Source organism: Lissotriton helveticus (genome assembly GCF_964261635.1).
Source record: "Lissotriton helveticus chromosome 1_1 unlocalized genomic scaffold, aLisHel1.1 SUPER_1_unloc_85, whole genome shotgun sequence".
In the NCBI taxonomy this organism is placed as follows: Eukaryota; Metazoa; Chordata; class Amphibia; order Caudata; family Salamandridae; genus Lissotriton; species Lissotriton helveticus.
Window position 1 is genome coordinate 131,652 of NW_027611731.1, and position 105,506 is coordinate 237,157.

General features: G+C 49.1%; 1 protein-coding gene across 2 annotated transcripts; it reads right to left on the reverse strand.

Moving 5' to 3' along the window:
- Positions 1-9,487: 9,487 nt before the first annotated feature.
- Positions 9,488-81,531, reverse strand: LOC144806552 (uncharacterized). 2 transcript variants are annotated; one of them, XM_078672892.1, is made up of 5 exons: positions 81,240-81,531; positions 22,773-22,903; positions 17,619-17,738; positions 15,005-15,195; positions 9,488-13,973 (listed from the first exon to the last, which is right to left on the reverse strand). In XM_078672892.1, exon 5 carries the CDS (start codon positions 13,253-13,255, stop codon positions 11,570-11,572), a length of 1,686 nt encoding a protein of 561 aa, XP_078529018.1. In that variant the 5' UTR covers positions 13,256-13,973; positions 15,005-15,195; positions 17,619-17,738; positions 22,773-22,903; positions 81,240-81,531; the 3' UTR covers positions 9,488-11,569. The 2 variants fall into 2 exon arrangements, with proteins under 2 accessions (XP_078529018.1, XP_078529019.1); XM_078672893.1 differs by lacking the exon at positions 81,240-81,531 and adding an exon at positions 51,177-51,244.
- Between the last annotated feature and the right edge of the window lie 23,975 nt (positions 81,532-105,506).

A 105,506-nucleotide genomic window follows, 5' to 3' on the forward strand; every position in this document is an offset into this window, starting at 1 on the left:
GAATAAGTGTCCCATTCATTCCTATGGGCCAAGAGGCCCATAGGAATGAATGGGGATACATTCTCAAATTGCGATTTTCTATGAGAAAATCGCAATTTGAGAATCGCAATTCCAAGGGTGCCAGGGTGTCCAAAGGACACCTGTTGCACCCGTTGGAATGTGCCTGTAAGTACATATGGTGCACATACATGCCCTAAGGGCATGTCTGTGCGCCACATGGCACTTTGAATTTTTTTAATAAATGCCTTTTTGAAGGAAATCACAAAATACCATCTACTTGAAGTAGGTGGTATTTTGCGATTCCTTATGCAAAAATCGCAATTTTTAAAGCACCCCTGCATAGCATTTAAGGAATCGCAAAAATGCGATTCCTTAAATGTTATAAGCAAAATTTGTTTATAAAATGTTATAAGCAATTTTTGCGATTCCTTATTTTGCTAAGTGGCACCTACATATCAAAACCGAATTTCGGCGTTTGCGAATCTCAAACGGCTACCTACATATGCCCCCTAGTGAGAGGACAAAACATTTGCCTTGAAAACGTTTTCTACTATCTCCAACCCAGTCTATTCTCCTGACCATTTTAAACTCTCGGAACATTAAATATTTTTTATTTTATTATATAACAAATTTTTATTTTATTATATAACAAAAAACATTAAAAAGCGTAGGCAGTTTCCAAACACACGCTCTTTTGTTAGGAAAGCGCGGGGAAGACTCTGGCCTTTTGTTTAAGTATTACTGTTAATCGGAGCCCGTGAAGGGGCTCTGATTAACAGCAATACTTAAACAAAAGGCCAGAGTCTACCCCGCCCTCCCTCGTAGCCTCAAGCGCCACAAGCCCTCCCCCCACCTCCTTACCTGCACGCCTCACGACCGCTCCGCCGCATTCGCGCCGCTCTCTTTCAAAGCGGCCGGCGGCTTGACTTCCTGACTGTGTGCGCGCTCCACGCTAGGTGGTGCGTGGTGAGGTCAGGAGCGGTGCGAGCGCGCGCGCACACGCCTTAGAGGGAACGGTGGTTATGGCATAAACCGCTGACAATAAACCTTTGCCATCAAGTACCACACATGCAGGAATGCTCAGTGGGTTGTGCGCTGCTAGATTTAACATGGACGTCTGTGGAAGTGTGTCCCTCCAGAAAGCAGAGTAGATCATACGGGGGTCAAGAAAGGTTTATTTAAGTATCACAGCTACAGAGACCCTATCCTTCATCAAGCTAAGACTGAATGACAAATGTCTCTATCCCAGCCCACGGCCCAGCACCCATCCTCACATTCCAGAGTATCATGACACAGGACGACACACCTTCTCCCCCTCACACATTCTAAACTTAAAGAGAATAACAGGAAACTTAACTATGAATGCAAAGGATACAAAGAACATAATAGAGAATGCAGTTACGATCTTTGAAAAACTCAACAAAGCGATTTTATAGGCAAAGAGAAAAGTGGAGTGCATGGCAAATGGGAAAAGAGCTCACTTTAAGAAACACAATCGTGCAAACGTCGGGGAATACATTTCAAGTGAAGTGGCCCAGAGCCCCTTTCTCCTGCACAGGCTCTTCCACCTCAGAGCCTGTATCAGGCCCACCAGTTGCGGTGCTAGTATCAAAACTAGCACTAGCCTGGCACTTCACCACTCAACTTAAATTCCAAATTCTATGGTCACTGGTCTTTATTGCATTTTTGAAAACATTGATACCCTTAAACGGAAGACTGAATTTGTATCTGGGAGACTTCATCTTGACCCAGTCTCCCATGTCGACCACTGTTCTCTTCACAGCCCTCCTTTTATCATACAAGATCTGTATTTTTTTATCACCTCTTTCTCTCTTTCCAGTCCTCAATACTGCCCACTGTTAGACCTGGTAGCATTGGCATGAGACTCCCTTCCACTAGTACTGCCATGTCGACTTGGTAAGTGCACCCACTGACCAGTCCCTAAACCTTCCCTTTTTGACATGGTAGCCACCCCTAAGGTAGGCCCTAGGGCACGGTGCATTGCATGTGAGCACTGTGCCACTGCTATTCAGTGCCACAGTGCAAGTGCTCCCTATGTTAATTTGATGTCATGGATTAATAACTCTATGATTGGCTTATTTGGTTTACATGTCAGTCCCTAGTACACTGCACTGCGTGTGCCCAGGGCCTGTAAGTCAAATGCTGCTGGTGGGCTTGCAGCACTGATTGTGCCACCCACAGAAACAGCTTGTAAAGTGTGTCTCAGGCCTGCCATTGCAGAGCCTGTATGCAGTCTAGTACTGCCATGTGTACTTGGTAAGTGCACCCACTCACAGAATTATGTTAATTATTTCTCACAGGGGTTCATTGGGCACATACACACAATAGTAAGCACGGTTATTTTGTCTCACTATCACTTGTGTCACCACTTTTTTTGTGGTTCTCGAAAAGGAGAACCAACACAGTTTTTTCCTGTGTTTTCTTTACTTCTTACACACTCAGAGAGAGAGTTACCGATGATGAGAAGTGGGTAAGCTGGCGATTGTTAGTCAGCAACCCCGTTGGCGGTTCTACCATGAGGTACTCTCTCCCTTCTCTCACATTTTTTCACTGCTGGAAGGTGGGGAGTCTGGATGGTAGCAGTTGTTGTTTTTAGTGAGACACTGTGACAAACAAGAGTAGTTGAACTGTACACACTCGAGGGAATTGAGAAGAGTATTGAAAACCCCGGATTTTTTATTTACGTTAGGACTAAGTGTCTTTTAGGTGAGGCCTTATGTTGTTTATAAAGTGCACCCACTGACCAGTCTCTAAACCGTCCCTTTTCTACATGTTAGCCACCCCTAAGGTAGGCCCTAGGGCAGGGTGCATTGTATGTGAAAGGTAGGACATGCACTGATGAGTGTAGCATGTGCTGGTAGTGAATTACAGCCAATTTTGTTTTTCACTACTGCAAGGCTACCAGTCCCCATAGGCCGGAATGGGCAGTTTGGTTATAACACCTTATAATCTTAACTATCCCAGGGAAAATGGAAGAAAAATGAATTTAATATGCCTGAACTCAGAATGATAAAATACATCTTTTAGTGAAGTTGGTTTTAAACATTCTGTGTTTGAAACTACCACTTTTAGAAATAGGTATTTTCTTGCCTAACCATCCAAGCCTGCTTCTGCAAGGATGTGTATTCCATGTCTGGTCTGTGAGTGACAGGGGCTGAGGGGGCTCCAGGAGACAGGGTGAGTCAGCACTGGGCTGAATAGACCTATCTGCATGTAGAGTGGTGAGAGGAGTAGCACCTGGGCCTGAATAGGGCTTTGCCTGCCTTCCACAATGCTGGCTCCACCTCCTGTGGTGTGTCTGTTGACCCTGGCCCACCCTGACAAAGGAAGAAGTTGTGCACTGGCAGGATGCACCCAGAACTGGTTTAGACTAGGTACAGACACTCTCTAACTTCAGAGACAAATGATTTGTGTGTATAAAAAGGGGGACCCAGACCCCAGAACTTTAGATCACTTCTGGGAATCAAGGAGAAGAACAAGAGAATCAGCAGGAGTTTTTGACTACCCCTATACCAGTGTGTTGTTTGCTGGGGATGACCTGCAGTGGTTTCTTTATTGTCAAGGAAAGGAGAAAAGACTTTTATTGAAACTTTCATCATCTTGCAGAAAATCTGCAAGGGCTTGAATTTGAGCATGCCTCCTGTCTGAAGTCTCAGGGATACAAAGACTTCACCCCATATGCTTGCCTGCATCTGGAACTTGCTTTTCTGGCTGCTACAGAAGGAAATGGCAAAACTGACATCGGTGAGCAAAGCCATAATCTGCATCGAAGCCGTGATCTCTGCTCTGACTTACAACTTACCCGACGCCGGCCGCCGTGCCATATCGACACCAACAAGCGACATCGTAACCTGCCACAAGCCCTGAGCGCTGCTCCGACTTTGTGACGTAGGCCCGATGCCAGCTGCTATCCCGCATCGCCTCCAAAGCCGACATCAATGTGGAGCCAATCCTCGAAGTGGGTGGTCAGGAATCCATCGACATCGTGACATTGTAGGGAACTGTCGTTTCGGCGCTATCGTAAGGACCCAACGCCTCCCCTGCCTTGTGCAAGCATCGAGGACCTCACACGTCGCCTCCCCTGAAGCAAGGAACCGACGCAGCACAGTGCCAACTACGCTGTGAGCTGTCTTTGTTTTCACTTTTCCAAGGTACTGTTCTTTGTGGGTCTGTTTTGACTGCGCGTTCGAAGCCGCGCACCTCACGGTCGGCGCCGTACTTTGGGATTTCTTTGACCTCGACGTCGTGATAACTCCAGTTGGGGTTATCTGTTGCTAAAAACTGCGTTTAAGTGAATAACCTATTTTTGAGCTACTTCTACCATCTTATTTCTGCTTACAGTAATGTGGATTTTTGTTGTTTGAGTCTTGTGTTAAGTCTATATTAAGAATACTTATTTTTATAAAACCTGTGTAGTGTACATCTGTAGTGTTTTCCCTGTATTACTGTAAGTGTTCATAAATGCTTCACACACTGCCTCTGAGATAAACCTTCCTGCTCGTGCCAAGCTACCACAGGGTTGAGCAGGGGTTATTTTAGGAGTGTCACCCCCTTACTCTGTCTAGAATCAAGGGTCCCAATTTGGACAAAGGTGCAAGCCATTGCCGACTAGAGGCCCCCAGTTCTAAAACCCACCTTTTCATCCACTAAGGTTCTTTTGATCATTACCCACAACAGAGTGACTCCATGTTGGGGACCCTTCCTTTAAATAAACAAAAGGGAGTTTCCCCAGTGGATGAACAAGAAGTGAACCTATACTCGCTAACCTACTTCCTCATGGCCAACTCCCAACTTTCACCACAGACAACAGCTTGTTGCAGAGTCTCTTTAACAACCTTGACAAACCTTTCCACCACACCATTGCTTTGTGGATGGTACAGGGGCGCCTTCTTATGCTTGATCCCCCTGGAACTCCGAAACTCTTCCATGACTAAGGTTGTGAACTGAACACCATTCTCTGACAAGAGTGTTAACTGGAAACCCTCACGTTCAAATAACTCTTCTAGAAACTCAATCACTTCACCAGACTCAACGGAATAAACCACCTTTGATATCAGGCCAATGGGAAAACATATCAATACACACGATCAAATAGAGATCCTGAGTCTTCAACTTCACAGGTCCCAAAATATCTATAGAAGTGTCCACCACGGACCAGTAGCCTGTTCCCTAATAACCATGTGTTGCATCCTGCACTTCAATATCGTGTCACAACACGCACATTCAGCACATTCATGCACCAACCTCTCTACATGTACATCCATAGCAGGCCACCAAGATGCTTACCTGATCCTTTCCTTTGTCATGGCAATGCCCAGGTGCGAGGTGAGAGCACTCTTTACTAGCTTATCCCTTAGTGCAAGGGGTGCAACCAACTTACTACCACACACGAGGAGACCATCTTCCCCCGCCAGATCATCCCTAACTTGCCAAATACCTTCGAGGACCTCCTCACAGTCCTTCTTCTCACACTAACCACCTTTGACCATGGTGAGGACTTTCTGCAAGTCTAAATAGATCATGTGATGTTCCCTCCACTCACTCTCAGAAATCAACCCTTCACTAATCACACACAAATTAATTCCTTCCTCCAATTATTCACCTCCAAACCTCTCAACATCATCTGTCAGTTCATACTCCACACCACGAGTCTTGACAGACAGTCTGCCAGAACTGTAGAACCACAACCCACTTCCGTAACCCATGGGAGACAGAGTCAATGCCTTTCTTGGAGAAGTCCTCCCTAAGAGGTTTGTGGTCAGTACGAACTCTGAACCTTTTCCCCCACAAATCCTTTCTCAGCTTGTGCACTGCCCAGGAAAAACCCAGAGCTTCTTTTTCCACAACAGAACAGTTGCATTCAGCACACCTCAAGGGCCTAGAGAGGAAAATAATCATTTTAACCTCCCCATCAACCTTTTGCAAAAGAACTGCTCCTAACCCCTTTGAGCTGGCATCAGTGATGAGATAAGATTCCTTTGTGGGGTCAAACCTTCCTAGACAAGGTGCTTCATTCAGATGTTTCTTAATGCACTCAAACTCTTCCTCACAGCCCTTGGACCAAACAAATGTGCCTCCCTTCTTGAGGAGAGACCTCAAACAAGAGGTTTTCCCTGCAAAGTTCGGAACAAACTTGTAATAAATTCAGCCATGCTTAGAAACTTTACAAACTCTTCTTTGTTCAAAGGGTTGTGCAAATTAAAATGGTGCTTACCAATGAGTGTTTAGGTTTGATGCCTGCAGCGGACACAAAACGCCCATGGTACTCTAATTCTTTGACATCAAATTTGCACTGGTCAATAATAAGGGTGAGGTCAGCATCACATAACTTCTTCAATACTGACCTCAGCCTCCCATTATGTTCCTCAAGATCCACACCAAAGATGAGCACATCATCTGGGTACACCTTGAAACCCTGAAGGCTTCCAAGAATGCCCTCCATCGCCCTCTAAAAAACGGAGGCTGCAGAAATCAGTCGAAAGGCATTCTTAGAAACCTAAAGGTACCAAAGGGTGTTACCCAGGAGGTAAGGTCCTGGGAAGAGGTGTGAATGCTCTGAATGTTCTGAAGAGGAGTGAAGGCCGGCCTGGTGATAGGCGGAGGTCAAGTTCAAGGAAGAAAAATGCCTTGCCCACTCAAGAGAACACAGCATTTTAGTTATGTGGGTGAAAGCATAATGATCAACAATAACTGCTTTGTTGAGCTCCCACAAGCTGACACAGAGCCTAGCCTCCCCATTGGCTTTGCGGGCCATAACAACAGGAGAGACCCACTCCGTTGCTTCAACTTCTTGAATGATAAACTTGGCTAAGAGATTGCCTAATTCAACTTTCATGCTCTCCCTTACTTACAGAGGTGCATTTCTGACCTTAGCTGTTTTTGGAACAGAGTTAGATTTGACCTTTATCCAATGTACATAGTTTTTGAAACAAACACAGTCCACCAGCAAAGACCTCAAGGAATTCCTTGATCCAGTCTCGATTAGCATTACTAACAACCCTAACTGGTGGTAATTATTTTAGGCAGACAGATCTCATTGGGATAAAGGCAGCTATGTAGATCACGTTGATGGAAGCAACTTATGAGCGAGTCCCGCTTCATCGAGACATAGATTTTACCAGGGATGACTCTCCCTTTGAAATCAATTGTGACCCACAAATAACCCAGCAACGCAATAGTCACCATACCGTAACCTTTTGGTCTAATGTCTGGCTTCAACAGGGTGAGTTTGCCCAGCAGATTACACTCATAAAATGTTTTGGGGACTTGCGGTATCTTGGCCCCAAAGTCGAAGAGCATGCTCACTGGAGCATCATTGATCAAAACTAGCTCCTGAGGGCCATCTCTAGCATTCCCTGTGACAGGGAGAACATTGATTCCTTCCAAATCTTCTTCATAAAGATAAACTTCCCTGACTTTTTTATGCCCGTGGGCCGATCTGCAGCTTTTTGATACGTGACGTTTTCTCTCTTTTTGCACATAGCCTTCCAACCTGGGCAGTCTTTAACCCGTTGACTGTGGCGCGAATTTCACCGCTGTGCGGGCATATTAATGAGTGGGTGCAGTTCGGACAGCCCCTAGTCGTCCTCCGCACATGCCCACTGTGACGTTAGGGGGCCGTCCGACGCACGCAACGGGTTAAAGTTGGCCATATGGCCAGAGTTGCCACACCTGAAGCACTTCCTCTGAAAATTCTTTGTGTTAAAGGGCTTTGAAGTGGTGCTCAATTTGGGTTTAACAAATCTATCCACCACTACCTTGACATTAATGTTCTCCTTTTTATCACCTGTACTGTCCTTGCGTATAATATCAACACACACTTTTGAATGCCCTTGACTTTTGGTTATGGTCAGCACTTCTTGAAGCGATGGTGTGTCTTTTTGCCACAGGGCATGTCTCGTTTTGTCGAGGGCTCATCCTAACATGAACTAATCTCTTAAGCGATCCTCTAAAGCGGCACCAAAATTGCACGTGGAAGCCAATTTGCGCAAGGTAGTTATGTACTGTTCGACCGACTCATCCTGCCTTTGCATCCTTCTCCCGAAGTTATATCTTACAAGGACAGTACTCACTTTGGGGAGGTGGTGCAAGTCCAACTTTTTGAAGCAGATCTCGTATTCATTAAGAATGGCAGAGTCACTATCAGAGAGTTCAGGAAGGTGTTCAAAGAATTCTTGTCCCTCAGAGCCCAAACAATGCATTAACAATGAGGCTTTCCTCTCTGCGCTTAAGGAAATGCCACAGACACAAGCATAATGTGCGAAACCCTTCTTTCACTTCAGCCACGAGAGACAAGGAACTCCTGGAAATGTCAACAAGAAGGGAGGGGAAGTGACCTTATGTATGAGGTACGTACTATGTTTTGACCTAGTTACTACTTAAGGGTGAACTTCAGTGATCTGCTTACAGTGCGCAATATCCACAAGCCTTATAAGCTGTGTGCATCAGCGAAACTGCGTGCAACTTCAGCAATTAAAAGTTAGGCAATGCGCACAATCCCAGAAACTGTATTTGCTGTGCGCATCAGCGTAACCATCACCTCGATTACTGATGGCACATATTTATACAGGGAGGAGTGACTTTAGTCTGGTGCTCAATTACATGTGTAGATGTGAGTTTGGTGGTGCCTGATAACTGAAAGGCACACATTTGTTTACATACAATTTCATATATGTCTGATTTATTATTCCTATTACAGCATCTTCTACCTTGAGAAGGCCCATCATAGACCAGTGTGTAGACACAACACATGCCGATAAATGAGCGACCTGAAGTGTAATACTGAGAAAAAGTAACCTGGAGGATTGCTGCAAATTAAAGTAAATGAAAAAAAATTAATAAAGAACTACATAAAAACAGCTGTGTGACCTGGAAGCCAATTGTTTCTCAATATAGTCCTAGTTTGTGATTACCTTACAGTGCTCACATTATCATCCGCGCTAGAAGAGATGGGAGCCTGGGTTGTCTGGTCACAGAAGCTCATTTACATACAAAGGGGGTGACAGCCTGTTCATAACGCACAGCACAACTTGTTTACGTTAAAGTTCTAATACACTGAACAGGTTAAAGTCTTGTGTCTCTTTTTTTCTTTTTCTTTATTATATCCTGCACCTTGCTCTGTTCTTCTCTTTCTCTCATTTCAATTCATCATAAATTACTCAAATTCACTATTGCTTTATCAGCACGGCACAAGTCGGAGGGTAGCCACAGTTTGAAGGGGTCCCCCCACTATTATCTAGAAACGGGACTCAGTTCCACCTTGCTCCTTAGCCTGCAACTGGTAATTGTTACTTTGTGCCCCAGCACTGCAGACACAGGCCTCTGAGTGTTTGTTTGTGTGAGTGGCGCAAGAGAGGAACAGAGAACTTGACAAAATTAGTCCTTCTATTGCTTAATACATTGTAAATGTGAAACACTTTGGGGTTTAGGGGCTGGATAAAGAATAACATCAGGAAACAAGCGCAAATTAAAAGCACATTTTATTTATTCACTGAAAACTGTTTAAAAATGTAATTTGCAAGTTCCACATATCTGTTTAAAAATATTTACACTTTCAGTCATTTCCGAGTTCAGTTACAAACTAATAGTGGGCAAAACACATGATATATAAAAACTGAAACCAAAAACGTATTTTTACATTATTTTATGTTTTTTGTTTATTGTTTTTAAAACAGGCCGTCAACCTTTCACGTGAAAATTATTATAAGGGCCTGATATCACTTCTTGTGATATCACTACATGTGACGTCACTGTGATTTGCATATGATAATGGGCTCCTTCGCTATTTTCCTTACTTGTGCCCTGTTTATTGGCATGACATGGGTCTATAGGTATTAAAAATAAACATTAAACTCACAGGTGATCAGCCCATTTCCATGGTGATGTCACACATTGGCATGTATTCAGCTGCTTCTTCTATTTTTAGATGAGTACAAATAACGTACGTTCCCCCTCCTTCCAATTTGTTCTTTTTCTCCCCCTTTCTTTGTCTCTCTCGCTCTCTTTATCTCTCCCCCTCTCTATCATCCAAACACTCCTGTTAGCTTTAGCTTCATGAGTCTCACTGCCACTTCTGGCATTCATACGACAAATCCTTCAGAACATTTGAGGACAAAGGACAATCAAGTGTGGAAGACGAGTTGCGGGGAGTGCAACGGATTGTCCTGGCACATATATGCTTTTGATGTGGGATTTCGCAATTTCACCACATTCTTCAAACAGAGTCTACTGCTTACAATGGCTAAATTCTGGTAAAATTTAGATTTTGGCAAGTCACAAAATGAATAGGGAGAGCCCAGTCGGAGAGGAGCCACGGGTCGCACTTAGTTATAAGGCCAGAGGCACGAGCTGAACCATCAACCGATAACAGTGTGTAAAAGATGCAGCAAACGTTACTTAAAAACAAGGTATATGCTCTTATATCTAAAAATAGGTTATTTCTTGAACACCTGTGCTTCACTTTAGTTCATTAGATATACTGCAGTGGCATTTGTTAATAGTAATACATGCATTTTACCAATGAAGTTTCCATCTCCAGAGCCCTGACAACATGTCCACTCTGGGTGTGTTGGGTTTCTAGGTTTTATCACTAATCCGGCAAGTTAGCTGAAAATACCGCTGTTAGTCCCAGTATTGTTCAGTGTTGCTTTTACAGGTAGTGTGGTCAGGTGCAATTATATATTTTTCTTTGTATCTCTTCTTCACCAAATAAAAATCAACAATGTTTCTTTTCTTTTAATCGCCATTGTGCTTGTCTCCCACTGTGTATCCTGGTACATCATGTCACTTTGTTATGTGTACGGAAGTGAACAATCACTGGAAACAAACACTTTTATAATTCTGCAAATACTGTTATCTGTTTTTCTTCTTTACTGCTATCCATGTCTTTTATCATCTGGTATTTCAATGTCCTACATAATTTGAATTTTATCTTTTTCTGTAATTCATTCCTCTCACAATAACTGCACTCTTTAGCTCTTGTCTATGTACTCAGATGGGTCAATATAATTTTTGATGTTCTTAAGTTCTTTCTGGAATCTCTGCATCTCTAGGATTATTTCCATGTGAGTTAAATGAAGGAGTGTATTCACTGAGGGCTGTGTGGGATCGAAAATTGACAAAAGCCCTTCTCACTTTCAGTGCCCTTCTATGTTTCCCCCTGTGTGTTCGCTGATGACTTTGCAGCTCTAATCGTCGACTAAAGCTCTTCCCACATTTATTGCACTTGAGTGGCTTCCCCCCTGTGTGTGTTTGTTGATGTTTTCATAGGGCTGATAACTGACTAAAGCTCTTCAAACATTCACAGCAATCATAGTTTTTCCCCTATGTGTGTTCGCTGATGTCTTTGTAGGTCTGATAATTGACTAATGCTCTTCCCATATTCATTCCACTTGAATGGTTTTTCTACTGTGTGTGTTCGCTGGTGATACCTTAATGCTGAAGACCTGCAAAAACTACTGTCACATTCACTACAATGATAGGTTTTTTCCCCTGTGTGTGTTCGATGCTGACTTTTTAGGTCTGATAAGTGACTAAAGCTCTGTACACATTAATTGCACTTGAATGGTTTTTCCCCTGTGTGTGTTCGCTTATGTCTTTGAAGGTGTGATAACCGACTAAAGCACTTTGCACATTTACTGCACTTGAATGGTTTTTCCCCTGTGTGTGTTTGTTGATGTCTTTGAAGGTGTGATAACCGACTAAAGCACTTTGCACATTCACTGCACTTGAATGGTTTTTCCCCCGTGTGTGATCGATTATGACGTTGAAGGTGTGATAACCAACTAAAGCACTTTGCACATTCACTGCACTTGAATGGTTTTTCCCCTGTGTGTGTTCCCTGATGATACCTTAATGCTGAAGAGTCGCGAAAACTACTGTCACATTCACTACAATGATAAGGTTTTTCTCCCGTGTGTGTTCGCTGATGATGTTTTCGGTCTGATATCTGACTAAAGCTCTTCCCACATTCATTGCACTTGAATGGTTTTCCCCCTGTGTGTGTTCGCTGATGATACCTTAATGCTGAAGAGCTGCAAAAACTACTGTCACATTCACTACAATGATAAGGTTTTTCCCCTGTGTGTGTTCGCTGATGACTTTGAAGGTGTGATAACCGACTAAAGCACTTTGCACATTCACTGCACTTGAATGGTTTTTCCCCTGTGTGTGTTCCCTGATGATACCTTAATGCTGAAGAGTCAGGAAAACTACTGTCACATTCACTACAATGATAAGGTTTTTCTCCCGTGTGTGTTCGCTGATGACGTTTTCGGTCTGATATCTGACTAAAGCTCTTCCCACATTCATTGCACTTGAATGGTTTTTCCCCTGTGTGTGTTCGCTGATGAATCCTTAATGCTGAAGAGCTGCAAAAACTAATGTCACATTCACTACAATGATAAGGTTTTTCTCCTGTGTGTGTTCGCTGATGACGTTTTCGGTCTGATATCTGACTAAAGTTCTTCCCACATTCATTGCACTTGAATGGTTTTTCCCCTGTGTGTGTTCGCTGATGATACCTTAATGCTGAAGAGCTGCAAAAACTACTGTCACATTCACTACAATGATAAGGTTTTTCCCCCGTGTGTGTTCGCTGATGTCTTTGAAGGTGTGATAACCAACTGAAGCTCTTTGCACACTCACTGCACTTGAATGGTTTTTCTACTGTGTGTGTTCGCTGATGAATCCTTAATGCTGAAGAGCTGCAAAAACTATTGTCACATTCACTGCACTTGAATGGTTTTTCTCCTGTGTGAGTTTGCTGATGATTTTGGAGGCTTGATAATCGACTAAAGCACTTTGCACATTCACTGCACTTGAATGGTTTTTCCCCTGTGTGTATTCGCTGATGATTTTGGAGGCTTGATAATTGACTAAAGCACTTTGCACATTCACTGCACTTGAATGGTTTTTCCCCTGTGTGTATTCGCTGATGTTTTTGGAGGTTTGATAAGTGACTAAAGCACCTTGCACATTCACTGCAATGATATGGCTTTTCCCCTGTGTGTGTACGCTGATGTATCTGTAGGGTTGATAAATGACCAAAGCTCTTAACACATTCACTGCACTTGAATGGTTTTTGTCCTGTGTACGTGTGCTGATGAAGCTTGCGTAGTGATGACAAACTAAAGCTCTTGCTGTCTGTGTATGATTCTTTTTTCTTGGTTAGTGTCTGTGGGTCGGGTATATATTTGTCTACATCCCATGACTGCATTTCCTGATGGGCCGACATGGCTGATAAAGCACTTGTGTTTTTCTCACACACTTTATATGTGTGCAGTATTTTGCACGTTTGATTTCTGTTTTAACAATAAAATGCAATAGCCACCAAATATTTGCCACACTCCTAATACGTAAAATGTGTCTTTGTAGGCGATTGTGCCTTTAGATTGGATTATGGCTATGCACGCTTATAGGTAAAGATGTATCTTCCTTCTGGACGGTGCAAATTGGAATAGTCTGTTGTATTGTAGATAGAAGAACTCCTCTTTCCTTTACCCGTCAGTTGTCTGGCTCCGCTCTGTTGTGCTCTTCTCTGGTTACTGTGGTTTGGCCAGAAAGAGTTTACAATTCTCCTAGAGCACGGAATGATGGCTCGTCTTTATTTTATAAAACAGAGCACTGTGGTAATCACATCATACCGATCCGATGATCAAAGCTGGTGTTGGACACTTGTTTATACAGGAGGCGGTTTGTTATTGTTGTTGCCTTCATTTTCCTAAGGTCATTTCTTTGTCTCGTGGCGTGGAGGTGCACAGCTCAGACTCTTATAATCACTGAACTGCCCTTTATGCTTCATCCGGGATCTGTCAGTTTGTGTGCAGGTTCCCCTGTCGCCGACTGCGCTGATGACTTCCTGAATACCGTAGCTCATTTATTCTGCTGTTATTGAAGATTTACCGCATTCGCTTCATTAATGAAGGTCATTTCATACATTCAAGGCTTGTTTTCTGTTGGATGTAAAGATATTTAAAATTACTAAATTGAAGCATAATTGAATGAGAATTCACAATGTTTAACTGGTTGTAAAAGACATTTCGGGGGGACGGTTACTAAATCTCCAAGCAATGCACACAGCCCCCCTGTGCGAGGCTGCGTTGCGTTGCGCGACGGGGAGGGAGCAGGAGAGCACCATATTTTCAAAGATATGGCTCTCACCTTCCCTTTCCCTTGCACCGGCACGGATTACAGCGGCCCTGAGTCATGCACACACCTTAGCACCAGAGCGCTAGGGTGTGTGTTTGAGTCCAGCTTAGGTTTTGTACAGGAAAGAGACAATTCCTATACATAATACTATGCCTACACATGAGGAAAAGCTTTTCCCACTTTGTATGCGTGTTGCACAGTGCAGCACGCATGCAAAGTCAGAAAAGGAAGGAGAAATTAAAGCATTTATCTTTCCTTGCGCCTAGTTTAAAAGGGTGCAGTTTTCTCACGCTAAGCCCAATCTACTGTATTTGGTAAATTTGGTTTAGCATGTGAAACCTTGGGTGGTTGCATGGGAACGCCCAAGCACCCCCCTTGGCAGGCCCCCATGGTGCAAAGTAGCGCGAAGCAGTGATATGCACTGCTTCACATTACTTTAACGTTATTTCCAGCGCTAAACAAGTTTAGCGATGGAAAGTAAATTAGGAAAAAAAGATTTTGCACTGTTTTGTATCACTTTTGTGGCGCAAACATGATGCAAAATCTTAGTAAATCTCCCCTTCTTCTTTACCGCCTTTGAAACTTAGCAGGGAATATTTCATCATACACAGATATTTAACTAAAAGTTCTGTTGATCAGGTGATATCTTATTAATGTCTGAAAAGGAGGTGATTTACCAGTGTTCACAGAGTAAGGGCGCTCACGGGGCACCCAAGTACATTTACACATTTAACTCTTTACGAAGAATAGAACAAAAGTAACTCTATTCACACACGTCTTCTCATTTCTTTCCTATTCACTTAAGATCATCTTAAACACCAACTCCTGTCTTTACCTTGCTGTTCATAAGTCGCCTTTGACACTTTCAACAGCTCCCTAGGTTCCAGCATTTCTGGTTTCTTCTAACCTGGAAGACTGGAACTTTATTGTGAGTTGAGTGGGGTTTCCTATCGCCATAAGATCTGTCCATCTCCCTGAAACTAGTGAAGCTTACAGCACCCAGCCGGTTCTGGTCCTGAAAGACAACTTTAAAAAGCAAGTCTTTAGTTCTTCCTAAGGTAGATAAAGTTCTGTAAGATGCAGCTCCTTCCGGGGCTTTTGTGTAAAACAGAGCGAGGGGTTCACTGTAGGGCCCGTCCTTTACATTATAAGCGCAGATAAGGCAAACAAACGTTGATTCATATAATTTAATATTCAACAATATTAGTCATTTAGTACTTATAGAGAATCCATCACAACCAATAATGTACCTGACATATCCCCGCAGCAGATGTGTGCATATTACTCTTTTCCCCCCTTTTCCAACATTACATGGCATCTGGCATGACATTGTCCGTTTGGGGCCCTGGATGACATTTGTGACCGGATAGGCATTTGGCAGAGCGGGAGGAGGTGTCAGTAAACCACAGGTGATGAGGTATTTCTACCTTTCCATATTTTTCATATTCAAGTTGACCTAATTTCCTGTCCTTCGGCGCACTAACTCTGTGGGGTTCATCAGAAGTCAGATAACTGCCTCATACTCACAAGGCCATGGATCCCACTTCTTCTACAACACTTATTGCAGACATAGTGCCTAGTTGGGAGTTTGTCCAACAGATTTTTGCCTCAAAACTAGGGGTGGGTGAAGAATTCCACTCTGCCGGCGGAGCTCGCAAAGTTTTTCCCACTCCGCACTCTGTGCAGACTTGTTCCTAAAAGCTCCATGCAGAACGGAGTTCTTTTCTCAAGCGGTTTGCCAACGGTAAGATGGCGAGCGCTTGTGAGAAAATATAACGCACTAGACCTCCTCCTGGCGAGATTTCTCAATGCGGGAGGTCACGGCAGGTCGCGACCACTCGAGTGTTAAAATCTGCCATTCTCGTTGATGAAGCTGCTATTCAATTAGAATGTCAATTAGAGCGGCAGAAAGCAGCATCACCCTCTGGCACGATGCGTAGTGCTGTTCATGCTGATTTTACAGTGGGGGTTGAACTCCTGGCACTAAAAATCAGTGAGCACAGTGCAACTTAACAAACTCTGCCACTTGTGGAAGTCTGCAGAGTGCGGCGGAGTTTCCCTGGCACTTTGTGGAGTTCCGCAGAGTAAAAATTTGCAAACTACACCAAGGCATTTTCAAAACGTGACAGATATCCTGCCTGCCTTATTATAATTGCCACAGGATGTAATGCATTTTTAATGGGGCGGGCAGGATACCTGTCACATTTCTGATGGAATAAACCATCCGCTGAAATATAAATAAGGCTTTTGGTGTACATTGTGTCCAGTGTGGCTAGCTGGGCTTGAAACATCTTGTTGTTTGTCGGTTCCTCACTGCTTTGAGGTCACCGCCAGGCAGAACTACTGTCAGCTGCACCCTCTACAGATCTTCCTTCCGGGCAGGACATCCGTCAGTGGCGCCTTTTGCGGCTCTTCCTTTCAGGCAGGACTTCTGTCAGCTGTGCCTTGTGCAGATCTTCCTTCCTAGAGAGGACTTTTGTCAGCTGCCCCATGTGCTGATCTTCCTCCCAGGCAGGGTCTTCTCTCAGCTGCTCCTTGTGTGGATCTGCTTTCCAGACAAGGGCTTCTTTCCTCAATGATCAGTTCAAAGGTCGGGAGAGGTAGAACTGGTCTAGGTCATCTTCTTTATTGCAGTTCTACTGGTCAAGCCACAGACCTCGTGCTCTGAGATGAAGGAGAGTCTGGATTTTCTGAGCTCCGTAGAACATTAAGACAGTTCTTCCGCCTCCAGCACACACTACAAGACTCCAAGAGTCAACGCTACAAGTGCTGCTCCAAGCTTTGATTCAAACACTGCATCTGAACATCCCCTGGCAAATGCCAACTAAAGAATAAACATCCTGCTTGCACCAGCAGAGCGCAGAAAGCTTTTCAAGCACCTCGAGGTACATGGACTTTCTCTATCTGCCGTAACTGAAGATGTTAGTCCTTGGTAACATCAATCCCCTTCGGACAAGGTCCTCCATTTTGCTATTAGAATGTAACTCATCCTGCGCAGACACAACCCCTCAAGTCTGTACTGCATGAAGCTCGGTGGTTCTCACCCAAAAGAAGGCCCTCCACAAATTGCTGACATTTGTTTACACCCCCTGGACAGCTTTGGTAACACACAGACCAACTACACCCCCTCAGGGATCACCCATCCATCTGCCAGAATCAAGACTCAGATATTTCAACCTTCTATATTACTGTCTTTGGAACGGCCCGTCTCTGACATTCGTGGAAGCTCCACACTCAGTGAGCTCAGAGTTGCCTTGCAAAAAGCACCTCATGAGAGTGGAAGAAAAGAACATTAAGTGACACGCACTGCAGAGAAGTGTAAATCTACTATTATCGTTCCATGTACCATTGTACTACTGCTGATGTTTCGACATTGATGTTTTGCCGTCTATCACAGTAGCTTCTTCGTTTAAAATCTTACTCAAAGGTTTTGCATCATACCTACTTACCTATGTACTGTTTCTGACCATACGACATCTCTGGGAGACATGCTGGGCTGTCTGTTGCTACATTAATAGGAAGTAGCTTGCTACTGCAGCGAGAGTGTAGTGTCCTTGCAGTCAGATGCACTTGATTGGGATAAAAGGCACCATGTTTGTTAGAAAAGCTGCAACTATTTGAATAATAACATACCAAAAGCAGCGCATATAATGCAATACCGCAGACGAGGTACTAGAAAAACGTGACGCTTACAATGCAATAACACAGGCAAGGAAGTAGGATAATGTGACGCAAACATTGCAATAACACAGGCCAAGCATTAGGAGACTCCGGCGCAAACAATGCAATAACACAGGCCAGGCACGAGGAGAATCTGATGCAAACAATGCAATAACACAAACCAGGCGTTGGGAGAATCTGACGCAAACAATGCTAATAACACAGGCAAGGCACGAGGAGAATCTGACGCAAAAAAATGCAATAACACAAGGCAAGGCACTAGGAGAATCGGACACAAACAATGCAATAACACAGGCAAGGTAATAGGTGAATCCGAGGCAAACACTGCAATAACACAGGCGCCAGGCACGAGGAGAATCTGATGTAAACAATGCAATAACACAGGCCAGGCATGAGGAGAATCTGAAGCAAACAATGCAATAACACAAGCCGAGCACAAGGAGAATCTGATGCAAACAATGCATTAACACAGGCCAGGCACTAGGAGAAACTGATGCAAACAATGCGTTAACACAGGCCAGGCACGAGGAGAATCTGATGTAATCAATGCAATAACACAGGCCAGGCGTTGGGAGAATCTGACCTAAACAATGCAATAACACAGGCCAGACACTAGGAAAATCTAATGTAAACAATGCAATAACACAGGCCAGGCCCTAGGTGAAGCTGACACAAACACTGCAATAACACAGGCCAGGCATGAGGAGAATCTGATGTAAACAATGCAATAACACAGGCCAGGCATGTGGAGAATCTGAAGCAAACAATTCAATAACACAGGCCGGTGACGAGGAGAATCTGATGTAAACAATGCAATAACACAGGCCAGGCGTTGGGAGAATCTGACACAAACAATGCAATAATACAGGCCAGACATTGGGAGAATCTGATGTAAACAGTGCAATAACACAGGCCAGGCACGAGGATATTCTGATGCAAACAATGCAATAACACAGGCCAGGCACGAGGAGAATCTGATGCAAACAATGCAAAACACAGCTCAGGCACTATGTGAATCTGATGCAAACAATGCAATAACAGAGGCCAGGCACGAGGAGAATCTGATGTAAACAATGCAATAACACAGGCCAGGCACGAGGAGAATCTGATGTAAACAAAGCAATATCACAGGCCAGACGTTGGGAGAATCTGACGCAAACAATGCAATAACACGGGCCAGATACTAGGAGAATCTGATGTGAAAAATGCAATAACACAGGCCAGGCATGAGGAGAATCTGATGTAAACAATGCAATAACACAGGCCAGACGTTTGGAGAATCTGACGCAAACAATGCAATAACACGGGCCAGATACTAGGAGAATCTGATGTGAACAATGCAATAACACAGGCTAGGCACTAGGAGAATCTAACGCGAACAATGCAATAACACAGGCCAGGCATTGGGAGAATCTGATATAAACAATGCAATAACACAGGCAAGGCGTTGGGAGAATCTGACGCAAACAATGCTAATAATACAGGCACGGCACTAGGAGAATCTGACACAAACAATGCAATAACACAGGCAAGGCACTAGGTGAATCAGACGCACACACTGCAATAACACAGGCCAGGCACGAGGAGAATCTGATGTAAACAATGCAATAACACAGGCCAGGCATGAGGAAAATCTGAGGCAAACAATGCTAATAACACAGGCAAGGCACGAGGAGAATCTGATGTAAACAATGCAATAACACGGGCCAGACACTAGGAGAATCTGATGTAAACAGTGCAATAACACAGGCCAAGCACGAGGACAATCTGACGCGAACAATGGCATAACACAGGCCAGGCATGACGAGAATCTGATGCAAACAATGCCATAACACAGGCCAGGCACGAGGAGAATCTGATGTAAACAATGCAATAACACAGGCCAGGCACTAGGAGATTCAGATGCAAACAATGCAATAACACAGGCCAGGCAAAAGGAGAATCTGATGCTAACAATGCAATAACACAGGTCAGGCACTAGGTGAATCTGAAGCAAACAATGCAATAACACAGGCCAGGCACGAGGAGAATCTGATGTAAACAATGCAATAACACAGGCCAAGCGTTGGGAGAATATGACGAAAACAATTCTAATAACAGAGGCTAGGCACTAGGAGATCTGACACAAAGAATGCAATAACACAGGCAAGGCACTAGGAGAATATGACACAAACAATGCAATAACACAGGCAAGACACTAGGTGAATCTGACACAAACAATGCAATAACACAGGCAAGGCACTAGATGCATCTGATGCAAACAATGCAATAACACAGGCCAGGCACTAGGTGAATCCGACGCAAACACTGCAATAACAAAGGCGAGGCACGAGGAGAATCTGGTGTAAACAATGTAATAACACAGGCCAGGTATGAGGAGAATCTGAAGCAAACAATGCTAATAACACAGGTAAGGCACGAGGAGAATCTGACGCAAACAATGCAATAACACGGGCTAGACACTAGGAGAATCTGATGTAAACAGTGCAATAACACAGGCCAGGCACTGGGAGATTCAGATGCAAACAATGCAATAACACAGGCCAGGCACGAGGAGAATCTGATGCAAACAATGCAATAACACAGGCCAGGCACGAGGAGAATCTGATGTAAACAATGCAATAACACAGGCCAGGCACTAGGAGAATCTGATGCAAACAATGCAATAACACAGGGCAGGCACTAGGAGAATCTGATGCAAACAATGCATTAACACAGGCCAGGCACTAGGAGAATCTGATGCAAACAATGCAATAACACAGGGCAGGCACTAGGAGAATCTGACGCAAACAATGCAATAACACAGGGCAGGAACTAGGAGAATCTGATGCAAACAATGCATTAACACAGGCCAGGCACGAGGAGAATCTGATGTAAACAATGCAATAACACAGGCCAGACACTAGGAAAATCTGATGTAAACAATGCAATAACACAGGCCAGGCCCTAGGTGAAGCCGACGCAAACACTGCAATAACACAGGCCAGGCATGAGGAGAATCTGATGTAAACAATGCAATAACACAGGCCAGGCATGAGGAGAATCTGAAGCAAATACTTGGGGTGTGGTAACACACTCCTTGTTTGACGTTTTTATTGTTAGTAGTGTGATTTTCACATTTTTCGGTGGTGCATAGGTAGGCTACCCAGCTGAGCTTTCAGGGTTAGTTGCGACAATGCTATGACATGTGCTTCCTGTATCACAGGGACCACTCCTTCCTTGCACTCCTTTCTTCTTTCACTCAATTATTACTCCACATTTTCAAATGATGTTTGCAAATTTTATTTTCATTTCCAAACGTTTCTTTATAGCGAGTCTTTCATTCTTTATACTTCATTTTTCATTTTCTATGCATTTCATTCCACATTGTATTTTGTCCCAATGCATTTCAAGCATAAAGCCCTTCCTCAGGGGATTTCCTTTATCTGAAAACATCATACGTCATATTGAGTACTCGGTAAATCATGATAACATGTTGTACTTATGTAATAAACAACCTCTACTCGTATTTTGTCCATGCGAATTGTTTTGGACTGGTGAAGCACTGAGAATAAATCAAACTTCCACTGTGATAAATGAATTACTGCATAGAAAATAGATTGAGATTGTCCTGCTATGCGTAAGGTTTACTGTTAAGTAAATCATTTTGACTCTTGTTAACAAGCATTGGCATAGCCAATAGGTCTCGCCTTTGGGACCTTTAAGTGATGTTTAGTTATACAGTACAATATCCTTGGTGCAACAACATCAACTGTTGCATGGCTAAACACTTATAAGGTCCCAAAGGCGAGACCTATTAGCTATGCCAATGCTTGTTAGCTTTGCTGTTAATGGCAAAGCAAACGTGCAGCTGCAGTGTTACAAATGCATTCAAACAACAGCGTGTGGAGATAAAGCAAACACTGTCGACACTGTTCATCACTGTTGATTTTACAAATTGTAACTCAGGATAGTTATCGTTGTGTGCCCATATGTATTCTTTGTAGGCGCTTGTTGGTTGGAATAAATACCAGTTATTATAATTATACTAGTATGTTTTGCTGCGCTTTTACCAAAGCAGTACCGTCAATGGGCATTAAAATACATCTACCATAATAAACACCCTATCAATTACACCAATCTCTAAAATAGATGTTTAAGTTCTATACCACTTGCATTACCGCTAGATAAACAATGCAGTTACCCACAAACCCCACTTTTTGTCTTGAGACAAGCATTTCTGGTTATATAAACACATTCCCCTCAATGTAGTTTGTGACGTTCAACACACAACGCCCAGAGATCCTCTTGTCAAACACGCAGAGCTTGGTGCACGCCGTGTGTTAACCACGCAGTAAACCCATATTTTAAACAAGCCACGCTCAGTGCACCCGTGTGTTAACCATGCACCGTTCAGTGTGTTAAACTCTTGCTTTCAGTGCACCTCATGAGTTCAAGACACAGCGCCCAGAGCTCCCCGTGTCAAAAACGCAGCGCTTGGTGCACGCCTTGTGTTAAATACGCTGCGTTTAGTGCACCCCCTGTGTCTAACAGGCAGCGCTCAGTGCACTCCATTTGTCAGTCACGCTGCACTAGCTGCACCCAGTGTTTGTGCTCAGTGCACCTTGTGGTTAAACACGCAGAGCTCAGACCACCAGTGCATCAAGGCGCTGCCCTCAGTGCTCCCTGTGGGTTAACACGCAGTTCAGTAAAACCAGTATGCAACATTCATGTTTTTAGGCACCGCGAGATTAAGTGATTGGACATGGAAACAAACATCAGTCCGGGTTTTGCCTCTGACAAACAAGGCAAACTGAGAAGGGGTAATGGATATTGCTAGGAGTTACCAATGCTGTGTACATCATTATGGGGCGAGCAGTAGACACATATAAAACTTCTCCCTGTGTAAAATGCTGCTCTCAGGCTACCTTTTTCTCCCTTACCTTTCAGGCAGTAATGCGGTGGACGAAGAAGGACATCAGGTAAGGGCGCTAAATGCAACACCAACTTATATCTGCTTTTCTTTTTGAAGATGTATTCCTTGGAAATTATTAATCCTGAATGCCTTCTCCACCTGTGATGAACAAAAGACAAGAATCCTTTTTCCTTATTTTGTACGGAGAGAATCTCAATAAGATCTATAATTGTACAACTACTCCATTTGTAACCAACTTATCAGGTGTAGCGTGGAGTCAGAAACAGATTAACAAATTTACACCCATACAATTACAAATCATGGTCCGCAAAGGTCTAATAAGGGCAGAGAAGCAGAAGGATAGATTGTATGTCTTATTTTATTTATCAAACATTCTATGATCTTTTTGAATGATATTAATAAAAACATCATCATATTTATTAAAACAACACAATACATCATAAAACAATTCATATTATGTAAAGAAAATATTTGTCAATACATCATAAAACAAAGCACATTGTAAGAAGAAAAATAATTATTTTTCTTCTTTCAATATGAATTGTTTTATGATGTATTGACAAATATTTTTTATATGTTTTTGTTAATATAAATATACACTGAGTTTACACTAGCAGCTGTATTAAAAAGATGAAAGGAACTCCATGTAGCTACAGCGAGGAGGAACACCTAGCCACGTGCAGATTCTGCTAACGCACATTACACAGACACAAATGAGTGTGTTCTATGCTGCAGAGCTTACAATGGCACGTGCAATATATGCATACAGGTGAGTAGAGCTCAATGTCTGCCGAGCTTATAGTAAGGGTGTCCAGTTTACATTAAAACACATCATGTAGGTACCAATATCCTTCAATTTACCAGAAGTTCTACGTGAGAGAGGGAGGCCTCAAGGACTCCAAAATATAAACAAGAAAAAAAGCACTCGCACGGCAGCAGGGGGGAGGGATTCACTCGCAGGAGGGATAATTGCGACCAGATGGGCCACGTGCTCCCGCGAGTGAATCTCCTGACGTGCACGCGTTGCCATTGAAGGCAATGGAACGCGTGCAGGTGCTTGGCTGAAAAGCCTTAGTGCTCGGAAAAGGTCTTTATGCTTTGCAACGCATGTGCGTTGTGAAGACCGAGACCTAAAAACGAGTGGAAGATTAAATGCCAGCTCTTTGTGTGCAGCCAACCGTGAAGGGATAATTAGCGCCGAAGAGAAACTATACTTTAAAAGCAAAGTGTGCAGTCAAGTGTGAAGAGACAATCATCTTACAAGCGTGAAGGCGAAAGAAGCTTTATTTAAAGATATGCAAAGCCTACGACATGTGTGGCTCAGCATGAATGAATTGTAAATGGAAGCTGAGTAAGCGTTGAATTGAAAATAAACTTTGTCTTCAGTGCGAGTTTGGCAGCGCCTGTGTTTCGAAGCTGTTAATTGAAAAGTAAACATGCAGCCAAGTCAAGTGAAGGAATCGAATTAGGCAACTCTTGTATTTCAGCTTGTGCAGTGGAGCCTGAAGGGAAGAGAGCTGTTAATTGAAAGTAAACACCGTGTGTGTCTTAACTCTTGCAGTGGAGATTGAAGGGAAGAGAGCTGTTAATTGAAAGTAAACACCGTGTGTGTCTTAACTTGTGCAGTGGAGCCTGAAGGGAAGAGAGCTGTTAATTGAAAGTAAACACCGTGTGTGTCTTAACTCGTGCAGTGGAGCCTGAAGGGAAGAGAGCTGTTAATTGAAAGTAAACACCGTGTGTGTCTTAACTCGTGCAGCGGAGCCTGAAGGGAAGACAGCTGTTAATTGAAAGTAAACACTGTGTGTGTCTTAACTTGTGCAGCGGAGCCTGAAGGGAAGAGAGTTGTTAATTGAAAGTAAACACCGTGTGTGTCTTAACTCGTGCAGCGGAGCCTGAATGGAAGAGAGCTGTTAATTGAAAGTAAACACCGTGTGTGTCTTAACTCGTGCAGCGGAGCCTGAAGGGAAGAGAGCTGTTAATTGAAAGTAAACACCGTGTGTGTCTTAACTCGTGCAGTGGAGCCTGAATGGAAGAGAGCTGTTAATTGAAAGTAAACACCGTGTGTGTCTTAACTCGTGCAGCGGAGCCTGAAGGGAAGAGAGCTGTTAATTGAAAGTAAACACCGTGTGTGTCTTAACTCGTGCAGCGGAGCCTGAAGGGAAGAGAGCTGTTAATTGAAAGTAAACACTATGTGTGTCTAACTCGTGCAGCCGAGCGTGAAGAGATTTAAGCTCTTAATTGAGTGTAAACACACAATCACAATAAATTTTGTACGAAGGAATATTTACCGATCTGCACATGAGAGCCCTGCGCAGTGAATGCTAGGCTGGGAGAGTATTGGCAGCAATGACATCTCGTTTGTGAATAGCGTCAGTGAGATCTTGGAGCCAGGTTTTGTGATTATTGGTACAGTTTAGAGGGACAGTACACCAGGAGCCAACATGAAACTGTGATTATTGGTTTAATAGTTTAAAAGAACAATACACCACATAACTGAAACCAACAATATATAACAACTACTTGAAGGAACTGTTATTCAATAAGGCAATGGTGACTACTTTAATTATTTTAACTTCTTATGTTTACTTGAACAACCTTGTATATATTTATGTATATATACCGACAGCGATATATATACATATATATTAATACAGTTCAAGCAATTATTATAAAATAATTACAGCCCTTAACTCTTAAATTTTGGTGTGCCTGCCAGCATGGATTCATCATTTGTGACAGCTCCACCAACATTTTTACAAAACCCTGGGGAACCCATTATGCCCTGGGAGGTTTGGATTGAGTCTTTTGAGACCTATCTAGAGGCAATAGGTGACGAAGATTTTGTATCATCCCGCAAAGTAGCACTGTTAAAGCACAATTTAGGGGTTGAGGATAGAAAGGTGTTAAAAACATTACCTGTCCGAGTTAGAGCAGATTCCACCAACCAAGCAGATGAAGAATCTAATGAAAGTGAGGGAACAGGAACTAGCAATTTTGATGAATATGTAGAGATAGTAAAAGCTCTAGAAGAGAATTTTGGTAAAATAATCAACATTGTAGTTGAAAGACACACGTTTTTCTCTAGAGCAGAACAATCTGGAGAACCAGTTGAGCAGTATATATCGGTACTTAGAAGACTTGCATCAATATATCAATATGCAAATTTAAAGATCTAACAGAAGATATAATAAGAGATCAATTTATTAATAGAAAGAATAATACCAAAATACAGGAAAAACTCTTAGACTTAACAGATCCCTCTTTAAAAAAAATCCATAGAGGTAGCAAAAAGCCTGGAGAACACTTCTAAGTATGTTAAGGAACTCAATTCAAATCAAGTTAAAGATAAGGGGGATCAGACCAAAGTGTGTGCTATTTAAAAGAAAAAAGATAGCAAGCAGGCAAGTGACAAATTTGTTAAAAGTGTGCCTCAGGTTAATAAGAACTCCCAACCTAGATATAATCACGCTTGTTATAGATGTGGTAGCACCAGGCATACAGCAAATTCTGATAAGTGTATAGCACTCAAAGAGAAGTGTTACAAGTGTAAACGAATTGGGCATTTTGCTTGCATGTGCAAAACCAGTATATCCAACAAATGGAGGCGTACTGTACATACGGGTTATCAAAAAGGTCCACCTCAGACTGAGTTACTGTGTGTCCAGTTGTTCTTGGAATGCACAGTATGTGTTAAAATACCCCTCACACACCAAAAGGGCCCTTGGTGTCATGCTTCATCATCGGGGTCTTCCCGCCCCGCTGCGGGACGGGGCGTGCTACAACAAGCGACTACGCTGGAGCACCTTACTTTTGTGGGTGCTATGTGAGTGTATTGGAGTGAGTGTCAGTAGGGTCAGGGGTGATATAAAGAGTGATGTTAAAATAATACCTGGCCTCGTGGTAGAAATTATTTTTTAATAGTCACAGGCTGGTATAGTTAAAAAGAGTGGATCGGAGAGATAAAGCTAGTAACTGGGCTTACTCTCCTGTGCGGAGCAACATGTTTCGGGGCGCTATGTCCCTTCGTCAGGACCGGGTTCAGATCCCCTGTCACTCACTAATGTTTTACCACAAGATAGTGTATGTACAATGGTGTGAGATAAATCTATCAATGTGTGGCGATATACAATTTATATCAACAGTTTCCTAGCTGTATCAGAATTCCTGATGTAATAAGCCTGAAAAACAAGAGCACGTGATTACTAATGTGCATATCCCATTGTGCTTGGTTATTATCACCTGTAAGAGATAAAAGGGAAACACACATATAGACATATGGTACTCTGAGTCCCTAAAAAAGGAAAACGCTCCTCACATATGGAACAGGGTGAGTCCTGTACATACTACAGTGAGACACACAAACATTTACACACATACAATAGGTTGGTTACTTTTGATCCCAGATGCAATGGTATAGAAAAATACATACTGAGAAATGATGGAGTCAATGCCCCATGAGCCAGAACTGGACAAGGGGTAGTTAGAGGGTCCAACTGCAGAAGGTGAAAAAAAAGGAAAACAATGCTAGTCCCCCTGTTTAAATTTGTTAATCTAATGTACCAACAGTACCACCCCAAAGGTGTGTTCCTCCCGGCTATGCCGTACTTACTCAACCCAATGCAGGCTTTGCATCCTCCCTCATCCGTGGCTTCCGTGATATGGAATGCCGTGGTCGGGCAGACCTTATATAGTAGGCTAATTGGTTAATTAGGTAGGTTTAATAGGTACGCGGTGTGTTCTAGTGGTAGTCTTTTAGTTGTATGTAAAAACTGGAACGGCCATCTTGGAGAGGGGAAAGTACCCCGTGTGTGACCGGACCTGACTGCGTACATCGTTAATGCAGTCCCGGACCCGCTGGTAGGTGCGGTATTGTGAGCCAGCTATCATTCTAAAGGGAAGTACTGAGAGGTCTGAAACACCGAAAGTGAACACAGGAGGCCGAAGTCAGCCGTGAGTGTGCGCATGCGCGGTACTGCGTGTAGCATCGCATCTCCGTGCATGCGCCGTGCATACAATCCCTTGATCTCTTTATCCAAACACGCTAGATATGCGTGTGTCCCATCAGGGCTGTTAGTTGGATCTGTATTACAGTAAATTACAGGGTACAGATAGAAAAAGTCACAGATATGAGATGTAATACGAGGCTGTTTGGTGGTAAACCATAAAAGATATGTTATTTATGTTAGTGGGTCAAATGAACAGGATGTACTTGGTTATTTAGATGCCCAAGTGGGACCAAGGTATTTCATAATTGAGCCCTGTTTCATGAGTGCCCAGTCAGTGCACCCAACGCTGTTCCTTTTCCAACAAGTTTTTATCGCTCTTGAATGACTCAATTACTGCCCATTTGAAGTCATGAATGCTGTGCCCCATTGTCAAGTAGTGTGTGGCTATTCTGTTGGTGGTCTTTTTGCACCGCACGTTGCTGCGATGTTCACCCATGCGTATCTTCACTGGCCTTGTGGTCATCCACACATACTCTTTCTTGCACGGGCATGTTATTAAATAGACCACATTACGGCTGTTGCAGTTGGTAAAGGAACGTTGTTCCCACATTGATTGGTTTGAGAAGGTGATAGAGCGGCTTTTTTGCGTATACTGACATGACGCACAGGAACCACAAGGGTGGTGTCCATTCACCTCTGCTAGTTTTGGTGGGTCATTATTGATGATGTTTCTCGGTCTCGTGTGGACCAGTATGTCCTTAGGATTCTTTCCTCTTCTATGTGAAAACATAGGTTTCAGAAAATGAAGTTTCCCACAATTGAGCACCTTCCAATGTTTATTCACAATTTTTGTGATTTTGTCAGAGTTAGTATTATACGGAGTAACACAGATGGGGCGCAGATCAGGTTCTTTTGCCACGGTTGGTTCCAACAAAGCCTCTCTGTTATTGTTTCTGGCTCTTTTCAAGCCTTTCCTCACAATAGGTAGGGGGTAGTTTCTGTGCACTAGTTTGCGTTCTAGATCAGCTGCTTGTGTTTTGAAATCCACAACGTTGGTGCAGTTCTGCCGTAGTCGGAGGAACTGTCCATATAGGTTGTCGCTTAGGTGCCGCGGATGGAAACTGCTGTACAATAACAGGCTGTTCTTCGCGGTTGGCTTGAAATGGGTGTTAGTCTGTAATTTACCCTCACTGGGGTAGATATTCAGATCAAGAAATACAACGTTCTCCTTAGAAGTTGTATGTGTACATTTTAAGAACCTGTCTTGTTGGTTCAACCAGGCCATGAAATGGGTAACTGAGTCTTGGTCCCCCCTCCAGATGACCAGCTCATCGTCGATGTACCGTTTCCATGTCACCACGTGGTCCCGGTAGGGGTTTTGTTCATTGAGGATTTTTGTTGTCTCTAAGTGGTACACGTACAGGCCTGCCAGACATGGGGCGCAGGTGCTCCCCATGCTCGTGCCATGTTTTTGTAGATAGTACGTGTCTTCGTACATAAAGAAATTCTTTTTTAAAGCCAAAGAGATACATTCAAGGACCACCTGCCTTGATAGATTTATCGCACACCATTGTACATACACTATCTTGTGGTAAAACATTAGTGAGTGACAGGGGGATCTGACCCCGGTCCTGACGAAGGGACATAGCGCCCCGAAACATGTTGACCCGCTCAGGAGAGTAAGCCCAGTAACTAGCTTTATCTCTCCGATCCTCTCTTTTTAACTATACCAGAAAAAAATTCTACCACAAGGCCAGGTATTTTTTTAACATCACTCTTTATATCACCCCTGACCCTACTGACACTCACTCCAATACACTCACATAGCACCCACAAAAGTAAGGTGCTCCAGCGTAGTCGCTTGTCGTAGCACGCCCCGTCCCGCAGCGGGGCGGGCAGACCCCGATGATGAAGCATGACACCAAGGGCCCTTTTGGTGTGTGAGGGGTATTTTAACACATACTGTGTATTCCAAGAACATCTGGACACACAGTAACTCAGTCTGAGGTGGACCTTTTTGATAACCCCTACTTACAGGAGAGGAGGATGCGCCCACCTAGGTGCCGTTGAGCACCACCTCTTCACTCCCCCTTTTTGATACTATTTACGGTGTACTGTACATGCCATACAAGAGGACAGTGAAGAGGAGTTCTCTGATGAAAGAGAAATGGTAGAAGTGTGTGTGATCTATGATGATGAAATTAATTAAATTCGTGAAGGATACAACCCTCCTAAGTGTATGCTGGGCATCAATGGTACTAAAATCCTAGCGTGGGCAGATTCGTGCTCTCCATACACGATCATAGACAAGGATGCATGGATAAAAACTGGTAAATGCAAGCTGAATTCCCCAGACATTGAACCTGTGGGTTGTTGTGGGGTCAAGTTACCCTTGATAGGTTTTTTTTAATTGCAAACTATCTCACAAGAATATGGAATCAACTAGCAAAGTCTATGTAGTAGAAAATGGAAGAACCTTGCTAGGGTGGCGCGAACAAAAAATGTTAGGGATGAAATTGGATCCGAATCATCCTGATCAAGTGCTAGTAACAGAGAATTCAGAGAAAGACAAGTGAAGTTTAAAATATCCTAGGTTATTTAGAAGTGAACTAGGGTGCTTAACCAAATTTGAGCATCGCATTGCCCTTAAACCAAATTACATTCCATGTGTGCACAAGGCAAGGAATGTCCTGTTTGCACTGAGAGAAAAATTAAAGAAGGAACTACAGAGGTTGTGCGAGGCACAATTGATTGAACCAATCGAATCATCAGAGTGGTTTAGTCCCATAGTTTTAGCATGCAAATTGGATGGAAATTTGCGCATGTGCATCGACTTAAGAGACCTCAATCGTAACATCTTAGTCGATCGCTATCCTCTGCCACATATTAATGAGATGGTGTCCTCAGTTACCAATGCAGCGTATTTTTCTTTAATAGACCACTCAAGTGCATATCACCAAGTGCGTCTACACCCTGCATCGAAGCACCTCACATCGTTCATAACACCAGAGGGGGCGTTTAGATTTGTGCAGATGCCATTCGGACTGGCGTCTGCCTCTGCTGTATTCCAGAGAGTAATGTGCAAAATATTGGAGAAATCACACAAAGTCCTAGTATTTCAAGATGATGTGTTGGTGTGAGGTGAGAACAAGGAGGAACATGACATGATTTTAGATCAAACACTTTACAAATTGCAGAATGCAGGATTAACAGTAGTAAGGTACAAGTGCAAGTTTGGAGTCGAAGAAATTGAATATTTAGGGCACACGTTATCAAAAACGAGAGTTCAACCAAAGAAAAAATTATTGAATGCCATCGCTAATGCACCGTCTCCCCAAGACAAGGAACAAATACGCTCGTTTCTTGGGTTGGCGGAATTTTATTCGAATTTTTTTCAGCATTTTGCTGATAAAGTACATGTCCTAAGAGTGTAAATGAAAAAAGGGAATACATTTTCATCGGCGGACAAGTGTCAGAAAGCATTCGAAACGATAAAGGAACAGATTTTGAAGGCTGTGGCTTTAAGACCCTTTAATCCATTAGATCCTGGCATTGTAGTAGTGGATGCAAGCGCCTATGGTTTGGAGGCAATACTTATGCAGAAACACCTGGGTCAAGAGCGGGTAGTGGCATTTGCATCACGTACATTGAAGGGTGCAGAGTCAACATATTCAGTCATCGAAAAGGAAGCCCTTGCGTCTTGGTAGGGCGTTGATCACTTCAAGAATTACGTTTGGAGAACGCATTTCAAGGTCAGATCGGACCATAGACCGCTCATTGATATTTTTACAACTAAGGGCGCAGGGAAGGCCACATCCAGGATAGCCAAGTGGTTGTATAGACTACAAGGATATGTTTTTACTTTGAATTATATGTCAGGTATACGTAAACATTAATGCTGATTGTCTGTCAAGGCTACTGTTACAGTGTGTAGGTGATGATGATGATACTGGTGATGAGTATGTGCTGGCCAGTGTCTCTGAGTCATGCAATGGAGTCGTCACGGAAAGTAAGTGGAAGGCTGCAGTGGAGGAGGATGCCATTCTAGTGGAACTCATGCAACATCTTAGTGTGCCTACTAATTCCAGTGTGGATTTGAGAAACAAAATGGGCGAATATTGGATGGTTTGGTCAGAGTTATATGTTGAAGACAAAATTATCCGCAGAGATGGTAGATTGGTAGTACCAAGCGGTTTACGTGCCAGATTACTTGAGTTGTTGCATGAAGGGCATAATGGAATGTCGTGGATGAAGAGAAGAGCAAGTATCACATTTTGGTGGCCGGGTTTGGACACAGATGTAGAGGGATGCGTACTGGATTGCCTGGAGTGCTTGTGTAGCGACAAGTCCCATCGGGTTGAGGAGTCTCCTATTGTTCCTACCAAATTTCCTGATAAACCGTGGGAAAGAGTAGCGATGGATATTTGTGGGCCATTTAGTTCAAAAGGTATAATGAATACATTTGCACTTGTGATGATAGATAATCACTCTAAATGGCCTGAGGTGGCTTTTTCTGAGGAGATTAAGGCGTTTAATATTATTGAATTTTGCGATCAAATTTTCCGCTGAGAAGGGTGTCCAAACACACTTGTCACTGATAATGGATCACAATTCACGGCGCAAGTGTTTGAAAGGTATTTATCCAAGATGGGTATCGTACACCACACCACAGCAGTCTACAATCCTAGGGAAAATCGTTTAGTCGAGAGGTTTAACCGAGTGTTGAAGGATTGTGTTCAGTTGTGTGTGAGCAGTGGGGGTGATTGCAGGGAAGCCGTGAACGAGATGTAATGGAGCTATAGGTCTAGACCCCATTTGGTCACCAAGGAAACTCCTTTCATGCTTTTAAAGGGAAGGCAGGCAGGTAGCGGAGTGTCTCCAGCGTGGATGATTAAAGGAAGTACATATTGCCTAGACAAGAAGGGTTTGATGGACAGGGTTCGTGAACATCAAGACAAATACACTAAGAGACATAATGACAAATTAAAAAGGGAAAGAAGAGAGTTCGCTGTTGGTGGGTAAGAACTAAGGTATTCACCACCCATGGGTCTCTAATGTCAAAGTGGTCAAAACCTAAAAGCATTGTCAGGATGAAGGGAAGTAATGTATGGTTGTCGGATGGAAAGAAATGGAATGTTCGTAGTGTCACATTGTGCAATTCTGCGGAGAGACCTATTTTGATAGGAAAACCAGGAGGCACAACATCAAGTGGGAAAAATGAAAAAGTGCCTGCAATAAACAGTGCCATGCATTAAGAAACGTCCAAAGTGGCAAGATGATTACGAATGTTAGTAGCTTATTCAGTGCACATTTATTCATAGATAGGTGTACAATATGTTACATTGTTTACTATCCATTTTTCATGTATTCATTAGTTAAATGTTATCTTTGAAAAACAAGTGTAATTTTCTATATAAATTGTTTATTAAATTTAAGAAGGGGAGATGTGTTGTATCCCAGCATCCATATTGTGGATGTTACCTAGTGATGGTTACCATGTCATCTTAGAATGTTCTGAGGAGCTGCTCAGAGGATGAAGGCAGTTGATGCAGATGCAGACATGCCTAGGGGCTGCTCCATGTAACTTAAATAAATACTTATTCATCCAAATTTACAAGTCTACTTTGTAAACCCCTTACGCACAACAGCAACCTAACGCAAGACATCAGGAAATGCAATGAATGGATCACTACGTGCACCGACACCCTGGACCCCCTCAAGCATAGCAGCAACCTAACAGAAGACATCAGGAACTGCAATGCATGGATCACCAACTGCACTAACACCCTGGACCCTCCAAGCACAGCAGCAACCTAACGGAAGACATCAAGAACTGCAATGAATGGATCACCACCTGCATCGACACCCTGGACACCCTCAAGCACAGCAGCAACCTAGCGGAAGACACAAGAACTGCAATGAATGATCACCACCTGCACCGACAACCTGGACCCCCTCAAGAACAGCAGCAACCTAAGGGAAGACGTTAATAACTGCAATGAATGGATCACCACCGGCAATGACACCCTGGACCCCCTCAGACACAGCAGCAACCTAACAGAAGACATCAGGAAATGCAATGAATGGATTGGATCACTACCTGCACCGACACCCTGGACCCCCTCAAGCATAGCAGCAACCTAACAGAAGACATCAGGAACTGCAATGAATGGATCACTACGTGCACCGACACCCTGGACCCTCCAAGCACAACAGCAACCTAACGGAAGACATCAAGAAATGCAATGAATGGATCACTACGTGCACCAACACCCTGGACCCTTCAAGCACAGCAGCAACCTAACGTAAGACATCAAGAACTGCAATGAATGGAACACCACGCGCACCAACACCCTGGACCCCCTCAAGCACAGCAGCAACCTACAGGAAGACATCAAGAACTTCTATGAATGGATCACCACCTGCACCGACACCCTGCACCCCCTCAAGCAGGGATTCCGCTCCTAGACAGAACTGTGCAAAAGAGGCGTAGAACCTTAGTGAATTAGGGTGTGCCAAAACTCACCTTTGGGCCCAACATCCCCTTAGCAAACTAGCATCAGTGTCTCATTGGCTCTTCTCCTATAGCAAAAATACCAATGATTAGACCACCCAGAACAGGCGACTTAGGGTACCTTAGGAGTTGTGGAAAACAAGAACACTCTTTTGTCACACTCTCGTACCAGTCCAAAACATGGAGTAAAGGAGACACGTGCAAGTTTGAAATATTTATTTCTAACGCTGTGATCTCAGGTGCAGCATCTTAGCAAGTACAAGTAAACATACTATTAGCAACAAGGTTGTCAGCATAGTTATTACTCCATAAAATACAAAGGGAGAAAGCGTATTATAATGCAATGTGGAAACAGGCCTGAAATATACCTATATTTTGTCCTCCCTTGCTAGTAGATTATTTTATATCTATAAAAGGTCTCATAGGCTTACATGGACGGCCCCATACCTCAGGTATCAGCAGAAGTGGATCCCATTGAGTTCTGCACAAGCTCCCAGCTTGCGAATGTTCTCCAAGTGTGTGTGATCATGCCTGCACAGTGCATTATTAAACGCGCCAGTAGCAGGGCTGGCCGCAGCTGCATGTGTGTTATGTCTAGAACGTGTGCTGATCATTCTGAACAACAGACACGGTGTTCAAGACGACCTTGACTGTCGCGGCACTAACTGTATAGACTAAACTCATGAGACTGTGTGGATGTGCATAAAACCAAGTTATTCTTGTGTGTAGTGAAAATACTCATACTTCTCTAAACAATATCGCCATTGCGTGCCATGTGCAAAGCAAAGCGGAAAAGGAAAAATGGCTTTTAAACTTCTAATAAGCCATGCTAACTTAACATCGTGAATAATGCAAAGCTCACCCCCACGACACCAACAACCTAACGGAAGACTTCAAGAACTGCAATGAATGGATCACCACCTGCACCGAAACCCTGAACCCCCTCAAGCACAGCAGCAACCTAATGGAAGACATCAAGAACTGCAATGAATGGATCACCACCTGCACCTGCACCGACACCCTGGACCCTCCAAGCATATCAGCAGCAACCTAACTTAAGACATCAAGAACTACAATGAATGGATCTCCACCGGCACCGACACCCTGGAACCTCTCTAGCACAGCAACAACCTAGCGGAAGACATCAAGAATTTAAATGAATAGATCACCACCTGCACTGACATCCTGGACTCCCTCAAGCACAGCAGCAACCTAATCGAAGACATCAAGAACTACAATGAATGGATCACCACCAGCACCAACACCATGGACCCCCTCAAGCACAGCAGCAACCTAACAGAAGTCATCAAGAATGCAATGAATGGATCACGACCTGCACCAACACACTGGCGCCCCTCAAGCATACCAACAGCAACCTAACGGAAGACATCAAGTTCTACAATGAATGGATAACCACCTGCACCAGTACCCTGGACCCCCTCACGCAGAGTAGCAACCTAACGCAAGACTTCAAGAACTGCTATGAATGGATCACCACCCACAGCAACACCCTGGCCCCCTCAAGCATACCAGGATCAACGTAACGGAAGACGCCAAGAACTGCAATGAATGGATCACCACCTGCACCGACACCCTGGATCCCCTCAAGAATAGCAGCAACCTACAGGAAGACATCAAGAACTTCTATGAATGGATCACCACCTGCACCGACACCCTGCACCCCCTCAAGCACAGCAACAACCTAACGGAAGACATCAAGATCTACAATGAATGAATCACCACCAACACCCTGGACCCCCTCACGCAGAGCAGAAACCTAATAGGAGACATCAAATAATACATTGAACGGATCACCACCTGCACCGACACCCTGGACCCCCTCACGCACAGCAGCAACCTAACGGAAGACTTCAAAAACTTCAATGAATGGATCATCACCTGCACCGACACCCTGGGCCCCTTCATGCACAGCAGCAACCTAACGGAAGACATCAAGAACTTCAATGAATGGATCACCACCTGTACCTACTCCCTGGACCCCTCAAGCACAGCAGCAACCTAACAGAAGACATCAAGAACTTCAATGAATGGATCACCACCTGCACCGACACCCTGGATCCCCTCACGCACATCAGTAACCTAACGGAAGACATCAAGAACTACAATGAATGGATCACCACCTGCACCGACATCCTGGACCCCTTCAAGCACAGCAGCAACCTAACGGAAGACATCAAGAGCTTCAATGAATGGATCACCACCTGCAACAACACCCTGGACCCCCTCACGCACAGCAGCAACCTGACGGAAGACATCAAGAACTGCTATGAATGGATCACCACCCGCAGCAACACCCTGGCCCCCTCAAGCATACCAGCAGCAACCTAATGGAAGACATCAAGAATTGCAATGAATAGATCACCACCTGCACCGACACCCTGGACCCCCTCAAGCACAGCAGCAACTTAACGCAAGACTTCAAGAACTTCAATGAATGGATCCCCACCTGCACTGACACTCTGGACCCCTTCATGCACAGCAGCAACCTAACGGAAGACATCAAGAACTTCAATGAATGGATCACCACCTGTACCTACTCCCTGGACCCCTCAAGCACAGCAGCAACCTAATCGAAGACATCAAGAACTACAATGAATGGATCACCACCAGCACCAACACCATGGACCCCCTCAAGCACAGCAGCAACCTAACAGAAGTCATCAAGAATGCAATGAATGGATCACGACCTGCACCAACACACTGGCGCCCCTCAAGCATACCAGCAGCAACCTAACGGAAGACATCAAGTTCTACAATGAATGGATAACCACCTGCACCAGTACCCTGGACCCCCTCACGCAGAGTAGCAACCTAACGCAAGACTTCAAGAACTGCTATGAATGGATCACCACCCACAGCAACACCCTGGCCCCCTCAAGCATACCAGGATCAACGTAACGGAAGACGCCAAGAACTGCAATGAATGGATCACCACCTGCACCGACACCCTGGATCCCCTCAAGCATAGCAGCAACCTACAGGAAGACATCAAGAACTTCTATGAATGGATCACCACCTGCACCGACACCCTGCACCCCCTCAAGCACAGCAACAACCTAACAGAAGACATCAAGATCTACAATGAATGAATCACCACCTCCACCAACACCCTGGACCCCCTCACGCAGAGCAGAAACCTAATAGGAGACATCAAATAATACATTGAACGGATCACCACCTGCACCGACACCCTGGACCCCCTCACGCACAGCAGCAACCTAACGGAAGACATCAAGAACTGCTATGAATGGATCACCACCTGCACTGACACCCTGGACCCCTTCATGCACAGCAGCAACCTAACGCAAGACTTCAAAAACTTCAATGAATGGATCATCACCTGCACCGACACCCTGGGCCCCTTCATGCACAGCAGCAACCTAACGGAAGACATCAAGAACTTCAATGAATGGATCACCACCTGTACCTACTCCCTGGACCCCTCAAGCACAGCAGCAACCTAACAGAAGACATCAAGAACTTCAATGAATGGATCACCACCTGCACCGACACCCTGGACCCCCTCACGCACATCAGTAACCTAACGGAAGACATCAAGAACTACAATGAATGGATCACCACCTGCACCGACATCCTGGACCCCTTCAAGCACAGCAGCAACCTAACGGAAGACATCAAGAGCTTCAATGAATGGATCACCACCTGCACCAAAACCCTGGACCCCCTCACGCACAGCAGCAACCTAACGGAAGACATCAAGAACTGCTATGAATGGATCACCACCCGCAGCAACACCCTGGCCCCCTCAAGCATACCAGCAGCAACCTAATGGAAGACATCAAGAATTGCAATGAATAGATCACCACCTGCACCGACACCCTGGACCCCCTCAAGCACAGCAGCAACCTAACGCAAGACTTCAAGAACTTCAATGAATGGATCACCACCTGCACTGACACTCTGGACCCCTTCATGCACAGCAGCAACCTAACGGAAGACATCAAGAACTTCAATGAATGGATCACCACCTGTACCTACTCCCTGGACCCCTCAAGCACAGCAGCAACTTAATCGAAGACATCAAGAACTACAATGAATGGATCACCACCAGCACCAACACCATGGACCCCCTCAAGCACAGCAGCAACCTAACAGAAGTCATCAAGAATGCAATGAATGGATCACGACCTGCACCAACACACTGGCGCCCCTCAAGCATACCAGCAGCAACCTAACGGAAGACATCAAGTTCTACAATGAATGGATAACCACCTGCACCAGTACCCTGGACCCCCTCACGCAGAGTAGCAACCTAACGCAAGACTTCAAGAACTGCTATGAATGGATCACCACCCACAGCAACACCCTGGCCCCCTCAAGCATACCAGGATCAACGTAACGGAAGACGCCAAGAACTGCAATGAATGGATCACCACCTGCACCGACACCCTGGATCCCCTCAAGCATAGCAGCAACCTACAGAAAGACATCAAGAACTTCTATGAATGGATCACCACCTGCACCGACACCCTGCACCCCCTCAAGCACAGCAACAACCTAACGGAAGACATCAAGATCTACAATGAATGAATCACCACCTCCACCAACACCCTGGACCCCCTCACGCAGAGCAGAAACCTAATAGGAGACATCAAATAATACATTGAACGTATCACCACCTGCACCGACACCCTGGACCCCTTCATGCACAGCAGCAACCTAACGCAAGACTTCAAAAACTTCAATGAATGGATCACCACCTGCACCAACACCCTGGACCCCCTCACGCACAGCAGCAACCTAACGGAAGACATCAAGAACTGCTATGAATGGATCACCACCCGCAGCAACACCCTGGCCCCCTCAAGCATACCAGCAGCAACCTAATGGAAGACATCAAGAATTGCAATGAATAGATCACCACCTGCACCGACACCCTGGACCCCTCAAGCACAGCAGCAACCCAACAGAAGACATCAAGAACTTCAATGAATGGATCACCACCTGCACCGACACCCTGGACCCCCTCACGCACATCAGTAACCAAACGGAAGACATCAAGAACTACAATGAATGGATCACCACCTGCACCGACATCCTGGACCCCTTCAAGCACAGCAGCAACCTAACGGAAGACATCAAGAGCTTCAATGAATGGATCACCACCTGCACCAATACCCTGGACCCCCTCACGCACAGCAGCAACCTAACGGAAGACATCAAGAACTGCTATGAATGGATCACCACCCGCAGCAACACCCTGGCCCCCTCAAGCATACCAGCAGCAACCTAATGGAAGACATCAAGAATTGCAATGAATAGATCACCACCTGCACCGACACCCTGGACCCCCTCAAGCACAGCAGCAACCTAACGCAAGACTTCAAGAACTTCAATGAATGGATCACCACCTGCACTGACACTCTGGACCCCTTCATGCACAGCAGCAACCTAACGGAAGACATCAAGAACTTCAATGAATGGATCACCACCTGTACCTACTCCCTGGACCCCTCAAGCACAGCAGCAACCTAACAGAAGACATCAAGAACTTCAATGAATGGATCACCACCTGCACCGACACCCTGGATTCCCTCAAGCACAGCAGCAACCTACAGGAAGACATCAAGAACTTCTATGAATGGATCACCGCCTGCACCAACACCCTACACCCCCTCAAGCACAGCAACAACCTAACGGAAGACATCAAGATCTACAATGAATGAATCACCACCTCCACCAACACCCTGGACCCCCTCACGCAGAGCAGCAACCTAATAGAAGACATCAAATAATACATTGAACGGATCACCACCCGCAGCAACACCCTGGCACCCTCAAGCATACCAGCAGCAACCCAATGGAAGACATCAAGAACTGCAATGAATGGATCACCACCTGCACCGACACCCTGGACCCCCTCAAGCACAGCAGTAACCTAACGCAAGACTTCAAGAACTTCAATGAATGGATCACCTCCTGCACTGACAATCTGGACCCCTTCATGCACAGCAGCAACCTAACGGAAGACATCAAGAACTTCAATGAATGGATCACCACCTGTACCTACTCCATGGACCCCTCAAGCACAGCAGCAACCTAACGGAAGACATCAAGAGCTTCAATGAATGGATCACCACCTGCACCAACACCCTGGACCCCTCAAGCACAGCAGCAACCTAATGGAAGACATCAAGAACTGCAATGAATGGATCACCACCTGCACCGACAACCTGGACCCCCCAAGCAAATCAACAGCAACCTAACGGAAGACATCAAGAACTGCAATAAATGGATCATCCCCTGCACCGACACCCTAGCCCCCTCAAGCACAGCAACAACCTAACGGAAGACATCAAGATCTACAATGAATGAATCACCACCTCCACCAACTCCCTGGACCCCCTCACGCAGAGCAGCAACCTAATAGAAGACATCAAATAATACATTGAACGGATCACCACCTGCACCGACATCCTGGACCCCCCAAGCAAATCAACAGCAACCTAACGGAAGACATCAAGAACTGCAATAAATGGATCACCACTTGCACCAACACCGTGGACCCCCTCACGCACATCAGTAACCTAACGGAAGACATCAAGAACTACAATGAATGGATCACCTCCTGCACCGACACCCTGGACCCCTTCAAGCACAACAGCAACCTAACGTAAGACATCAAGAACTTCAACGAATGGATCACCACCTGCACCAACACCCTGGACCCCTCAAGCACAGCAGCAAACTAACGGAAGACATCAAGAACTGCAATTAATGGATCACCACCTGCATTGACACCCTGGACACCCTCAAGCACAGCAGCAACCTAACGGAAGACACAAGAACTGCAATGAATGATCACCACCTGCACCGACAACCTGGACCCCCTCAAGAACAGCAACAACCTAACGGAAGACATCAAGATCTACAATGAATGAATCACCACCTCCACCAACTCCCTGGACCCCCTCACGCAGAGCAGCAACCTAATAGAAGACATCAAATAATACATTGAACGGATCACCACCTGCACCGACATCCTGGACCCCCCAAGCAAATCAACAGCAACCTAACGGAAGACATCAAGAACTGCAATAAATGGATCACCACTTGCACCAACACCGTGGACCCCCTCACGCACATCAGTAACCTAACGGAAGACATCAAGAACTACAATGAATGGATCACCTTCTGCACCGACACCCTGGACCCCTTCAAGCACAGCAGCAACCTAACGTAAGACACAAGAACTGCAATGAATGATCACCACCTGCACCGACAACCTGGACCCCCTCAAGAACAGCAGCAGCCTAAGGGAAGACGTTAATAACTGCAATGATGGATCACCACCTGCAACGACCCCCTGGACCCCCTCACGCACAGCAGCAACCAAACAGAAGACATCAAGAAATGCAATGAATGGATCACTACCTGCACCGACACCCTGGACCCCCTCAAGCATAGCTGCAACCTAACGGAAGACATGAAGAACTTCAATGAATGGATGACCACCTGCACCGACACCCTAGCCCCCTCAAGCACAGCAGCAAACTAAAGGAAGACATCAAGAACTGCAATGAATGGATCACCACCTGCACAGACACCCTGGACCCCCCAAGTAAATCAACAGCGACCTAACGGAAGACATCAAGAACTGCAATAAATGGATCACCACTTGCACCGACACCCTGGACTCCCTCACGCACATCAGTAACCTAACGGAAGATATCAAGAACTACAATGAATGGATCAACACCTGCACCGACACCCTAGACCCCCACATGCACTGCACCAACTTAACAGAAGACATGAAGAACTGCAATGAATGGATCACCACCTGCACCAACCCCCTGGACCCCCTCACACACAGCAGCAACCTAACGGAAGACATGAAGAACTGCAATGGATGGATCACCACCTGCATCGACACCCTGGACACTCTCAAGCACAGCAGCAATCTAACGGAAGACATCAAGAACTTCAATGAATGGATCTCCACCTGCCCCAACACCCTGGACCCCCTAACGCACAGCAGCAACCTAACGGAAGACATCAAGAAATGCAATGAATGGATCTCCACCTGCACCGACACCTTGGACCCCCTAACGCACAGCAGCAACCTAACGGAAGACATCAGGAAATGCAATGAATGGATCGCCACCTGCCCAAACACCCTTGACCCCCTCACACACAGCAGCAACCTAACGGAAGACATGAAGAACTGCAATGAATGGATCACCACCTACATCGACACCCTGGACCCCCTCAAGCACAGCAGCAACCTAACGGAAGACATCAAGAACTGCAATGAATGGATCACCACCTGCACCAACCCCCTGGATCCTCTCACACACAGCAGCAACCTAATGGAAGACATGAAGAACTGCAATGAATGGATCACCACTTGCATCGACACCCTGGACACCCTCAAGCACAGCAGCAACCTAACGGAAGACATCAAGAACTTCAATGAATGGATCTCCACCTGCACCAACACCCTGGACCCCCTAACGCACAGCAGCAACCTAACGGAAGACATCAAGAACTGCAGTGAATGGATCACCACCTGCACCGATACCCTGGACCCCCCAAGCAAATCAACAGCAACCTAACGGAAGACATCAAGAACTGCAATAAATGGATCTCCACTTGCACCGACAACCTGGACCCCCTCACGCACATCAGTAACCTAACAGAAGACATCAAGAACTACAATGAATGGATCACCACCTGCACCAACACCTTGGGCCACATCAAGGATACCAGCAACGTAACGGAAGACACCAAGAACTACAATGAACGGATCAACACCGCACCGACACCCTGGATCCCCTCACGCTCAGCAACAACCTAACGGAAGACATCAAGAACTGCAATGAATGGATCACCACCTGCACCAACACCCTGGACCCCCTCACGCACAGCCCCAACCTAACGGAAGACATTAAGAACTGCAATGAATGGATCACGACCTGCACCGACACCCTAGTCCCCTAAAGCACAGCAGCAACCTAAAAGAAGACATCAAGAACTGCAATGAATGGATCACGACCTGCACCGACACCCTGAACCCCTCAAGCATATCAGCAGCTACCTAACGGAAGTCATCAAGTACTACAATGAATGGATAACCACCAGCACCAACACCCTGGACCCCCTCAAGGATACCAGCAACCTAACGGAAGACATCAAGAACTTCAATGAATGGATTACCACCTGCAGCAACACCCTGGCCCCCTCAAGCACAGCAGCAACCTAACGGAAGACACCAAGCACTGCAATGAATGGATCACCATCTGCACCGACACCCTGGACCCCCCAAGCACAGCAGCAACCTAACGTAAGACATCAAGAACTTCAATGAATGGATCACCACCTGCACCGACACCCTGGACACCCTCACGCTCAGCAGCAACCTAAAGGAAGACATCAAGAACTGCAATGAATGGATCACCACCTGCACCAACACGCTGGACCCCCTCACGCACAGCAGCAACCTAACGGAAGACATCAAAAACATCAAGGAATGGATCACCACCTGCACAGACACCCTGCAAATGGGGTTGACAATTCTACAGGGGGTAGCATGAAACAGAGCGGGCAGGTCAAACTTCAGAGGACATGTGTAAAGCATTCACGCTGTACCCACAGACGACGCGCCAGGCACACCACAAAAGAGACACAACACTGCTTCTGGTTGGAAAAAGAATGCTTTTTGTATTAAATCCAACCTGCAAGGGCAAAACACTATAATAGCAGTAATCACAAAAGGGTGCCAACTGGAGCCAGGGCAATGAATGCAAAAGGGATTATTTACATGGGAAAGGGGCAAGGAATAAAAGGTTAAGTCCGTGAGTTCATGGCTGAAATAAAATAAAAGGTTATCATGTGCATGAAACTTTATCAGAATACGTGAGGGAAAGAAATACTAATGCTGAAACCCAAGGTCAATATCGCAGGGCCAACTCAGGCCTTAATCTTTAGCCTCACGTAGAAGTAAGCTGGAGGCATAAACTAAAGCATTAGGCTTGAAACACACATTAGGAATGACGGCCTAGCCACCCAACAGGGCCTTAACAACTGGCATAGGTAAAACACTTCATGAGGCTGGAGTAAACATTTTAGTAATCTGAAGTAAACCCTTCAGTAATCACTTTGCGCAGAAATAAACAGTTCCTTACGCCAGGGTAAACATCTCCTTACTCAAGAAGAAACATGTGGTGCGGCAGCGAGGGCCAATGGATGCGCGGCAAGGGCAGGGGCGCGGCCAATGAAGCGGCCGGGCACCCCGTCACGTGGGCAGGTCGGGGCTGGCTTTCTGGGCCTGGCGCGGCCCACTTCTTCACTTCAGCGGCTCTCCCTTGGCTCTGGGGGCCGCTGCAATGAGGCTCCTCACAGCGGGGACCTCCCAAGGCGAGCGCTGGGCCACGGCAGAGTCCACGGGGCCCAGACAGCGCCGCACACCAAGGGGGCAGCACCAGCAATCACCAGGCCGCGGCGGTGATCTCAGGCGCGGCCCCTCTTCAGACAGTCATGGGGCTGCGGCGGTGAGTGTTGCTCCGGTGCCAGTGCGGGGTCAGGGCCAGCGTGGCCCACTCTTTACTTCGGCGGCCCTCTCCTGGCACCGGGGGCCGCCGCGACGGCGATGGCAACAGCAAGGGGCTCCTCAATATAGCGCTGGGCCGTGGCTGTGATTTTCGGCCCCAGATGAAATCAGCAGGCAGCGCCACAGGCTTCACGTCGCCCTGGCCGCGACGGCGTTGCCGGCAGAGATGAGGGGTAGGCACCCTCCGATTAATTATCCCAAACAGGCAATAAGCGCGCCAAAACGCGGGGTAGGCTCCCGCGGTGCTATTCACTCAGTAAGAGGCGCGAACACGTGGCAATATGCGAGGTAGGCTCCCGCTTTATTCTGGCACACAGAGGGGGCAGGAATATAGCACTTCCCCCAGCGCTTCAAAGTTATAGTGCTTAACAGGCAGTTCCTCACAGTACGGTTGTATGACGTTACAACGCATACTTTTACAACGCCTACCTTTACAACGCAATTTTTACACCGCAACATCCACTACAACGCACACCATTACAACGCATGCCATTACAACGAATACTTTAAAACCAACCTTTACAACGCATTCCATTACAACGCATACTACATTTACAACGCATACCATTACAACGCATTACATTACATTGCATGTAAGGTAAGTATTGGATAGTGTAGGGGTAAAAATTACTATTCTAACTCCAGGGGGTGCAACAGTAGGGTACGTTTTGGATAGTGTAGGGGTAAAAAATACTATTCTAACTCCAGGGGGTGCAACAGTAGGGTAAGTGTTGGATGGTAATTTTATGCGTTGTAATGGTATGCGTTGTAATAACTGAGTTGTAATGACATGCGTTGTAGTGGTGTGCGATGTAGTGTCATGCGTTGTAATGACTGCGTTGTAAAAACATGCGTTATAATGGATTTTACGTTGTAAAAGTTGCGTTGTAATGGTAGTGCGTTGTAAAAGTTGCGTTGTAAAGGTTGTTTCCCTCACAGTACAGCGCTTCCAAGGGGCACAGCTTCGCGAGGATAGCGCTTGACAGGCAATCAGTTCCTTCAGGCCAGGCAGCACTTCTACAGCACAGCGCAGGGGAGGCGGACAGTCCCAGCATCAAGCCCAGGGGTCCCAGGGTAACTCTTCTCACCTCCTGGGGGGTCCAGTTCAAGACACTCCTTCCCTTCTGGGCGCTTCTTCGTGCAGAGCTTGCGTGGTGCAAGGTCACAACAGCTTCAGGGACCTAGGGGGGCCCTCCTTCTTCAGGGGCCCTGGGGACAGAGCAGTAGGCACTACTGGGCCAGGTCAGCAGGTAGTGGGGGCATCATCAAAACAGGGTGGTAGGCTTTCACCATCCCCACTGCAGCGTGGCCCTCTTCCTACACAGAGCAGCCTGAACTCCTGAAGTGGGGCTCACAAGCCCTGGGGACAGTAGGGGGGTCCTAGATGGGTGCAGGGTCCAGCACACAGGCCCAAGTGGCGGTATCCCCTTGCAGTAGGTCCTGTCCCATTCCTGTCCCAGCTCTGTGTCATTGCATGGCGGCACAGCCCCCTTACTTATACCCTCCTCCCAGACAGTGCCAGAACCTTCTAGAATGTAGTGGCAAACTGGTCTAAGCTGGCTCAGGTGGAGGGGTAGAGCACCCTGGGTGCCAGGCTTTCCCTCCAAAAGCTAGGGGTGGCTGGGTACGTAACAACTAGACTGCTAACCTCCTGCAGTCGGGTGGCACAACGCACAGCCGTGGCATCCATTTTAAATGCAGTACGCAAATGCAGCATTTCACCAGAGTGCATGTTTACAATGGGGAAAAATAAGTGTACACACCATTGCAGTGCATTTACCGTTACACAGGGCATCTCATACCTCACATGTCCTATTCAATAACCTTCACCATGGGGGAGACATTCTACAATAAGGGGGTAAAAGCTAAATATTTTAGGGGAAGAGGGCCAAGTCCAACACCCTGTAACCCCTCAAACAAAGCAGCAACCTAACGGAAGACATCAAGAACTTCAGTGAATGGATCACCACCTGCACCAACACCCTGGACCCCTCAAGCACAGCAGCAACCTAACGGAAGACATCAAGAACTTCTATGAATGGATCACCACCTGCACCAACACCCTACACCCCCTCAAGCACAGCAGCAACCTAACGGAAGACATCAAGAACTTCAATGAATGGATCACCACCTGCACCAACACCCTGGACCCCTCAAGCACAGCAGCAACCTAACGGAAGACATCAAGAACTGCAATGAATGGATCACCACCTGCATCGACACCCTGGACACCCTCAAGCACAGCAGCAACCTAACGGAAGACATCAAGAACTTCTATGAATGGATCACCACCTGCACCAACACCCTACACCCCCTCAAGCACAGCAGCAACCTAACGGAAGACATCAAGAACTTCAATGAATGGATCACCACCTGCACCAACACCCTGGACCCCTCAAGCACAGCAGCAACCTAACGGAAGACATCAAGAACTGCAATGAATGGATCACCACCTGCATCGACACCCTGGACACCCTCAAGCACAGCAGCAACCTAACGGAAGACATCAAGAACTTCAATGAATGGACCTCCACCTGCACCGACACCCTAGCCCCCTCAAGCACAGCAGCAACCTAACGGAAGACATCAAGAACTTCAATGAATGGACCTCCGCCTGCACCGACACCCTAGCCCCCTCAAGCACAGCAGCAACCTAAAGGAAGACAACAAGAACTGCAATAAATGGATCACCACCTGCAATGACAACCTGGACCCCCTCAAGCATAGCAGCAACTTAACGGAAGACATCAAGAACTTCAATGAATGGACCTCCACCTGCACCGACACCCTAGCCCCCTCAAGCACAGCAGCAACCTAACGGAAGACATCAAGAACTACAATGAATGAATCAACACCTGCACCAACACCCTGGACCCCTCAAGCACAGCAGCAACCTAAGGGAAGACATTAATAACTGCAATTAATGGATCACCACCGGCACCGACACCCTGGACCCCCTCAAGCACAGCAGCAACCTAACGGAAGACGTCAAGAACTTCAATGAATGGATCACCACCTGCACCAACACCCTGGACCCCTTCATGCAAAGCAGCAACCTAACGGAAGACATCAAGAACTACAATGAATGGATCACCACCTGCACCAACACCCTGGACCCCCTCAAGCACAGCAGCAACCTAACGGAAGACGTCAAGAACTTCAATGAATGGATCACCACCTGCACCGACACCCTGGACCTCCTCAAAAACAGAAGCAGCAACCTAATGGAAGACATCAAGAACTTCAATGAATGTATCACCACCTGCACCGACACCCTGGACCCCTCAAGCACAGCAGCAAACTAACAGAAGACATCAAGAACTTCAATGAATGTATCACCACCTGCACCGACACCCTGGACCCCCTCAAGCACAGCAAAACTATTCAATATCACGAATACAAGTCAATTGGCACACATAGGCATCCAGGTCAATGTATGGCAGAAGAGGCAGGTAAGCAGGGCTGCACTGGCCTGACAGGTCAATGTATGGCAGAAGAGGCAGATAAGCAGCGCTGCACTGGCCTGACAGCTCAATGTATGGCAGAAGAGGCAGGTAAGCAAGTCAGGTCGGCGCAGCCCTGCTTACCTGCCTCTTCTGCCATACATTGAGCTGTTAGGTCAGCGCAGCCCTGCTTCCCTGCCTCTTCTGCCATACATTGACATGTCAGGTCAGCTCTACAGGCACTGCCAGACGGCAGTACAGGCCAGTGCAGCCCTGCTTACCTGCCTCTTCTGCCATACATTGACCTGTCAGGTCAGTGCAGCCCTGCTTACCTGCCTCCTCTGCCATACATTGACCTGTCAGGTCAGTGCAGCCCTGCTTACCTGCCTCTTGTGCCATACATTAACCTGTCAGGTCAGTGCAGCCCTGCTTACCTGCTTCTTCTGCCATACATTGAGCTGTCAGGTCAGCTGCCAGACGGCAGTACAGGCCAGTGCAGCACTGCTTACCTGCCTCTTATGCCATACATTGACCTGTCAGGTCAGTGCAGCCCTGCTTACCTGCCTATTCTGCCATACATTGAGCTGTCAGGTCAGCCCTGATTACCTGCCTCTTCTGCCATGCATTGAGCTGTGAGGCCTGTGTGCAGCCCTGCTTACCTGCCTCTTCTGCCATACATTGACCTGTCAGGCCAGTGCAGCCCTGCTTACCTGCCTCTTCTGCCATACATTGAGCTGTCAGGTCAGCCCTGCTTACCTGCCTCTTCTTCCTTACATTGACCTGTCAGGCGAGTGCAGCCCTGCTTACCTGCCACTTCTGCCATACATTGACCTGTCAGGTCAGTGCAGCCCTGCTTACCTGCCTCTTCTGCGATACATTGACCTGTCAGGTCAGGTCAGCCCTGCTTACCTGCCTCTTCTGCCATACATTGAACTGTCAGGCCAGTGCAGCCCTGCTTACCTGCCTCTTCTGCCATACATTGAGCTGTCAGGTCAGCCCTGCTTACCTGCCTCTTCTGTCATACATTGACCTGTCAGGCCAGTGGAGCCCTGCTTACCTGCCTCTTCTGCCATACATTGACCTGTCAGGTCGGTGCAGCCCTGCTTACCTACCTCTTCTGCCATACATTGAGCTCTCAGGTCAGCCCTGCTTACCTGCCTCTTCTGCCATGCATTGACCTGTCAGGTCAGCCCTGCTTACCTGCCTCTTTTGCCATGCATTAACCTGTCAGGTCAGCCCTGCTTACCTGCCTCTTCTGCCATGCATTGACCTGTCAGGTCAGCCCTGCTTACCTGCCTCTTCTGCCATACATTGACCTGTCAGCTCAGCCCTGCTTACCTGCCTCTTTTGCCATACATTGACCTGTCAGGTCAGCCCTGCTTACCTGCCTCTTCTGCCATACATTGAGCTGTCAGGTCAGCCCTGCTTACCTGCCTCTTCTGCCATGCATTGACCTGTCAGGTTAGCCCTGCTTACTTGCCTCTTCTGCCATGCATTGACCTGTCAGGTCAGCCCTGCTTACCTGCCTCTTCTTCCAGGCATTGACCTGTCAGGTCAGCCCTGCTTACCTGCCTCTTCTGCCATACATTGAGCTGTCATGTCAGCCCTGCTTACCTGCCTCTTCTGCCATACATTGACCTGACAGGTCAGCCCTGCTTACCTGCCTCTTCTGCCATACATTGAGCTGTCAGGTCAGCCCTGCTTACCTGCCTCTTCTGCCATACATTGAGCTGTCAGGCTAGTGCATCCCTGCTTACCTGCCTCTTCTGCCATACATTGACCTGTCAGGTCGGTGCAGCCCTGCTTACCTACCTCTTCTGCCATACATTGACCTGTCAGGTCGGCCCTGCTTACCTGCCTCTTCTGTCATACCTTGACCTGTCAGGTCAGCCCTGCTTACCGGCCTCTTCTGCTATACATTGACCTGTCAGGTCAGCCCGGCTTGCCTGCCTCTTCTGCCATGCATTGACCTGTCAGGTCAGCCCTGCTTACCTGCCTCTTCTGCCATGCATTGACCTGTCAGGTTAGCCCTGCTTACCTGCCTCTTCTGCCATACATTGACCTGTCAGGTCAGCCCTGCTTACCTGCCTCTTCTGCCATACATTGACCTGTCAGGTCAGCCCTGCTTACCTGCCTCTTCTGCCATACATTGAGGTGTCAGGTCAGCCCTGCTTACCTGCCTCTTCTGCCATACATTGAGCTGTCAAGTCAGCCCTGCTTACCTGCCTCTTCTGCCATGCATTGACCTGTCAGGTCAGCCCTGCTTACCTGCCTCTTCTGCCATGCATTGACCTGTCAGGTCAGCCCTGCTTACCTGCCTCTTCTGCCATGCATTGACCTGTCAGGTCAGCCCTGCTTACCTGCCTCTTCTGCCATACATTGAGCTGTCATGTCAGCCCTGCTTACCTGCCTCTTCTGCCATACATTGACCTGACAGGCCAGCCCTGCTTACCAGCCTCTTCTGCCATACATTGAGCTGTCAGGTCAGCCCTGCTTACCTGCCTCTTCTGCCATGCATTGACCTGTCAGGTCAGCCCTGCTTACCTGCCTCTTCTGCCATGCATTGACCTGTCAGGTCAGCCCTGCTTACCTGCCTCTTCTTCCATGCATTGACCTGTCAGGTCAGCCCTGCTTACCTGCCTCTTCTGCCATACATTGAGCTGTCATGTCAGCCCTGATTACCTGCCTCTTCTGCCATACATTGACCTGACAGGTCAGCCCTGCTTACCTGCCTCTTCTGCCATACATTGAGCTGTCAGGTCAGCCCTGCTTACCTGCCTCTTCTGCCATACATTGAGCTGTCAGGTCAGCCCTGCTTACCTGCCTTTTCTGCCATACATTAAGCTGTCAGGCCAGTGCAGCCCTGCTTACCTGCCTCTCCTGCCATACATTGACCTGTCAGGTCAGCCCTGCTTACCTGCCTCTTCTGCCAGTCGTCAAAGGTGGCTTCAGGCGTTGTACAAAGCTCTCTCAACATTCAAGTGTTCCTTGTTCCCAGAGCAGTGGGGCGTGGCCCAGTGTGTGGTGAGCTCAGAGCAGGCGTCACACTGCGCTCGAGGCTGCCCTACTTCCTCCTTCCTCGCAGCATCACATGGCTTCACCTCCCTTTCTTCAGCTAGAAAAGCTTTCACAGCTCCCTCCTCCCCCAGACCTCCAGCTGCAGAGCACGTGCAGCCCCCAGAGGGGGCCATTGTACCCCCTCCTCCCCAGACCTCTGGCTGCAGAGCACGTTCAGCCCCAGAAGGGGTCATTGTACCCCTTCCTCCCCCAGACCTCCAGCTGCAGAGCATGTGCAGCCCCCAGAGGGGGCCATTGTACCCCCCTCCTCCCCCAGACCTCCAGCTGCAGAGCACGTGCAGCCCCCAGAGGGGGCCATTGTACCCCCTCCTCCCCAGACCTCCAGCTGCAGAGCACGTGCAGCCCCACGAGGGGGGGCCGGCTCCAGCTGCTGAGCACGTGCAGCCACACGAGGGGGGCCGGCTCCAGCTGCAGAGCACGTACAGCCCCACAAGGGGGGCCGGCTCCAGCTGCAGAGCACGTGCAGCCCCAGAGGGGGGCCGGCTCCAGCTGCAGAGCACGTGCAGCCCCAGAGGGGGGGGGGCGGCTCCAGCTACAGAGCACGTGCAGCCCCACAAGGGGGGCCAGCTCCAGCTGCAGTGCGCGTGCAACCCCAGAGGGGGGGTGACTCCAGCTGCAGAGCACGTGCAGCCCCACAAGGGGGGCTGGCTCCAGCTGCAGAGCACGTGCAACCCCACGAGGGGGGCCGGCTCCAGCTGCAGAGCACGTGCAGCCCCACGAGGGGGGCCGGCTCCAGCTGCAGAGCACGTGCAACCCCATGAGGGGGGCCGGCTCCAGCTGCAGAGCATGTGCAGCCCCAGAGGGGGCTGGCTCCAGCTGCAGAGCACTTGCAGCCCCAGAAGGGGGCCGGCTCCAGCTGCAGAGCACGTGCAGCCCCACGAGGGGGGCGGCTCCAGCTGCAGAGCACGTGCAGCCCCACGAGGGGGGGTCTGCTCCAGCTGCAGAGCACGTGCAGCCCCACAAGGGGGGGCGGCTCCAGCTGCTGAGCACGTGCAGCCACACGAGGGGGGCCGGCTCCAGCTGCAGAGCACGTGCAGCCCCACGAGGGGGGCGGCTCCAGCTGCAGAGCACGTACAGCCCCACGCGGGGGCTATTGGACCCATGCGAAGAACAAGGTGTAATGAACCAGCCCTTAACCTAATGTGATGAAGAATCTTTCTTATGGAACATTCCAAGCAGGTTATCCTCTGACACAATGTATAACTTTATGTATAGAAAAATATAGCATAGGCTGTAGAAACTAGGGATTATGGAATATAATATACAACTGAGCACAGAAATGTATAATAACACACTGTAATATGACAATATAGGTTTCTCCAGAAGCAGCATGGAGAGACTTATCTGGAGAGAAGCCTCGAGTGGAGGGTCTGGTTTTTGGGCAATCCCCTCTACAACATTTGTAGCGCCTAACAAACTCAAATAAAATAAAGTGACGTATGAGAATGTGTCCCAGCAACATGAGATGGGAGGTAAAGGTGCATAACCAGGACAATGCACAAGGTGGTTGCAGGCAATGCCCTCTGGTGGGAAGTAAAGGTGCATAACCAGGACATTGGCAAAAACAACAGGTGATGGACAGAATGCAGAACAATGTCATACATTCCCCCCCAGTACAGAGATCTGGGCCTAAATCCATCGTTTTTTTGCTCACCATGCCTTTCCAGTTTGAACCCAGCCATATGCAAATCAGTCTTGACCCTGTGCCCCATGGAAACAGTCCAGCCCGAACTGCCAAGCCAGGTCCTCCCTGGACTGGAACCAAGCATCCAAGGACCGGTTTTGGGCTTTCAGCCCTCATCAGCCAGGATAGCTTGATTCCAGTGGCATGGAGAGCACGGGACTCACGTCTGAGCATACCCGTCCCACTCGGGGTGACAAAAGTAAAAACAACAGGTGATGGACAGAATGCAGAACAATGTCATACATTCCCCCCAGTACAGAGATCTGGGCCTAAATCCATAGTTTTTTTGCTCACCATGCCTTTCCAGTTTGAACCCAGCCATATGCAAATCAGTCTTGACCCTGTGCCCCATGGGAACAGTCCAGCCCGAACGGCCAAGCCAGGTCCTCCCTGGACTGGAACCAAGCATCCAAGGACCGGTTTCTGACCTGGGGTGGTGTGGAGTGCAAAAAAATGTTGTTTTTGCCTTAACCAGGACATTGCACAAGGTGGCTGCAGGCAATGCCCTCTGTTGGGAAGGCCTTCAAGTGGCCACCCTGCACGGGCACCTAAAGTCTGGTATTTACCGGCACATGAGGAACCCACTCGCGTGTGCAAAGCTGTAAGTGGAAATAGACCAATAACAAACATATCTTTCAGCCACACAACTCCTTTGAAACTATGCACACCTCTGCACCGTCCGCCACGTACGCATCATGCGCGACTCCTGCAGACTTCAGGGCACTTCTTAAGTGGTGAAACAAGGCTCTTTCTATGGCCAGAACAACCAGGAGATTCCTCCAACAGCAGTCACGGTCCATTGATGGGGCATAAAAGACACCTAACTGAAGACATCAAGAACTGCAATGAATGGATCACCACCTGCACCGACACCCTAGACCCCTCAAGCATCCCCGCAGCAACCTAACAGAAGACATCAAGAACTTCAATGAATGGATCACCACCTGCACCACCACCCTGAACCCCTTCAAGCATCCCAGCAGCAACCTAACGGAAGACATCAAGAACTTCAATGAATGGATCACCACCTGCACCGACACCCTGGACCCCTTCAAGCACAGGTACAACCTAACGGAAGACATCAAGAACTTCAATGAATGGATCACCACCTGCACCGACACCCTGGACCCCTTCAAGCACAGGTGCAACCTAACGGAAGACATCAAGAACTTCAAAAACAAAAAAAGCAAACGCAGTCACAGTCCAAATGATGGGGCATAAAACACACCAGGCGCGCTCTGGACACGAGGCATTCGTCAGCTTGATATACACGTTACAGGAATTTCTAATCGATAAGTTGTTCTCTCGACTCAACGGCAAGGCAGGTGATCAATTCTCAACTTTCTCTGCGCAGACACCGTGGGATGAGCTGGAGGTGAGGCAAACGGTGGTCAGCCCGGCGGAAACACCTGTGTGACGGGCTGGGAACCCGGCCTGACACCGAGCTGGCACTGCACAACCAGATCGGGGGAGATAAAAGATGGCAAAATGGGGCTCGAGGCGGAAAGGTGGGGGTGGCATGCGATGGGAAAGTGGCACGACGGACTGAAATTAAGCAAGTTTGACAGCCCCATTGTCGGGCCGTCCCATTGTCAGGTTGAATTCAAAGCTATGCATCCGCTGCCGGGTAAACAACAGGCTACATTTTCAAAGCACGGAGCCACACTGGCAGAGTTCCCGCTTGCCCTCTCTCTTTTCCCACCCTAAAATGCTGGGCTGCACACATCAGGACGCCGTGCTAGCCCACGCGAGGCCACTCAGTCAACCTAGAAGGGGGCCCAGGCAGTGGTAGCACTGAGAGGCTCTATTTAGGGAGGATAAGATGAAAGCACTGTTGGCAGTGGCGGGGAACAACCATAATAACGCAAATTTACGACGCAGCACCATCACAGCGCAACCATTACAACGTAGGTGCCATTACAACGAATGCCATTACAACGCATGCCATTACAACACAGGTGCTATTACAACGCATGCCATTACAACGTAAGTATAGGTAAGTATTTAATTTTATTAATATTAATTTAATTTTAATTTCTTTTAATTTTATAAAATAAATGTAATTAATTAAAATATGTTTAATTTTAATGTAACTTTTTTGATTTATAAATTAATTTATTTAAAATAATTATAACAATTTAAATACATTTAATATTTTTAGAAATTATAATGTAATTTATTTAATTATTTTTTCATTTTTAATTACATTTATTTTAGAACAGTACATTTTACCCTTACACTATCCAACACTTACCCTACTATTACACCGCCCTGGAGTTAGAATAGTAATTTTTAGCCCTACACTATCCAACACTTACCCTACTATTACACCCCCCTGGAGTTAGAATAGTAATTTTTACCCCTACACTACCCAACACTTACCCTACTATTACACCCCCCTGGAGTTAGAATAGTAATTTTTACCCCTACACTATCCAACACTACCCTACTATTACACCCCCCTGGAGTGAGAATAGTAATTTTTACCCCTACACTATCCAACACTTACCCTACTATTATACACCCAAGGAGTTAGAATAGTAATTTTTACCTCTACACTATCCAACACTTACCCTACTATTACACCCCCCTGGAGTTAGAATAGTATTTTTTACCCCTACACTATCCAACACTTACCCTACTATTACACCCCCTGGAGTTAGAATAGTAATGTTTACCCCTACACTATCCAACACTTACCCTACTATTACACTCCCCTGCAGTTAGAATAGTAATTTTCACCCCTACACTATCCAACACTTACCCTACTATTACATCCCTCTGGAGTTAGAATAGTAATTTTTACCCCTACACTATCCAACACTTACCCTACTATTACACCACCCTGGAGTTAGAATAGTAATTTTTTACCCCTACACTATCCAACACTTACCCTACTATTACACCCCCCTGCAGTTAGAATAGTAAATTTAACCCCTACACTATCCAACACTTACCCTACTATTACACCCCCCTGGAGTGAGAATAGTAATTTTCACCCCTACACTATCCAACATTTACCCTACTATTACACACCCAAGGAGTTAGAATAGTAATTTTTACCTCTACACTATCCAACACTTACCCTACTATTACACCCCCCTGGAGTTAGAATAGTATTTTTTACCCCTACACTATCCAACACTTACCCTACTATTACACCCCCCTGGAGTTTGAATAGTAATTTTTACCCCTACACTATCCAACACTTACCCTACTATTACACTCCCCTGCAGTTAGAATATTAATTTTTACCCCTACACTATCCAACATTTACCCTACTATTACATCCCTCTGGAGTTAGAATAGTAATTTTTACCCCTACACTATCCAACACTTACCCTACTATTACACCCCCCTGGAGTTAGAATAGTAATTTTTACCCCTACACTATCCAACACTTACCCTACTATTACACCCCCTGGAGTTAGAATAGTAAATTTAACCCCTACATATCCAACACTTATCCTACTATTACACCCCCCTGGAGTGAGAATAGTAATTTTCACCCCTACACTATCCAACATTTACCCTACTATTACACACCCAAGGAGTTAGAATAGTAATTTCTACCCCTACACTATCCAACACTTACCCTACTATTACACCCCCCTTGAGTTAGAATAGTATTTTTTACCCCTACACTATCCAACACTTACCCTACTATTACACTCCCCTGCAGTTAGAATATTAATTTTTACCCCTACACTATCCAACATTTACCCTACTATTACATCCCTCTGGAGTTAGAATAGTAATTTTTACCCCTACACTATCCAACACTTACCCTACTATTACACCCCCCTGGAGTTAGAATAGTAATTTTTACCCCTACACTATCCAACACTTACCCTACTATTACACCCCCTGGAGTTAGAATAGTAAATTTAACCCCTACATATCCAACACTTATCCTACTATTACACCCCCCTGGAGTGAGAATAGTAATTTTCACCCCTACACTATCCAACATTTACCCTACTATTACACACCCAAGGAGTTAGAATAGTAATTTCTACCCCTACACTATCCAACACTTACCCTACTATTACACCCCCCTTGAGTTAGAATAGTATTTTTTACCCCTACACTATCCAACACTTACCCTACTATTACACCCCCCTGGAGTTTGAATAGTAATTTTTACTCCTACACTATCCAACACTTACCCTACTATTACTTCCCTCTGGAGTTAGAATAGTAATTTTTACCCCTAAACTATCCAACACTTACCCTACTATTACACCCCCCTGGAGATAGAATAGTAATTTTTACCCCTACACTATCCAACACTTACCCTACTATTACACCCCCCTGGAGTTAGAATAGTAAATTTAACCCCTACACAATCCAACATTTACCCTACTATTACACACCCAAGGAGTTACAATTATAAATTTAAATATATTAAAAAAAAATAGAAATTAATTAAAATTATTTAATAAACAATTTTTGTAATTTAATTCAAATTAAATTAATATTAAAACAATTAAATACTTACCTATACTTACGTTGTAATGGCATGCGTTTTAATGGCACCTACGTTGTAATTGCATGCGTTGTAATGGCATACGTTGTAATGGCACCTACGGTGTAATAGTTGCGTTGTGATGGCATGTGTTGTGAATGCATGCGTTGTAACGTCATACATCCGTAGTGGCAGCTTCCACACTGGCGCGTGGGTGGCTTTAGACGGGATTAGGAAAGGATGGAGAGGGGAGGCTGTTCCTAGAGAAGGCTGAGTTCATAGTGGGCACGGAACAAAGAAAACCAGTGGTGCGGGGGCGAGGGAGCCTGTTGTCTGTGCCGTGCTGAAGCGCGTAACAGACACCGGTGGGACTTGGGTGGAGCAAAGGCGGGACATGCGCCCGCATTTGCCCAATTGCGTGCCTTATTTTTTTTAAAACAACACGCTAAAGCCAATGGCAACCAGTGAAAGCAAAACCACATGCAGAAGCGTGTGGTCAGCTTTCAGAACCCTGTATAAGAGGTCTCTCGCTGCGCCAGAAATGTTGCCCACTGCAATGCTACGCGCGAGACCTAAATAGGCCTAAACACTATCAGTGAAGTCCTCCCTCCCATCCTGAACGATTCCATCAATGCAGCCCTCTTCCCAGGAGCCTTGAAACAGGCAGCTGGTACAGCCCTGCTGAATAAACCCTCCATGGACCTAACCAAACTCTACAACTACTGACCGAGCTTCCTCCTACCATACACGGCCAAAGTCCTACTGACCACCATCAACAGGTGTTAGACCTGGCACCATTGGTGTGGGTCTCCCTTTCATTTTTGCTGTTGCCTCATGTATTTTTGCTGGTGTTAGATGCTTTGGGCACTGTGCCACTGCTATCCAGTGCCACAGTGCAAATGCTCTCTATTGTAAATTGATGTATTAATCAGTGGTTCCATGTTTGGCTATTTGGTTTACTTGTCAGACTCTAGTCTAGTGCACTGAGTGTGCCCAGGGCATGTAAATCCAAATACAGCTGGTGGGCCTGCAGCACTGGTTGTGCCACCCACAGAAGCAGCCTTGTAAGATGTGTCTAATGTCTGCCATTGCAGAGCCTGTGTGCAGTCTGGTACTGTCATGCTGACTGGGCAAGTGCACCCACTAGCCAGTCCCTAAACCTTCCCTTTTCTTCATATCAGTCACCCCTATGGTAGGCCCATGGGCAGAGTGCATTATAGGTATAAAGTGTGACAAGCCCTGATGTGTGTGGCATGTCCTAATAGTGAATTAAAGTGATTTTCATTTTTCACTATTGCAAAGCTACCTGTTCTCCATAGGCCAGAATGGGCTGTTAGAGTTATTACATTTTATAATCCTAACTATCTCAGAGAACATGGTAGAAATTCGAGTTTAGTATGCCTGAACACAGAATAAGAAAATACATCTTTTAGTGAAGTTGGTTTTAATATTCTGTGTTTGCAAATACCACTTTTAGAAAGTAGGTATTTGCTTGTCTAACCATTCAGTTCAGTTCACACGCTTTTATTCGGGTGTAATATACAACCATATAAGCAGTGCATATAATCTTCAAAAAAGCAATACAACATAATAAAATACAAAACAGACAGCATATACCAACAGTTAAGAGACAATGTAAATACATAAATCAACAAACAAGATCATATATTCATAATTTTGTTAACAACAATGGGGGAAAGTGCATTGTGCAATTCAGAATTTCAGTTTTCCATTGTTTAGACAGTACTATACATACTAAATATAAAAAAATAAAGTGCATTGTGCCCTTTACATGAGTGGTGCCATAACATTGTCCACATTAACGATCAGTGATTTAGGAGCAGTTAGCTATACCCTCTCAGTTGTCAGACTACAATAGATTTCCTGATAGCAATAGAATGTAATAAATAAGATGCTACATGAAAACATAATCCTGGGTTGTCCAAAGAGATCAACAAATTCATTGCTGTTGTTGTCGATCTTACATTATACTTTAAAAAGATAGGTTTTAAGTAAAATGTCCTTATAAAAAGATAAAATTGGCAAAATAATAAAAAATGGCAGCAGCTTTGTCGTGATATATTGTCACAAGGGCAGACGGCCGATGAACGTTTGTTCATGACTGGGAATGCCACAAGATGATGGGCAATACCCAGCCGAAGACGGGTCAAAACAAAGCGATGAGATGATTTAGAAACAATAGTTAAGTAATCCTGAAAACCATCATTAAGACCCAATTGCTGATAGAACATAAAAGTTGACTGGTCACCAATAGCTCTAAAACGAGTCTTTATTTTATATTTAAGCAAAGAGGTTTTTATCTCCGATTTGGCAATTAAAGGTGCATAATCTAGTCCAGTCTGGGCATCATAATTAAAAAGGAGGCCATACCAATGGTGGATGTAATTTAGCCAAGGGATTTTAAGGCAATTATCTGATCTCATACAGTCTTTAATTATAGATTGGGTCAAAGCAGTCTCGTTCTTAGCCCAAATAGATCTCCATATGAGAAGCGGTCGAAGGGCAACGAGATCTGTAATGTAATTAATACCCACTTCGCGGTGTATGATTTCTGTCGAAGCTGATTGTGGAACACATAAAAGACGTTTAAGAAAAGTATTTTCATCCTGCTGTAATAGTTCAAATTGGCTATGGCCCCATACCCTGCACCATAAAGGGCAGAGGTAACACATCTTGCATTATAGATAGTTACCATGTCCGCAATGCGGCGGTTACCCAGTTTTGTCGCAAATCTAAAAATCCCGTTGGTGTTCCTAGTCATCTTAGAGCGTATATTTTCCTGTTCGCACACCCATCTCCCCATGCCTGCAAAAGTAATGCCTAAGTAACAGAAAGACTTAGGACTTAAAAGGAGCTATTGGCTTTGGGCTTCATGCCACAAGCCATAACAAATGTCTTTGTCTTAATAATTAAAAGTTTCCTGTTTTCGATAAATTAAACAAACTCATTAATCAGACGCTGCAATCCAATGGGTGTACGCGACATTAATACAGCATCGTCTGCATATAGTAGAATGGGTATAGCACTTCCCTTGACCATTGGGGCGTCACAGGTATCAATCTCAAGGCTGCATCCACATGATTAATAAATAAATAAAATAATAAAGGCACAAGGACCCAACCCTGGCGGATTCCCCTTCTGACCCTAAAGGATGGTGTACATTCTCCCTTATACCCATAACGTACTTTGCTAGAGAGCGTCGCATATAGTCTTGCTAAAAAGTGAATAGTTTCCTTGGGAGCTCCAAGTTCTAGCAGTATTGGCCACAGTATAGAGTGGTCGACCAGGTAGAAAGCACTGCTGAGGTCAGCAAAGCAAAGATACAGATTTCCTCCTTTAGCCAGGGTATATTTTCCTAACAATAAATCAAGATTGACACATTGTTCAAGGGTTCCTAGACCCTTTCTAAACCCATACTGGACCGGGACAAGATCTTATTGTCATTCACCCGGGTTTCCAATCTCTTTAATAACACCCTACTCATAACCTTGACTGAAGAATCCAGCAAGGATATTGGGCGATAGTTACAAGCTTCAGTTTTTAGACCTTTCTTAAAGATTGGAATTAAAAGGGATTCGCTCCAGGAATTTGGGAAATCATTCTCAGCAGTAACGTTAAAAACTCTGGCCATTATCGGGGACCACAGATCCATTTCACATTTATACAGGTCTACCGGGACCGCGTTTGGGCCCGGTGCTTTGTTTCCCTTACTGCTAGCTAAAGCGTCACGGACCTCCTCAATACTTATTGACATAGGCAATGCCTGCCACACAGTATCCAATAAAAATAAAGTACATAAAACTTCCCTGTCTGGTGGGTTAAAAATAGTAGAAAAATGTTCAACCCAGGCATTACTGTTAACATGGGAAATAAATTCCGGGATATGATCCTCCTTCAAAAAGGGGGAATTAATTGTCTCCCAGAACAATTTACTGTTCTTCAATTCAGATGCAGAGCATAACTTTTCCCATCCGTCAGTTTGAAGCTCAGTTTTTCTAGCTTTTAAAGCCAATTTATAGTCTAAATGAAGTCTCTTAATATCGGCTGAATCTCTGGGGTTCATATCCAGGGCTTTTTTCAGGCTACGTAAAGCATTAGAACAAGTTTGATTAAACCAGCCGACATTTCGATAATTATCCCCTTTAAAAGGTTTGGTTAACAGACCCTCTACTATACTATTTATCTTTAAATAGTTAGACATTAACAACTTTGGGCTAATGTCTTCTCTAAGGCAATAGTTAATTTCAGCCGCTCCCAAAATAATAACTTCTCTTTGGAACTTCACTGGTTCAATGCCAGCCCACCTTATACGCATTCCATTAGGTCTAATTGGAACAATGTCAGTGGGTTATCTCTCCTCTACTATAAAATAATCAAATAGGGACAAGGATATACTATTATGGTCACTGACAGCCTGTTCCGTTATCCAGGGGGTTGAAAGCAATTTCTCATTATTACAAGAAATCAATATATGGTCAATATTAGTAGCCGCATTTCTGCCTGTAAAAGTGGGGCGATTAATGTTTTCCCTATCTGTGAGACATGGGAGGAGGTCCAAATCAAATTTGGATATTAACATATTCCCCCCAGGAAAAATTAACAATTGCCATACGATGGGTGGTAGTGACATTGCTTGCATTGTTCACCAGGTAATTGTCACCTAGTATTATCTGTCCGGGTCCACAAAGTTAGGTGTCACCATGGTGACACTGGCACAGGTGTCCCTGTAGGCCTGAGCCACTTTGTTATTGATTAAAGGTGTTTGTCTGTACTTGCCCAAGTTATTGAGACTCACAGTAGAGTACAAAGCCATGTCTACATCACAGACAAGAACAGCTTGAATTGGTATTCTGACTAGGCCAGAATCCATCTCCGTACCCAGGGTTAACCCCACTATAGCCTTGGTTTGAGAACCACCACTGTTAACTGTACTAAGGGGGGGCAGGTGCCTTAAGGGCAACAGTGGTTGGAGCTGTCTCCTTCTTGGTGCAATCACTAGTCCAGTGAGGATTAACCTTACAAGTTTTGCACCAGGGTTTCTTTGGGCCTTCCTTTTTCTTAGATTGTTGGAAACCCCCACCATTAGAAGCTTTTTTGGGACCTTGAGAAGACTTCTGGTATTTTGCTTTCTCCCCACCCTTTTGGTCTTGCTTCTTCTGATCACCACCTTGGTTCTGGACCTTCTGCCTCACCCTGGTTCGGACCCATTTGTCTGCCTTCTTTCCCAATTCTTGGGGAGAGGTCAGATCAGAGTCAATCAGGTGTTGGTGCAATAACTAGTTCTGACAATTATTAAGAATGTGTTCTCTCATAATAAAATTATACAATCCTGTATAGTCTTTGACCTTACTGCCCAGTAACCAGCCTTCCTGAGCCTGTGGCACAATCTACAAAGTCAGTCCAGTCCTGAGTCTGTGTCTTCTGGGTGTCTCTGAACAGCAACCTGTACTGCTCATTGGTTAAGCCAAACCCATCTATTAGAGCACTCTTCAGGACATTGTAAAAACAATTTTTATTGGCATTCAAGTTTGATAACACAGCAATACAGTCTGCAAAATAATGCAGAGATAGGTGGCATTCCAGGATGATATTACGTCTTTCACATGAAGCCTTTTATATGTAACAATCCCAGAAACAGTTCCCGCCCCGTGCCCCCCCTCCCTGTCAGTGTGCCTTGTCCTCCCTCAGTGAACTGTTAACCAACAGAAAGTCACCTCTCTGATAAGCATTCAAGGAAAAAGGTGAGTAGTGCGTTCCAATGGGGGAACCGATCTCTCAGAACCCCTGTCATATGTGTGGTAATTGTGTGCTTCGTTGGAAGTGGGGTACCCCTTAAAATATCATTTCTACGGCGGTGCTGCTTCTTCATCTTCACTCAGTTCACCTTCAGGCAGCTGGAGTGCTATCACCAAGGCCTCCCACGCCCTAGCCACCTCTAAAGCCTTGTCATTGTCTGGGCGCCTGGCCTGTTGCAGCTGCAACGCGCTCTCCGCCTTCGCCCAACGTACCAGAGCGGCCCTCCAACGCAAGTAGCTGGGACCCTGGCTAGATTTCCAGTGCATGGCGATCTCTCTTTTGGCTAGAATCAGGCCCAAATCATAAAACTTACTGGTAATGCGATTACGGGGGGTGTGAGGGAACCATAACAATAAGCAAGCGCCCATATCCGCGTCTATCTGCCGGTCTGTGACAGCATTCAGGCAGGCCATCACCGCTTCCCAGTAACCTGTCAGGACCACAGGACCAAAACACGTGTGCGAAATCCGCTCCCGCCGTCCCACATCGAGGGCAGAGCGACGATGCGCCCTCAAAATAGTGCGAAATCTTAACTGGTGTTAGGTACGCACGGTGTAGAGTAAAAAACTGGATCAATTGGAACCTGGCGTTCCTAGTGTCCTTCCACGCCCGTCGCACCAGCTGCGGCCACGTCGACTCGGGAATCGGTCGCCCAATATCACATTCCCATTTGGCTCTCAGCTGTAGGGTTTCAGTCGACATCCTCCGGTAGAGGCAGGTGACGGCCTTGTAAGTACCAGCCGCCATGACCACATATTGGCAGCACTCGGATGCCGGAGGCTCGGCAAGCCCTCCCTTCCAGTGTCTCCGAATACTGGCCACCAGCGCAGCGTGCAGCAGGTAGTCACCCCGTGGGAGGTCGTAAGCGTCACGTAGCTCTTGGAATGTGAGCAGCGATCCATCTTTGTAAAGATCACCGAGCACCTGCAAACCGAGCTCCTCCCAGGTTGCCAGCGCAGACCAGTCACCTCCATGCGGGAAGGCCGTGCACATCCCCAGCGGGATCTCAGGGGCATAAAGGCGAGCGGTACCGGAGCGCCTATGGCAACAAAGCCAACAGCTACGAAGTGTACGTTCCTCCAGAGTGAGCTGGGTAAGGTCCAGCTTCTGGCCCAAGATTATAAAGGAGATGACATGTCTGGGAAACAGTCTGCCCTGTACCTCCTCTGGGCCCCGGTATTCTAAGGCCACTGCCTGGGTAATCCACTGCAGCTGCGCCGCCAGGTAATACCACTCAAGATCCTCAGACCGCAAGTCCCCCATCCGCCCTGGGACGCATCAACGTGGCCAGCGCAACGCGCCGTCTACCCGATCCCCAGATGAACCCGGAGACTAGGGAGCGGAGTCTGCTAAAAACCGACCCGGGATCCATATTGGTAGAGTGCGAAACAGATATAATAAACGGGGAAGTGCTACCATTTTCAGCAACGCCACTCGCCCCGCGACCAATAGAGGTAGTGTCCGCCAGAATCCCATGCAGCCTCGCAGATTCCGGATCGCTCTGTCTATGTTACCCTCTAGGAGGGCCAGCGAAGAATGATAGATGTGTGTACCTAGGTACGGGAGGCAATGATACTCCCATCGCAGCTCGCCCTCCGGGCGGGAGTCATCCGTCCCTGGTGCCAGCGGGAAGGGACAAGACTTCCCCCAGTTGACTCGTAGTCCTGAGAGGCGGCCGAAATCTGAGAGCAAGCGTTTGGCCCCACGCAGGGAATCGTCGGTGTCGGCTAAGAACAGAAAACAGTCGTCCGCATATAGTGAGATGTAATGGGTATCACCTCTCAGTGGAAGACCTTCATAAGCTCGGCCCATACGGGCGTGAGCTGCCAAAGGCTCTATAGCGAGCGCGAATAGTAGAGGGGACAAGGAGCATCCCTGTCGCGTCCCCCGACCAACCCTGTACGCGGCAGATATGGTAGCGCCTGTCTTGACTCGAGCAGTGGCCGCGGCATAAAGCAAGGCAGTCCACTTCATAAACCGCTCACCCAATCCAAAGGCACCCAGTACCCGGAGCAGGAATGGCCACTCAAAGCTGTCAAAGGCCTTCTCGATGTCGATCGAAAGGACAGCGGCATCAGGGAGGCCGTCAACATTGCCCCCCATGACCCGAAGCAGCCTACGCACACAGGTGGCGGTGGTGCGCTGGGGAATAAAACCCGCCTGGTCGGAATGCACCAGAGTGCGCATGTGAGCCAGAAGCCGCGTCGCGAGGACCTTGCTCAGAATCTTGTAGTCCGTCATGAGCATGGACAGTGGGCGGTAGGCCGAGCGAGAGCTGGCATCGCCGCCACGCTTCAGTAAGGGTATCACCAAAGCCTCGCGAGTGGTCGCGGGTAACGCCCCGGTGTCCCAGGCCTCCCGGTAAACTGCCTGCAACCGCGGGATCAGCGCATCCGCGTAGGCTGCATAAAACTCAATCGGTAGACCATCCGCACCAGGGGTCTTGCGGCGAGCCATGTGCTTAATAGCTACACGTATCTCTCCCTCGGTGATATCCCCGCCCAAGCTGTCCACGTGGTCCGGGTCGAGCCGGGGAAGCCGTGCCGCTAATAGGAATTCATCTAGCTCCACCGGCGCACTTGACATCTCGTTCCTATAAAGGTGTGCATAATATGCCAAGAATTGGCTGTTGATCTCTGACTGAGTGTAAACCATTTGCCCCTCTGAGGTAGCCAAAGCCACAATCGGAGTGCCCCGGGTCCCAGGATTAGCCAGCCAGGCCAGCAGGGAACCCACCTTGTCACGTTCAGCATGAGCTCGAATAAGAAACTCCTTATAGTCAAAGCAGCGGAGCTTCTCCATCGTTGACGCAACTTCCTCCCGTGCGGCCGAAACCGCTCCGTGAGCTTCAGGAGTCGTGTGACTATGTTGTTCCTCCTCACGCAAGCGATCCTCACTGAGCGCGACGTCCTGCAGGAGGGTCTTACGGACTCCCGCGGCAGCCAAAATACATACTCCTCGAACCACCGCCTTAAAGGCGTCCCACTCCAGCGCCCTACTCGATGCCGTGCCCTCATTAGTAGTGAAATAGCCTTCCACCCCAGTGCGTACATCAGCCTTAAACGCCGCATCCTCCAGCGCTAATGGGTTCAACCGCCACGTCGGGATAGCTTGGCGTTGCCGCGTCCATTGGACCACTACCAAGCAAGGGTTATGATCGGATATCGTTTTCGCCAGGTATTCGCTGTGGTGAACCAAACACTGAGCGTCCGGTGAGCAGAGAATGCTGTCAAGGCGAACATGCAGAGCATGCGGGGGGGAGTAGAAGGAAAAATCCCTCTCAGTAGGGTGTTGAGTACGCCATGCATTGACCAGGCCCCAGCTACTTTGCCACTCTCTCCTACTCTTCGCTAGCCTGTGAGCTGCCGCCTGTGCCAGTGGTGGGTGAGATCTGTCTAATTCCACATCCAACACAGAGTTAAAATCCCCCTAGTAGTACCGTATTAGCCAGGACTGTCGCCAGTTTCCCGGATAGTCGCGTGAAAAAGGCAGGCTGCTCCACATTTGAGGCATAGACGCTGCAGAGCATCACGTCCCTCCCATCCAGGCGGCCATGTACAGCCACAAACCTCCCCTCAGGATCCACCACTGTCACCAAGGGTTGGAAGGGAACCCCCGCCCTCACCCAGATCAGCACTCCCCTTGCAAAGGCCGAGTACACAGTATAGAACAGCTGTCCCCGCCACCTGCGCTGCAGAGCCCTCCCCTCCGGGTTTCCTGCAGGAAGGCCACCTGGATCCCCCTACGAACAAGATAGGCATGCACCTTGTGACGTTTCAGCATGGAATTCAGTCCCCGCACATTCCAAGTTACACACTTCAACTCAGGTAAGGTCCCCATTCACAATAGCAAGTATAGTTCTGAGTAAAGAAAAAACTCCAGGCACACTGACAACATCCCAAAAACCTGAACCCCCCGACCACCCAACAAACCAGTGTCCCACCCATCCCCAGAATAGGCCCCAAACTGTAGAAACCCATCCAAAAGCAAGAATCCCAAGAAGAACAACCTCTGGTAACTACCAGAGTCTCACAATAGGTGTGAGAAGGGGGGGGCTCGTCGCCACTTCCAACAGACCGTGAGCTACATATGCCGCCCGACCGGCCCACCCCAGCATGCCCTAGGTGTCCCACATCCCTACCTCGTCAATGGCAGGAGCCACGAAGCGTACAAGGCAGCCGCCCAGCAGTTCCCTGCCCTCCCGGGATACATGTCTCCTCCCCAAACACAGATCAGGAACACATCATCATATATAATACCACTTCGGGGGGGGCATTAGGATCATTAGTCTAGCAAGTCATCTGCAGTCCCTGCCCTCCCGGGATACATGTCTCCTCCCCAAACACAGATCAGGAGCACATCATCATATACAATACCACTTTGGGGGGGGCATTAGGGTCATTCGTCCAGCAAGTCATCTGCTGTCCCAGGCGTGAAATGGGGTGGCTCGGGACCGCCACCGCCCGAACCCTCCGAAGCCCCATCCTCAGAGCCTCTATGGGAGCCCGATTCCATCGCCGATGTCGACTCCACTGTCCTGGAAATGGTTGAGACCGCCCGGAGGGCCTCTTTGCGTTCCAGCTCAGTTTGTGACACGGAGGGGGTCCGAGCATTTGGTGGTCGTCTCCTGGGTCTCCTGTTCCGCTTAGGTCTCGGTGCAGCGCTCCACGGCTCCCCAGAAGTCAGATGAGCATCGGCACCGGCCCTGTATAATTCCAGCCAGTCCCACACCTCGTCGGGAGAATTGTAGAAGGATGATTTGCCCTCCAGCATGATCCGCAGGCGGGCCGGGAACAAGAGAGAGTAACGAATACCCTCCTCACGAAGAGCCTTCTTGACTGCTAGGAAGGTGGAGCGCAGCCTCTGAACCTCAAGAGAATAGTCCAGGTAGATGGAAACATGGGCATTGTCCACTTGATAGGGCCCCAGTGCTCGCGCCTTTTGGAGGATAATATCCCGGTCCCTGTAGTGCAACAGGCGCGCCACCACCGGCCGAGGAGGTCGACCAGCAGCCGGAGGCCGGGCCGGCACCCGGTGGGCGCGCTCCAGGGTGTAAAACGGTGTCAAACCCTCCGGGACCACCACATTATGCAGCCAGGTCTCCAGATAGCCCAACATGTCTGCTCCTTCAATTTTTTCAGGGAGGCCACCCACGCGTATATTATTGCGGCGGTTGCGTCACTCCTCATCCTCCGCCCTCTGCTCCAGCAGGTGTACCCGTTGTTGCAGCTCACCTAGTCAATCAATCAATCAATCACGGCATTTATGAAGCGCACTACTCACCCAAAGGGTCTCAAGGCGCTAGGGAGGGGGGGTCCGCTACTGCTCGAACAGCCAGGTCTTGAGTTGCTTCCTGAAGGCGAGGTGGTCCTGGGTCCGGCGGAGGTGGGTCGGGAGGGAGTTCCATGTCTTGGCGGCGAGGTAGGAGAAGGACCGTCCTCCTGTGGTGGCTCTTCGGATGCGGGGGACGGCGGCGAGGGCGTGGCCGGTCGATCGAAGCTGGCGTTTGGGAGCGTAGAAGTTGAGGCGGCTGTTGAGGTATCCCGGGCCTTGGTTGTGTAGGGCTTTGTGTGCGTGGGTGAGGAGTCGGAAGGTGATTCTCTTGTTGACCGGGAGCCAGTGCAGGTCTCTCAGGTGTCTGGAGATGTGGCTGCGCCGGGGGATGTCCAGGATGAGACGTGCTGAGGCGTTCTGGATCCGCTGGAGTCTCTTCTGGAGTTTGGCGGTGGTTCCGGCGTAGAGGGAGTTGCCGTAGTCCAGACGGCTGGTGACGAGGGCCTGGGTGACCGTCTTCCTGGTCTCGGTGGGGATCCACCGGAAGATCTTACGTAGCATGCGCAGGATGTTGAAGCACGACGAGGAGACGGCGTTGACTTGTCTGGTCATGGAGAGGGAGGAGTCCAGGATGAAGCCCAGGTTGCGTGCGTGGTCTGTAGGTTGGGGTGCGTTGCCCAGGGCGGGGGGCCACCAGGAGTCGTCCCAGGCGGAGGGTGAGGATCCCAGGATGAGGACTTCCGTCTTGTCCGAGTTCAGTTTCAGGCGGCTGTTCTTCATCCATTCGGCTACCTCTATCATCCCTTCGTGTAGGTTGTCTCTGGCGGTGGCGGGGTCGTTGGTGAGGGAGAGGATCAGCTGGGTGTCGTCGGCGTAGGAGATGATGTTGAGGTTGTGCTGGCGTGCGATGTCAGCGAGGGGGCCCATGTAGACATTGAAGAGGGTTGGACTGAGCGAGGAGCCTTGAGGGACGCCGCAGATGACTTCGGTGGCTTCCGATCTGAACGGAGGGAGGCGGACTCTCTGTGTTCTCCCGGCGAGGAAGGAGATGATCCACTCCAGTGCCTTCTCTTGGACTCCGACGTTGCTGAGGCGCTGTACTAGGGTACGGTGGCAGATAGTGTCGAAGGCCGCGGAGAGGTCTAGGAGGATGAGGGCCGCTGTTTCTCCGTTGTCGAGCAGGGCACGGATGTCATCGGTGGCTGCGATCAGGGCGGTCTCGGTGCTATGGTTTGCCCGGAAGCCAGACTGCGAGGGGTCGAGGGATCCGTTCGTCTCGAGGAAGGCGGCCAGCTGCTTGTTGACGGTCTTCTCGATGACTTTTGCAGGAAACGGGAGCAGCGAGATGGGGCGGTAGTTCTTGAGGTCGGTGGGGTCGGCTGAAGGCTTCTTGAGTAGGGCGCTGAGTTCGGCGTGCTTCCCGCTCTCCGGGAAGGTAGCGGTGTCGAAGGAGGTGTTGATGATGTCCCGCAGGTGGGGTGCGATGACAGCATCGGCCTTGTTGAAGACGTGGTGAGGGCAGGGGTCGGTCGGAGATCCGGAGTGGATGGAGTTCATCGTGCGGATGGTGTCTTCGGTGTTGATCGGGGTCCAGGCGCGGAGGGTGGTGGTGGGGGGCGGGGGTTCGGTTGTGGCGTGCGTCGGTTGAGTGCTGAAGCTGTTGTGTATGTCCGCGATCTTGTTGTGGAAGTAGGAGGCGAGGGAGTTGCAGAGGTCTTGCGAAGGGGTGATGTCGTTGTTTCCGGCGTTGGGGTTGGAGAGCTCTTTGACGATGTTGAAGAGTTCCTTGCTGTTGTGTGCGTTGTTGTCCAGTCGTTCCTTGAATGCGGTTTTCTTGGTGGCGCGGATGAGTTGATGGTGCTTTCGGGTGGCGAGCTTGAGGGCAGCCATGTTGTCCGGAGTTGGGTCTCTGCGCCAGGTTCTCTCGAGGGCTCGGCAGTTCTTCTTGGAGTTCTTGAGTTCGTCGGTGAACCATGGGGCTTTCTTGCTGCCGGGTCTGCTAGGCGGGGTCCTCAGGGGAGCGAGGTCATCTGCGCAGTCGCTGATCCACTTGGTGAGGTTGGTGGCCGCCTGGCTTGGGTCCGGTGTGCTGGTGGGAGGGTTCATGTTGAGGGAGGTCGCGAGTTGGTCGGCTGTGATCTTGTTCCAGCTTCTGCGTGCAACCTGTTGCTGGTGGTGGTGGATCGTGGTCCTTCTGAAGCTGAAGTGGACGCAGCTGTGATCCGTCCAGTGGAGTCCGGTGGCGTGGCTGAAGGCGATGTCCTTGCTGGATGAGAAGACGGGGTCTAGTGTGTGTCCGGCGTAGTGGGTGGGGGTGGTGACCAGCTGCTTGAGTCCCAGGTTAACGAGGTTGTCCAGCAGGGTGGTGGTGTTGCGGTCGTTGTTGTTCTCCAGGTGGAAGTTGAGGTCCCCGAGGAGGATGTAGTCAGCAGAGCAGAGGGCGTGCGGGCTGATGAAGTCGGCGATGTCTTCGCTGAATTGTGTGCGTGGTCCCGGGGGTCTGTAGATGAGGGTGCCTCTGAGGGTGGTCTTGGGGTTGATGTGGACCTGGAAGTGAAGCTGCTCGGCGGGTGCGAGGGTGTCGTCGGTGTTGGTCGAGATGCGGATGGTGTTCCTGTGGATGATGGCGACGCCTCCTCCTGTGTTGTTGACGCGGTCCCTTCGGATGATCTTGTAGCCGTCTGGGATGGCGATGGCGATGTCGGGCGCTGAAGAGGCGTTCATCCAGGTTTCCGTGAGGAAGGCGACGTCCGGTGCAGTGGTGTCGAGTAGGTTCCAGAGCTCGACGGCGTGTCTGTGGACGGAGCGGGTGTTGAGCAGGATGCACTTCAGGTGGGTGCTGCTGGCGTTCGGCTTGGTCTTGGTCGGTGCTGGTGTAGCGGAGGTCTGGATGCAGGTGAACTTGCAGGAGTTGCAGCAGAAGAGTCCGTGGGTGCGTCTCGGGGTGGCTCGGTAGCACCCCGGGGTTCTTCCGGCGTTGAGTGCGTAGAGTTCGGTGGCGTCGTAGGTCCGTCGGGTCGGCTTCCGTCGGCGGGGGCCAGGGGTCCAGGCGCGGATGGGCGCAGACGGGCTTACCTTTGGCGCACCTTCGGCGCTCAATCGGTGCTCCCGCTGCGCACGTCCGCTGCGCGGTCGCTCTGGGGGCGTCATAAGAAGGGGGACGGGAGGGCGGGTCAGCTGGGCTGGGCTAGCATCTGGGCCAATGGGCCAGTGGTGGGCGGGGCCGCAGGGGGCCAGCGGCGGAAAAGTGGCGAGCGGCCGGCCCAGCAGTGGCTGGGCCGCTCAGAGGGCTGGGGGGGCGACGGTGTCGGCTGGGGGGGCGACGGTGTCGGCGTCGGCGTCAAGGAGGCAAGGAGGCTGGCAAGGAGGCTGGCGATCAGCAGGCGTGGGGAGCAAGGGGGTGACTCGGCCTTGAGAAAGGCACAGCCGTCACTCCCGCGGTCACCAGGCTCTCCCCTTAAGAGGGGGATGGGAGGGCGGGTCAGCTGGGCTGGGCTAGCGTCTGGGCCAATGGGCCGGTGGTGGGCGGGGCCGCAGGGGGCCAGTGGCGGGAAAAGTGGCGAGCGGCCGGCCCAGCAGTGGCTGGGCCGCTCGGGGGGCTGGGGGGGCGACGGTGTTGGCGTCGGCGTCAAGGAGGCAAGGAGGCTGGCAAGGAGGCTGGCGATCAGCAGGCGTGGGGAGCAAGGGGGTGACCCGGCCTTGAGAAAGGCACAGCGGTCACCTAGTGAAGCCTCCGATGTCTTGACCGTGGGTTCCAATGTGTCCAGCCGAACTTCAGCCTGCTTGACCCGGTCTGCCAGTTTGCTGTGGTCTGCCCGCAGGAGCCCCAAATTCATGGATACCTGAGCAATGTCGTGGTGCAATGCCTCTCTGGTGTCATTGATGGCTTGCAAGATCTGATCTAGTTGGCTCTGCGGTAGGCCTGCCGTCGATCCACCGGTCAGAGCAGGGCCCTGATCGCTCGCCGATTCCTCCGCCGGGTCTGGGGGAGGCTTCAGGCGCTTCCCCATGGTGGCAGCCGGCCTCAGCCCTCGGTCAGCAGGTGCCGGGTGCTCCTTCAAACAGATCCACCAGGAGTCTGCGCTGCGCCGGCGGGTCAGAACGCAATCCCGCAATCCCAGGGGTCACTCCCCTAGTCGCGCACGTGGCAGCGCCGCTGTGGGTACCCAGGTCTACCACCACACTGCCCGGGCCTAGTTCATGTAAAATGCAAGATGGCATTGGTGCAGTTCTCAATTTGTAACGAAGGATACCATATAACACGAGTAGGGGCTAGTCCAACTACTAACGTACTATAAGACATGATATACGGGAATCTATACAAATATAATAAAGAGAGAGCTCAAACCTTTGAGGCGGGTAATCTCAGGAACCACAGCACCAATCACTACACCCAATACAGCATTGGAAAGGACAGTTGCAGCAGATGGACATAGGCTATACAGCTGGCCACCATATACATTTTTTTTTCTTTTTTATAAAGCGCATGGTTACGCCATCTCGGCGTGTCCCCGTGCTAAGTGAGAGGGAGGTGGCATTTACCGCAACAGTGGACCAAAGAAAGAACGTTAGAGGAAAAGTAGTCCATTGTGGGCGTGGGCGTTCTGCTGGAAAGCCGTGGGCGTGTGCATGGGTGTGTGCATAGAGCGATGGGCGCGGCATGCTGGGACTACGAGGGGGTGTTGCATTTACCATTGTTGTAGGAGTTGGCCGTTGACACAATGTGGGGTGGATAATTTCCGTCAGATGGAGCCGAGCTGTCCCAATACAAGTGAGCATCGTCCCAATACAAGTGGGCATTGCATTTACCATTGTTGTGGGCGTTGCATGTTGATACAACATTGTGCTAACAACTAAAGCATATGGAGATTACACACAAATCGATTTTTATCCCTCAAGGCTTCACCTCCTCTGCAGCCCCCTCCCCCCCGCTTGACAGGCCTAACCGCCTCTGCTCCTACTGGACAGGCCTCACCTTCTTTGTGCCTCCCCCTGGACAAGCTTCACGTCCTCTAACCACTTTCCCCCAACAGGACAGGACTCACCTCCTCTGCAAGGGGCAGGTCTTACCTCCTCTGCCTCTCCCCCCTCTCCACAGGTCTCACCTTCTTTGTACCACCCACACAGGTCTCTCCTCGGCTGCACCCCCATGGACAAAACAGGCCTTACCTCCTCCTCAGCACTGCTGGACAGGCCTCACCTCATCTGCAGCCCCCTGGACAGGTCTTACCTTCTCTACACCCCCTGGACAGGTTCTGCCTCTCCTGCATCCCCTGAACAGGCCTCACCTCCTCTGAAGCCCCCTGGAGAGGCCTTGCCTCCTCTGCAGCCCCCTGGACAGGCCTCACCTCCTCTGCATTCCCTGGACAGGCCTCACCTCCTCTGCATTCCCTGGACAGGCCTCACCTCCTCTGCAACCCCCAGAGAAGCCTCTCCTCGGCACCCCCTGGACATGCCTCACCTGCTTTGCATTCCCTGGTAAGGCCCCATCTCCTCTGCACCCCCAGGACAGGTTCTACCTCCTCTGCACCCTGTGCACAGGACAAGCCTCTAATTCCAAGCCCCCAGCAGAACAGGATGAGCCCTGTGGACAGGCCTCACCTATCTGCACCCCCATGGAGAGGCCTCCAGTCCTCGACACCCCCTTGACAGGCCTCACCTCCTCTGCCCCCACAGGACAGGATAGGCCTCACTTTCCATGCATTCCCCTGGACAAGCCTCGCCTACATCTCCCTTGGCAGGTCTCACCATCTCTGCACCCCTGGACAGGCCTTTGCACCTCTGCAACACCCTGGACAGCCGTCACATCTGCTGCACCTCCTAACCCCTTGCCGGACATGCCATATCTCCTCTGCCCCTCTCCCCTCTGGACAGGCCTCTCCTCCTCTGCACCCCTGAACATGCCTCTCCTCCTCGGCACCCCTGGACAGGCCTCTCCTCCTCTGCCCCCCTGGACAGGTCTGACCTTCTCTGACCCCTGGACAGGCCTCTCCTCCTCTGCACCCCTGGACAGGTCTTGCCTACTCTGCATCCCCCTGGACATGCCTCACCTCCTCTGCACCCCTGGACAGGCCTCTCCTCCTCTGCACCCATGGACAGGCCTCACCTCCTCTGCACCTCTGGACATGCCTCTCTTCCTATTCATCCCTGGACAGGCCTCTCCTCCTCTGCACCTTTGGACATGCCTCTCTTCCTATTCATCCCTTGACAGGCCTCACCTCCTATGCACCCCTGGACAGGCCTCACCTCCCCTGCACCTTTGGACATGCCTCTCTTCCTATTCATCCCTGGACAGGCCTCACCTCCTATGCACCCCTGGACAGGCCTCTCCTCCTCTGCACCCCTGGCCAGGCCTCACCTCCTCTGCACCCCTGGACAGGCCTCTCCACCTCTGGACCCCAGGACAGGCCTCTCCTCCTCTGACCCTGGACTGGACTCTTCTCCTCTGCACCCCTGGACAAGCCTCACCTCCTTTGTACCCCTGGACAGGCCTCTCCTCCTCTGCGCCCCTGAACACGCCTCTGCTCCTGTGCACCCCTGGACAGGCCTCTCCTCCTCTGCACCCCTGGACAGGCCTCTTCTCATCTGGACAGGCCTCACCTCCTATGCCCCTCCCTTGGACAGGCCTCACCTCCTCTGCATCCCTGGACAGTCCTCTCCTCCTCTGCACCCCTGGACAAGCCTCACCTCCTCTGCACCTCGGGACAGGTCTCTCCTCCTCTGGACAGGCCTCACCTCCTTTGCCACTCCCCTGGACAGGCCTCTCCTCCTCTGGACAGGCCTCACCTCCTCTGTCCCTCCCCTGGACAGGCCTCACCTCCTCTGGACAGGCCTCACCTCCTATGCACCTCTGGACAGGCTTCTCCTCCTCTGGACAGGCCTCTCCTCCTCTGCATCTCTGGACAGGCCTCTCCTCCTCTGGACAGGCCTCTCCTCCTCTGCATCTCTGGACAGGCCTCTCATCCTCTGCTCCCCTGGACAGGCCTCACCTCCTCTGCACCCCTGGACTGGCCTCTCCTCCTCTGCACCCCTGGACAGGCCTCTCCTCCTCTGCCCCTCCTCTGGACATGCCTCTCTTCCTCTGCCCCTCCTCTGGACAGGCCTCACCTCCTCTGCAGCCCTGGACAGGCCCCACCTCCTCTGAGAAGGCCTCTCCTCCTCTGGACAGGCCTCTCCTCCTCTGGACAAGCCTCTCCTCCTCTGCACTCCTGGACAGGCCTCACCTCCTCTGCACCCCCGGACAGGCCTCTCATCCTCTGCTCCCCTGGACAGGTCTCTCCTCCTCTGCACCCCTGGACAGGCCTCTCCTTCTCTGCCCCTCCTCTGGACAGGCCTCTCCTCCTCTGCACCCATGGACAGGCCTCTCCTCATCCGCCCCATGGACAGGCCTCACCTCCTCTGCCCCATGGACAGGCCTCACCTCCTCTGCACCCCTGGACAGGCCTCTCCTCCTCTGTCCCTGGACAGGCCTCACCCCTTCTGCACCCCTGGACAGGCCTCACTTCCTCTGCACCCCTGGACAGGCTTCACCTCCTCTACACCTCTGGACATGCCTCTCTTCCTATTCATCCCTGAACAGGCCTCTCCTTCTCTGGACCCCTGGTCAGGCCTCACCTCCTATGCACCCCTGGACAGGCCTCTCCTCCTCTGCACCCCAGGACAGGCCCTACCTCATCTGCACCCCTGGACAGGCCTCTCCTCCTCTGCCCCCCTGGACAGGCCTGACCTCCTCTGACCCCAGGAAGGCCTCTCCTCCTCTGCACCCCTGGACAGGCCTCGCCTCCTTTGCATCCCCCTGGACAGGCCTCACCTCTTCTGCACCCCAGGACAGGCATCCCCTCCTCTGCACCCCTGGACAGGCCTCTCCTCCTCTGACCCCTGGACAGGCCTCACCTCCTCTGCACTCCTGGACAGGCCTCTCCTCCTCTGACCCTGGACAGGCCTCTCCTCCTCTGCACCCCTGGCAGGCCTCTCCTCCTCTGCCCCCCTGGACAGGCCTGACCTCCTCTGACCCCTGGACAGGCCTCTCCTCCTCTGCACCCCTGGACAGGCCTCGCCTCCTTTGGCATCCCCCTGGAGAGGCCTCACCTCTTCTGCACCCAGGACAGGCCTCCCCTCCTCTGCACCCCTGGACAGGCCTCTCCTCCTCTGCACCCCTGGACAGTTCTCACCTCCTGTGCACCCCTGGACATGCCTCTCTTCCTATTCACCCCGGGACAGGCCTCACCTCCTCTACAACCCTGGACAGGCCTCTCCTCCTCTGACCCTGGACAGGCCTCTCCTCCTCTGCACCCCTGAACAGGCCTCACCACCTCTGCACCCCTGGACAGGCCTCTCCTCCTCTGCACCCCTGAACATGCCTCTCCTCCTCTGCACCCCTGTACAGGCCTCTCCTCCTCTGCCCCCCTGGACAGGTCTGACCTTCTCTGACCCCTGGACAGGCCTCTCCTCCTCTGCACCCCTGGACAGGTCTTGCCTACTCTGCATCCCCCTGGACAGGCCTCACCTCCTCTGCACCCCTGGACAGGCCTCTCCTCCTCTGCACCCCTGGACAGGCCTCACCTCCTTTGCACCTCTGGACATGCCTCTCTTCCTATTCATCCCTGGACAGGCCTCTCCTCCTCTGCACCTTTGGACATGCCTCTCTTCCTATTCATCCCTGGACAGGCCTCACCTCCTATGCACCCCTGGACAGGCCTCACCTCCCCTGCACCTTTGGACATGCCTCTCTTCCTATTCATCCCTGGACAGGCCTCACCTCCTATGCACCCCTGGACAGGCCTCTCCTCCTCTGCACCCCTGGACAGGCCTCACCTCCTCTGCACCCCTGGACAGGCCTCTCCTCCTCTGCACCCCTGGACAGGCCTCACCTCCTCTGCACCCCTGGACAGGCCTCTCCTCCTCTGCACCCCTGGACAGGCCTCACCTCCTCTGCACCCCTGGACAGGCCTCTCCACCTCTGGACCCCAGGACAGGCCTCTCCTCCTCTGACCCTGGACTGGACTCTTCTCCTCTGCACCCCTGGACAAGCCTCACCTCCTCTGCGCCCCTGAACACGCCTCTGGTCCTGTGCACCCCTGGACAGGCCTCTCCTCCTCTGCACCCCTGGACAGGCCTCTTCTCATCTGGACAGGCCTCACCGCCTATGCCCCTCCCCTGGACAGGCCTCTCTTCCTCTGGACAGGCCTCTCCTCCCTTGGACAGGCCTCACCTCCTCTGCACCCCTGGACAGGCCTCTCTTCCTCTGGACAGGCCTCTCCTCCCTTGGACAGGCCTCACCTCCTCTGCACCTCGGGACAGGTCTCTCCTCCTCTGGACAGGCCTCACCTCCTCTGCAGCCCCTGGACAGGCCTCACCTCCTCTGCACCCATGGACATGCCTCTCTTCGTATTCACCCCTGGACAGGCCTCACCTCCTCTGCACTCCTGGAAAGGCTTCACCTCCTTTGCACCCCTGGGCAGGCCTCTCTTCCTCTGGACAGGCCTCTCCTCCCTTGGACAGGCCTCTCCTCCTCTGCACCCCTGGACAGGACTCTCCTCCTCTGCACCCCTCAACAGGCCTCTCCTCCTCTGCACCTCGGGACAGGTCTCTCCTCCTCTGGACAGGCCTCACCTCCTCTGCAGGCCCTGGACATGCCTCACCTCCTCTGCACCCATGGACAGGCCTCATCTCCTCTGCACCCCTGGACAGGCCTCTCCTCCTCTGACCCTGGACTGGCCTCTCCTCCTCTGCACTCCTGGACAGGCCTCTCTTCCTATTCACCCCTGGACAGGACTCTCCTCCTCTGCACCCCTCAACAGGCCTCTCCTCCTCTGCCCCCATGGACAGGCCTGACCTCCTCTGACCCCTGGAAAGGCCTCTCCTCCTCTGACCCAGGACAGGCCTCTCCTCCTCTGCACCCCTGGACAAGCCCCACCTCCTCTGCACCCCTGGACAGGCCTCTCCTCCTCTGACCCTGGACTGGCCTCTTCTCCTCTGCACTCCTGGACAGGCCTATCCTCCTCTGCCCCCATGGACAGGCCTGACCTCCTCTGACCCCTGGAAAGGCCTCTCCTCCTCTGACCCAAAACAGACCTAGCCTCCTCTGCATCCCCCTGGACAGGCCTCACCTCTTCTGCACCCCAGGACAGGCCTCCCCTCCACTGCACCCCTGGACAGGCCTCACCTCCTCTGCACCCCTGAACATGCCTCACCTCCTCTGCACCCCTGAACATGCCTCACCTCCTCTGCACCTCGGGACAGGTCTCTCCTCCTCTGGACAGGCCTAACCTCCTTTGCCACTCCCCTGGACAGGCCTCTCCTCCTCTGGACAGGCCTCACCTCCTCTGTCCCTCCCCTGGACAGGCCTCACCTCCTCTGGACAGGCCTCACCGCCTATGCACCTCTGGACAGGCTTCTCCTCCTCTGGACAGGCCTCTCCTCCTCTGCATCTCTGGACAGGCCTCTCCTCCTCTGCATCTCTGGACAGGCCTCTCCTCCTCTGCATCTCTGGACAGGCCTCTCATCCTCTGCTCCCCTGGACAGGCCTCACCTCCTCTGCACCCCTGGACTGGCCTCTCCTCCTCTGCACCCCTGGACAGGCCTCTCCTCCTCTGCCCCTCCTCTGGACAGGCCTCTCTTCCTCTGCCCCTCCTCTGGACAGGCCTCACCTCCTCTGCAGCCCTGGACAGGCCTCACCTCCTCTGAGAAGGCCTCTCCTCCTCTGGACAGGCCTCTTCTCCTCTGGACAAGCCTCTCCTCCTCTGCACTCCTGGACAGGCCTCACCTCCTCTGCACACCTGGACAGGCCTCTCATCCTCTGCTCCCCTGGACAGGCCTCTCCTCATCTGCACCCCTGGACAGGCCTCTCCTTCTCTGCCCCTCCTCTGGACAGGCCTCACCTCCTCTGCACCCATGGACAGGCCTCACCTCCTCTGCAGCCCTGGACAGGTCTCTCCTCCTCTGCACCCCTGGACAGGCCTCTCCTCCTCTGCACCTCTGGACAGGCCTCTCCTCCTCTGCACCCCTGGACAGCCCTCACCTCCTCTGCAGCCCTGGACAGGTTTCACCTCCTCTGCACCCCTGGTCAGGCCTCTCCTCCTCTGCAGCCCTGGACAGGCCTCACCTCCTCTTCAACCCTGGACAGGCCTCACCTCCTCTGCAGCCCTGGACAGGCCCCTCCTCCTCTGCAGCCCTGGACAGGCCTCTCCTCCTCTGCACCTCTGGACAGGCCTCACCTCCTCTGCAGCCCTGGACAGGTCTCTCCTCCTCTGCACCCCTGGACAGGCCTCTCCTCCTCTGCACCTCTGGACAGGCCTCTCCTCCTCTGCACCCCTGGACAGCCCTCACCTCCTCTGCAGCCCTGGACAGGCCTCACCTCCTCTGCACCCCTCTCCTCCTTTGCACCTCAGGACAGGCCTCACCTCCTCTGCACCCCTGGACAGGTCTCACCTCCTCTGCACCCCTGGACAGGCCTCTCCTCCTCTGCAGCCCTGGACAGGCCTCACCTCCTCTTCAACCCTGGACAGGCCTCACCTCCTCTGCAGCCCTGGACAGGCCTCTCCTCCTCTGCAGCCCTGGACAGGCCTCTCCTCCTCTGCACCTCTGGACAGGCCTCACCTCCTCTGCAGCCCTGGACAGGTCTCTCCTCCTCTGCACCCCTGGACAGGCCACCCTTCCTCTGCACCCCTGGACAGGCCTCACTTCCTCTGCACCCCTGGACAGACCTCACCTCCTCTGCACCCCTGGACAGGCCTCACCTCATCTGCACCCCTGGACAGGCCTCACCTCATCTGCACCCCTGGACAGGCCACCCTTCCTCTGCACCCCTGGACAGGCCTCACTTCCTCTGCACCCCTGGACAGACCTCTCCTCCTCTGCACCCCTGGACAGGCCTCACCTCCTCTGCCCCCTGGACAGGATTCACCTCATCTGCACCACTGGACAGGCCTCTCCTCCTCTGCAACCCTGGACAGGCCTCTCCTCCTCTGCACCCCTGGACAGGCCTCTCCTCCTCTGCACCCTTGGACAGGCCTCTCCTCCTCTGCACCTCTGGACAGGCCTCTCCTCCTCTGCACCCCTGGACAGCCCTCACCTCCTCTGCACCTCTGGACAGGCCTCTACTCCTCTGCACCACTGGACAGGCCTCTCCTCCTCTGCAACCCTGGACAGGCCTCTCCTCCTCTGCACCCCTGGACAGGCCTCTCCTCCTCTGCACCCTTGGACAGGCCTCTCCTCCTCTGCACCTCTGGACAGGCCTCTCCTCCTCTGCACCCCTGGACAGCCCTCACCTCCTCTGCACCTCTGGACAGGCCTCTACTCCTCTGCACCCCTGGACAGGCCTCACCTCCTCTGCACCCCTCTCCTCCTTTGCACCTCAGGACAGGCCTCACCTCCTCTGCACCCCTGGACAGGCCTCACCTCCTCTGCAGCCCTAGACAGGCCTCTCCTCCTCTGCAGCCCTGGACAGGCCTCACCTCCTCTGCAGCCCTAGACAGGCCTCTCCTCCTCTGCAGCCCTGGACAAGCCTCACCTCCTCTGCAGCCCTGGACAGGCCTCTCCTCCTCTGCAGCCCTGGACAGGCCTCACCTCCTCTGCACCCCTCTCCTCCTTTGCACCTCAGGACAGGCCTCACCTCCTCTGCACCCCTCTCCTCCTTTGCACCTCAGGACAGGCCTCACCTCCTCTGCACCCCTGGACAGGCCTCTCCTCCTCTGCCCCTCCTCTGGCCAGGCCTCTCCTCCTCTGCCCCTCCTCTGGCCAGGTCTCTCCTCCTCTGCCCCTCCTCTGCCCCTCCTCTGGACAGGCCTCTCCTCCTCTGGACAGGACTCTCCTCCTCTGGACAGGCCTCAGCTTCTCTCCTCCTCTGGACAGACCTCTCGGTGCTTCTCACAGGACCCCTCCACTCTTTTGTCGCCGCCGCTTCTCGTGGCCTGCTACCACTGTACTTCACTTCCTCAGGAGGTGACGAGGCACATCCCATCCCGGTGCCCCCAACGGTGCTCCAGCTGCCAGCAGCACCCACGGATGAGACCCCGCCCCCTGAGAGTGAGAGTCACTGGGGCGGGGCCGCGGGCAGGAAATGAAACGTAACCTTGCAGCAATCTGACTCCAGAGCTGAGCAGACTCTTTAAGATCCTGAACTAGCGCCGAGAGCCCAAGGGCATTTGTTGGCGCTTTATAAATGTCAAAAATAAATAAATAAATAAACTATTACCTCACTGAGCCATCTATCGAGGGACTATCTATATCCCTTCATTGTTGGAACTTGAAATGAGGCCAAATAGAGATGGAGCAACACATAATGTGTAAAAGTGATTTTCTTCCCCATGCTAATGTACTGCTGTGTCAAGTGCTCGCTGAAATACTGATTACAAATGTATGCATAACTACAATTCAAACTAATAAAAAAGAGTTTTAAAAAAAAGTAGATGATACTAAAGTTCGATTTGTGGTAGTGTGGTCGAGCAGTTAGGCTTATCAGAGGGTAGTGCTAAAAGCATTTTGTTGTAAATGAGACACGCACTCAAGAATAAATCCGAGACCAGTTTACAAAAATAACATCAATTTTATCATTTTTAAGACCAAGAACTTTGTTCAAGATATGAATTTTCGAAGTTGGCAAAATGAATTACTTTTGTGCACCATTACGCACTATTGAAGTCAATGTGACGAAATAAGAAAATGCATATACAATCATACAGTTGGATGTCAAGGTTCATCTTTGGGAGTTCGCTAAGTAGCAAGGCCAGGTCCCGTGTTCCACCAGTGAATTCTCAGGAGCATCCCGGGTTCAGCCACTTGAAAACACACTGCACAAAGGGACTTAAAGGTAAGCCTGAGGGGTCCCACCCGAGGGAGCTGGTTGCAAGGGCCTTAGGACCCTGGAAACACAGCTGGATCGTTGTTACCAAGGCCGGGTGCAGAGCTGATAGGTCAGCCGGCGGCGTGCATCAAGATTCCCTCACGGTCCGTAGCAGACAAGTTGTAGAGGCGATTCTGGGACAGTTGGGCCACTCACAAAGTGGGTCTCAGGGGTCTCACAGTCCCTCAATGGGTGGTTGCTTCCACAACAGTTGGAGTCCAGACTGTACTCTTTGTCTCGGTGTATGCTGCAGGGAGTCCGGTATCCCGGGCATTGTTGCTGCATGACTCCGGTAGATCCTGGTGTCTTCTCATTTGGTGGGTAGAAAGATTTGATCATCCAGAGCTGGTGTGCACCTTTTGGTTTGGGTACTGCATCAGAGTCGCCAAGGAGCATAAAGTCGAGAAACCGGATTCTACGGGTTCACTGCCTGCAGGGGAGTAGTACCTCTACTCCAAAGGATTACGTTGGTGATTTTCAGAGGAATAGATTGGGTCTGGGGTCTTGGAGTCCTCACAGTTGCAGGACGAGACAGCACACCATGATTGTCACGTCCTTCAGGCAGCAGACAGGGTTTGGCCACAGTATTCTGCAGCAGGGTTTCAGTTCTCAGGTCAGCAGCTCTTCTGTGTCCGGATCGTCTTTGTGTCCAATGCATCTAAGATACAGGGTCTAGGAATGCCCCCTAAATACTAATGTTAGGGGCATTAAAGGCAGTGAAGGGTAGCAGCCAATGGGCTACTTACCTTCAGGGTATCTATATCCTCTAGGTGACCACTTCCTGTGGGAAGGAGCACTGCCCTACCCTGATAGGCTAATGTCCTACCATGCCAAGATGGAGAAATTGAAAAAGTTTTGTCCACATCTTCTGCCCCACCTTAGTGGTGGTGCTGCCTGAATGTGGACACACGTCCTGGTTTAACTAACTTTCCCAACTTTTCTCCTGCCAAGTGTGAAGCAGAAACGCGGTTTGTCATCCTCCACTATCTAGAGATGCCTGGGTCACATTTGAAAGGCGGTATTGCCTTTGAAGCTTCCCACTCTGGCAAGCCATTCCGGCCTGGAGGAGGTGTGAACCACCTGCGCCCAGAGCAGGCTTGTTTCCTGGCCTCGGAGAGCGCTGGCTCTCACCCCATGAGGTCAGAAACATGTCGGGTGGTGACAGGCTGGCTAGGCCTAGTCAGAGACCACACAAGTTCTTGGTAGCTTTTCCGGGGACCCTCTGAAGTATATCCTGTGTGCATTTATTAATAGATCCAACACTGGCATTATTGAGGATTTAGGAAGATGAGATGTTTGGTACCAAACATCTTTGGGTACAGTGAAGCCATCTCGGAGCTGGGGAACTCATAATGACAAGTATTCAGCCCATGTACACTCTATGGCTTCACCGGGCAGTTACAGTATCCGGGAATGGTGCACAGGAAGCCCACCACTGCTGCCACTCACCAGGCCCCACCCCTTCCTGAGTCAGGCCGGGTTGACGAAAAATTAAATGGTAATTAATTATCTTCATTATCATGGTATTTTTTGTCTCTGGGGCTTTTCTGGGGGCATTTAAGTGGGGTGTCGCTCCTTCCCTCCAATGGAGAAGCCGCCCCCAGAGACACAGGTGAGACAGGCAATAATAAACAATAATGACCATCGCAACAACAGTATCGAGAGAGCTAAAGCAAGAATTTGTTCATCAGTAGCACTTTATGTTATTTTTTAAAGATGCAGGTTCAGAGTTAATTCGGATTTCATAGTGAATTCCAGACTCTCTGGGCAATGCCAGAGAAGGCTCGATTGTATGTTTTCTTCTTGAATTTCGGCAGTTTCAACAGTAAAGACAATGTGTTTGTGCAATGCACATCGGGTGTTGGAGTGTGTGGCTTTGTGTGTCATGCAGTCAATTGAAAATTTAATTCTTGCCTCGTAAGGGAGCCAGATTAGTGATTTCAAATAAGGTGTGATGTGGGTATTACATTTGAATCCAGTAATAAACCTTGCAGCTGAGTTGAGAGAGGAGCTTTGAAAGAGTTGGGATGCTAGAGACAGGGCAGAAGGTATGTTGATCAGTGTATTCATGCGTGGGTTTTTTAAGAATGGTGATTATCTGTCTACATTTGAGGCAGTCTGGTATTCTGCCTTGAATAATGAATTATTTAATATGTTCCAGAGTGGGAGAAGAGGGGTTTTAATCTCACTGAAGAGATTTGAAGGAAGCAGATCTCTGAAGTGGTTTGACAGGATTTGTAGTTTGGTCATTTCTTCAAAGGATTTGAACTCCGCACAGCAATATTTTTGGTGTGTGCAGGACGCTCAGGCCACATGGGTGGGTGGGGGCTGAGATGTGAAGGCCCTGGGAGGCGATCCAAAGAAGTCTTTAAGTCACTTTCAATTTTTTCGTCTGTCCCAGGAAGAAGGCGGCAAGTTTTTAGCTTTTAGGCTGCAGATTAGACCCGGAAAGCAGGTTGGGTTTCCTGATATATTGCAATTTAATTAGTTCAAACAGTTTTTTAGGTCGATTACTGGCATTGTTTAGCTGTTTCCTAAAGACGTTTGCTTTTGAGCTATGTATGTGTTTGTTGTACATGATTCTTAGAGATATCAGGTCCTGGAGGTGTTCGAGAGAGGAGGATAATCTCCATGACCCTTCACCCAATCTTAGATGGCATCTTTCAGTGTTTAGATTACCATTGCACCAAGGCTCGAAGTCTTTGGTGGATACTCCTTTTAGTTGGAGGGGTGCCATAGAGTCTAGAATGTTTGTTATTGAATTAGTGTAATGATCAGTAAGGTCCTGGACGTCTGACATGTCCTCGGGAGGGGTTGGTATGTAATTGTTGATAGATGTTAGTTCATTCAGGTTTATTTTTCGAGGGTTCCTTTTCCAGTGTCTGTTTTTTTATATTTGAACCTTTTTTGAGGACAGTGATTCTGTGATTTTTTTTTTAAAGGAATTTTTATTGATTTTCAATACACACACACTTTTACATGGCACATGTTCAATGGAAGGCACAAATCAAAATACATTGCTGTATCCACAGTGGAGACGACATCAATATCTTTAGTCTATGACACCTTATATTACAACCTGTTCACCTTATTTATCAAGGACTTCCTCAATATATGCATTTGATGTCATCCCATGGTTCAATGACTCCTCAACCTGGTGCCTCCCGCATGCTCCCGCCCTGCCCTCCCCCTTACCCTTAACTCCCTCCACCGGTGTTCTCCAAACAACAGAAACAAGAATAACCAAATATCTTACCGTGCTAGGGAATGTATATCTCTGATCTCACTTCAGCCTTACTCCCCGGTCCATTAGATCTGCCCCCGCTCCCACTTGCCCATGGACTATTCACACCTATCTACGTGTTTCATGGCCCGACAGCGTCCTGAGAACCCTCCAGTGAGCCTGCATCTGAACCCGCCTCCAGATGCGTCAACAGCGCCACCAGTGCTTCCCGTGATTGTGCGGTTTCCTTCACTTTGTCGGTATTCACTCTCCTGGCCTGTTGGATTCTGACCATGCTCTCACTGGCTGCCCTTTTCGCAAACTCCACCCTCCATCGCTCCACACTAGGGTCCTGCCTGGATTTCCACTGCCTTGTCAATTCTCGCTTAGCCAGCAACAACCCTAAGTCCATAAACTTTCTCATGATCTTAGTACGCTTTGTGTGTGGAAACCAGTGTAACATATACGCCCCTATGTCGGGCTCCACCTGTCTGTCCGTTACCCTGCACAAGACCTCCATCACCTCCTCCCAATTATTTCTGAGCTACGGGCAACTCCACATCATATGTTGGAAATCCACTGTTCTCGTGTTGCACGTGGGACGGCATGCCTTTGTTTACGTGAAAATATTTAGCTATCCGCTCGGGGTGAAGTAGGCCCTATGTACAATGTAGAAATGAATGAGCTGAAACCCAGCATGCCGCGTACTTTTCCATGCCTTTTCCACATTTCTGGTCCATGCCGTCTCAGGAATATCCCTTCCCAAGTCCGCTTCCCATTTTTCGCGCTGCTTTGTCAGTGGCTGCAGTCCCTCCTCCACCATTCGCCTGTAAAGACATGTCACTGCTGTCACCATCCCCGCTGCCATTACCACATATTGACACGTCAAGGACGTCTGAGACTCCAATAGCCCCATTCCCCAGTATTTCTGAATCGCAGCCAGCAGAGCTGCATGCAACAAATAGCCACCTCTAGGCAGGCCATATCTGTCCTGCAATGCCTGGAAAGGCAGGAGGGCCCCCTCCTCATATAAGTCCCCAATCATCTGCAGTCCTAAATCTTCCCACTCCGCCAATGCAGACCAGTCCCCCCGTGTGTGAAGGCCGCGCACATGCCCAGGGGAATCTCCAGCGCATACGGGCGGGGAACACCACACCTACATTTGTATCCGTTCCAGCTTGCTCTGAGCGTTTTCTCTTCACTGGTCAAGGAATTGAGTCGCAATCGTTGTCCAAGTACCACAAATAAGAGAATATGCCTCAGTAGCCATCTGTCCTCTGGTTCATCCGGCCACCTAAATTCCCTAGCGACTGCCTGCGTATGCCACTGCAGTTGAGCCGCCAAATAATACCCCCCACCATGGACCGCAGAGCCCTGAACACCGAGCCGGGATCTCTACCGGCAGCATCCTAAAGTAATATAAAAGTCTGGGCAGCGCTACCATCTTCAGCAGCGCCACTCGACCCACAACCGAGAGCGGCAAAGGACCCCAGAATGCCATACTCCCCTTGATTCCTCGCACTGCTCTATTCACATTGCCCTCCAATAGATACACCTGTTCATGGTAGATGTTAGTTAACATGTATTGTAGGCAACTAGGCTCCCATCTCAGCCTCTCCAGCCCTGCGGGAGCTACCATTGTCCTGTACGCAGGAAAAGGCAAGTCTACTCTCAGTTCACACGTAATCCTGACATCTCCCCAAACGTCCACAACAGCTCCATCGCCCCCGTACCTACCTCATCCGGCTCGGCCAGAAACATCAATAGGTCATCCGCGTAAAGCGATATATAGTGCACTTCCCCATGGACCTCTAGCCCAGCCTAATACTTTTCCAACCTGGCTCAATTGCTAATGCAAACAGAAGCGGAGATAGTGGGCAGCCCTGTTGCGTCCCTCGTCCCTCTGAACAGGGCACTGATAGCGTCCCCCCTGTCCACACCCGGGCCGTCGCTAAATCATACAAGATGCGGGTCCACCTCACAAACGTTTCCCCAATACCACTAAGCTCATTACCTGAAAAAGAAATGCCCATTCCAGGCTATCAAATGCCTTCTCTATATTCACCGATAAGATCAAGGCCTTCACTGTCGGCTCCTGGTAGTCTTCCAGGATTCGCAATAAGCGCCTGACATTGATAGCCGTGCTGCGTTTAGGGATAAACCCCGATTGATCCCGGTGCACTAACTGCGTCATGTATGGGAGTAGGCGTGTCGCCAGGATCCTACTCAGGATTTTGTAGTCGTTGCCAACATTGAAAGTGGGCGGTAGGCCTTCACATTCGCTGCTTCCCTACCCGGCTTCAGGAGGGGAATGATAATCGCCTCTCTAGTGGTCCCAGGCAGGATTCCCACCACGAGTGCCTCCTTATAGACTACTTGCACTCACGGTGCCAGAGAGTCCACTTATTTAGAATAAAATTCAATGGGCAGGCCATCCACCCCAGGTGTCTTGTTGCGGCCCATGTGCCTGATCATGCATCTGATCTTTCCAACAGTGATCTCACCACCCAGCGAATCTCCCTGCTCCCTGCTCAAACTCGGCATCACAAGCCCTTCCAGATAATCCTCTATTCCCTCTGCATACACGGCCAGCTGAGTGCGGTATAAATCTGCATAATACTTTAGGAAACGCCCATTAATCCCTACCTGCGTGTGCATCAACTCCCCTGAGGCCCCCTCAAGCCTAAGATCGGTTTACCCCTTGGTAGTGGGTTAGCCAGCCACGCCAGCAGAGTTCCCGATTTGTCCCCCTCCGCGTGTATCCGTGTCCTATAGTTCTTGTAATTGAATGAGTGTAACCTCTCCATCTGCACCACAACTGCTTCCTTGGCTTCGAGCACCTCAGTGCCTGCCCCGGGTCTCCCAGGTTGGTACCTCTCCATTCCCCTCAGTCTGCCCTTCCCTGATTCCATGTCTGCCATTGTTCTTGCTAAATACTCACTATCTGTCACCTTAGCATGGACGTCAGGGGTGCACAATATGGTGTCCAGTCGCACATGCAGGTCATGGATGCTAGAGTAATAAGAGTAGTCCTTCTCCTCCAAGTGCTGTGCCAGCCAAGTGTCGATTAGTCCCCAATTAGTTTGCCATGTTCTCCTTGCCTTGGAATTCCGATGTACTGGGGCACCTGAGAGCGGAGGGTGTGGCCTGTCTTTATCCACATCTGCTATGGAGTTAAAATCCCCCCCAGTATAGTCGCCCCAGTCAAGTAGGGCACCAAGCTCCCGATAGATTCTCAAAAAGGACGCATCCACGCTATTTAGCCTCCCCATCACCGCTACAAACCACCCCCCTGGGTCAATCAGTTGCTGCGTTGGTTGAAACGGGATTCCTTCTCTAATCCACGCCAAGGCGCCCCTAGCGTATGCCGAGTAAGTCGTGCAAAATACCTGCCCTCTCCATCTATTCCTCAATGCTACCCCCTCGGAACGGCTGATATGCGTTTCTTGGAGGAGTGCCACCTGCACTAGGTAGGCATGCACTTTGTGGCGCTTCTGCATGGAGTGAAGCCCCCGTACATTCCAAGTTATACATTTCAGATCATGCAACGTCCCCATGAGTCAGGCAGACCATCCCCCGCACCCGCCCTTTTTCCAAGAGCACACCGGTATTGCTAACTTCCCCCAAACCTAACCAAGCCCCCCCAATTCCCCTCCAGAACAGGTGCTACAACATTAGAACCCATCCAAACTACCACTAAAAAACACTCCCCCGATACTCTCAGGGATCTACTCCCACCAAAACTAACGGGAGGTGAGCCCTCAGCTTCAGAGAACCGGACGCCCAATAGACCTCCAGCCCACGCTCAACCCCCAGTACAATATGCCGGTCCCCTCTGGGACCTCACATCTTCTAGCCTTTTACAGTACATTTTCTACTGCCCCCGAAATGCTCCGGACCTCAGCGAACCAGTTTGTGACAGCCCCTTCTCCTATTGGCCCCTCTCCCTGCCCCACCCCCCAACCGGGGCCCCCTCATGTCCAGCCAGAGTCTACATCGCCCATCAACGATCTCATCCGCTGTCCCAGCAGTCACTCGTGGCAACTTCAGGCCGTAACAGCCTGCAGCGCCGCCGCCCTCTCCTTCTCCGTTTGTGTCTCTGTCGGCCTCTGGGCCGCTGGCTGACATCTCCGATTAAGCCTCATTCTACGAGGACGAGGTCCTTCCATTCCATCTCTCATGCGCTTCCTGGTCCTCCGATACCCGCTTGTCCAACTCTTTCCAGTCCCAGGCCCCCTCCGGGCTGTCATGAAAGGACATCTTGCCATCCACCATGATCTTCAAGCGTGCCGGGTACATCAGAGAGTATTTAATACCTTCATTCCATAACGCTCTCTTAACTGCCACAAACGACACCCTTCGGCGCTGAACTTCGAGCTTGTAGCCCGGGAACAGTGTCACCTTGCTATTGTCCACTGTGTAGGGGCCCGCCATCCTTGCTCTGTTCAGTAGGAGATCCCTGTCTTTATAATGGAGCAGTCTGGCCACCACCGGCCTCGGCGGTCTCCCGGGGTTCAAGGCTTGGCCGTCACTCTGTGAGCCCTCTCCAGTATAAAGAAAGATGAAAGACCCTCTGGCGCAAAAGTTCCCCTTAGCCACTCCTCCAGGAAGTCTACCATGTTGGCTCCCTCTGCTCCCTCACGCAGCCCCACCACACAAATATTATTTCTCTGGTTCCATCCTTCCGCATCCTCTGCCTGCCTCTCCAGCGCCTGCAGCCGGGTTTGAATGTCCGACATCTTTGCCTCCATTGACTTCTGAGCAGGACCCAGGTTTTCCACGGCTGTTTCCGTTTGATTTACACCATCTGCCAGTTTGGTATGGTCCGCCCGAAGCAGCCCCAATCCCTGTGTCACATGCCCAATGTCCAACTGCAGAACCTCCCTGGTATCCGCTATGGCCTTTAGTATTTGATCGAGATGCTGCTGCACCTGCATTCCCTTGAATGCCTCCCCAGACGCTGTCTCCTCTTCCTGCTCCGTTGGCGCTCCCATCTGCTTCTCTCTCGGCTTACCCATATTCTCACAGGCTGGTAGTCCTGCATGTCCCCAGGGGGCGTCCACTCCAAGGCGCGATCTTTCAGCGAGTCCCCGCTACTCAGCCAGGTCAAGCGCGGCAGCCCGTCTGACCCTTAAAGCTCAACGCCCCCTTCCAGAGTGTTGGACCCGGCCTCGTGGCTTGGTCCTACCCCTCCCGCATGGCGGGCCCGGGACGACATCGGCCCTCCGTCGACCCGCCGTCGACCCCCCTGAACACGAACCATCGACGAGAGCAGCCCCCCTGGCAACCCACGGCTCTCCCCCCGGGACCCCGGCAGACCCTGCTCGCCAACTCTGCCGGTCTAGCGACCATGCCAGGCCACCCTTTCCGGCCCAACTCCATCTTGGGCCCATCACGTCCCGAGCACGTGGCCGCAGCCACCCCTGGCCCCGGCCCCAGCGAAGCCCCGACATCAGGGCACCAAGATCCTCCCAGGTGGTAGAGTGGCCACTTGGCGGATCCCGGAGGAGGGGAGTTTCGATGGCCCTCCAGCCGTCCCCGGACGCCTGGTATCGATCGCCCTCCAGTCTCCCTGGGCGCTGGCTCCACCCCCCTGCTGGGTGTCTGGACACCTTCATCCCAGCCCCTCTGACCCCCAGGCGCGAGGGTCCGGACATCAAAGGACTCCAGTCCTATATCTGGGGCAGCCCTGGATTAGGACTCCAGTTGTATCTTGGAGTCGAAGCCCTGCTGACCTGGTCGCGGCTGATCCTGATCCGAACTCTTGCACCTGGAACCTTCGAGGCCCTGCTGACGCTGTCGCGGCCTGACCAAGCTGAACCATCTTCGAGGCCCTGCTGACGCTGTCGTGGCCTGACCAAGCTGAACCATCTTCGAGGCCCTGCTGACGCTGTCGCGGCCTGACCGAGCTGAACCATCTTCGAGGCCCTGCTGACGCTGTCGCGGCCTGACCAAGCTGAACCATCTTCGAGGCCCTGCTGACGCTGTCGCGGCCTGACCGAGCTGAACCATCTTCGTGGCCCTGCTGACGCTGTCACGGCCTGACCGAACTGAACCATCTTCGAGGCCCTGCTGACGCTGTCGCGGCCTGACCCCTTGAACTATCCACGCACCAGTTGGTGCCAAGACTGTCCCGCTACCCCCTTATTCCCGAAACCAAGACTTTACGGATCCCTCGACCCTTGCCTGCTAACCTGCCAAGAACGTGCCTTCATTTCTTATATAAAGATACTTGTGAATATTCCTTCGTGTGGTGTCCGTCTGTAGTAGTGTGATTGCTCAGCTGTTACGATTGTAGGAGAGGAGCCTCGCCAAGGAGGCCTCCCTACGGCGCTCGGCCTATCCCATAGAGAGAGGTGGGTCTCGGGGTGGGCAGTCAGACATCTTCTGTCTCCCCTGGGATCGCCTTTCCAACACAGAGGCTCACCCCAATCGCAGTCACACTCTCTGCTCTCTGCCGGAATTCGTCACTGGCCCCGATCCAGCTCTGAGCTCAGGCCGGTGTTCAGCCGGGCCTCCGATGCCCCGCCCAGAAGAGCAGCTCACGCACGGCTTACGGTCCATAGCCACAGCATCCCCCTCGTTGTATGGTCCCGCGAGGTTACGCCTCATATATCAACGGTGGTCGGGCTCTTCCCGCTTGCGTCATACCTACTTGCTATGGATGCAGTGCCACTCCACATCTGTGTGAGCCGCCAGGACGTGCCTATCATCGCCTGCACCAGCCAGTGTCCCCTTCTGCAGCGCCGCTCGGACCACTCCCCGCTGAGGTCTCTCACTGAGGGCCGCCCTCTCACCGAATCCTGGCTATGGGTCCGCTGCACCCAACCCCAGTGCCCCGCCGACCCACTAGGTGCCTTCACTCCTTCCTCTCGCCCTGCTCAATGCTGTTGTCTGTTAAGGCTCCAAGATGGGGAGGGCACAGGCATGTTCCAGTAGTGGCAGCCAACTTCACCCCGCATTCCAGTCACTGCTCTCCCCAAAAGTCCCGTTGTGGCTGAGCTGCCCCCTAAAGCCCCAATGTCCAGCGAATAGGCTGCATCACAGGCGGTCCATGAGTCCCTCCGCACACTCCTCAGGGTCGGCGCCACTCTTGTGCCCTAGCGCCAAGGCCACACCCGGGTGGCCCAAGCGCTCCGTTGGTTCAGCAGGTATGTCCCCTCCCAGGCCTCCAAATCGACAGAGTCTTCACCAGGCACTCACAGCATCGAGTCAGCTGCGTCTTGCGCTCAGCCTTCCCCTGGTTGCTCTGCGCCCCGCAAGCAGGGTCTCCCACAGTGCCCACAACCACCCAGCACCTCCACAAGTCGGAGGGTTTGTTTCCAGGCCGTCCTCCCAATGGCCACTATTTACCTCCCCTCTGGAGGGCCCTCCACAATGCAGGCAAAGTCCTGGAGGGGATCCGCAATTGGACCCTCACTTGTCCCACCTCCTTGTAAGCACCGGCAGTGCCCAGTCGTGTCCGCAGCGCCCCACGGGCTCTCTCGGTGCCTCTACTGGTGCTCCTAATGCGAGGGAGAGAGGGGGAGAAGGGCCATGCACCGCTGAGCTCCTCTCGCTCCTCTCACTCGGTGAACCGCTCCTCCCACGCAGGCCTTCTAAAAGCCGCCCGGGTGCCGCAGCGGTATGCGAGTCCCCCAGCCCCTCTGTCTGCTTCAGGATCTCTCCGCTGCAGACTCCGGTCCAGCCGGAGTGGCCGCCAATTCAGGTATGGACGGCCGCCAGAGCCGTCGGAATCCCGGGTCCTCTGCGCCTCGCCGTCTCATCACATCTGCCACCAGGCATGAACGCAATCGGCGCCCAATTAGTCCCACGGGTTCAGGTTCCCCTCAAACCTCTCTGGCCACACAGCTTCTACAGTCCGCTGGAGCTCAGAGTCCCCTCGCCACCATCATAGGTCCAGCCCACAGCTCGGGCAGCCACTGCTGATCTCATTGGGGAGCTTCTTGCACAGCCCCTCTGCAGGATCAGGGTCGGAATCAGCGCGGAGCTCCTAGCTCACGCGTCCATTCCCATCTGCCTCTTGGTCACGCCCCGAGGACAGTGATTCAGTGATGAGAAAAGTGGTACAGTGGTTGTCTGTCCAGTCACATAGAATGATAAATTCAAGTTGAATAGAATTTGCTTTAAAGATAATTAGATCCAAGTGTCTCCCTTGTTGTGGGTAGGACTTCTACATATTTGGATCAAGTTTAGGTCAGCTAGGAAGGTTTTCAGGTTAATCACCGATTGGTCATTTGGATCATTCCAGTAGAGGTTGAAGTCACCAAGGAAGATTTGGACGCAGTATACACCAGAGTTAGTTGTGATAATTTCCATAATTTGTTCAATGGTTGAGAGGTTATCTCCTGGAGGGTGGTAAAACTCATGCAGTTCGTATCGAGGCCTATCTTTACTCAGGTTATCGATACCTAGATATTCACACCAGATGAGAGTAACAATTTGTGCTTGCTTCACAGAGAGATTATTGCAGTGAGTACAGGGTTTACCTCCACCAAGTCTGTTTCGTCTATCTAATCTGATGATGTCGTAGCTGGGCGGTGCTAGAATGTCGAGCGTTGGGGTGTGGGGGAGTAATTTAGCCAAGATTCAGTCAGGACTATATGGTTAAGATCATAAGTAAGGATAAGGTCAGCAATATCCACTGCGTGTTTAGATGCCTATCTGCAATTGAGTAGCGTACATTTCAGGTGGGGTATGGCGACAGCGGAGGCAGCCTGAGTGATGGGAATTTGCTTGAAGTTGGTATTGTTACCTGCTCTGGGATTGGGCCTGGGATCTCAATGTGGATTTGACTGAAGGAGGAGGGAGTAAATATTGTTGTCCGATTGAGAATCTTTCAAACTGATGTGTCGGGTGGAGGCGTGGGGGTAGGGAATTGTCTTCCAGGTCAAATGAGGAGACATTGTGATTGCTGGGATCCCATTGGACGTGCGGGATGACATCCGTCTAACGTGATTGTTATTGGATCCACTCTGTGGTGGGATTACAAACATATTTAACTCTGGTAAGAAACTCTTAGCATAGATTCTACTTAACAAGGCTAAGATTTGGCACACTACATTATATAGCAGCATTCGCAAGCAAGGAATAATGGTCCTATATTTCACCAAACTGCCCGTGTGATGGAAAGACCGCCCAGCCCACTATGCACTTCTCACTGTTTTGTACCTTTTATAAAGATATCCAGAGAATTGTTATAAAACCACTTTTTTAACCAATAGGCTTTTCCATTATAAACACACTTTTAACTTTTTATGTACTATGGATAATGTAAAAACTGTTTATTCTGTTCTTAATTTTATACAAAGGGCGATTAGGAAAAGAAAGGATTTGTCACATCTGGATGCATTAATATCTGAAAAACCTGATGACTGCCTTTAGTTGAGTCATTATTCCGTAATGTTGATATAATCTATCATCCTAATCTCAAATATGTTTATGAATCATTTTTTTCTTCCCCTTTTGTTATATGTTTTTGCACCAAAACTCTCCTTTTGTACATATGCGATTTGTGGAAAAGTAAAATTTGCCATGTTCTGTGTCCCTACGTGTTCCCCATGTTATGTTGTATGTGCATGATTAATATGCATATGTATTCTCCATCATCGATTAAAGACGCAATTACAGTTGTGTCCATCTCTAGTATGCCAGTTTCCAGTTCTCGTGAAAGCTACGAGTATTAAGCCTATGTAAAGTTACGTTGCCACGTTTCTCAGTGTGCACGTTATTTCATTATAAAGTCCCCGTTTCCAGGCCTCAAAAGGGCCCGGACTCAGATTCAGCTCCTGTCTTCTGCCGAGGAGCGATACAGCCCCCACCTGTATCCCTGACCCTTCACTTACTTCTTGCCTCACAGTGCCCGGCTCGGCCTGGCTCTGCCTGCCAGTCTGCCAAGAGTATGTTATGATTCTAGTTATCAGTCCAGCTCTCCTTCTCTGCATTCCTAAGCTACTGAATCGCATCAATAGTTTCCGTCATGGTCTAGCCTTTACGTCTCCATGTAAGAGAAATACTGTATTAATGGTCATTTAATATTCCTCAACACGCACTACATGTAGAATAATGCATGCACCAGTCTTAGAGTCTGTTAGCCTTTACCCTGATAACTTTTGGATTCTATCAATATGTTCTCTAAACATCAGATACTAGATAGTGTTTAGGTACATGTCGCTCTGACTCTCCAGACTTCAGTCTCTCCTTCTAGCGCAGAAGTCATAGCCCCCAGCTTCTCCCTAGTAACACGTCATTGCCAGCTTGCGCGCACCACTAGGTTAGAGGTCCCGGCTCCTTAGGTAGCCCCCTCCATGTTTCCGCCCCATTTATGACATATTCTGTTACGTTTACATCACATGTCTATGTTCACGCCTCTTGTTACACCCACTTCAGCCTTATCTTTCGCGACTGCTACAGGCCCTGCCCACTGCTACGCCTATTGTATTGAACATCATGTATTTTGTTTAAGTATATATATGCTTGTGCCCTGTTATTAAAGTGTGCTAGCTAGCTGCCATCCTATTCCCGTGCAGGTTGTCCTGTTCCTGTCCTTTATGCTGTATTAAACCTGCAAACTCCAGCTACCTCGAATCTTGACTCTTATTTATTGAGCTATCTGTTATTGTATATCTAGTCAAAAATAGAGGTATTATTTATTTATTTACCACATAATGGCGCCCGAACAGGGACTTGCCCTTTCCCCACGCGCCGGTGAAGCCACGCAAGCCCCCTGATCCTCTGCAGCCGTGACGGAACCATACCGTGCACGTGCAGATATTTCTGCTTCAAGTATCCCTCAGGCCCACGGAGGAGACGGAGGTTGCGGTCCAGCATCCAGACGAGGCGGTGGAGGAACGCGGCGAGTCCCGACCAGAGCCCAAGCCGAGAGTCCAAGGTCCGAGGTATCCGGAGGCCCACCCGTAACTGAAGTCCGAAGTTCGTCCGTCCGTCATCGTAGCAGTCCAGTCCAGTCCGAGGCCTTCCGTTCTTGCTGCCCGGTGAGTACCGTTGCTGGGGTAGTATCTAGACAGGGTCAATTGCATTGTCTCTGGTCCGTGGGTTTGGGTACACAGATCCAACACGAAGTGTCCACTTAGGTGGATGCGGGTCCTGACGTGTCTCTTTATGAGACCGGTAAGTTTCGTACTGTTTTAGCAGTGCATCTAGTTTCTGTTCTAGTCCGTTCTGTTCTCGAGAAATTCATGTATTCTGTTTTCAATATTCCAGGTAGTATTTTGTCCGAACTGTTATTTTAAATGTCATTCATGTATTTCAATGTCGTGGTATGAGTGATCAGTCTCAAGTCATTATTGTGTTCATTGTGTATTGTATTGTGTCTAGACTACAGTTCAGTCATGCCTTTGTTCTCAAAATTACGTCAGTTAAAAACTAGAAAAGGTCTGTTAGAAGAAGCAGTTCCTGTCCCGCCTAGGGACAGTCCAGGTCATTTTATGTATCAAAAGCATGGCATAAGTGCCATATTGTATCTAGATTTGTGGGTGGAGTACACCAAACAGTTAGAAGAAAAGTATAGATGGCCCGTATAGGGTACATGGGATGCCGAGTGCATCATGCGAGTAGAAGAAGTATTATGGAAAAAGAAAGCCAGACAGTCACAGAAAGATGCCATCGAGTTATGGCGCAAAGAATCTCATAAAAGAACCGAAAAAGAAATCAGAAAATCAGAATTAAGTAGAGAATCCTCAGAAAGAGCCCAAGAAAGGGAACTAATCGAAATAGGTGAACGAGTTAAAACCGAACAGTCAGACAGACAGAGAAATGCCCTCATTAAGGGTATGTATCCTCTTCTTGCCGAGGGCTTGCCAAAAGCAACCCCGGAGGCACCCAGTAATTTCCCGCCACCTTTAGTTCCGACCAAGCTACGTCACAAACCGACCGCAGCTGATATTTTTCTCTCGTCCTATTTGGACGACACAGTCCCAGAATATGCAAATCCTGTTCCACCAGCTCCTGTAAATAATGTAATTCATGGTCCTCCAGTCACCGGGGCACCTGTTGCAGTACCTGTTACGGTACCCCCGGTCCAGCCCGTAGTACAAATTCCCGCTACTTCAGTCACTCTGCCAGCTCGAAGAGTATCAGTCGATGATTCCAGTTTAGGGGCCGCGGGAGGAGGTCCTCCTGGTACCCCGCCGCCAAATAGACGTCTAGGGCCAGTCGAGTTACATGAACGTGCGTTACAGCGTACGCCTAAATATCAGTCCATTGCAGAAATCAGGCGAGTTCTTACTGAATGCTGTTATGATCCGGTCCCAGGCGAGGATAGTATGGTTCTATATTCCGTACGTATAAGACAGGTGTCCGAGTATTTGGTCACCCTACCGAATATGAAAGAGGATCTAGACAGAATGTATCGTTTCATTCGTACAGGACAAGATCCAGAAAGTATTGCTGAAGTCATGTCTCTCAGGAAATCTGAGATCCAGTTCATGCTATTGAAGTTTCTGATCAATTGTTTAATACGGGAACAAGATTCCCCGACTAAAGATCCGAACGAAATGAAAATCCTGACAAGGTGGAGTGATAATATAGCCGAGGGTAAGCACAAGACACTCAATAGTATAGAAAGTATGTACAAGAAAATTCGTAAAGAAATAATAAGGTTACACGAACAACGCAAAGAAGCTCTAGGAAGCGAGAAAGAAAATGACTCTTCTAGTGAAGAGGTAAACGACGAGAATCCCGCCAGAATAGCGTATGTAGGTAAATCTAGATTTCCAGACCGACATTTACGCCTAGAACACAAGAAAGTTTTTCATCTTCCAGCACCAGAACAAGGCTCCCTAGAACAAGTATTTCAAGCCACCGATCAAATTCTGAAATCACGAATCGGTTATAGTGAATTAAGTACCATGCATGAACAAGAACTAGCCCGATCAGCAGTCCGATGGATTACTGATTCTACCACTTTTCCAGACGAAATAGTGGCACAAATGTTTCTGAAACTGCCCCCAGCCGAGCAGCGACTGGTGGGTATGTATATGATCCAGCACCTCATTACATTGTATGAGGGTCAACATTCTGATCCAGGTCCGTTACACGATGTCCTGAACGAGCTACTCCAGTATAGATGGAAAGGTTTAGGTACCGATTTAATTAGTGTCATTCTAGAACAGCGCCACAAATATAGAACGTTTCTGAACCCACATTTTGTTCATGTCTCACCTCCAGAAAGTAAACCGTTTTACATAGACAGACAGCATCCGTTACGAGAAGTACACCCAGTCAGGACAGCGGGTGGTGAAATGCAACGAGTATTTGTTTACACCCCAGTTACCAAGATGGAACTCTTAGAAATGAAGAAGTTAATTCCCTGTCACGACAAAGATCCAGCAGGGTTCCACCGAGAATTAAAAGACATGCTCCGTATGGGAGAATACACGTATCCAGATATTATTAAAATGCTAAAAGTCCTGTTGCCCGCAGGGGTATACGAAAAACTCAAGGAAAAAGATTGGGAGGTGGGAGAGAAAAAAATCGATTGGACAGCTCTAGAAGCTGAAGATAAGATACGAGTACCAGGTACCGGTCTTGGAGATAAATGTAAAGAATTACCAGAATTGTTGATACAGGTTTTGCCTAGGTTATTAGCCACTAAAAAGGAAGACTGGGATGCAATCTCAGCCTGTAAACAGAAACAAGACGAAGACACTAGTGATTTTTATTCTAGATTTGAGAAATGTTTTATAATCAACAGTGGTTTGAAGACGAGTAGTGAGTCATACCCTCATCTTTTTGTTACTAAATTAGTCGAGAATTCAAGTCCACAAGTTAAGAATAGAGTTTTGAAAGTCGAAAGTACATGGCAAGCTAGTACCCCGTCCCAGATGTTACAGATGCTTCAGTATCACCAGAATAGAATCAGAGAAGAGCAAGAACACGAGAGAAGACGTATGAAAGACACGAAAATGAAAGTACTAGTTGCACAATCTGTTCCTCAAGACAGTCAGAAGAGGGGTCCGAATCAAGCCAGTCATCCTGCAGCTCCCGTTAAAGGGACATGCAATTATTGTAAACAGCCAGGTCATTTTATAAACGAGTGTGCAGTTCTGAAACACAATATAGCCACTGGTAAAACTAAAGAAAGACCACGTCCGCCTAGACAAGAAAAAGTTTCACAGACTTCTCAGCCACAGAATGCACAACAGACAGTTCCAGCACCGCAGCCTATCGCTGCAACACAGCATGTTACACAGCAGATGTACCAGTATGCACAGACAGAGTATCCAGAGTATCAAGCGTATTCATGAAACAGCCTAGAGAGGGAGGTAGGCTTGCCTCTCATCGAGATTCCTGTAGATCAAGAAGGTCCCTATGTTCATAGCCAAGTATTATGGAAAGACAGAAAGTTTCTGATTGATACAGGGGCAAGTAGGACTACTATCAGTCATGACGAGGTTCCAGGGGCTCCGCTCTCAGGCTCTAGAAATGTTTCCCTTGGATTTTCAGGAAAGCCAATTGTAAACGAGATATCAAAGCCAGTTACTCTAGAAGTTGGTCCATTGTCCCGAACTACTGATCTATTGCTTACGAAGTCATGTCCAGAAAATTTGTTAGGTATTAAGACATTGAAAGAATTAGGTGCAGTTATTTGCTGCTCCCCAGAGGGAATACGTTTGTTTTTACGTGACTTCAAGGGTCACTATGTATTACGAGATTTTGATCCAAGATTGTCTAATGTTCCGCAGCATCCATGGGCGCAAGGTCCAACTGATGTTGGTTTTATGCAAATCACACCCCATCGTGTGACTCTCAAACAAGGTGTAGTGTTACCACGAATCAGACAGTACAGATTGCCACCTGAGGCTGTAGCAGCCTTATCCAAAATTATTGACGAGCTCATGGCTCAAGGAGTAGTTGTAGAAACTGACTCCAATGTATGTAATTCTCCTATTATTCCAGTTATGAAACGTACTGATCCAAATGCACCCCCAGTATATCGATTAGTGATTGATCTTCGAGAACTCAATAAATGTATTATCCCCCAGTATCCAGTTGTTCCAGATATCTCATCCCTATTGACAGCCATTGATTCTGAGGCAATCTTCTTTACCGTAATCGACCTCAAGAATGCATTTTTTAGTGTCCCAATTCATCCAGACAGCCAGTACCTTTTCGGTTTTTGTTTAAATGGAAGGAGCTATAAATTCACACGAGCTCCTCAAGGTTTCACAGAAAGTCCTAGTATTTACAGTCAAGCACTTAAGAGACAACTAGACAATATTCACATGCCAACTGACACTGCCCTGCTCCAGTATGTCGATGATCTACTGATCACAGCCCGTTCTGAACGTGACTGCGAGCGAGCGTCACTTACAGTTCTGTATTTTCTAGCCGAGATGGGGCACAAGGTGTCCCCTTCAAAGCTTCAATTCTGTGTCCAGCAAGTGATCTACTTAGGCCACTTACTGTCCAAGTGGGGTAGGCAGTTGACACCTGACCGTATCCAGTTAATAGCGAGTCTTCCACAGCCCAAGACACAGAAGGAGGTACGAGCTTTTATCGGCCTTACTTCTTATTGCAGACAATGGATTCCTCAGTATGCATTTCTAGCCAAGCCACTGATACAGTTAACGACACAGGAGGCAGCCGTATCGACTGTCCTCCCTTGGACATCTGAACATACACTTAGTTTTAATGAGTTGAAGAAAGCTTTATGCCAAGCACCTGTTCTAGCAACACCGAACTACAGTAAGTCTTTTACACTTTTTGTCACGGAACGTGATGGTACTGCATTATCTGTTCTTACACAAGATCAAGCCGGACAATACAAGCCCTGTGCTTATTTTTCGAGCACACTAGATCCAGTAGCCCAGGCTCTGCCTGCGTGCCTCAAGTCAGTTGCAGCCACAGCACTAGCTATCAGACAAAGTGATTCCATAGTATTAGGACACTCCCTGACAGTACAAGTTCCACACTCCGTGGAAGTTCTTTTAAACCGAACACAGACTCAACACTTGACAATTGCACGTTTGACAGGTTATGAACTGACACTGTTCCAGCCACACATAGAAATCAGACGCTGCAACGTTCTAAATCCTGCTACACTGTTACCGTCAGTTACTTCAAATCCTGCCACACATGATTGTGTGGAAGTTGTTAACACTATGACTAAGCCAAGACAAGACCTGACAGACATTGCATTACCTAATCCCGACCTGACACTTTATGTGGATGGTTCATGTATGAGAACAAGTACAGGAGAACTAGTAGCCGCGTATGCAGTGACTACTGACACTGAAGTTATTAAAACACACCGTATTGACACCCTGTCTGCTCAAGCAGCAGAGCTAGTCGCTCTGACACAAGCCTGCATACATGCCAAGAACCTAAAAGTTAATATTTACACAGATTCACGCTACGCATTCGGAGTCGTACACGACTTTGGAGTGCTCTGGCAGGAGAGAGGTTTCATGACTTCTCATGGAACCAAGATTCAGCATGGTTTCCTCATTCAAGCTCTGTTAGATGCAATACATTTACCGACATCTATCGCTATCATGAAGTGCAAAGCACATACGAAAGTTACTGACATTATTTCCCAAGGTAATGATCTAGCAGATCAAACAGCCAAGCTTACAGCACAGACACCAGACATACCAGTTAACAAGACACCGACATCCACTCTAGAACAGACTACTTGTATGACAGTTAAGGACCCTACTCAAGATGTCATAGATATCCAGTTACATGCTACTCCCGAAGAAATCAAGAAATGGTCCGAACAAGGAGGGGTCCAGACAGATCAGGGATGGTTGACGAAGGGAAAAGCCACATGGTTTCTCCCCGACTCAATGGTTCAAGTCATTATCAATACCGCACATAGTCCAGCACACTTAGGAGAAAAAGCCATGTTAGACAGTATCCAGAACCTTTGGTTCAACAAGCATTTACGAGCTGCAGCCAAGCAGAAAGTCCGTACCTGTATGATATGTTGCCAGTTCAATCCAGGTAAAAGTGTCCCGGTGGAACAAGGTGGGTTCCAGCCCCCTGACCACCCTTTTGAAGTCCTCCAGATGGATTATATTCAGATGGAGCGATGTCGAGGTTTCAAGTATGTTCTTGTAGTTGTATGCGCTTTGTCCAGGTGGACAGAAGCATATCCAGTCCCAGATTACACAGCCGCGACCACTGCCAAGCAGTTGGTTCGTGAATTTTTCCCCCGCTACGGACTCCCAAGGGCCGTGTATTCTGATAACGGCCAGCCATTCTCATCTGAACTAATGAAGCACGTTTCCCTTTTGTTAGGGTACCAGTGGAAGTTCCATTGTGTACGCCATCCAGAAGCAGCCGGTCTCGTAGAGAGACATAATCAAACCTTGAAAATCCGTATTGCCAAAGTCTGTCAAGAAAAAGGTGTAGACTGGTTAGTTGCCTTGCCAGTTGCTTTGTTTTATATGCGCATGGTCGCACATTCCAGATCAGGCCTGTCCCCTTATGAGGTCGTATTCGGCCGCCCCCCGAACATGTGGGGTACACCCAGACCCCGAAGTATTACAGATGTTTCCAGTAATATGCTGACAGATTACCTAGCTTCCTTGATGTCTGCCCTACACTCTTGTCGTTCACAGGTTGCCGCTGCATTTCCCGACAATACTGAAGTCAAGCCACACGAGGTCCTTCCCGGCACCCTGGTTTTAATCCGGAATTTCGATTGTTCAAGTCCGCTGGAGCCTCGCTGGAAGGAGCCGAAGTTAGTCCTTCTGACCACCCGCACAGCCGTGAAGTTGGAAGGCAGGAAAGGCTGGGTGCATCTGTCTCATGTTAAGAAATTTCACGGACTGAGACCTAAACAGCTCAAGGACACTTCTATAGACACTTTCAAGTCTGAACATTGCCCTATTATCAAGGACTGTCCCGCTAATGACTTTGCCTCAAATCCTCCCCTGTTAGAGAGAACTCCGCAACAGGAGTATAAACAGAAGCTTCGGTCTAGTAAAATAAGTCAGCCAGTTTAATTGTCTAAGTCCCCCGCGGGTGAAACGGTTAGACAGGTATCTGACATGTATGAGATAGACCCCCATAGTGAGAGAGTTAGTCAAAACTCAATCCGATGTATCGTTTTTCTAAGTTTTATATTGTTTCTAAGTCTAATTATTACCTGCACAAGTTATGCATTTTATTTATGTTTTCCAATTTCTCATGTAAATATGTTTTCTAATGCTACAGTAGAGCACACGTTTAGTGATCTGCCTCCTCACGAACTATCCTATCGTCTTGCTATGCGCAACAATTCCTTTATCCGTATGTTACATTATTCACACCAGACCAGCAATGCCACTAATTGTTGGGTGTGTGGTCGACTCCCCCCTTTCCAGACACCGAAGGGAGTTCTGCCACTGTTTCCTTATCCGTTTTCACATAATGGTTCATGTGGAGCCTGGTCCGTTTTAACGTCATCTTCAAATGATATGTCCCTTCTGAATAGTACATGTTTTCCAGACAAGCAAGGTCTTCCCCACAGAACAGGGTTAGATCTAGAAAATGAAGTTTATAATTTAGGTAATTATTCTTCGAATTTCATGGTCTTGAATGTTCAGTCTGATCCTACTCCAGACTTACCTGCTATTTCAGTACTACCAGTCAAAGGCGAATTATGTGTCAGAAATAATGGTTCCATACATGTAGGACATAGTGATTGTACTACTATTGTCAAGTATAGTGACAGTGGGAAATCTATTTTCAAAGCTTCACGTCATTCTTATTTTGTTTGTGGTCAGACCGCATATGTTCGTCTGCCCCTCGATTGGGATGGAACCTGTTACATTGCCTTCCTACTGCCACCAGTTTTTCTAGCCCCATCTGATTATCATAGAAACACACATCTAGTACACATTAGACATAGAAGGGAGATCGAGTCCCCAATTGTCGATCAAACTGAAACTGCTCTAGAACAGTATACAGATTTCAATAAAGGATTCTTTTTCTTTATAGGACCTATCCAGAATAGTAAGTTAATACGTAGATTGACCAGAACCCTTGAAGCAGTAGTGAATGAGACTGCCTCTGCTCTAGGTAACTTAACCGAAGAGCAATCTGCTATGAGATTTGTCGTGCTCCAAAATCGTCTCGTTCTTGACGTCATATTGGCCGATAGAGGAGGCGCATGTAGAGTCATCGGATCTAGTTGCTGCATTTTCATTCCTAATAACGCGCCGTCTGTTTATTCAGCTATAACCAGACTTCATAAAATTGCCCATCAGTTACACCAGAATCCAGGCACCTGGACATGGTCCGGTTGGTTTTGGAGTATAATTTCTGCCTGGGGATGGAAAGTATTGTCCTTTCTAGGTATTGCAGTAGCGATCATATTCAGTTGCTGCCTCTGTATACAATGTGGCCCTGCGATTTGCGGCATTTGTGCTACATCCTGTATTCCCAAGTCCCGTCCTAGATCCCGTTCCAAGACAATTCGAGACGAGCAAATGATACTGTATGAAATGATAGATGGTATCATGAATATTGATGTTTCCTGATGGAAACGTAGTGACAAGGAGGGAATGTGGAAAAGTAAAATTTGCCATGTTCTGTGTCCCTACGTGTTCCCCATGTTATGTTGTATGTGCATGATTAATATGCATATGTATTCTCCATCATCGATTAAAGACGCAATTACAGTTGTGTCCATCTCTAGTATGCCAGTTTCCAGTTCTCGTGAAAGCTACGAGTATTAAGCCTATGTAAAGTTACGTTGCCACGTTTCTCAGTGTGCACGTTATTTCATTATAAAGTCCCCGTTTCCAGGCCTCAAAAGGGCCCGGACTCAGATTCAGCTCCTGTCTTCTGCCGAGGAGCGATACAGCCCCCACCTGTATCCCTGACCCTTCACTTACTTCTTGCCTC

Excerpts from the sequence above, each read along its gene's own strand:
- LOC144806552 (XM_078672892.1), bottom strand. The coding sequence starts at position 13,255 with ATGTCGGCCCATCAGGAAATGCAGTCATGGGATGTAGACAAATATATA.